This window comes from Acanthochromis polyacanthus, chromosome 4 (assembly GCF_021347895.1).
Source record: "Acanthochromis polyacanthus isolate Apoly-LR-REF ecotype Palm Island chromosome 4, KAUST_Apoly_ChrSc, whole genome shotgun sequence".
NCBI classification, from domain to species: Eukaryota; Metazoa; Chordata; class Actinopteri; family Pomacentridae; genus Acanthochromis; species Acanthochromis polyacanthus.
This window is the reverse complement of record NC_067116.1, coordinates 10,091,367-10,214,891: the sequence shown is the minus strand read 5'-3', so window position 1 is coordinate 10,214,891 and position 123,525 is coordinate 10,091,367. Positions and strand designations below refer to the sequence as shown.

General features: G+C 40.9%; 3 protein-coding genes and 1 long non-coding RNA gene across 5 annotated transcripts; all 4 read left to right on the top strand.

Annotated features, from left to right (window-relative positions):
- The first annotated feature begins 25,539 nt into the window (after nt 1–25,539).
- dsg2.1 (desmoglein 2, tandem duplicate 1) lies at nt 25,540–43,265 on the top strand. 2 transcript variants are annotated; one of them, XM_022220257.2, is made up of 14 exons: nt 25,540–25,681; nt 29,527–29,649; nt 30,178–30,333; nt 30,509–30,650; nt 31,845–32,005; nt 32,401–32,535; nt 34,848–35,033; nt 35,231–35,670; nt 35,777–35,919; nt 38,811–39,032; nt 39,411–39,653; nt 40,252–40,382; nt 40,563–40,883; nt 41,256–43,265. In XM_022220257.2, exons 1-14 carry the CDS (start codon nt 25,637–25,639, stop codon nt 42,348–42,350), a joined length of 3,543 nt encoding a protein of 1,180 aa, XP_022075949.1. In that variant the 5' UTR covers nt 25,540–25,636; the 3' UTR covers nt 42,351–43,265. The 2 variants fall into 2 exon arrangements, with proteins under 2 accessions (XP_022075949.1, XP_051803244.1); XM_051947284.1 differs by lacking the exon at nt 41,256–43,265 and having other exon boundaries at nt 40,563–41,247.
- Nucleotides 43,266–57,739: 14,474 nt separating this feature from the next.
- LOC127533677 (uncharacterized) lies at nt 57,740–68,728 on the top strand. Its single transcript, XR_007941435.1, has 3 exons — nt 57,740–58,633; nt 67,473–67,581; nt 67,743–68,728. It is a non-coding gene; the product is annotated as an uncharacterized LOC127533677 (long non-coding RNA).
- A 4,771-nt stretch (nt 68,729–73,499) lies between these two features.
- LOC110970046 (desmoglein-4-like) lies at nt 73,500–91,095 on the top strand. The gene is made up of 8 exons (XM_051947316.1): nt 73,500–75,499; nt 79,150–79,275; nt 80,283–80,438; nt 84,064–84,202; nt 87,953–88,122; nt 88,682–88,816; nt 88,974–89,159; nt 90,559–91,095. Exons 1-8 carry the CDS (start codon nt 75,443–75,445, stop codon nt 91,093–91,095), a joined length of 1,506 nt encoding a protein of 501 aa, XP_051803276.1. The 5' UTR covers nt 73,500–75,442.
- LOC127533649 (desmoglein-2-like) lies at nt 91,041–103,429 on the top strand. Its single transcript, XM_051947292.1, has 7 exons — nt 91,041–91,252; nt 92,441–92,583; nt 93,178–93,399; nt 94,065–94,304; nt 95,959–96,092; nt 96,325–96,648; nt 96,762–103,429. Exons 1-7 carry the CDS (start codon nt 91,146–91,148, stop codon nt 97,782–97,784), a joined length of 2,193 nt encoding a protein of 730 aa, XP_051803252.1. The 5' UTR covers nt 91,041–91,145; the 3' UTR covers nt 97,785–103,429.
- The last annotated feature ends 20,096 nt before the right edge of the window (nt 103,430–123,525 follow it).

The following is a 123,525-nucleotide window of genomic DNA, read 5'->3' as shown; positions in this document are numbered from 1 at the left end:
AGCCAAAAACACCCAGGAATGGCTGAGAGAAAAGCGTTGGACTATTCTAAAGTGGCCTTCTATGAGCCCAGATCTGAATCCCATTGAACATATGTGGAAGGAGCTGAAACATGCCATTTGGAGAAGACACCCATCAAACCTGAGACAACTGGAGCTGTTTGCTCATGAGGAGTGGGCCAAAATACCTGTTGACAGCTGCAGAACGCTCATTGACAAATACAGAAATCGTTTAATTGCAGTGATTGCCTCAAAAGGTTGTGCAACAAAATATTAAGTTATGGGTACCATCATTTTTGTCCAGCCCTATTTCATTAGTTTGTTTTTTTTTAAATAATTATGTTAATCAACAATTCAAAAGTGATGGCTGATTTTGATTATTTAATTTTCAATAAATTTTTATTTATTGTTACTTTTGTGAGTTTCAAGTGATTTCAGTGAGAATTGTGGGTTTTTCCTTCTTTAACTGAGGGGTACCAACAATTTTGTCCACGTGTGTATTCCTCTGTTTTGTAGTCTACTGCTGTTTAGTTATAGAAGCCATCTCAGTCTTGTTTTCAGTTTGTCGTTGTTTTATTTTAATAAACCTTTTTTCATAAAGTTAGGCCGACTGTCTATTGTGTCTGCATCTGGGTTCATCACACCCCACAGCCCTGACAGTATGAGCCAGCCATAATTGAACCCAGCAGGCACAACTCGTTTTTTTCTGTGTTGTAGTTTAGTGCAAGATGGCGATGTCTGATTATGATAAGTACGCTCCCTTTGTGGGAACCCGTTTGGCCGTCAAGTTGCCACTCAGGGGGCGACGTGGTCCCCGAGGGAGGAATTCTCAGCCCTCATCCACGTTTAGTGACTGTAACAGCTTTTGGATGGACGGAGCTCCAGATCCTGACGAGTTAGACTCTAGCCTGGATTATTTTTCGCCGGAATCTGAACTTTTGTTTTCTGATAAGCCTTCTTTCTCGGGAGATTCTGAACAGAAGCGGGGTTCAGGGAAACCACGGACTCTGCTGCAGTTCCTGAGCGACTCAGTAACGCTGCCCCAGTCGCAGCTCTTGAGTGGGTCGTCACTCCGGCCACAGTCCCCGAGTGGGGTTGATAGTTTCCACCCCAGCCAGGACAATCCTCTGCCGGACTCTGAACTCCAGCTCCCTGATGAGCCCTCTTCCCGAAGGAAATCCAGACGGAAGAGGGGCTCTAAGAGACTCTCCATCTCAGCCGCAGTTCCCGAGCAGGACGCCGCCGCCACCTCAGCCTTCGTTCCAGAGAGGCTCGATGCCGCCACCTCAGCCTTTGTTCCAGAGAGGCTCGACGCCGCCACCTCAGCCTTCGTTCCAGAGAGGCTCGACGCCGCCACCTCAGCCTTCGTTCCAGAACGACGTGACGCCGCCACCTCAGCCCTCGTTCCAGAACGACGCGACGCCGCCACCTCAGCCTTCGTTCCAGAACGACGCGACGCCGCCACCTCAGCGTTCGTTCCAGAACGACGCGACGCCGCCACCTCAGCGTTCGTTCCTGAGCGGGTTGACGTCCCACACCCACCCTCCCATCCCACACTCATCCCCCGCCCCACCCCCCGGGGGGAGGGCAGAAGGCAGGAGAAGGAGGGGGAGGAGGAGACGACAAGAAAGGAGAGGACAGGCAGCAGAGCGGGAGGACGAGGGGGAGGGAGGAGGGAGGGGGCGAGGGAGAGGGGGCAAGGAGGCGGAGGAAGACGGGAGGAGGGAGGCGAGGGGGGAAAGACGGCCAGGAGGAGGGGGGGGAGAAGAGGGTACCACGGGGCACCCAGAGACCCACCAGGCCGGAACCGCAACCGCTAGCCGAAGAGCAACAGGCCATGCCGGAACAGCGCCGTCCCGAGCCCCCGGGGCAACACCCCCACGTAGCACCCGCCGTGGGCACCGGGAGACGGCCAAGACACAGCACGACCCAGCAGAGACCCGGGGGGCAGCGCCCGATCCAGACGGCCGCCAGGCCGCCGCGAGCGCCAGGAACCACGGGAGGCCAACGACACCACACAAAGCGGCCACCCCCATGAAGAAAACACGACAGGCGGCCTAGCCCGACCGGGCGCCAGACCCAGACGACCGCCGGGCCGCCACCCACGATGTTTTTAGTCACAAATGGCGACCCGGCGGACGCCAAAACCAGGCGCCCGACCGAGCCGAACCGCCCACTACGCCCCCCCACAGAAGCAGCCACCCCGCATGATGCCACCAGCCCCCCACGACCCCCGGTGCCCGCGGCGACCCGGCGCCCGCCCAAATGGAGGAGCCCGCCCGCCCGGGGAGCAAGGCCAACCACGTCGAGCCACAGGGGACAGCACCTGGAAGATTAGCCAAGCATTCAGTGACACCAAGCTAGCCATTCATGCATATAGAGAGAGAATCCTGAGGAGTTGATGACTGTAAGTTGTCATCGATACGGCCCGCTCAGTCCTGCTGACAGCGACTGGGTTCCTAACTGAAGACAATCATTAGTTACACAATGCCAACATACATAAGCAGCGACATATATTGGGGTGATGTGGTGGCTCTCGCTAACAGGCAGAGTCAGGTTACCAGGTTTAAGTTAAGGGAGTTAACATACGGTTACCATGTTTGTATAAAATTTAACAACTGATTTTTATTTGAAGCAGAGATTTTCTCCATTGAAATGTGATTTATTAGGAGGTTCAACCAGAGGTTAATGTTCAGAGATTGCTTATTTTTCCAGTTAACAAGGATTGTTTTTTTGGCGATGGCGAGGGCTACAAGTAAGGATTGAGATTGTTTGCGTGGTAGGTCCGTTGTTGTTAAGTCGCCGAGTAGACACAGACTTGGAGATAAAGGAATCCTGCAGTTTAAGATTGTGGAAAGCTTTTCTGAGACGTTGGTCCAGAAATTTTTTACGGGGGTGCACAGCCATAGAGCATGAAAATAAGTATCAGCAGTGTTCTGGGAGCACTGGAGACAGATGTTGGAGTCGGAGAATCCCATTTTGTTCATCATGTATTGAGTAGTATGTGTTCTATGGAGGATTTTGTATTGGATGAGTTGTAAGTTTGTGTGTTTTGTCATTTTAAATGCATTATCGCAAATTTGAGTCCAGAAGTCTGGTTCCGGGGATATAGATAAGTCTAACTCCCATTTAGAGAAGGGTAAATGTATTGTATCGGTGCTTCAGAGTAACTTATATATTTTAGAGAGGGTGGTTGTTGTCGGAGAAAGCTTTATGATTGCTTCAGCTAATGCCGGCGGCTGAAGCGTGCTTTGAAGTGTTGGGATTCTTTTCTTAATAATATTTTTAACTTGTAGATAATGTAAAAAATTCCCATTTTTTATTTTGTATTTTTGAAGCAAGTTTAAAAACTTGCTTCAAAAATGCAAAAAACAAACTTGCTTCAAATATAGGCTTTTGTATAGACCCTTTATTTGTTTACAAACATTGTGACGTTTTTTTGTGGGCGGGGCTTATGCTGGAGGCAAAAGCGGAGCGAGAAGTCAAGCAGGACTGGGAGTATTTAGTTTGCGCTGGGAGTGTGCGCTGCAAATTCGAGCATTTTTAACCCGTTAAACTTAAGTGTACCGCCCGCGGTACACTTACTAATTTGCATAGGAATTTAAAGAATGTCCGAAGGCTGCAAACGCGATTATATAAACACCATACGCCGATGGAAAGCTTAGATTCTCATGAATCCGCCGGTATAAACCACTTTCAGATGTGATTACCACAGCGGGTAATATAAACACATTTGTCCGACAAAAAACGAATATCCATCCATCTGTTCTCCATACACGGCTTCAACGTACACAGCACGACTCACATATCCGGGTTCATTATTACACACAGATGAAAATATTCCACAAAAAACGGCCATAATCTAACCTTGGACATCCAGACGACACAAGCCAGTAAACTATTTTGTCCAAAACATGTCTTGAAGTCGGTATATAATCCACTAATCGGTCGTTTTCAAGGAAATGCACCTGGCGATGCGCGTCCAATATTCCCTGTATTTCTCGTCATATTTAACGGGTTATTGTTTTTGATTGTATTTTTTTCTGTGTTGTTGTGTCCTTGTTCTTATGGTGTGTGTATTTGGACCCAGTGTCTGGAATAAAGCTGAATTGAATTGAATTGAATATTTTTTATTCACAAATAGAATATTAGCGATTTTTTTTGTACTGAAAATGGCTGGAATTGACTGCAGCTGATCGTCACTGTCCAGTCTTTTCGCCTCAGTGCATTTAACCACAACTGTCTTCGTTCCCTCTGAGCACGAGTGTTCGGTGGAATCCTATAAAACTTTAATTTGCGTTCGCCAATGTCATTCCTCCTATTCTGGCATCCAAAAACACAGCAGGACAACATTTTAGAAAAGTTGATAGAGCCTAGTCCCTCAGTCTTTCGCCTTTCGGTCACGGCCGCGGGCTTCCTCTTTTGCCTCCAGCTAAAGCTGTGATGTCATTAGTGATGTGGGTCATTAAAGGGTCTATAGAATATTTTGCAAGTTACTGTTGCTATTACACGTGCACCCAAGGAAATCTAAAACCCAGTGGTGGGCCGTCAGGGCCTGCAAGGCCTTCTCTGCTGGCCTAAAAAATATCTAAATCACAGACTGATGTTTATTATATTTTGTCCATAAATACTTGTTAAATAATTCCAAATAGTCTGTTCGCTTCCCTTCATAGCTTTTCCTCCGGTTGTGCTGCTTCCAAACATGTATTTTCATATAAAAGCATTTAGCCAATCACATTTCATCCATTATTTGTTGCTAGGCAGGGTCAAAGTCAAAGAAATCTGCCTGGAGGCCTTCAGAATCAGTTCTGCGGGCCCTCCAGCAGAAAATAACTGTCGATTAAACTGTTGCTTCAACCAATCAGATTTTGAGTTGGTGACACCAAGGCCCTCTAGCAGGCGTACGGTGACGTCAGCATATTTGCAGCCTTTGATTGGATCGTCAGAGAGTTTACTCTCGACCCTCGACCCCCAGAAGTTTCAGGAATACAGGAAAAATTTCCCACATGCAGCCTTCTCCAGATTAACACAGAGCCACGGAACACCTTTCGATCTGTCTCGGCTAAAGACAGAACTGACTGTAATGTATGCCATGGATGATTTTGCACGAAAATCTCCCACTGATCTCCTTGACTTCCTTCAGAAAAAAAATCTGAGTGAAAGCATGGGGCAGCTCTACGCATTTGTGTGTTTGGCGGTGACCATCCCCGTGTCCACTGCTTCAGTCGAGCGGACATTTTCAGCCCTAAAGCAAATTAAAACTTATGCCAGAAACACAACAGGGCACGCTCGACTTTCAGCTTTAGCTTTGATGGCGATAGAAAAGGACTTCTTGATGGAACTGAAGCGCACGGATAATCTGTACGACAGAGTAGTTGAACTCTTTTTAAGGAAAGAAGGGAGGACGGATTTCGTGTACAAATAATCAGAATTTCTGGTGAGTAAAATGTTGATATTTTCCTAAATAATATTGTGATTTTATGAAGTTATTATTGATGCTTTTTTATGTGTGTGGCAACTGTAGCTGCAGTAAGAGACTTGCGCACCCCGGGTTTGTTTCTTCAGTAAAAGCGTTTATCGTGGCTACATGAGTTATCTGTCTGTGATTCAACGCCTCTTTATACTGCATTTCTGCATAAGAAGAGGTTTTGTGTTATTGTGGGGTGGATTGATTCAGACGGAGCACCACTGAAGGCTTAGGTGTGAAATGCACGGCCCGCCACTGCTAAAACCACAGAACAATGTCTGTCCACATTACAAATCCCTGTTTCATCCCTGATTACATTCATAGGAAATACTTATTCTTACACAATAAATACACCTTTCATATGTTTCTTATTAGCATCTTATTTGATGTGTGCAGGAAAATGTACTTTATTTATCTTTAAATGAGATGAACAAAGGAAGGGACATTTGGAACAAGCATTTATACATTTCACGTGCTTGTTTATTGGTTATATATACTGTATGGACTTGCACTATGCCCTTAAAATGAATTTAATAAGCAGGGTTGACAGTGGCATTGGCACAACAGCCACCACTAGAGGGTAGTGTGAGATATCATACATAAATACTGACATTTTGTAATGAGTAGAACAAAACCTTCCTGACATCTGTATCACCATAGACATACACACGTGGACAAAATTGTTGGTACCCCTCAGTTAAAGAAGGAAAAACCCACAATTCTCACTGAAATCACTTGAAACTCACAAAAGTAACAATAAATAAAAATTTATTGAAAATTAAATAATCAAAATCAGCCATCACTTTTGAATTGTTGATTAACATAATTATTTAAAAAAACAAACTAATGAAATAGGGCTGGACAAAAATGATGGTACCTCTATAAAAGATTGAAAACTATTTGACCAGAGTGACATGATTAACTCAGGTCATACTAGTCTATAGAGACTAGTATGACGACAAAAATATAAAAACATATATTGCTATATTTTGTGTCTCTAAGTCAAAGAAAGCTGTACAGTTTACGCCAAACAGCACCACTTTAATCCTCTGTTAGGCAGAACTGTATAATTATAAATTTAAAAAAATAATTTATTGAGTTTTCTCCAACAGCTGAACAGAATATTTCCAACTGTAGTGGTTAGATGAGTAATGATGTTACGGAATCGAGCCCTAACCTTCTACGCTCCTGTTACAATCCAAGGGCGGACTGGTCACAGATATCAGCCGCCCAGACTAAGAGTTTGGTGGTAGGTTTCTCATTCTATAGGCCGTAACAACTCCCCTCCAAAAGTATTGGAACAGTGAGGCCATTTCCTTTTTTTCTGCTGTAGACTGAAAACATTAGGTTTTGACATCAGCAGATGAATGTGAGACAAGAGCTTTTGTTTCCAAGAATTTACATTTATTAACAAAAGCTTTTAAAACCATGTACATCCTTTCCCACTTTTAATTCACAAGTAATTCCACCAAAGATGACTTAAAAGGTTTTCAATATTTATTTGTTAAGTTTACTTGTATAATAAATGTTTGCTTATTTGTAGCATGAACTGATGCCATGCAGCACAACATTTTCTTTCATCAGAAACTAATTTGCACTGTGCATATATAGTCCAGTGTGGTCTTTGTTTGAGTGCCTGCTATTGTGCCACAGGTTTCTTGTTACTGAAGAGTCATGTTGCCATCAGGTGCTACCCTGAGAGAAGGAGGGAGTGAAGCCAAGCAGAGTGAATGAAGGAAGAGGAATGGCAAGGCAAACTGCCCAGTAAGAGATAAAGGTTGCAAGGACTTGAAAAACCAGACAAAAAACACTCTGAGGTGTGTTACGTCAAACTCTTCATTCTCCATATTTTCCAGTGCACACACCCACACACACCCTATGCACAGTTATTGCAAAACCATTTAGAGAATGACTGAGAGTCTACAGAGACTCACTTACAGTGCCTGACTGAACAAATTTTGAGGAACAGTGCATGCTATTGCAAGAAGAATTAAAATAGATAACTGATTGATGTCTTTATGCAGACATCCACATGATTCATTACTTCACCCATTTTATAGTAAAAAAAAACATACTGTGTACTTGAAAAAGATTTTCATTTGAGGAAAATGTGAGATTCTCTTTTGCTTGTGATTTTTTTTTTTTTTTTGTATACTGTGTAGTTCCTTTTACTTGTACAATCTCAATGCATTTTGTAGCCCTGACTGATCGACAACAATACAGTCCCCGGAGTAGATGGATTATGCTCATTTTGTCATTTCTTACAATAAAATAAGAAACGTTGTGTGTGTTGTCTTTCATGTGTTGCTGTCACTTATAAAGTGATTCTATACCAAATATTATGCAGTCCCTGGGATGCAGTAGATGAGCTCAAACACACACACACACACACACGCACACACACACACACACACACACACACACACACACACACACACACACCAACCTGGTGTAGCATGTATGAATTGTGTACATAAAAATTATGAAAAGATGTAACAAGATTTTGGACTAGCTCAGAAGATTTTGATTCGGCTCTGGGAGGTAGAGGTACAGTAAAGACACTTGAGGCAGAAACTTTGGTTTAAGTGCCTTATTATTATTTTGTTTGTGGGGAAAAACAGAGTGGAAAAATATATTTACAATATTTACAATCTGCAGATAACAATGTTGTTTCAGATAGCAAACACTCTATGAAGAAGTGCACTTCAGCTATTTTTTTGTACTTCACCAATAACACAGTCACACTCCAACAAGTTAACAGCACAGTGTAGAAAATGTCCCAAACACAATCCAAGGTACACAAAGGTTGGTGGTTTTTCCCCCACAATGCGGTGTGGGTTAATTGTCCATAGGTTCAACCAGAGAGTTCATGAGTTATTGATAAATGTCCATGAGCGCGCAAAACCAGAGTTCAAATATGAACCTGAAAAGGTGACAAGAGTTAGGTGGGAGAGGACTGGCTGCTAACAGCCGCCTACCAGACCGCAGGGGGATGTTGTTGAGTGAGGTTCAGGCTCGTGGGCTCTAGCTCGCCTCCTGTGATAGGTGTATGCACCCGACAGGGCACACCTGGCCAATTCCCCTTGATTATCAGTCCCAGCTAAAAACCCTGTTCTCTGAAGCGGCGGTAACCGATCTCGTGTTAGCAGCTATCCTGTGACCCGTCTCCTCACCAGTGTGTGTGTGGAGAGGAGCACAGCTGTATTCATTAGACCCGCAAGTGACCTGATTGATCAAAACGGCTACGCAACCGGAGAGCGTGCGTGAAGATGCATTTACTGATCGTAAATGATGGGAAATATTTTATATTAATTATTTTGTTTGAGGATGCGTGATTTTTATGTGGGTTACACTGGTCTCACAAGGATTCGTGAAACTGTCATCTAAATTAATCCATGTTTTCGTGCGCACCAACACGATTTTCTCATGTTTTTCGTGCTGCATACAACGAAATTCAAACCAATTTATTTCAAGCGGAGGATATTTCGTGCCACTCAGAACGTATTTCAAATGGATGTGCTACAACTGGAAAAACTACTGCAACGACGGGTTTGATTTTATTTTCATATCTGAATCTTAATCACACCCAGTGGTGTAGTCTACGTGATACGCAGGTATACGCCGTATATCCACTATAAATTTTCCAAATTTCCGTATACCCTCTTAAAAATGCGCAAAGATACGTATACCCAGGGGTGTAAACACGCAGGTATATGCCTTATACCCACTAGAAAATGTCCTGAATTTCCATATAACCACTTAAAAATGCGCAAACATATGTATCAGTATGTTTTTTGACATTCACTCTCCCGTTCATAAATTCGTCTTCTCTGTGTTAGGAAGCGGTGAAGCTGGATGGGGCGGGGGAAGGTGTCTGGCTGAGAACAGGACTCACTAAAGGCCGACCGCGGTCCGGATCCGGACCAGACGCCATCTATACGGGTGTAAATTTGACAGGTCCCTTCTATTTTACCGGTGCAGCTTTCCAGTGTTTATCATTGGTTTGTCAGCTCAGAAACGCACAGACCAATTATGTACGAGTTCAGGCTTCCTACGTGACGCTACTCAGTCAATGATGTCGCTGAATGGCATCGCCGCTCTGCCTTCAAAAACCAGTTGAGAGATGAGCGACAAAGAGGACAGTAGTGATGGAAGTTCGGCACTTTTCAGAGAGCTTTTGGCACGGCTTCCAAAGAAAAGCCGGCTCCCAATTTATTATTGTTTGTAGCCTCATATTTCGCCTAACCAGGCAAATATGAATCATTTGTGTTTTGACAAACACTTTTTCATTCAGTGTTTTTATGAGAAGCCTTATAATTGACTCATTTTGTGCATTTGTTTTGTTACAAAAACAGGCATTCTTACTTTTGTTTAATATTTCAATAAAACATTTTCGCACAAAAAGCAAATGAACAAAACTCTGCACATGAACCCACAGAATAAGAACAGAAACCAGACTTGGTAATCAAACAGTATAAATGTCCTCAGTGTAGGTTGACATTCAGAAAAATCAGAAGCCCGAGCTTGGATGGGCTGATACATTTATTCTTTCAGTGAATATCTGCCGTGTTTTTGAGAAGATTCTCTCAGATGGAAGAAGTTGTCTCTCCTCCATCACCTTCACCAGGTGGGGCAGACTGAGGCCTTGTCCTGCCTCCAGCTCAGTGGGTCGTCTGCTGGTTGGATGAGGGGTTCCTCTACATATGATCCTCCATTACCACATCAGCTGTAGGATTTCTCCTTGCAGCATCTTCTGTAGCTCTTCCATCAACGAGCCTCCACACAGCAGAAGTTTGAGGTTCCTCCTCCACTTTGTCCTCTAATGGTGGAGGTGACAGGCTGCTGCTGCTCTTATTCTCTGAAGTGTCTCATCAACAGCTCTGTTGTCACTGAAGGCAAGCTTCTTTAATCTAGGATCCAGTAACAACAGCTCTGTTGTCACTGAAGGCAAGCTTCTTTAATCTAGGATCCAGTAACATGTTTTCTGCGAGGACAGTGTTAAACTCCATACTCCATTAAATACGTTAGGAGCCAGCTCTTCAGATTCACTGCAAAGCATCGACTCTTAGAGTTGTATCTTTTGCACATTATACATCAGTGGAGGACAGACTGTGGTCACATGCTGAACATGTTTGGCTCAACATACAGGGGTCATTCCTACTATTCGGTGCCATTTGAGTCCCCATGACAGAGTATTGCATATTTTTGGTAAAAATGTCCTAATACTAATTTTCAAAAGCCTGGCTTATATGGTTAACAGTTCTCTACCATAATATACAATGATATGTATGCAGGAATATTTCAATTTTAAACAATTACCCTTATTTTTGGATAAGTAGGCCAAATTCCCATGTCCCAAGTCATGTTTGCTCAATTAAAAATACATATAAAAGAAATAGTAATGAAATAAACCCAACACTTTTCACTATTGTTGCACAGCTTCGTTTATAATCTACCTCCCCAAATGTTATTTTTTGTTATTTATACATTTTTACTGCTTAAAATATTCAACATATGTTGTGTCCCTGAGTCAACTGTCCACCCTGTTACTTTGATACAAAGATCTCTGCACACGCCCCCCCAATACATCATCTAGTCACTTGACACAGGAAGTGGCTTACACTTTTGGAGGGAAAATCAAACTAATGGAAGCAAAGTAAGTACCTCTCTTTAAACAGCCTTTTTTAAAAGTATTTTAGAATGCTTGACTGACGTGGTAAAGCATAAGATGTCCACCCTGTTACCCTGTTTTATAGCAGAAAATTATATTTTTTGGTAATTTCAAAAATATGGTTAATAAATATGTTAAAAATCTTCCTTGGTTGTCACTAAGTGCTATCTTGTGTTTCATCACATTAGCAGTAAGGGACAGCTTTAGCATTAAATGTCTCCCTTGTTACTGTCCACCCTGTTACCATTTTGTAGAGTAACAGGGTGGGCATAACAGAGGTGGATAGACATCTTTCTTCAGCATATGTTGTCTTCTATTATTATTTTTGGTTATAAATTGATTATTTTATTTTTATTTTTAGTTATTGAATGAATTTCCTATTTTAAATTATTGAATGAATTTCTAATTGTTAATGAATTATATTGTTCAGTGAATTCGTATGAAAAGCTGATGCCAATGACGTTTTTTATGTTTTTCATGTGACTAGTTAATGATATTTTTATTTACTTGTTGGAAGTATTTTTTTAAATAATTTTAATGTTTATGTAAAGTTTAAATAAATTTACTTTTTAAATAAAATTTTGTTCACAAATATTAGGTCCATTCTGTGACGTCTTGTCCACCCTGTTACTCGTCTGTCCACCCTGTTACCTTATTATTTTTTGATGAGAATTAGATAAAGAGTCTGAAATATTTAGCATGTCTTTGTGTTTACTTGCAGTTTCTAATTAGTATAATGAAATCACAAAAAAATAAAGGCAGATTCCATTGAAATTATCTTAAAATTGAAAAGAAATGTGTTCAAATTGTGTTGTGCCTTACAATAGAGCACATTTTTTGTACATATACTTCTTTGTTAATATTTCTCAAAATAGATATTTCAAGGGTAAATTAAGGGACATTTTAGCTCTTACTAAATGTAATTATTATAGCTAGAGTGGTTTGGAAACATAGTGTAATAGATGTGAGAATGTCCCGTAACAGGGTGGACATTTGCCGTCTGTCACATGCAAAGAATTTGGTAAAAATATTAGATTATTGATATCCTGAGCTGGACCAATATAGTTTTCTTATAGTTTGATAAGTAATTCTTCAGATAAAAGACGAAAAAATTGGAAATTTTAACATTTTTTAAAATAGATTAAACAAGGCCGAAATGGCACCAAATAGTAGGAATGACCCACAGCTGTAAGGCAGCTTTCTCAACTATGAACATAATCAAAACTAAATATTGTTCCAGACTCACCAATGAGCTCCTCTAAATATGTTTGAGAACAGCTCTGACACCATTCAGGCCATGATTCAAAACACTGGCAGGACAAGCAGCAGCTCAGTTCTCCCATTAAGCAGCAGAGATATAAGGGGAGTGATAGAAGACAAGAAAACAATGTGAAAGTGTTCAAATGTTTACATTTATGAGATTTAGGTATTGTTAAAGATGTATATAAGTTGGTTCAGGTTGTTCAGCCACTTTTTAAAAAAAAGTTCTACACTTTATTTTAAGATATACAGTTACATAAAAAGTTATTTATTAATAAATGTCGAAATGTTTTTGAACCTTACTGAATTTATTTGACGGTCAGTTTTTGATTACATGCAGACCCTAATGTAACTACCAGGTTACATCAACATATATCACACTAATTCAAGTTAGACATTATGATGTTCTGGACCTTTGCTTTAATACATTTTCTTTGACAACCCAGTCTCATGGCCAAATGTGAAATACCTACATTTGTCCACAGAACAAAACATAACAGTCTCACAATAAAGGTCTGAAAATTGTAAAATGTTTACGTTTTTTTCTCCCTATTATTTTCTATTTCGTGACTGCTTGCTGCGTGCCTTGCAGTGTGAGAACATCAATCAGAGTGCACCAAAGTGCATAAAGTCATAGAACAGGGTGTGCTGAATACTCTGGGAGCAAGTCTGCAGTGAAAACACCTTTGAAGGGGTCAAGGCTCACTAAATCTGAAGACTTCAAATGAAGGAGACATTTTGTACAACATATCAAGTATCATAAAAATCATTCCCAGTGGAATTCAAGTCTGATATTGTGTGGGACTATTCAGAGCAGTCACATGAAGCACTGTATCTGTTTTCAAGGGTCCATGGGAACCTGCTTTTTTCAGCAGTGAGGCCTACTAGAAGTGACGAAGCCTGAGGCCTTCAAACATGTAAAAAAAAATTCCTGCTCGGTCATTTTTGGGTCTAGTGACACCAAATCGGAGACACTCCTACTAGACCACCCCCTGACCTTGCATTTTTTTTTTTCAGAGAGTTAGCTCAAAAGGGGCCCGAGCACGGCCCTGTTTCTTACTCGACGATTAATCCTTTAATGTCCAAATGCTTCAAAACGGGCTAAAAAGGTCAAAATCTCACACATTCCTTGACCAATTTGGACCAAACTGCACAGGTTCTATATATAGAGGCTAATGTGAACGCTCATGCACGTTTTCAGACCTCCAGGGGCCCTGAAGAAGGAATGAGGGCCAAAAAAACAAAGTGCATTTTTTGAGTTCTCTATACTTCTATCCATGGTTATGCTGTTTTCATAGAGGCACACAACTTTAAAAAAAAAAAAGCCTTATCAAAAGAACAGATATCCCAATGTTAAAACAGAGTTTGTTCACGAAACAAACCAGCGTCTTAAAGTCAACAAGTAAAAACAATGAGCCCAGGGGGAGCAAAAATAAAAGCATTACATTATAAATATGGGATGATGCAAAATATAGCATTGGATTCACAACGCTTTTACATTAAAAATATAATATACCCATTCAAAATGCCCTAACTCGCTTAAATCTGACCGAGGAGAAATATGACACACAAGGAATATTTGATTAATTAAACATTCTATTCAGGTGTGATTAAGATTCAGATATGAAAATAAAATCAAACCCGTCGTTGCAGTAGTTTTTCCGGTTGTAGCACATCCATTTGAAATACGTTCTGAGTGGCACGAAATATCCTCCGCTTGAAATACGTTGGTTTGAATTTCGTTGTGTGCAGCACGAAAAACATGAGAAAATCGTGTTGGTGCGCACGAAACCATAGATTAATTTACATGACAGTTTCACGAATCCTTGTGAGACCGGGTTGCACACACACACACACACACACACACACACACACACACACACACACACACACACACACACACACACACACACACACAGTATTTTGTAAACCTGTTCTTGCCCACCTGACAACTTTACTATAGGTCCCAGTCGCCTATTCCTCACAATGACAATTATGGGACCTCATCATCCTGTGCAACATTTATTCCTCTTCTAAGTCAGTCCTTGTTTCCTGTAACTTTGCCTCTTTATTCACCATTTAATTTCAATGGCATGTCATCAGCTTTTCCCTCACAAAGCACATAAAACACTTGACTTCTGTGTGTTACCACTATATTTGTTCTGTGCAATATCTTTACATTTCTAGGCATGTTTATAGTATCCCATTATATCCTGGGACCTGGTTCAGCTGTAGAAATAGCATCCCTTTACATGTAACCTGGCATTAGGAGCTGGTTCTAACCCCCAGCATTAGAATTAAGTGTGAAAGATCAATATCCATCCATCCATTCTCTTACACCGCTTTATCCTCACTAGGGTCGCAGGGGGTGCTGTAGCCTATCCCAGCTGACTCGGGCGAAGGCAGGGGACACCCTGGACAGGTCACCAGTCTGTCGCAGTGACAGATCAATAGCAACAAGAGCCATCATGAGCCGTAGCTCAGTGTAAGTTGCTATTGTATATACTAATTACCAATCAGTAGAGGAAATTGAACTTGGTTGTGTACAGTCAGTCTGTATAACAAAGATGATGTGATCAAATCTACAAGCTACTGCTAGCTTCAACAGCTGCAAACACACTGCAAGGTTAAGATTAGGAAAATATGACACTTTGACTGACACTTTGACAGAGATAAGTACATGTTAGAAGCTCGCTAAGTTTAGTCACCAAAACTACTTGGATAATTGTGGAAACACAGTTGGGTTGCCATCAATTTTGTCTTTCCATATTGCAGAGGTTTTGACAGGACAATCCAATTGTTCATAATAATGCCTGTTGCAGCATGTCTCCATGCTGCAACAGGCATTATTAGTAACATACTGTAGAACTTCCATTGCAATCTGGCTTGCATGATGTACACAAAATCTAAATCAGCATATTGTAGTAAAATGTACATTTAGTGCTAGGCAATGATTCAAATTTTTTAATGCGATTAATCACATTGTCAAACATAAATTAATTAATGAATTTAAATGTCGTGTATTCTGCATTTTTATTTTAAAAGTACTGCAATATAAAAAAATACAGTAACATTTGATTTGCAAACACTTTAAACAGATAAAGTGCTTTTTGACAGCAGTCTTCCCTTTACATAGTAGCAGTTAAAATATTTCTTGAAAATCAACCTCCTGTGACCCATGGCTTGACTGCATGTGTATTCAGAGCCCATCAGTAATGGACTTTTCCAATAATAACATAAACAAAAAACTGTGTTAACGTGTGATAAAATTATTGTTGGATATTCTCTTTAGTTCAACAACAGGAGAGTCCTGCTTACCTTTTATGCAGTGTTTACTGTAGGGTCAATGTTTAGCAAATGTAAAGCCTCATATGACTAATGCAGCTTTTTTATGAACTAATGGCTATTGTCTTGGGTATTGCATTTTTTTTCTCTGACAGAAAAGGAGAAAGTGTGGAGGAAGAAGTATACACACAAGCTGCCACAGTTCTCACGACTTTGGTGGGGGTGACAGTTTAATGCAAGGAGAGTTCATGTATACTTCAACAATGAACAAAATACAAATTGCAATATAGATTTGCAAAATGATGCTGTCATGTCCTTTCAAAGACTACAAAGTAAATATTTTTGACTTTCCAACAAAACACCTAATTTTTTTAAGTGCCTAAATGATTTCTAACTTAGAAACATTTTTTTCCACCTAGCTCCTCATAATAGGTTCTCAAGAAATCTGAGTCATATGCCTGAATAAAAAAACTGATCTCCAGATAAACCTCTCATGTAGAGGAGCAAGAAGAGGCATGTCTTCCTGCCTAAAATCCAAACTAAAAGCACTCCACTCTGTTCCCAAGAAATGAAACTTACATCACTTTGCCAAATGCACCTATCAGCCACATTATGACCACTGACAGGTAAAGTTAATAACATCCATCGTCTTGTATGCAATGCTCTGCTGGGAAACCTTGAGTCCTGACAGTCACATGGATGTTTGACATGCATCACTCACATTGCAGGTCAAGCAATCCTCCAATCTCCCAACCCCCATGGCAACAGCAGTCCTTGATACCAGTTGCCACCCTCAGCAGGACAATGCACCCTGGCATACCATAAAAACTGTTCAGGAGTCAGCCTGGGAACACGACAGAGCTAAGGTGTTCCCCCGGGTTCCAAATTCCCCAGATCCAAATCTTACTGAGCATCTGTGGAATGTATCAGGATAAGCCTGATCTAGGTAGAATCCACCCTACAACCCACAGGACCCACAGAATTCACTGCCACCATCCCTATGCAACATGACATCCCCAGAGGTCTTGTGTCCATGCGCCACTGTGTCAGAGGAGTTTTAGGAGCATAAAGAGACCAACACATTATTAGGCAGGTGGTCATAATGTTATGCCTGAACAGTATATGTTTTGAGTGAAACAAATGCATAGTGTCACAACATGAAGGAACTGCTGCATTTTTGTAAAACATTCAGTTCACAGGAACTCATATCTTAACCTGGATATGTAGCTACTATTTAGTAAAGAACCAGCATTTACAAACAGTATATCATGATTTATAGCTCTCACTATAAAATGCCTCTAACTGTGTGTGCATAAACAGAAAACCAGTGAAATATCCATCCATCCATCCATTCTTTATACACCGCTTTATCCTCACTAGGGTCGCGGGGGGTGCTGGAGCCTATCCCAGCTGACTCGGGCGAAGGCAGGGGACACCCTGGACAGGTCGCCAGTCTGTCGCAGGGCTACATATACAGAGAGACAATCACACTCACATTCACACCTAGGGGCAATTTAGAGTAACCAATTAACCTCAGCATATTTTTGGACTGTGGGAGGAAGCCGGAGTACCCGGAGAAAACCCACACAAGGAGAACATGCAAACTCCATGCAGAAAGATCCCAGGCACACCCCGGGATTTGAACCGGGGATCTTTTTGCTGCAAAGTGAAAGTGCTAACCACTATTCCACTGTGCAGCCCCCAGTGAACTATGTTATTATTTATTATATTTATTGTTGCACAAATTACATTTTTTAAATCAATCTGTAGCTACTTCTGTTTGCCCTAAACAATAACTGGGGAAAAATGTGCAGTGATTGACGGCATGTGGCTCAAAATAAAAAGTAAGAAAGTGTGAATGCATCCCTTTTAAAATGTATTCATGACTTTTGAACAAATGAATATACTGTTTAAAACTGTGGATTATTTTTGTTCATGTGTTTTAACTATTAATACTTGCATGTGCAATGTGTGAACTGAATCCAGAGTAATTATATAAGTTAGGAAGGCAACCATGTCATGTGAAAACCAGAAGTCACAAAGGGATTTACAGGGTGTGCCAAGCTGCATGAGGACATGTTGAAGCAGCTTACTCTGCCTTTCTCTCTCCCTCTCTCTCTCTCGCTCTCTCTCTCTCTGTGTGTGTGTGTGTGTGTGTGTGTGTGTGTGTGTGTGTGTGTGTGTGTGTGTGTGTGTGTGTTGCAGTGGACAGCTTCCTGTAGAACCGGTTTTCACTCTGAGAATACTGAATAGACAGACTCCTCTCCTGAATATGCAGGGTGGAGAGGCATGTTTTCTGTTCGTTTTATTCACAATACTGCTCATTCATATTTGGTCATATTTTGTATCACATGAAATATGTGTGACACTGTAATAATTTGCAGGCACAAATATCTATCACTTCACTCACTTTAGCCGTGAATGACGACACACATTTTGATCATATTACGCAACATTTACTGCATTGTTGTTTTGTGATTTGGAAAGTCAAATAAGACATAGAGTTTGGCTAGCAAACAGTCTGTGAAGTATTCTTTCATACCTAATTTTTGTAATCTATTTATTGGTTTTAATCATTTTTGGTTTTTAGATAATGCAGATTAAGGCTGGCATCCACAAAAATCAATTTATCTATAAAGTCCGGATTTATAAATATTAACTTGCTATTATTTAATTTGGGGGAAAGGTTTGCATCAAAAATTAATAGACCTAAAAGTGATAGCATAGCATAGTGATAGCAATTTTTTAACATGCTCACCCATCTAACTTTTTGACCACCACTGCCCTTTTGTAACACTATTATATCTTTGTATGTGTAAATTATAAGGCATAAGGTTTACCAATTATAGTTCAGTTAATTTCTCTTCATCAGAAGTGTGATGTTGCTCTGTTGCTTTTAACTGTTATGATTAGTTGATGACAACGGTTCATTCCTTTTTCATCTTTGTTGTTCCTATCTTTGAATCAGCATAACAAATTTTAAAAGAAATGTTTTCATCAGTTTGCTTCTTTTTGATCATCTTGTTTTATAGTTATAGGTTTCTTGCCAGCTTTTCAGAAAGAAATAATTTAAAGATGAAACATTACTTACATTTATATTTTTGCATCTAGCAGGCATCGACCAAATTTTATCTTAGCAAACCTTTTTACACCCTCGAAATTGCCAACGGCACTAACAGTCCTGAGACAGATACTGACTTTGTCCATGACTCACCTAGACACACCTGTTTTCAAATGGAAAAGAACACCACACCCTGCCTGTCTGTTTATGTGAACTACTCAGTGATCTCGTTGTTAAGGTTGTCAGATTAGACGTTATTTATTATAAACTGGCTACCCTCTAGATCCAGGGCATTTTACACTGGTTGCACTGGTGCTCCTAACTTTTTCATGTACACCTTTGGAAATCATTATTTTTGCCTTCTCAAAAAAATATAGAACATCATGAAAAACTTTTTTTCCTTAAATTAATATAATTCAAGAAGGTAAATATTCTGTATTAATTAAGGTAAGTTTTAAGCCTAATCTTAAAAGTAGTGAATTTGTCTGCATCCCAAACCAAACTGGGGGTTGATCCCACAATGGAGGAGCAGATAACTGAAGCCTCTGCCTCCCATTCTGATTCTGAATATTCTGGGAACCACAACTATACCTGCAGTCTGAGGCCCTGTTTACACGAGGACGCTTGCAGGTAAAAATGTCAAAATATTTCAACAAAACACCATATCGTTTATACGAGGTGTTTTGGGGGCTTAAAAATGCAAACATTTGAAACTGGCCTCCAGAGTGGAAAAGTTGAAAACTCTCCGCCGTTACGTTTCCGTCTAAACAGCAAAACGCAAAATTTTGCCAGAAAAAAAAAACTTTGCCAAGATCTGACCACGTCGCGTACGCGATTACGTCACATACGTGCGCCGGTGCTTTGGTTTGCCGGCCGGTTCAAGGAAGTAAACAAAGATGTCCGATTATTTTGTGGCTTTGTAGTCCAAAGTGGTTCGAAGCAGTAGTTTGACCTCTTCGTCTATCCAAATAAAGTTCTTCTTACTAGTCGCCATCTGACATTTACCGCAGCGGAGATCCGAAAAGGTAGATAGTACGCATGCGCGTAGACATGGCGGAGTTTTATCACAGCGCCACCTAGCTGCCTGGCATGCATATCCAATCGAATTCCACACACTATAGAGTCACCGTATATACGCAGATTTCCTTCAAAACCGCTCGTCTAAACGTGAAATAAAAAGTGAAGACAAGACGCCACTTTTGCGTTTTCTGTTAAGATGGTCCTCGTATAAACGTAGCCTGAGAGTAAATGGCTCTGTTTAGGATAATACACTACAATAAGGTATTTAAGATACAATGGAGGTTAGCCATGAAGAGTTTTGTATGTGAGAAGCAGAATTTTAAAGTCTTTAATTTGGGAGAAATATGATCTCTCTTACTTGTTCCTGTTAGAACTCTGGCTGCAACATTTTGTATGAGCTGAATATTTTTAAGAGATTCATTGGGACTTTCCAATACTAAGGAATTACAACAGTCTAGCCTATCTACAGTAACTATCTGGTTAGATAGTGTTTCTGAAGTGTTTAGGGTCAAATACAATAACCTTACTTTTATCTGAAATGAAAGGAAGAAAGTCATAAGTCTTCCAGGCCTTTATGTCCTTTAGATATGCCTAGAGTTTGACTAATTGATTGGTTTCATTAACAAAAATGCTCCTCCTGAATATGAAGTTTGACAATCGGTTGGAGCCTCCCTTCCAACACCCTAGAGTAAACTTTCCTGGGAAGACTGAGAAGTGTGATACCCTGGTAGTTGGCACACACTCTCTGGTCCCTTTCCTTTTTTTTTTTTTAAATGGGGACCACTACCCTAGTCTGTCACTCAACAAGCACTGTACCCAGTGCCCACGTGACATTGTAGAGACGTGTCAGCCAGGACAGTCCAACAATGTCCAGGGCCTTCAGCATCTCAGGGCGGATATCGTCCACACCTTTCGCCTTGCCACTGAAGACCTTCTTAAGTACCTCAGCGACCTCTGGCACGGATATGAATAAAGATCCCCCGAGTCTTCAGGCTCTGCCTCCTCCATAAAGGACCTGTTTACTGGATTCAGGAGTTCCTTGAAATGCTCTTTCCACCACTCTACAATGCCCCCAGTATGGGTCAGCAGTCCCCCCTGTCAACTGTTCACAGCCTGAGCAAAGCCCTGCAAACTGTTTGAAGCGTCAAACAGTTTGCAGGAACTTCATCGAGGCCAACTGAAAGTCCTTCTCCATAGCCTTCCCAAACTCCTTCCACACCTGCTTTTTAGCTTCCACAACTTCCACAGCTGCAGCCCTTTTAGCAATACCCATTAGCTGCTTCAGGAGACCCCCATGCCAACCAGGCCCCAAAGGCCTCCTTTTTCAGCCTGATGGCTTCCCTCACCACTCTTGTCCACCAACGGGTTTTTGGGTTGCCGTCGCAACAGGCATCAGTGACCATCTGGCCAGAACTCCTAATAGCTGCTTCTGCAATGGAGGCTTTGAACATGTCCCCAACCTCCCCCAGAATGCAAGAGAAACTCTTCTGGAGGTGGGAATTGAAAACCCCACAGACAGGGTCCTCTGCCAGATGTTCCCAGTTCACCCTCACTACACATCTGGGTTTACTAGGTCTGTCTGGTAGTGTTAACTGCAACGGGATCCAACTCACCACCAGGTGATGATCAGTTGACAGCTCTGCACCTCTCTTCACCCGAGTGTCCAAAACATACGGCCGTAGGTCTGACGATATGACTATGAAGATCGTCAACCTTTGGCCTAAGGTGCTCTGGCACCAAATATACTTACGAGCAACCTGCTCAAACGTGGTGTTTGTTTTGACCAATATATGACTAGCAGGAAGTCCAATAACAAAACATCTCTCAGGTACAGATCAGGCTGGCCGTTCCTCTCAATCACCCCCCTCAAGATTTCTCCATCATTGCCCACATATGCGTTGAAGTCCCCCAGGAGAACTATGGAGTCTCCAGGCGACACCCGTTCCGGGACACCACCCAGAGACTCCAAGAAGGCCGAATACTTCGAACTGCTGTTCGGTGCATAATTACCGACAGTCAGAATTTTCCCTCTGAAATACAAATTTGCAGAGAGGCGACCCTCATTGGCAACTCTGACAAAGGAGGGAGTCCAACCCCTCCAGGATTTTGGTTCCAGCACCCTTGCTGTGCACGGTGGTGAGCCCAACTATATCTAGCTGGTGAAAGTCACCCACCATAATGATTTCATCTGTACTGAGCACTAGATCAGTCTAGAACTGAGAATTCAGATACTTGGACAGAGTAAGGGGAGGTGGTTGATATACAAAAAATAGAACTGTTTTTTGTGTTTTCCAATTCAAGTGTGTGACTAAGAGTAAGGCTTTCAAATGAATTATAGCAAAGTTTTGGTCTCTGGTTGATTAATAAGATTGCTACCACTACTCCCCCTCCAATAAAGTCAAGTATTTTCGTCCCATGGTTGCCAAGAGCTTGCTCAAAGAGACTCCAAAGGAAACTTTGGATTTGTTAAGTTTCTCTGTATGATTTAATAATTATTAATTAATTTAATAAGTCCTGGCGGGCAGGGCAGCAGACAGGCTCACAGCAGAGACAGGCGCTTGCAGAAGCACAGCGAAGGGGAGCCGAGACAAGGACAGTGGGAGGAAAGCTTCAGGGGGGGAGTCAGGAATTGTGGCAGACCAGAGCGGAGTGGCTGATGGAGAGCCAGCGGGAGCAACTGGAACAATGACCCAGTGGCGAGTGACACGGTGAGCCAGGCTATACACACGTGGACAAAATTGTTGGTACCCCTCAGTTAAAGAAGGAAAAACCCACAATTCTCACTGAAATCACTTGAAACTCACAAAAGTAACAATAAATAAAAATTTATTGAAAATTAAATAATCAAAATCAGCCATCACTTTTGAATTGTTGATTAACATAATTATTTAAAAAAACAAACTAATGAAATAGGGCTGGACAAAAATGATGGTACCCATAACTTAATATTTTGTTGCACAACCTTTTGAGGCAATCACTGCAATTAAACGATTTCTGTATTTGTCAATGAGCGTTCTGCAGCTGTCAACAGGTATTTTGGCCCACTCCTCATGAGCAAACAGCTCCAGTTGTCTCAGGTTTGATGGGTGTCTTCTCCAAATGGCATGTTTCAGCTCCTTCCACATATGTTCAATGGGATTCAGATCTGGGCTCATAGAAGGCCACTTTAGAATAGTCCAACGCTTTTCTCTCAGCCATTCTTGGGTGTTTTTGGCTGTGTGTTTTGGATGGTTGTCCTGTTGGAAGACCCATGACCTGCGACTGAGACCAAGCTTTCTGACACTAGGCAGCACATTTCTCTCCAGAATGCCTTGATAGTCTTCAGATTTCATCGTACCTTGCACACTTTCAAGACACCCTGTGCCAGATGCAGCAAAGCAGCCCCAAAACATTACTGAGCCTCCTCCATGTTTCACCGTAGGGACAGTGTTCTTTTCTTCGTAAGCTTGGTTTTTGAGTCTATGAACATAGAGTTGATGTGCCTTACCAAAAAGCTCCAGTTTGGTCTCATCTGTCCAAAGGACATTCTCCCAGAAGCTTTGTGGCTTGTCAACATGCATTTTTGCAAATTCCAGTCTCGCTTTTTTATGAGTTTTTTTCAGCAGTGGTGTCCTCCTTGGTCGTCTCCCATGAAGTCCACTTTGGCTCAAACAACGACGAATGGTGCGATCTGACACTGGTGTACCTTGGCCTTGGAGTTCACCTTTAATTTCTTTGGAGGTTGCTCTGGGCTCTTTGGATACAATTCCAACGATCCGTCTCTTCAATTTGTCATCAATTTTCCTCTTGCGGCCACGTCCAGGGAGGTTGGCTACTGTCCCGTGGGTCTTGAACTTCTGAATAATATGAGCCACTGTTGTCACAGGAACTTCAAGCTGTTTAGAGATGGTCTTATAGCCTTTACCTTTAAGATGTTTGTCTATAATTTTTTTTCGGATGTCCTGGGACAATTCTCTCCTTCGCTTTCTGTTGTCCATGTTCAGTGTGGTACACAACTTTTCACCAAACAGCAGGGTGACTACTTGTCTCCCTTTAAATAGGCAGACTGACTGATTATGAGTTTGGAAACACCTGTGATGGCAATTAAATGACACACCTGAGTTAATCATGTCACTCTGGTCAAATAGTTTTCAATCTTTTATAGAGGTACCATCATTTTTGTCCAGGCCTGTTTCATTAGTTTGTTTTTTTAAATAATTATGTTAATCAACAATTCAAAAGTAATGGCTGTTTTTGATTATTTAATTTTCAATAAATTTTTATTTATTGTTACTTTTGTGAGTTTCAAGTGATTTCAGTGAGAATTGTGGGTTTTTCCTTCTTTAACTGAGGGGTACCAACAATTTTGTCCACGTGTGTATGTGTCGTTGATTGCTGATGAAGCACGGCTGTGCTCCATGACAGCGCGCCCAATCAGCCACAGAGCTGACAGCTGGCCAGGAGCGCAGCACAGAGAAGGGAGGGATCATGACATCTTCACCTTACCATGTAACTCTGTAGTGTTTTGAGATGACATACACTCACTGGCTACTTTATTAGGTACACCTGTTCAATTGCTTGTTAACACAAATAGCTAATCAGCAATGCATTTAGGCATGTGGCTGTGGTCACGAAAACTTGTTGACGTTCTAACTGAGCATCAGATTGGGGAAGAATGAAGATTAAGTGACTCTGAATGTGGCATGGTTGTTGGTGCCTGACACGCTGGTCTGAGTATTTCAGAAATTGCTGATCTACTGGGATTTTCAGACACAACTATCACTAAGGTTTACAGAAAGCAATCCGAAAAAGTGAAAATATCCAGTGAGTTTCAGTTCTGTGGACAAAAATAACTTGTTGATCTGAGAGGTCAAAGGAGAATGGGAACATTGGTTGGAGATGATAGAAAGGTAACAATAACTCAAATAACCATTCGTTGCAACCAAGGAATGCAGAATATCATCTCTGAATCCACAACACATGCAACCTTGATGGAGGTGGGCTACAGCAACAGAAGACCGCACCAGGTGCCACTCCTGTCAGCTCAGAACAGGAAACTGAGGCCACTATTCACATCGGCTCACCAAAATTGGACCAAAGAAGATTGGAAAAAAATGTTGGCAGTCTGATGAGTCTTGATTTCAGCTGCGACATTCAAATGGTCAGAATTCTCTGACCACTAAGTTACAAAGCTCAAATCATCTCAAATTGGTTTCTTGAACATGACAATAGGTTTACTGTATACTCCAATGGCCTCCACAGTCACCAGATCTCAAATCCAACAGAGCACCTTTGGGATGTGGCGGAACGGGAGATTGACATCATGGACGTACAGCCGACAAATCTTCAGCAACTGTGTGATCCAACTGTGTGATCCTATCATGTCAATATGGACCAAAATCTGGGGAATGTTTCCAACATCTTGTTGAAAGTATAAGAATTAAGACTCTTCTGGTTTCAAAAGGGGGTCTAACTTTTTACTAGCAAAGGGTACTTAATAAAGTGGCCGGTTAGTGTAGGTTGTGAATTGATGCTATGTAAATGAAACTAAACTGAACGGAATTTTCTTTATTACCCCTAATACATTTAGAATTTTTCACCATTGTGTTTTAGTGACACCTTCACTTGAAGCTTTGGCAATATTGGCAACCTGATATTTATAGATAGATAGATAGATAGATAGATAGATAGATAGATAGATAGATAGATAGATAGATAGATACAACACAGCACACCAGACAGCATCATAATCGGCATTTACGCAAATACTCAGGTGGGTGCAGCGCTCCTCCTCTTCAGTCTCCTCCTTGCTCCTGCTCAGTCAGTCAGTCAGTCAGTCAGGAGCTCTCTTCGGCGCTATCGCTATAATTGATCCAGATAAGGACTTTTTTCAGTCATGATTCGGGTTTCTTCGCCCGTGGTCGCATTGCTGCTGTTTGCGGTGAGTCCGGTCAGAGTTTCAGTCTCTTTAAACTGCAGTGTTTTTACGCGGTTACTATTTTGTAAAGCCTCTTGTTTATTTGCTGTTGTCTGAAGTTTCTACGGAGGTCTCAGAGGGACCTGAATTCCCTGTATGTAAATCTATAGTCAACAGAACAGCCTCGTCTCTGATAGTTGATCCTGGTTATGGACACACAGGCTGTAACTTGAGTGAGCGCTGTTGTACCGTTTTGTACGCAGGTTACTGTATGCTTCTCCTTTACTGACAAAAACGTTTCCATAAGGACAGACTTTAACAGACTAACTGTCAGAAACATTGTTCAGTTACAGCATTAAATTTAGATATGTTGACTCCTTCATTCTATAATGAGCCAGTCGAACAAATACCTGAATGCCATGGAAACGGAACTGTCACAGAGATAGTATCGTTTCTCATTTTCTCACCTTCGATCTTGTTTAACTTGTGCTAAGATACTGTAGTGTCATATTTTGCTGCTGCGGTACAAATTCATAGATTATCGTAAAGAGGAAATTGTTCGTGTCTCTATTGTGGATCACAACAGTGAGCAAAGCATTAGGGTAATTTATATTGCTGGCAATGTTAAAAGCCATACACGGTTGATTGCTAATGCATTAGAGACTGGTTAAGATGCATAAATACCTTGGAATAAATAGTCAGTAGAAGCAGTAATAGATTTCTTACATGAAAATGAAGGGTCCAAAAAATTGAGTTGTGTTAAGAGTCAGCATATCACCTCACATCAGCTCTGTTTTTATATTAAAATATGATTCCATTAGGTTCAGCAACAAATTTTGTAGACTGCAGTTACGTTGCAATTACTCAGGAATTCAGTTTGGACCAGAACAAGTTAACAAAACTGCTTCATTTGTATTATGAATCCTGAACTAAACCAGATCTCACTTTTGTCATCCATCACCATCTTGTACTTTATTTTTAACACTGGACTTTTTAGGTGCTGTTTTTATTGACAGTTGATTCTAGGTAAGAATTGAGCTGTCTTTGTCGTCTTTTGTGATGGGTTTTTGGAACAGCCGATCCAGAACAGCATGAAATGAAAAAAAATATTATCTAATTAAGACAAAGGAAAACAATAAACATATTCTGTGTGCTCAGTGTTTCACTCATGTCATGTACCTGGCACGGCTTCCATCTTGCCAGTCAACATTCGCTTAGACATGGGAAAGCCACTCCTTTCTCAGAAAGCATAGTTAAGTCTCCTGGGAGTGGTGGGGTGTGTCAATCTGCCCTCAAGTCTGCTACACAATACAAAGGATGGGTGCTTTAACACACCCACATGGGCCACCTTGTTAGAGATAAGTGTATGCTAAATTTTATCGGTATCAGTATCGGTATCAGTCCTGTGTCCTTTTGCCACAACTGGCAAGACTGACTGAAGTGCTGACAAAATGAAGGCAAAATGGATGCAATGCCACAATCCCAAACAGCTGAAATAAATAAAATTTAGTAGAACTAGAGTCCTACCAATACTTGGTACGACTGACAAGCCCAAACCAGAAATGTTTTTTCCCCTTGCTTTAGCAAAATATCACTGTTAATGTATAACGGTAACAATTTTGTCATGATTCACTACTGCCGAGTCAAGACAACCAAGACAGGCAGCTCTATAAATGTTCAGGGAACCTTTCCACATATCTGGTGGAAAATCAGACTTTGAAATTTTAGCTTTTGTAAATGCAGTGACTGGAATTGTTTGGAAAGTGGATCAAACTGTGAGTCCTGAACTGTTGTCACATGTAATACTGACATTGACTCCTATTACTGTGATAATGCATAGTAAGAATAGGTTTCAAGCTAAAACATGAACTTTCAAAAAACTTACAAGCGGTAAAAGTAGCTTTGTAGTTTGCTAGGTAGCTAATGTAGCAAACCAGCTGGATTAAAGGAGAGTCTCAGTAATTTGAGAAGCAACGCTGGAAAGTAAGTGACAACATCGCATGAAATCAACAGATAATTCTGCACCCCATATTGATAAACTCCTCGCTCAGCAGTGGCAAGTGCAGGTTGGTGGAGCTTGTGGTGCTGTGGCTTGAACACTTTAATGTCTAATCAGAAACCCAAAGCCTTGCCTGAGCCACCACCACCTAAATGGGAGGAGATGCTAACCTTTCAGTCTTTCTTGACTGACAAAGTACAGCTAACATAGCAACAAAGAAAATAGAAGTCAAACTTGAGTGACATGACAGTTACCAGAGTGGGGGTAATGTCAGAGTTACATTGAAAAGGGAAAATGGATTCACAAATATAATTTTGCACAAATGCATTGAAAAATAAATGAATGCAGAAATAATTAGCTGACAATGATTTAAGATATCTAAATTATAGGTTAAGAAAAAAAATGTAAATTCTTTATAAAGAAATAACTCAAAAAATAACGAGCTTCCCAGCTTCCTTGGGTTGGTCCCCAACAATACACCGACCAAATTTGAAATAGAATGGATGAATGTTTGTCGCAAAAGCTGAAGAACTGAAACCCAGACGGACACATATATAAATATTCTTCATTTATTTGCACAACTAGTGTGTTTCCCTGATGTCGCAGGGATGTTAGCATTAGCAAATATAGATGTTAAAGTAAGTTGTAAAATTGTGTCATCTGGGACATACTAGACTTTTTTCTTTTTACATGTTTTAATCAAAGAATTGCCAAACATAATGTTTGCAATAAACAGATTGTGTAGAAAAAAACAAATTAAAAAAATCTGCTTTTTGTCTTAAGCAGCAAAAAGAGTTTGCATTTGTTCAATGTTTATTTTTGAGTTCTCTCTAGTTCTAATCATGGCTGTGTGGTTTACAATCCTCAGTGTTGATCTACATGATGGAGTGACTTTTTTCTGTCGTGAACATCGGTCCAACTACTGGAAACAGCTGGCTTGCTGCAACACGTTCAAAAATACTCTCGCGGCAACTTAGTTCGTCAGGCCATGAAATCAGTCAGTACTTACTGCCACCCTTAAAATGTGTTTATACTCAAGCACAGAATCACAAATATACTTTATTTCAATTTTGTTTGAATGTTGTTAGAAGCGGAGTCCTTCTGCTCCTGAACATTAGCAGCGTGAGCAGCTACAGCTGCTCTGTGCTAACAGACACTCAGCTCCTGGCCTGTGTTAGCATTTGAAAATCCTAGTTTAGTGTTAGCATGACCTTAAGTTAGCTAAACTGGACAGCAGCCAGACATCTTTTGCACAATTTGATGCTACATAAACACCACTACTACAGGTACCAAGTAGACAGCAGAGAAGTGTGATTCTTTTATTATGAACTCTTTTAAGTTTTCAGCAAACACACTTATAACTTCATCTTAATAAAAATGGAATAGGCTCCACCTGGTGGCACAACAAGATACAACCACAATACATCTACAATCATTTTCTGATGGATAATCTTTACTTCCCTTATCTGTTGCTTTATCAGGTAATATATTTTTAATCAGTACTTATACTTTAATCATACTTAATGAAAACTTGGTGAGAAACCACGCTGTTTTGTTCTTGGTATCCTTAGAAGCATTTGTATGTGTGTGTGTGTGTGTGTGTGTGTGTGTGTGCGTGCGTGCGTGCGTGCGTGTGTGTTGTCAGTTTTTGATAGAAATAACTGCAGCTTTTACGTAAGATATTGTTTGTACTTTAAAATTTAGAAACAGCACCTGTCAGTTGCCCAAGAATATGCGAAGCAGAACAATAAATATTTTTTTGAAGTATCTCCCATAGTGCACTCAAGTCAGGATAACTGATATGTCAGCCTTTATGCAGCTGGTAAGGTGCTGGTTTATTGTGGAATAATTTCATGTGTTTTATTGTTAGGTTGTTTTGGTGGTGAATGCAAACTCTGGAGAAAATCTGGTAAGAAAAAGAAGAGAGTGGATTCTTCCTCCAAAGCCGCTAAAAGAAAATGTGGACTACACCAAAATGGATTCTATTGCCAGGGTAAGTCATTAATCTGCAATTTGCTTCAACTCTAAACACTAATTAAGGTGCTGCAGAAAATATGATAAAATACGTAGCTTTTGTGAAGCATCATTTGGGGCCAAACTTTATATTAAATGTATTTACTTTTACTGTTAGAGATAATGAAAACTGTTAGTTAGAGCATAAACACAATAACAACAGCCTAAGTAATAATTACATTTTTTTAAGTGGTTAAAAGGGCAGCTACACTCTGCACTGCACATATGATACATTCCAAGTTCCATGTCTCATATAAGGAAAACTCAAGCTTCAGTTTCACAGAGGTCGAGTGGGTATGTTTGGATGACCAAATCTCCAATTTTGAGATGAATATTATTAACCAGACATGGTTGGGACAGACGAATGAGTTGACTCTCACACCAGAAGTGTGCATAGGCAGGAGGTTCTTGCTTTTATGGTACAAATGTTTTTTTGTTTTTGTTTTGTTTTTTTGTATTTTGTGTTCTGGTGTAGTGAAATTATCAGGTGTTCTGCTTTGCATTTCAGATTCGATCAGACTATCAAACTGGGACAAATGTTGTCTACTCCCTAGAAGGCATTGGTGCAAACCAACAACCCTTCCATGTGTTTGTCGTTGATCCTAATACTGGAAACGTTCGTGTGACCAAAGTGCTTGACAGGGAGAAAATTGATACGTACAATGTGAGTGACTCTGTTCTATTGTACTTTTTTACTTTCATGTTATTTTATTCCCTTAATAAAGTTCTGCTTTCTATATTTAACACTGAGATGTTTGGCAGCATTTGCTACACAGTTTTTATGTTAAGACAAATGACAAGGACAACAGCATTTAAGTTTTTATTTTCTGCTGTTTCAGCTGTCAGGTGTTGCTACGTTTAGTAATGGCACCAAGGCCGAGAAAAAAATTGACCTACGAATCAAGGTTGAAGATGAAAATGACAATGCTCCAGTGTTCAGCGTAATGAAGCCTGGGGAGGTAGATGAGCTCAGCCCTATAGGTCAGTATTAAAGATTCTTATTCTGATCTGCAATGTATTCATTATATACAGCATAAAGCTTTGTGGTTTTGTTTTGGTAGCATCTTTCTGATCGTGTGCAAGTCAGAGAGAACAGAAAGTCAAAAAATCAACAGTGACAAAAGAGGAAGTTTTGGGGATGTGGGGGCTAATAAGTGCTACAACTAAATCAGAGAGTGTGTATTTATGAAGCAAAATATAAAGTCTCTGAACACAAAAACCTACTGGTATTTTGAAAGTGTTTTTTTTTTTAAATTCCAAAATTGCGTTATGCATTAGAGCCAAAAACTATAACAGCAGTGAGAACTGTCAGATTTTCAATTTTCCAACTGTCCAAAAATCACATTTTCAAAATCTCTTTATTCCACATGTCTAATCTAAAAGATCTGCAAACATTAAACCGTTTTCAGAATCAGTTAAAAAAAAAAAAAAAGTCTCTCCTCTTCAGCATTACTGACTTACATCTGGCTAACAGTCAACAAACAAAATTTCATGGACTTTTCAGCTTAACTCTGCTGAACTGCAGGCTGAATGAAAGAATGGAAACAGATTAAAAATGTTAAATAAAATATCACTGGCATGTGGAGACAACATTTTCCAGTATTAGTAGCACCTGTGGGGACCTGATTTTTTTTTAGTATTCTTTATAAAATAAAGAAATGCATCTTTTTTCCTTTTTATATGATTTATGATACTATAATTTTGTTAAACTACACAAAAGGTTTGATTGTTTTGAGTTGATTCTACTTCTAGCTATGGTTGTGCTGGTTCCACAGAGGTGCAGAACTTTGTATTGCACTGAAAAAGAGCCCACAGTGAGTAAAAATGTGTCAGTAGACAAAAAGAAGGCCAGAAACTGCATGGAGTTCAGAGGGTTAATTCCTTCCAGAGGAACTTCCTGTTGAACAATCAAAACAAGCTTAAAGTAGTAATAGCAGCACAAAAATGGTTGTAAACATTTTGTTAATTGCTTAAAAAAACAAACATGTGAAGTGATAGCATAAAGGAACACAGTAGCTTGCACTGCTCCTTTGGAGACGTTTAAATCAATTTTAAAAGCCACATTGATGTCCAATGAGTTTTGTGAGCTTAGGGTTTTTATTTCCTCCTGATCTTGAACATCAACCACTATTCAATTAAGTTTCATGACTGTTTCACCTAATTCTGGTTTGACAGGGACTTCAGTCATGAAAGTCACTGCAACAGATGCCGATGAACCAGGGAATGCCAATTCTATGATCGCGTACAGCATCATAGAGCAGAGGCCACCTCATGACATGTTCTCCATGGACCGTGCTGGGACCATCTTTGTCAACAAGCCTTTTTTGGACAGAGAGGTATAAACTTCACCAAAGTGGTGTCTGTTTTCTGTGTTGCAGATGAGACTGTGTGTGATTTTGTGACTTTACAAATACACTGATTTATATATCAGAAAATCCAGAAATATATCATCTCAGAGTAATTTCTTTCTAAAGCAAGTAAGTGCTTAGCAATGGGGAGAAAAAAATATCTTTCAACAGACAGAAACCCCAAACAAAGCCAGAATTACACCCTCTTGGACACACCCTCTTGTACCTTTGCCCTGATCTGTATCTTGCAGAGGTCTACAGTCAATTTTGTCTACCTAATGGCTTGTTAGATTGTTTTAGGAATGTGACATGGCTCTCTGCTGTGATTAACTTTGGTTTACCCAGACATTGAGGCTGGGAATTATAATATGTTCTAATTGCAGAAAGATGATCAGTACTTTCTGATGGTGAAAGGCCAAGACCTAAATGGCCAACCGGGGGGAAACAGTGGAACTGGTAATGTTACCATTAATGTACGCGATGTGAATGACAATCTTCCCACACTGGAAAAAGAACAGGTAGTTTTTAATTTTTTTTCTTACACACTCCTATATAAACTTGTTACTACAAACTGGTGAAAGTATAAAATGTTTCCAAATGTTTATATTCTTGTGACACAGAGAATATATTAATTTTTTGATATTAAGCTAATATCAAAGAAATGAACAAATGTTTTATCTTAAAATATTTAAAGAATTAGTGTTGAAATATGTATATTTGCATATTTCAACAAACATACATTTGATCTGCTTTAAATTTGGCTGTTATATTGCTGGAGAAGTGATGAAGTGCAGTGTCGAGTGTAAAGCAGATTAGATGAATGATTGCCATTTTGTGGCATTTTAGGGGTCCTTTTGGGATCCTCAGCCTGTGGGCGGACCTTTTGTTTGGCGGTCTGCAATGCACGCCAGGTGATGATGTCACATTTTGATTAAGTGTAGACCCTCACCCCATGGCTTAAAGGAGCATGTGGACCATTTGTGGAGCAGATGCTGTAATACTATGACTGCATTCTAATCAATGAAAGTGGCTGCATCAAGGGTGTGAGTAATGCATAAGTAGTGTATATGCGCAATGGATATTTGCACTGCAGGTGACCCGTCTTCGATCAAACACTATGGAGTCTTGATCACCCTGTTAGCATATCTGCTCCACCAACATACATTACTTAATTTTTTTATTTATTTTTTTTGTCTGCATTTATTCTCATTGTTTAACTCCACAGAAGGGGTGTCAACATTTCATGAGATTAATGCATATTTTAGTCTTGCAGCCAAATATTTTAATGTTTAGTGCGTGTGTGTGACCATCACCGGCCCTCCCTGAGAGCTAAGCTGATATTCTTTATTAGAATTCCCTAATAAAAGCCAGGGAAGGCAGTGCTACAGCTCAATGATGTGAAGGGGAAACAAAGGGTGGACAGGACAAAATAGAACAAACAGGGATAGGAGCTAGCAAGCAGTGCTGTAACAACTGACGGGTGTTAGGTGCTGTGTAATCCCCGACTACTAATGGCCCGTCAATAAAAACAAACAAACAACGAAAACGACAAAAAACAAAGAAAAAATCAAAAAATAAATAAATAAACAAATAGTATTGAACACCATAATTATGGATATCTTGACAGTCAGCCCGGTCTCACGGGGATTCGTGAAACTGTCACGTCAGTTTTTGTTTCGGTTTCGTGCGCACCAACACGATGTCGTCATGTTTTTTGTGCCGCTCACCACGAGCGAAACCCGCTGTGGTAATCACATCTGAAAGTGGTTTATACCGGCGGATTCATGACGATCTAAGCTGTCCATCGGCGTTTGCGGCCGCCGCTGCGGCCGCCACTTCGGCCGCCACTTCGGCCGCCGGACATTCTTTAAATTCCTATGCAAATTCGGCGGATTTATGACGATTTAAGCTGTCCATTGGCGTTTGCGGCCACCGCCGCGGCCGCCATTGCGGCCGCCAGACATCCGGCCACAGTGGCGGCCACAGCGGCGGCCGCGACAGCGGCCGCAAACGCCGATGGACAGCTTAAATCGTCATGAATCCGCCGGTATAAACCACTTTCAGATGTGATCCGGCCGCTGTTTCGCTCGTGGTGAGCGGCACGAAAAACATGACGACATCGTGTTGGTGCGCACGAAACCGAAACAAAAACTGACGTGACAGTTTCACGAATCCCCGTGAGACCGTGTTGTGACAGTATACAATAGAATAGGCCAGAAGAAGATAATACGAGGGAAAGAGAGAATGAGTTTAATGTAGAGACTCTCAAGAGAGTCCCATCATTGCCCAACAATGGGACTCAACAGGAGTAGGTGGGACTTGTCAAACATGCAAGTGTGAAGGACCCCAAACCCAGAACAGCTATCACGGCAATGCAGGGCCAAGCTGACAGTGAGCCCCATCCCCCTGGGCAGCAGGAGTCACAGGGCGGCACCATCAGAGAGCCACCGGGGCCAGCGTGTACCACACAGACCCCGAGAACAAGAGGGAGCAGCTACCGACACCCCCAGCACGCCAAAACCGACCCAGGCAGCCCGAGGCAAGAGGACCCACCCGCCACCCAAGCCCCAACCCCGCCCGCCCCAGCCCCCACCCGAAACCCCCACCCGAAACCCCCACCCCACCACCCCGCTCATTAATATTATTATATCCATTACTTAATCAGTGTAGCTACTCCATAATGTTTGATATGGGTAGTGAGTTAACATCATCATATTTGATGTCGAAGTTCAAAGACAAAATTCTTTGACAAATGTATGTCTGTCCTGCATCTGTGCATTAATATACACTTTAACCATTAACAGCAAGCACTGCACTGTTTTACTTGCAGTATGAGGGAGAGATTGAGGAGAACACACAAGGTGTGGAGGTGATGAGAATCAAAGCAGAGGACCTGGACCTCAAGGACACTGACAACTGGGAAGCTGTGTTTGATATTGTCAAAGGCAATGAGGCTGGGTATTTCAGCATCAAAACAGACCCCGAGACCAATGAGGGCATCCTCATGCTTGACAAGGTAGTGTGGTTTTTATTTCAAATCAAAAAGAGGCTAGGTGCAGACATGACTATGAAACAGAAATAGCTGATCAGCAAGTGTATGCATGTAAATATGTAACCATCTGACTCTGCAAAATTTTGTACAATATAACTGCTTAGAAATTTCTGATCATGTAAAAACTGAAACCAGTGTTCTCTGCATGTGCTATATCACAGGCTGTGGATTACGAGGATGTAAAGAACCTTGAACTAGGGCTTGCTGTAAGGAACAAGGCTCCACCATTTGATGGATTTGGATTAAGTAATGGAGGTAGTGGGGGAGTTGATGGTGCTGGTGGTACTGGTGGTGCCGGTGGTACTGGTGGTGCCGGTGGTACTGGTGGTGCAGGTGGTACTGGTGGAACCATTGGTGGCGGTGGCACAGGCAGCACAGGCAGCACAGGCAGTACCAGCGGTGCTAGCGGTGCAAGCGGTGCAGAATTTAAAACCTATCCTATCAAAATCAATGTGAAGAACCAGCCTGAGGGACCACGTTTTGATCCCAAAATTAAAGCTATTCCATTGTCAGAGGGAGGCCACTCCATCAACATTAACGATGTTATTGCCCGCTACCCTGCAATCGATGGAGACACTGGGAAACCAGCTGACAATGTCAGGTCTGCACATATACAAACACTAAGACATAAAGACTGATAAAGTGTAATATCAGCTTTACTTTCTGTGTACAATAATGGTAATGAACACATCGTATTTCTGTTGCAGGTATGCCAAGGGCTCAGACCCTGACAACTGGCTAACTATCGACCCGAAGACGGCTGAGATCAAATTGAACAAGATTCCTGACAGAGAATCTCCAGCCCTGGTCAATGGGACATATATTGCAAAAGTACTCTGCATTACAGAAGGTACCTACTCCAGTGTCAGATGGTTTACATATCAGAGCTAGTCTTGTTAAAGGCAGCTGTGGGTTGATGGTTTATTTGGGTGCCCTACATCTCTCTGGTGCCCAGCCTTTTGGGCTTTAAAGACATTTAACAATGAAGCATGACAAAATCCCAATGTACAGTTCCACAAGCTCTGAAAACACTATATTTTCACACTGACAGGACTAGTGCAAATAGTAGTGCAATATATATATTTATATATGTGTGTGTGTGTGTGTGTATACATACACACTATATTGCCCCAAATATTTGCTCACCCATCCAAATAATCAGAATCAGGTGTTCCAGTCACTTCCATGGCCACAGGTGTATAAAATCAAGCACCTATGCATGCAGACTGCCTTTACAAACATTTGTAAAAGAATGGGTTGCTCTCAGGAGCTCAGTGAATTCCAACTGTGATAGTATGCCACATGTGCAACAAATCCAGTCTTCAAATTTCCTCACTCCTAAATATTCCACGGTCAACTGTCAGCTGTATTATAAGAAAGTGGAAGTGTGTGGGACGACAGCAACTCAGCCACTAAGTGGTAGGCCACATAAACTGATGGAGCGGGGTCAGCGGATGCTGAGGCGCATTGTGCCAAGAGGTCGCCAACTTTCTGCCAAGTCAATCGCTACAGACCTTCAAACTTCATGTGGCCTTCAGATTTGCTCAAGAACAGTGCGCAGAGAGCTTCATGGAATGGGTTTCCATGGCCAAGCAGCTGCACCCAAGCCATACATCACCAAGTGCAATGCAAAGCGTTGGATGCAGTGGTGTAAAGCACGCCGCCACTGGACTCTAGAGCAGTGGAGATCCGTTCTCTGGAGTGACGAATCGCACTTCTCCATCTGGCAATTTGATGGACCAGTCTGGGTTTGGTGGTTGCCAAATGATACTTGTCGGACTGCATTGTGCCAAGTGTAAAGTTTGGTGGAGGGGGGATTATGGTGTGGGGTTGTTTTTCAAGAGCTGGGCTTAGCCCCTTAGTTCCAGTGAAAGGAACTCTGAATGCTTCAGCATACCAAGACATTTTGGACAATTCCATGCTCCAACTTTATGGGAACAGTTTGGAGCTGGCCCCTTCCTCTTCCAACATGACTGTGCACCACTGCACGAAGCAAGGTCCATAAGACATAGATGACAAAGTCTGGTGTGGATGAACTTGCCTGGGCTGCATAGAGTCCTGACCTCAACCCGATAGAACACCTTTGGGATGAATTAGAGCGGAGACTGAGAGCCAGACCTTCTAGTCCAGCATTAGTGTGTGACCTCACAAATGCGCTTGTGGAAGAATGGTCAAAAATTTCCACAAACACACTCCTAAACCTTGTGGAGAGCTGTCCCAGAAGAGTTGAAGCTGTTATAGCTGCAAAGGGTGGACTGACGTCACATTGAACCCTATGGATTAGGAATGGGATGTCACTTCTGTTCATATATATATATATATATATATATATATATATATATTACACACATATATATATATATATATATATATATACATATCATAGTGTATAGGATTTGCAGGTTAATATTCTACTAATTCAGGTTCTGCAGGCGGACAGCCTGTGTTTGCCTTCAGACAACAGTAACATCGCCATGACGGCAGCCGAGAGTACAATCTGTGGCTGGGATGGGTGGGCTTACTCGCAAGCTTCCTGGCCTTTAACCTGCAGGACACTGCAGGTTGGGGAGGGTGGTTCTGATGGTGCGCTCAGTGGAGTGGACCACCCTCCTCTTAGCCAAGACGTCCTGCTGGGTGCTGCTGCCCATCTAGGTGACACTTTCAACCAGAACAACTCTCAGTGGTGCAAGTGTAACTTTACTGAGCACCTTGAGAGGGAGCTTAAAGTCCCTCAGGTATCTGACTTGGTAGTTTGCTTTTGAGCTTTCTTTACTGCATTGTTAATGTAACAGGACCACGTCAGGTCCTGTGTGATGTCAACACTCAGGTACTTGAACTGTGATGTCACTGAACATCACAGTTTCTGTGACAGCTTAGAAAGTGGGATGGACAGTTCATAACATCGGTCATCTGTTGATGGATGAACATCATGTTTAATCGAGCTCTGTTGTACTAAAACTAAAGAACATGAATGACACCTGAAGAATATTGGGGTCCAGCATAGATGGGGTCCAGCAAGCTTGTTATAGTCAGGACTATCACAGTGAATGCATAGTCCTGATAGTATAGTGTTTAGGTCAGAGTGTAATAATATGGGTCTGCATGAGTGCAAAAGGCGTGGGAGAAATTACGTTCATAGATGCAACATGAATGTCTGTGGACATACCAAATCAATGCCTGACAAGATGACTCCCAGTATGCAGAAGTTTGACAGAAGAGGAATATTTCAGAATGAGAAATACCTAAATTACGAAATCACACAAGAATTTCTACAGAAGAAGAAAGTAAAAACTGTGACCGAGATGATTATGTTGCCTAACTTGAATCCAGCTGACCTTTGGGGTATTTTAAAGAAAAAGGTAAAGCAAACCAAGCCACCTCTGAAATCGTCTCTGATGAATCTCAGAACTTCTCTCCACATGATGCCATATTCTTGGTGAATGGATTACAGAACCACATAATGATGTCACCAGTTCAGTATATTGGAGTGCAAGCACTGACTGTGACATTTACTTTTGCTGATGTTAACATGCCAGTGACAGTATAAAGAATAGAAAATAAGGATCATGAAAAGACAGATTTGTTCCACTGTCAATCTGAACAGAAAATTAGCAGAGCAAACAGTTGTCCACCAACATCAGGATCAAAGTATCTGTCTGTAACACTTGCCTAAATAGAAAGAAAAGATAAGCAAAGGAAAATGCCAAGTGAAATGTTTGTATTTCTGTTTTGTCATCACAGACATGCCAGGTAAAACAGCCACTGGCACGATAGCCATTCAGGTGGAAGATTTTAATGACCACTGCCCCACTCTGACCAGTGACGTGCAGACTATGTGTACCACAATGGATGCTGTAATAGTGAATGCTAATGATGAAGACGCAAGTCCTAATGGACCTCCTTTTGAGTTTGCCATCATCCCAGAGGGCACTGAAGGAAAATGGCAAGTTCAGAAACTAAACGGTAAGAACCTTACTTTTTATATAGTAGTATAGTAGCTAAATATAAAAATAAGCTGTGGTATACAAGAATAGAGAATAAGTTACAAAATATCTCTGTATTGACTACGTTTGCCTGCAGATCTGTTTCTTTTTTAAAAATGGGTTCATATGAGTTGTTTCAAGCTGTACAGTTTACAGATTATGATCTTAAGCTACCCTTAAGTTTGTTTTGATTAAGACACTTTGTGTGAATCTTAGACTCAATTGAATGCCAACGAGTTCAGAACATTTTGTTTCTTAACTAAAACGTGGACTTCAATTCTTTAATCCAGAACACAGTGAATTTCAGAGTAATGCATGTTTTTTTCTTTACTTTTTGTTTTCTTGTCCTTGTTGGCAGACACTGCGGCTATCTTGAGGGCTCAGGAGTCCTTGTGGCCTGGTTTCTACGAGGTGGAATTTGAGGTGAGGGACCAGCAGGGAGAAGCCTGCCCAGAACCACAGAAAGTGAAGGTCAAGGTTTGTACCTGTGAGGATGGAGTGGTGTGTGGACAACGAGGTTCCAATGGCCAGCCCAGCAAGAAAACGGAATTAGGACCTGCAGGCATCGGACTGCTGCTACTGGGCCTATTGCTGCTGCTACGTAAGTAGCAGTGACGTGATGTGATGTTATGCTCATTCTGATGAGGATCAAAAACGTAACATCCCAGGCTTGATGGTTCCAGTGCTGTAGCTCTGTACTTAAAATACAACTTGCCACATTAAGAATGTTGCTGAAGAGGTTATCTTGAACTGATTAAAATACATGTAGCAAGGCTTAGTTTCATTTCTGGTGCATCAAAATGTATACAAGTTGCAGAGAATTTTTAGAACAGTCATTAATTTATCAGCACTGCTGGAGGAGACAGTTCAAGTGGAATCATTGAGTTTCAGGTTAGCACAGCTGCTATGTTTTGTGGTTGTTGAAAACTTGGAGGTGTAAAATAAAAGCTGAAGATGTTTTTTCAGATAGCTTCTCAGCTTTACATTTAAATAAGAACTTTACTGAGCTGTTAAATTCCCTTTTCAACATGACTAATATTGGTCAAGCCAGATGGTGTTGTGCTAATGCTGCACAAATGCTTACTGTAAAAGCAGGCATAATCACACTGTAATCTGTCACTTAATCCTAAACTGCACCTCCCCTCAGTGAACCTTTGGAGTATTTAAGTTGGACTAAAGTTGTTGTTTTTTTTTTACAGTCATCCCTCTGTTGTTACTCTTCTGCCAGTGTGGGGGTGCTGCAGGTTTTCCAGACCTCTTTACTGAGATGCCGTTTGACACCAAGTCACACCTCATTAACTACCACACTGAGCGCCAGGGAGAGAACACGGTGAGGCCAACATATCGAAACACCTTTCCTTTGTGGTTGAGATCAGACGTATTGGCACACATTGTGGTAATGTACTGTTAAGATGATGTCTGCTTGAAAGCATTAAGTGATTTTGACCACATTAGATTTATTTTTTATTTTTTGCTATACTGTAATGTTCTAACGCCTGGGTGATTATAGGAGATGCCACTGCTAAACATGCCAACTCAAATGGATGGAGATATGATCACCATGGGGATGGGCGCGGCCAAGACAGCTTCAGCAATGTCCCCTATGGGAGGTTTGGATTTCCAGCCATCCGTCACTTCCATGAATGGGATGAATGGGGGTGCCATTCAAGAGGGTTTATCAAGTGCAAACAGAGAAGGAATGTGGGGGATGAACCAGGATGAAGGCAGTGGCTTCTACTCTGAGTATGAGGGCATGGACTCACAAGGAGGTGGAGGAATTTACGCTGGCATAGCATTGCCAGATCACTTCCTGGGACAGTACTACAATCAGGTGAGTAGTCAGCTGACCAGAAGAAAAGGCTTAACAGCAGACTAAAACAAAATTTCTGATTGGCGTTAATTCTAAATATCTATTTTAAAGAGCTCTTTAAGTAACTTGCTGTGCATTAATTGACATGCTTTTGGGCACTACCACTTCACAGTGGGATATCAGGCATTATGTACATTTTCTGATGTTTTGCAAACAGATGTCTGTGGTATGTCTACTGCCTAATATCATGTGGAACCCCATGTGGAACCTTTGATATTATATTTTAAACTGTATTAAACTTCTGTTTATTTCAAGATAAAAACACAAATTAAATTCATAAAAGAGACTCAACAAAAAAAAAAATAACCTTGTTGATGAATGCTCTTTCAACAGAAGATAGCAAGGGGAACTGACAATCTTGAAGTAAAAGATGGTCTGTTAGTGTATGACTACGAGGGCCAGGGATCCTCTGCTGGCTCAGTGGGCTGCTGTAGCCTTCTAGAATCTGAAAATGACCTGCAGTTCCTCGATGACCTTGGACCGAAATTCAAGACTCTTGCTGAGGTGTGCGGAGGCAAGAAGATCCCAACTGAGGTCAAACAAGTGTGCCCTCCTCTGCCCAGTTCATCCATAACTACTGCCCAAGCGTCAGTATCCAGTTTGATGATGGCCCAACAACTGCCCCCTTCACCCAAACTGCAACCAACTATCCCCAAGGCAGAGCAGGCTGTGGTCAGGAAGGCAACTGAGAGCTCTCAGTTGGAGATGGAAAGGACAGCCACAGTGAGGGAAGGGATGACCACAGTGAAAACAGGAGTGGCAAATCAAAACCAGATGCTATTACTACAGCAGCAGCCACAGCCTATCTACTACACCACCACCCCTGTATTGCAACCGATGCACTATGTAGTTCAGCCACAAGTTCAGAACTCCATGCTGCTGACTGAAGCACCAGCCACCAACCTTCAAGGTATGGTACTGGTTAACGACACCCAGTCTAGGCCTTCCCAAGGAGTAATCATTCAAGGGCAGACAGTGATGTCCAGTGGGCAAGCCCAGGGTCCCGGCATGGTGTTGGTAGCAAACAGTGAGGTTCATGGGAGCCGTGGAAACCTAATCCATGCTGGAAACTTCTCTGGTTCCCAGCCTGTGATGCTAGTTGAGAGCAAGGTCCCTGCAGCGTCTATGAAAGTGTTGAAGGGAAGCCAGACATGCCTTTTTCAAGGAGGTTCTCTACAGTCGGGAGGGCTTTCAGGATCTCAAACAGTCCTGATGGTCAGAGAACCAACAAGCAGCAGTCAGCTGGTTAAGGAAGCAGGAAATCTGTCCCAGAAAAGTGACGTATCTGGCCTACAAACAGTCCTCGTCGGCAAGGGCAGCCCATCCATTAGCTCTCGGAGCAGCAATTTGGGATCTTCTACTACCACAGTGAGCACAGCTCCCACCTACTCCAAGGTGGTGGTGCACGAAACGAGAGACATTCAGTAAATGAAAAATTGCCTAGACAGCAATAAACCTTTTCCAGATGCCAAACATTCCTCTGCCCTGTTCTCTGGTGATGGGGGCCTTGTGGGACTCAAGTAATGCAAGACAGCTAATGGAGAGAGCACAGATTCTTTATAGTACTTTTAAATTTCATAAAGGGGGCGGGGAGGGATGGGGGAGTGTGGGGCCCCCAAAACACAGGAAACATTACAGTTAAATGGTCACTACTACAACAAGGATAGAAGTAAATAGTTAAAATGTTAACAACAAAAAAGTACCAAATTGGATATTATAAAAAATAATATTAATAAGATGATCCTGGAATTGACTGCACAGTGGTACAGTGGTTAGCACTTTCACCTTGCAGCAAGAAGATCCCTGGTTCGAGTCCTGGCATGAGCCTGGGATCTTTCTGCATGGAGTTTGCATGTTCTCCCTGTGCATGCGTGGGTTTTCTCCGGGCACTCAGGCTTCCTCCCACAGTCCAAAATATGCTGAGGTTAATTGATGACTCTAAATTGTCCGTAGGTGTGAATGTGAGTGTGATTGTTTGACTATATATGTAGCCCTGCGACAAACTGGCGACCTGTCCAGGGTGTCCCCTGCCTTCGCCCGAGTCAGCTGGGATAGGCTCCAGCATCCCCCGTGACCCTAGTGAGGATAAAGCGGTGTATAGAGAATGGATGGATGATCCTGGAATTATTCCACCTGACTTATTAAGCCTTACTTTGCCATCCCTTTTTAATGTACACACTACATCATCTTCAGTCAACTTGTATGGGTAACTTCAACTTTGTCACGTTATGTTTTGGGCTGTCTAGTCTTCTGTTGCCTTGTATTGTCTTCTATATAGTTATATGATTATATGTTATTTTGTACCAATAAAAAGAAAATATTAAATCATCATTTTGGAATCTATTGGATTTGGGTTGATTTTTATCACTGTAATTATGGGTCCAAAAAGTGTTTAGACCTCTTCTTCTTTTGGCTGTTTCATGGTGATAGAACCATTTAAAAAAATATTTGATGCCTTTCATTTGGGTTTTGCTTAAAGGACACTGTAAAAAACCTAACTGATCTGATTTTCTTTTCAAGTGACACAACTTGAAGGCAATATCCTGTGGGGCTACTGTTATTTGTACAGTTGTGAACAAAAGTTTACCTACACTTGTAGAGGCCATGCAGATCATGGCAGTTTTCAGTGTCCAATGACTCCTAGAGCTCTTCATTTTCTATGATGGAAACGTGTCTTTGTCTTAAAAAGCAATCATCCATTTTTGTAACTTCATAAATTTGCAATAGATCTTCTGGTCAAAAATATGCATACAGCAACTTGAATCATCTTTTTTGGTAATGTAGATAGTTGTATTAACTTTTTGTGAGTGGTAATGATTTTCAACAGAGGCTGACTGAGCAAATTTCAAAAAGACCCAATTTAACACACTAAACCACAGAAACTACAGTGAAAAAGCCTGAGAAGCTTAGCACAAATGTGAAAACGTAAATCATTTACTTGAGCAAATCAGCTAAGTCACTTGAAACCATATCAAAGCAGGTACAGATCCCAAAATCAACTCTTTGTAAGCATAAAGTGCATGATCAGGAAGAAAACACAAACTCTCACCTGCTGCTGAGAGATAATTGGTCAGGATAGTCAAGAGTCATCCAGAAACCACCCAAAAGCAGATCTACAATGTATAAGAGCTGCTGGAACACAGCTGTAAGTGTCTACAGTCAAGTATGTTTTACATCAATATGGGTTAAGTGGGGTTGCTGTGCAAGAAAGAAACCTTTGCTCCAAAGGCTCAACTGAAGTTTGCTGCTGATCACATGGACAAAGAAAAGGCTGGAGATCTTTTTTTTCTGGAGAAAAAGTCTGTGGTCAGATAAAACTTTTTTTTTTTTTTTTTTTTTGCTATTTGGCCACAGTGACCAGAAATATGTTTGGGAGAATACAGGTGAGACCTTTTACCTCAAGTACACTATGTTTTTGGGTTGCTTTACCGCCAGTGGAACCTTTGCTTTGAACTAATAGAATGTCAGAAGGTTAGGGTCTTGGATGCAGTCGGGTGTTTCAATAAAAAATGGCCAAAATACATCAAAATGGTAAAGAAACAAATAAATCTGACTAGAATAAATGTTTAACTTGGGAAATAAGAGCTAGAGTCCTGAAATTTTGAAGCGTTATTGATATCTACATATGGTCTTACATACCTACATACATACAACACTGTTTTGATAGAAGAATACAAACCAGATTTACCATGGTATATATTACATTATTCCTCAAGCTATGACTCTTCAAACATTGCTCCACAAACTGGCACAAAGAAAACATGCAACAATCAGCATAACCCCATCTCTCTTTAAAAATTTTAATTAAAGAATTAGTGACCTCAGATTTTACATGTTTTACTTAATAACATACAAATGGACAGACAAAAATCAGACGAGTATGAAATAGGCAAGAACCTTTTTCAATCAATCAATCAGTCTTTATTTGTATAGCACTTTTCATACAATGAAACTGCACCACAAAGTGCTTCACAACATTAAAAACATTGAATTAAAAACATTGAAATAAAAACAAGAAAATCTTTCCCTCCCACCCTGGGTATGTACATATATATACAGATAGATATACAGATAGATAGATATACAGATATACAGATAAACAGATATATAGATATACAGATAGACAGATAGACACTATTAATCTCCAAAGAGAAATCCACAGTTCCAGCAGCATGAAAGGTAAAGAACATGAGAGCATGCAAGTTACATATAAAACTATAATAAGATATAAACATCTGGCAGTTCAACAGTGCAGTAGTGCAGTTGTGCAAAATGAGAGTGTGTTACTGTCTGCAGCAGTCTGTTTTTCACACTTTAGTTCAGCAAGTAGATGTGTGTGTGTGTGTGTGTGTGTGTGTGTGTGTGTGTGTGTGTGTGTGTGTGTGTGTGTGTGTGTGTGTGTGTGTGTGTGTGTGTGTGTGTGTGTGTGTGTGTGTGTGCGCGCTAGGACTACTTTACCACGAACTACTGCATCATTGCGGCATAGAATGGAGGCATGTGACACTGCATATTTGACAGGCACGTGCAGGGGGGCGGAGGGGGCTGAAGCACCTGCCCCTTTTGCCTTGAAGCCCAAAGTGCCCTTTTGTCAAAGTTGCTTTTTAAATATTATTTTATTTTATTTAGTTTTTTTTATCTGTAAGTTTGTGTGTGTAAAAGTATTTGACGCTCAAAATAATAAGATAAGATAATCCTTTATTACTCCCCGTGTCCGGGGAAATTTCTCATGTTACAGCAGCATACATCATACAGTAGAGCAACAATAGCAACAGTAAACAACAATATAATGATAATAATAATCACAATCACAATATGTCCAGGAGTGTAGGAAGGGAAAGGTGGCTTATGGAATGATGTGAAGTACAGAGAAACTATGCAGATTATGTGGTAAGGGATTGTGTGAAGCAGTCCATTTTTGTGTAAACATCAGCCAGTGATGCTGGTGTTATAAAGTCTTATAGCAGGCTGAAAATAAATAAATAAATAAATAAATGAAACAAAAATAAAAATAATAATGATTCAGATCTACCCTCTGGAGGATAAAGCGGTGTATAGAGAATGGATGGATCTACCCTCCACTGGTCACATGACCTATGTAGACGTCCCTCACTGCCCTGACGCGCCCAGAAGTGCCTGTAGCTCAGCGTACCACTGCCAGTCTAGAAACCAGACCTGGGGGAGGACTTCAACAACTGGTGGTCCAGTGAGGAGGTTTTGCAGAGGGATTCCTTTGTGCTCTGTGCATTTTTGCAAGATGACTGAAGTGAAGTGAGCATCCTGTGTGTGTGTGTCTGACTCTACACACACCTCTCATAAGTTATAGCCACTAGTTAACCACACAGAGTGCTGAGAGGATAAAATATGCCAGGCTTCTTTTTGTTTCTGTATGTTTCTTTTGTCATGAGCAAAGTGTATCAGAGAGATGTATTATTTTACTGTCAGTGAGTTGCAGTGCGTTTCCTGTGTTTCGAGAGGCAATGAGGCGTTGGTTATTTATTTCACTAAAACTATGTACATGCATTTTTACATAATTTTGGACTTTGCAGTATAAATACAATAACAATAATAATTAGAAGAATTTGAATTGTGATTTTCTCAACCTCTTATTTAAAGATATCAGTACTTGTTTAGAACATTTGTATATATAGACAAATTAAATATAATATGCATAAATATAAAATATAGAACTTTTATAACTTTGCTGTCTTGCACAAAGTGGATAGTCAAACTGAATAAAAGCATAAATACATTTAACTACATGATTTCTGAATCATTTAGTTTTTACTTTATTATTAGCACTACGAATAATTAAGAGCAGATTATGAATCAGCACCATGGAGCAAATCCGTGCTATACAGTATATGTCTTGAAAAGGTATGAAATTTAAAAGCAAGGACTCGAGGAAAAGTAGCCCCAGTTAAACAGTCCAGTGTCTAATGGTGATCTAAATTAAACTTCAAAATAACAATAATTTATCAGCATTGTTGAAGCACCTGATGCTGGCCACAACAAGGTGTGAACCACTGACCTTCTGAGCAGTAGTCCAGAGACTTAACCATTGCACCACTGCTTCCATATTATAGTCTTCATGAATATGGGTTACTACAATTCAGCAAGTTAAATTGTAAGGTGTGTTTCAAATTTGTGCTCCATGTGCCCCCTTTTAACCTTGAGCACCTGCCCCTCCAAAGGTATCTGCACTGCCCTGATATTTGATAATAAAGCCAACTCTTCCTCCAGAGTCTCGACAACATGCCTTCATTATCAATGTCCATTAAAACAAAGCAAAATTTTGTCAGCCTGAGTTGTAGTGGTCACTGGGAATCACAATATAGGACATTATATATATATATATATATATATATATATATATAGTAGGATTTCTTAATATGTGTTTGTAAAGTTTGAATTGTTTTCTCCACCAAATAATGAAATGTTACGGTAAATGGGATTAAGATTACTTCGTGCAGAATTATGGAGTAGTCTGGTTTTCGGACAGCGAAATATTTGAGTTAGGCTAAATATAATAATGCAGCATCTGAAACATCTCTTGCTGCACACAAGAAAGATTTCATAAAGGGATAAGGGAATTATTTTAGCTCAATAAAGTTCTGAGTAGAATTTCGGTAACTGGAATCAGATACAAGTTAGTAACCAAAATGTGAACAATAACCAATTGAGTTAACTGGACTTAGTTATTAAAACATTTATTTCCTAACAACAGACAAGACAACAACAACTATGATTAATGACATATATCAACTAAGAGCACAACAATACACATACAACACAAAACACTAACACAAAAGAAACAATGAGCGGAATGTGAATGACAGGGAAGGCAAGGAATACAACACAAAATTATGACGCAATGTAGGGAGAATATTACGTTATAATATGGTGCTCCCGGAGGAAGGAATTAGGAGACCACACCTGAAAGCAGCCATAATTTTTGGGAAATGCCAATGTGAAATTTTGCCAAATTAATGGTTTTAGGAAACTTAAGAATTTCGAAGAATGCACCAAGTATTTAGTGACTAGAAGGTACTTGCGTGCCCGTGATGATGATGACGAAGGTGACGATGATGTGTCCGGTCCAGTCGGCCTGTGGAAGCGGGTCGGAACAGCGTTGAACAGAGTGGAGCCTCAAGTCGACTTCAAAAATCAGGAGAACTCAAAATGGTGCTTTCAGGCATGGTCTTTTAAAACGGATTCTTGCATCTCATTAATACATAAATGCATTTGCACATAATTCTCTAGTGTCTATAACTCCCAAAATATTATAATATGGTGAACATGGTTTACCTAATTGCATTGCTGACAGCCAGAGGATCAGAATGATACCAAATATGATTATGTAGATGACAGACATGTTACGAATTATCATACTGACACCAATCAAATCAAAAATACGAAATAATGTAGACTGACCATTAGGTTATTGAAAAGTTCATTTGTTCTTGGAACTGAGTCCAGAATTGTGGGATTATTGTCTTTGTTGGTTCTGATGTGAGTCCAGAGTTCCTTTGTCAGTGGAAGTGGAATGTCTTTGAAGTGGTCCTCCAAGTTTCTTCCCTTCTTCCCTTCTATTGTTCAGGAATCAGTCAGAATATTGATTGCCAGCAATTTGGTCCCTTTGTGGGCTTGGTGATACTTGGGGGTTTTGAGCCAGTCTCTTGCTAAGACAGACCCAAAACACATCTTGGAGGTCTGTATTGGGGGAATCCTTTAAAGTAAGCTTTCGGCCTTGCTTCCTGCTGATTCAATGATTTTGCACCCTCAAACATGTCCCACATCTGGCGTGGTGTCCTGGTGTACCTTTTGCTCAGCTGATCAAAAAGGGAGCCCGTCTCCATCCTGTGACTGCAGAGGTGGTAGAGCTATAAGTGGGGGTAATAAACAAAACCCTTTATTACAATATATGTCATTCATGTGTGTGTGTGTGTACATCTATCTATCTATCTATCTATAATAGATAGATGTCTGAGCTCCTCACCCCATAAATGACTGATTCACATGTTGTAGTACTTATTCTGGCAGTGTCGATTAGAAAAATAACCTCCCAGAATATGTATGTAATTTCCTTAACGTCATGCCATATATGTATATATATATATATATATGTATGTGTGTGTGTGTGTGATTGTTCGTCTGTATATGTAGCCCTGCAACAGACTAGCGACCTGTCCAGGGTGTCCCCTGCCTTCGCCCAAGTCAGCTGAGATAGGCACCCCCCGCGACCCTAGTGTGGATAAAGCGGTGTATAGAGGATGGATGGATGCATGTGCATGATTTGTAAGATATGCTTAGAAGCATCTTTTTATTACAGATTTGCAGTTGTCACACATGGAATGTGGGACTAAGTAAGGGTGGACTATGGAAAAGAGTTTTACCTCAGCATGTCCATCCATCCATTTTCCTCCGCTTATCCGGGGCCGGGTCATGGGGGCAGCAGGCGAAGCATGTCGTTCCAGACGTCCCTCCCCCCAGCAACGCTTTCCAGCTCTTCCTGGGGGATCTTGAGGCGTTCCCAGACCAGACGAGATATATAATCCCTCCAGCGAGTTCTGGGTCTACCCCGGGGTCTCCTCCCAGACGGACATGCTCGGAAAACCTCCAGAGGAAGTCTCCCTGGAGGCATCCGAATCAGATGGCCAAACCACCTCAACTGGCTCTTTTCGATGCGAAGGAGCAGCGGCTCTACTCCGAGCTCCCTCCGGATGTCTGAGCTCCTCACCCTATCTCTAAGGCTGAGTCCAGCCACCCTACGGATGAAGCTCATTTCGGCCGCTTGTATCCGCGATCTTGTTCTTTCGGTCACTACCCAAAGCTCATGACCATAGGTGAGGGTTGGAACGTAGATGGACTGGTAAATCAAGAGCTTCGCTTTACGGCTCAGCTCCCTCTTCACCACGACGGTCCGGTACAACGCCTGCATTACTGCTGACGCCGCCCCAATCCGCCTGTCCATCTCACGCTCCATTTTCCCATCACTTGTGAACAAGATCCCAAGATACTTGAACTCCTTCGCTTGGGGAAGAAACTCCCCGCAACCTAGAGGGAGCAATCCACCGGTTACTGGCAGAGAACCATGGCCTCGGACTTGGAGGTGCTGATCCACATCCCTGAAATCCTGTCCATGAAAACCACAAACAGGACTGGAGACAAGGGGCAGCCCTGGTGAAGTCCAACACCCACCTGAAACGTGTCTGACTTAGTGCCGAGTATGCGGACACAGCTCTCACTTTGGTCGTACAGGGACCGAACGGCTCATAGCAACGAGCCCGGGACCCCATGCTCCCGCAGTGCCCCCCACAAAGTCCCTCGGGGGACACGGTCATAGGCCTTCTCCAGATCCACAAAACACATGTAGACTGGCAGGTCATACTCCCATGACCCCCTCAGTAGTTCCGCAAGGGTAAAGAGCTGGTCCGCTGTTCCACGACCGGGACGGAATCCGCATTGCTCCTCCTGAATCTGAGGTTCGACTATCGGTCGGAGCCTCCCTTCCAGCACCCTAGAGTAAACTTTCCCGGGGAGGCTGAGAAGTGTGATACCGCGGTAGTTGGCACACACTCTCTGGTCCCCCTTTTTGAAAATAGGGACCACCACCCCGGTCTGCCACTCCGCAGGTACTGTACCCGATGCCCACGCGATATTGTATAGACGTGTCAACCAAGACAGTCCAACAATGTCCAGAGCCTTCAGCATCTCAGGGCAAATCTCGTCCACACCTGGCGCCTTGCCACCGAGAAGTTTCTTAACTACCTCGGCAACCTCTGCCATGGATATGGACGAAGATCCCCCCAAGTCTTCAGGCTCTGCCTCCTCCATAGAGGACTTGTTTACCGGGTTCAGGAGTTCCTCGAAGTGCTCTTTCCACCGCTCAACGATATCCCCAGTGCGGTCAACAGTTCTCCACCCCGACTGTACACAGCCTGAGCGAAGCCCTGCCTCCCCTTCCTGAGGCGTCGAACGGTTTGCCAGAACTTCCCCGAGGCTGACCAAAAGTCCTTCTCAATGGCCTCCTTGAACTCCTCCCACACCGGAGTTTTAGCTTCCACAACCGCCGCAGCTGCCGCCCTTTTGGCCAGCTGGTACCTGTCAGCTGCTTCGGGAGACCCCCGAACCAACCAGGCTCGAAAAACCTCCTTTTTCAGCCTGACGGCCTCCCTCACCGCTGGTGTCCACCAGCGGGTCTTTGGATTGCAGCCACGACAGGCACCAGTGACCTTCAGACCACAGATCCTAGCAGCTGCTTCTGCAATGAAGGTTTTGAACATGGACCACTCAGAATCCATGTCCCCAACCTCCCCCGGGATGCAGGAGAAACTCTTCCGGAGGTGGGAGTTGAAAACCCTACGGACAGGGTCCTCCGCCAGATGTTCCCATTACACCCGCACTACACGTTTGGGTTTACCAGGTCTGTCCGGCAGTCTTCCCTGCCATCGGATCCAACTCACCACCAGGTGGTGATCAGTTGACAACTCTGCACCCGAGTGTCCAAAACATACGTCCGCAGGTCTGACGATACGACTATAAAGTCGATCATCGACCTTTGGCCTAAGGTGCTCTGGTACCAAGTACACTTATGAGCAACCTTATGCTCGAACATTGTGTTTGTTATGGACAAACTATGACTAGCACAGAAGTCCAATAACAAAACACCACTCTGGTTCAGATTGGGCAGGCCGTTCCTCCCAATCACCCCCCTCCAGGTTTCTCCATCGTTGCCCACGTGAGCGTTGAAGTCTCCCAGGAGAACTATGGAATCCCCGGGCGGTACCCCTTCCAGGATACCACCCAGAGACTCCAAGAAGGCCGGATACTCTGAACTGCTGTTCGGCGCATAAGCACAGACAACAGTCAGAGTTTTACCCTCTGCAACACGAAGTCGCAGAGAGGCGACCCTCTCGTTCTCCGGGGAGAACTCCAACAAAGCGGCGCTCAGTCGGGGGCTTGTGAGTATCCCCACACCCGCCCGGCGCCTCTCACTTTGGGCAACTCCGGAGTAGGAGAGAGTCCAACCCCTCTCCAGGATTCTGGTTCCAGAACCCTTGCTGTGTGTGGAGGTGAGCTCAACTATATCTAGCCGGTATCGCTCCACCTCCCGCACCAGCCTAGGTTCCTTCCCCGCCAGTGAGGTGACGTTCCACGTCCCCAGAGCTAGTCTACACCACCAGGGGGTGGCACGCCCAGGCGCCCCGCTCTTGCCTACTGCCCGGTGAACATAGCACCCGACCCCAACTTCCTGCCCTGTAGGTGGTAGGCCTACTGGGCGGTGACCCCGTGTTTCATCTTCGGGCTGTGCCTGACCGTGCCATGGGAGACCTTACCGGGGGCTTATGCCCCCAATAACATAGGTCCCAGGATCACCGAGACACTCAAACCCCTCCACCACGATAAGGTGGCGATTCGACGGGGGGACCTCAGCATGTACATGCAGGAAATCCTGTCACGGCATAGACATAATGTCAACAGGCCACCTTGTGTTCACATTACACCGATTTTAAAATCGCTGCATTGGCTCCCCGTGTGCTTCAGGATCGATTTTAAGGTTCTTCTATTAGTTTTTAAATGTCTTAATGGTCTTGGGCCCTCTTATTTATCTGACCTGCTTTTATCATATCAACCCTCGTGGGTCCTGAGGTCCTCCGGCACTGGACTTTTAATTATTCCTCGAGTTAATACAAAAACCCACGGGGAGGCTGCTTTCAGCCATTATGGCCCTCGACTATGGAATAGCCTGCCGGACAGCATCAGGACTGCAGAGACTGTTGATGTTTTTAAAAGGAGGCTCAAGACTCACCTTTTTGGTTTGGCTTTTAACTGATTTCTTTTAAACTTTTAATTCTTCTATTATGTTATTTTTACTTCTTATATTCTTATAGCTCTTCTGCACTTCTGCATTTTATCAGTATTATATCTTAAAACCCTATTATTATTATTATTTATTATTTACTATTTATTTATTATTTATTTATTTGTCTATTTTATCTCTACATTCTTAACTTTCTTAAAGCTTTTAATTTTTATGCATTATACCTGCTTTTTTTTCTTCTTCTCGTTAGTCTTTTAGTTTTTAGCTTCAGTGTTTCCTCATGGGAGGCCTCCACACTGGGATGTATGCCCGGTCTGCCCGCGGGGGGCGTTGCCCTGGAGGCCTCCTGGGCCCGCGGGGCTGGGGCGGCTCTGCATTTAGTGCGGGGTCTGCCCCTGCTCATCGGCGTCTGGGTGGTCTCTGTGGCGGCGCTCTCTGTGGGCTGTGGCGCATCTAGGTGTGGACGGCTCCCATAGGTGTTTCCCCACATGGTTCCTCAGTGCCCTGCCGTGTCTCAGCACCGTGTTGTGTGTATGTGTGTGTGTGTGTGTGTGTGTGTGTTTTGTGAGTGTGTGTGTGTGAGCGCATGTGTATATACATTGTATGTTGTGTATATGTATATATGTGTATATATATATATATATGTGTGTATGTGTATGTATATATATATATATATATATATATATATATATATATATATATATATATATGTGTGTATGTGTGTGTATATATTTGTCTATATATTGTTGGTTACACTATGTTTTTTATTCTCTCTGTTGTTTTATTCTTTTATTTTGTGAAGCACTTTGTGTTGCATTTTAAATCGATGAAAGGTGCTATATAAATAGAGTTTGATTTGATTTGATTTGATTTGTGTTCAGTCTACATGTTCCAGGGTAAGATTCTCTATTAATATTAACCAGGAAACTGGGAGTTTTAAGGGTTTTATTATTATACTCTTACTGTATATGCACAAGTCAGCTGTGTAATCCTTGCACAATTCATTTCACTAGTGATTGATACAGTTCTCAGTAAATCAATTAGCTGTCTTTAAAAAGTACTTCCTGCTACGTACACTTCTGGTTATGTTTCAAATTACCTTTTCTTACCGTGTACCTTTTCAATGTATATTTTTCCCCCCAGAATCTTAGGGTAGAGCGAATATGGCCAGAGGTGAATAATCATATTAATTATCCACTGAAGGCAGCTTTGGTGCACCTGGTGGACAAAGAGACCGTAGACATGCAGGACAACACTGTAAAATTCTGTGTGTCTAACCTGGGTTGGGGGCTGCTCAGTGGCGTAGTGATTAGCACTTTCGCCTTGCAGCAAGAAGATCCCTGGTTCGAATCCCGGTCTGGGCCTGGGATCTTTCTGCATGGAGTTTGCATGTTCTCCCTGAGCATGCGTGGGTTTTCTCCGGGCACTCCGGCTTCCTCCCACAGTCCAAAAACATGCTGAGGTTCATTGAGTACTCTAAATTGTCCGTAGGTGTGAATGCGAGTGTGATTGTTCGTCTGTGTATGTAGCCCTGTGACAGACTGGCGACCTGTCCTGGGTGTCCCCTGCCTTCGCCCGAGTCAGCTGGGATAGGCTCCAGCACCCCCCGCGACCCTAATGAGGATAAAGCGGTGTATAGAGGATGGATGGATGGATAACCTGGGTTGCCTTCTCAGCCAAATCGGATTAAACCATGTTGTCAGTGCATAGAATACCCACAGGATACCAGGTTGGCAAAATAATTACCTAGGAATTTCAATAAATTCTGTAAGAGATAACTAGCTGAATAAAAATACATTTCAATTCATTTACTAGGCCGTGGCATACCCAACTAGAAAAGTACTCAGAGTGCAGACCTCCGCCAAGGATAAAGAGGAAAACAGGAAAACCCATGCAGAAAAGGATCATGAGCTGGAATCAAACCTGCGTGTCTGACACAGTTCTGTTTACAAATCACCTTCTTAACCAGTTTAGCTACCTGGACACCTTGTTCCAATTTGTTGGACGACATACTAACCTATGATGTTTTTGTCATATTTTGGACCACATACTAAAACAGGGGTTCTTAACCTTTTTAACCTCTGGGCCCAATTTTCCCGGAGTAAAGAGGCCCGGGACCCATCCAAATACTAGCACTTTCATTGTAATTCATCTGAGTCTTGGTTCGATTTGTAATCAATAACTAAATCAAGTTGTTTTATAGTTTAACAAGTTAAAACCTTGTGAAATAAATAATCTTATACACTGCAATCATCTCAAAGACGTTTACTTATAGTCAAGTGTATGAACCTGCACATACAACATTGCAATAGTTGCAATTATAACAAATCAAATTGCTAAAACAGCAAATGGCTGCAAGCCAAACTTTTAGATTTCGACTGACTAAAAACTGAAGAGAAATTCTGATAAATAAAATTCTGTTGTACTAAAATAAATAAATTATAAGAAAACTTTCAAATTAAATAAACAAACTGCACATAAAAAATAAAGTGCAAATTAAAATATTGTAACCTGCTGATGAATTTGACAATTTACCAGTCTTCATTTTTGCACAGCAGAACTAGAAGTTGCTCTTCAAATCTGTGACAAATGATCAATAACAACAGTCACAACAGTCCAGTTTAACATGCTACAACTCCCATTTCATCTTCACCTCTCAATGAGAGACTTGGGCCTGCCTCTCAGACATGATCAGATCCAGTCTGGGTGGAATAGGGGAAAGGCTCACTCTCAGGGTAGCCTCCAATGATGTTCTTAGTCTGTTTTGAGCTTTGGTCTTGGTTGTGGCCACAATGGAGAACCCTGATTCACACAGGTATGTAGTTGTGAATGGGAGAAGGAGTTTCAAAGCCCTCAGTGCCAGAATGGGGTACTCCTTTGAAACAACAAGCCAGAAGGAGCCTAGGTCCAGTTTGTCCCACAGCCCCTTCAGAGTGCTATCAGTGGAAACTTCCAGACGCTGTGATTCCAGATGTGAGGGTAAGGCAACATCATTTAAAGTGGGATCCACTGAAAATGGGTCCACAACCCACATGTGTCCCTCTCTGGGATCTTGTGGAAAGTATTAATCAAATTTCTCTGCCAGTTGTGTGAGGTGCTGAAGGATTGACTGACTGATGTTCACCTGAGGAGAGTTTTCCAAAATGTCAGACAAAAGTGGAAACATGCCCATTCTCTCTTCCTGGGTCCATTTAGACCACAAAGCAAGTTTCCTCCTGAAAGCTTGAACTTTGTCTGCAACAAAAAATATGTTGCTATTTCTCCCTTGAAGTGAGATGTTCAGTTGGTTCATGTGTGAAAAAATGTCACAGAGATAGGGAAGTTTAGCTGTGAACTTGGTGTTGGTATAGTAATGTGCAAGGGGAGATTTTTTTTTTCCCAGTGAGGAAAGATAAAACCTCCTTCTTCATCTCAAACAAACGCTTGAGGACGAGTCCTCTTGAGAGCCATCTCACTTCACTGTGATAGAGCAGCTGGACATGATCTGCGTCCAAGCCCTCACAAAGCTTAGCAAAACATCTGGAGTTAACAGCATTATTTTTTATGATGTTGATAGTTTTCACACGTACATCCATCACCTCCTGGAACTCTGGTGACATCCTTTTTGCTGCAAGGCTTTCACGGTGGAGAAAACGGTGGGTCCATTTAGCTTCTGGCGCGCGCTCAAGTATCTGCTTGATGACGCCTCGGCGCCTACCAGTCATTGACACTGCACCGTCACTGCACACCCCAACACAGTTCTGCCAGTCCAGGCCGTTCTCCATGAAGTAGTTAAACTACTGAGTCCAGGGGGGAAATCCAAAAAAGGGGAAAACAGATAGGTCCATAAACTGACGAAGTCCAGAGGGGATTGGGTTTGCTGAAGACGGAGTCGGGGACAGCATGGAAGTCTGTCAAACAAGAAGAGCAGAGCTTAAATAGCAAATGAGGGGAACAGCTGAGTTGTGTTTGGATTGATTGCCTGCAGCTGACACCCAGCAGCAATCAGCCAGCAAAGTGCAGGCAGACAGAGGGCGAGCGACCGGGAGAGAGAAACAGGAGGGGAAGATGGCAGATAGGGGGAGACAGAGGTACAGGAGCTGGACCATAACACTTTAAGAACAAGAGACAAGTGAGAAAAGACGACAGCGCGAGTAAGCCAACTTAAGATTAGCCTAAAGCTAACAGTTGCTAGCAAGAGCCGGAACATGAAGCAGTTTCAAGCCGCCGTCTCCGCTCATACTCCCCCACAATCTGTCCGAGACGTGGCGCAGATGGGAACGAAGATTTCAGCTCTACATGACAGCCACAGGTGTGTCAGAGAAGGAAGAATATGTTAAAATAGCCATCCTTCTCCACACCATCGGCAAGGGGGTGCTAGAGGTGTACAGTACACTCACCATTATCCCAGCCGGAGACGCATTAACAATGGATGAAGTCCTGACACCTTTCAAAGTCTACTGTAGCCCACAGAAGAATGTTGTTTTTGAGCGCCATCAGTTTTGGCCTCATCCAATGTCGCCAGGAATCATGGTTGACAGGTACATCACAGAACTTCGTCAAAAGAGCAAAGACTGTGAGTTTGGTCAAAATGTAGATGATATGATCAGAGATAAACTGGTGTTCAGCATAAATGACACACGTCTGAAAGGGAGACTTCTTTGCAATAAAGAGCTCGCTCTAAACAAGGCTATTGAAACATGTAGGTCTGCAGAGGTGGCTAAGTCGCAAATCCAGGCAATGCAGTCAACTTCTGTCATCCAAGATGCTTCGGTGGATGCATTGAAGAAAGCACCTGGACGCACACAACCAGGACAAATCAAGTACAAATACAAAACTATGAGTAACAAGCAAACGGTTTGTGGGAAATGTGGAAATAACTGGCTGAGGGGGATGTGATGTAGGATGTGGTAAGTGACGCACTTCCTGTGAGACGGATAATTCAAAGTGCGCTCATGCATCTGCTTGCAGATTTACTTCCCCTAATCTTTCAACTTTAAAATAATAATAATAATAATAATTGGTAGAAAGTGGAAGTAAGTGTCTTTCAGATCCACTCTGGAGCACAGCGAGGAAGATTTGGCCAGCCTGATGGAGTTCATAGATCGCTGCTACGACACGCTCGTCATGGGGAAGCCAAACCAAACCTCAACCCCTGCCGGAGCTAAAGCTAAGAGGCTCCGGGATGATAATTCATCTGAAGTTATTTCTCCACCTGGGAACGACTCGACGGATGTTCTCTCTATAGATAAGAAATTGTCCAGTCTCGATGCTCGTCTGAGCCTGCTGGAAGTGCTCCATCAGGAATTCCAGGCTATACGCCAGTCCCTGGAATTCAGCCAGCAGCAGGTGGAGAAGCTGACGGCGGAGAACACGAGCCTCAGAGAGTCGGTAAAATCCCTCACCAAGGGGTTCATCCGACTATCAGAGGAAAATAAAAAAAATTAAAGAAACTGTGATTGATCTCCAGTCCCGGAGCATGAGAGACAACCTGGTGTTCTCTGGAATCCCGGAACAGACCGAGGAAGACCCTGAGTCGACGGTGAAGAATTTCATCCAGACTCACCTGAAGCTCCCAGAGGAGACCGTTAAAAACATCGCTTTCCACTGACTGCATCGTCTCGGAGGGAAACGACCCAGAGAGCACAGGCCGAGACCCATCATAGCGAAGTTTGCTAACTACAAGCAGAAGGAGCAGGTGAAGCGTCAGGGCCGGGAGCTGAAGGGAACCAACTTCGGCGTTAACGATCAGTTCCCTAAAGAGATCCTGGATCGGCGCAGAGCTCTGTTCCCCATCAGGAAGAAAGCTATAGCTGAAGGCTCTCGTGCTGTCATCGCGGTGGACAAACTATTTATCAACGGTCAACTGTACCGTGACTGGAACACCACTCCGTGGCTCTTCTGATGTCAGGTGATGTGCTTGATCTCACTCACAATGTCATTATACATAACACTACCATAAAATAATTAATACTAAATGTAATTCCCGTCTTCACTGCACTGCTCACAGCACCAATGTCCTTTTTAAATCATATTTTATTTTTTCACTGTTACTCGTTTCACTTTTCACTCTTTTTCTTTCTCACCTTTTCACAGTTCACCATTATTTCACCTGTTATAATCACTTAAACCTCACACACAGACATGAGAATAGGAATTTGTTGACACACATCAGCACTATACACAGCTCACATAAACACATTTACTTAAAGCTTGTTGGAACAGCACAACCACGTTTGAAAATATTAAACAGGGTGATTCAGAATGCACACTTAGCTGGCATGTATGTGGCCCCTTTCAGATATAAGCTCCGGTAATATGCATGTAGCACTTACTTTAGTTGTTCAGTCATGAACGCACTAAGGTTTGTCACTTGGAATGTGCGTGGAGCTGGTACAAGGGAAAAGAGACTGAAAATCAATCAGCAACTGCAGAATTTGCAAGCAGACATTGTCTTATTGCAGGAAACTCATTTATCAAATTCATCATTGGATCTTCCATCAGCACAGTTTCCACATGTGCACTCAGCCTGTTATAATTCCAGGCAAAGAGGAGTAGCAGTCCTTATAAATAAAAGACTAACCTTTGGTATTGATAGCACAATTGCAGACCCACAAGGCAGATTTATTATAGTGGTATTATCCATCCAAAATGTTAAATTGTGCATAGTGAATATATATGGACCAAATGTTGATGACCCCTCCTTTTTTCACTCTCTTTTCACTTCACTTGATGGTTACTCAAATAACACACTGATTATAGGAGGGAACTTCAACATGGTGTGTGACCCGGGAATGGACAGGCTCAGTACCACAGGAAACCAGCGAGTGTGGCGATCCTCAGAAACAGTTCAACAATATATGAAGGATTTTGGTCTTTGTGATGCGTGGCGTTCTCATCACCCTACCGTAAGAGAATATACATTCTTCAGCTCGTCGTTCTTACTCTAGACTAGATTATTTTTTAATTAGCGACACGCTGATGAATGACATTTCAGAAATCAAAATCCATCCCATTACCATTAGCGATCATGCACCTGTATTATTCACTCTTAAAAATAGGAATAATAAATCCCCAGCTACAAACTGGAGATTTAACACATCATTACTTAAAGATCCCGACTTTATCAGCTATGTTAAAAGAGAATGGTCGATGTATCTAGAAGATAACGAATTGCCAGAAACATCAGCGTGTGTTCTGTGGGAAGCAGGAAAAGCAGTATTGAGAGGAAAAATAATATCTTTCTCTTCACATAAGAAAAAGAAAGAGGTCTCAAGAATCTCAGAGTTAGAACTTCTAATTCAATCCCTGGAGGAAGCTTATCGTGTTTCTCCAGAGGAGCACACGCTGAAGGATATAAGACAAGCTAAACTTGAACTTAATGAAATTATAGATAAAAAAACTAAATTCATGGTGCAAAGACTTCGCTTAGAGAACTTTGAACATAGCAATAAATCTGGTAAATTTCTGGTCAATCAATTAAAAGTAAACAAAGAGAAAACAACAATCTCTGCTGTCAAAGACCCAGATGGAAACATCAGTCATGACCCAGATAAGATAAATGAAACCTTTAGAGATTTCTATAAAGGATTATACAAATCACATATAAACACAACAGAAGAGGACATTAATCAGTTCTTTAGTTCAATTACTCTACCAAAACTACAACATGAAAATAGATTGGTGTTGGATTCTCCTCTGTCAGTCGAAGAACTTCACAAATCTCTGCAGCATATGCCGAACAATAAAGCACCCGGTCCAGATGGCTATCCAGTTGAATTCTATAAAGAATTTTGGACAACGTTGGCTCCCACCTTTCATAAAATGGTAACAGAAATTAAAAACAAACAAAAAATACCTTCAAATATGAACTTAGCCAGAATTATTTTGTTATTAAAACCAGAAAAAGACCCCACACTTCCATCTAGTTACCGTCCAATTTCATTAATAAATGTAGATCTCAAAATTATCAGCAAAGCTCTCGCCAGTAGAATAGAAAAAGTAAGCCCCCTTATACACACGTGGACAAAATTGTTGGTACCCCTCAGTTAAAGAAGGAAAAACCCACAATTCTCACTGAAATCACTTGAAACTCACAAAAGTAACAATAAATAAAAATTTATTGAAAATTAAATAATCAAAATCAGCCATCACTTTTGAATTGTTGATTAACATAATTATTTTAAAAAACAAACTAATGAAATAGGGCTGGACAAAAATGATGGTACCCATAACTTAATATTTTGTTGCACAACCTTTTGAGGCAATCACTGCAATTAAACGATTTCTGTATTTGTCAATGAGCGTTCTGCAGCTGTCAACAGGTATTTTGGCCCACTCCTCATGAGCAAACAGCTCCAGTTGTCTCAGGTTTGATGGGTGTCTTCTCCAAATGGCATGTTTCAGCTCCTTCCACATATGTTCAATGGGATTCAGATCTGGGCTCATAGAAGGCCACTTTAGAATAGTCCAACGCTTTTCTCTCAGCCATTCTTGGGTGTTTTTGGCTGTGTGTTTTGGATCGTTGTCCTGTTGGAAGACCCATGACCTGCGACTGAGACCAAGCTTTCTGACACTAGGCAGCACATTTCTCTCCAGAATGCCTTGATAGTCTTCAGATTTCATCGTACCTTGCACACTTTCAAGACACCCTGTGCCAGATGCAGCAAAGCAGCCCCAAAACATTACTGAGCCTCCTCCATGTTTCACCGTAGGGACAGTGTTCTTTTCTTCGTATGCTTGGTTTTTGAGTCTATGAACATAGAGTTGATGTGCCTTACCAAAAAGCTCCAGTTTGGTCTCATCTGTCCAAAGGACATTCTCCCAGAAGCTTTGTGGCTTGTCAACATGCATTTTTGCAAATTCCAGTCTGGCTTTTTTATGAGTTTTTTTCAGCAGTGGTGTCCTCCTTGGTCGTCTCCCATGAAGTCCACTTTGGCTCAAACAACGACGAATGGTGCGATCTGACACTGATGTACCTTGGCCTTGGAGTTCACCTTTAATTTCTTTGGAGGTTGCTCTGGGCTCTTTGGATACAATTCCAACGATCCGTCTCTTCAATTTGTCATCAATTTTCCTCTTGCGGCCACGTCCAGGGAGGTTGGCTACTGTCCTGTGGGTCTTGAACTTCTGAATAATATGAGCCACTGTTGTCACAGGAACTTCAAGCTGTTTAGAGATGGTCTTATAGCCTTTACCTTTAAGATGTTTGTCTATAATTTTTTTTCGGATGTCCTGGGACAATTCTCTCCTTCGCTTTCTGTTGTCCATGTTCAGTGTGGTACACACCTTTTCACCAAACAGCAGGGTGACTACTTGTCTCCCTTTAAATAGGCAGACTGACTGATTATGAGTTTGGAAACACCTGTGATGTCAATTAAATGACACACCTGAGTTAATCATGTCACTCTGGTCAAATAGTTTTCAATCTTTTATAGAGGTACCATCATTTTTGTCCAGGCCTGTTTCATTAGTTTGTTTTTTTAAATAATTATGTTAATCAACAATTCAAAAGTAATGGCTGTTTTTGATTATTTAATTTTCAATAAATTTTGATTTATTGTTACTTTTGTGAGTTTCAAGTGATTTCAGTGAGAATTGTGGGTTTTTCCTTCTTTAACTGAGGGGTACCAACAATTTTGTCCACGTGTGTAATACATCCTGATCAAACAGGTTTTATTAAAGGGAGATATTCTTCTACTAATATGCGCAGATTATTTAACATAATAGATTATTCCACAATACATCATTTAGAATCCACAATCATCTCGTTAGACGCAGAAAAAGCTTTTGATCGAGTAAATTGGAAATTTCTGTTTGCATCATTAAACAGATTTGGTTTTGGGCCATCTTTTATAGACTGGATAAAAATATTTTATAATAACCCGGCTGCATGTGTTAAGACCAATGACCAGACTTCTCCAAGTTTCTGTTTGGAGAGAGGCACTAGGCAGGGCTGCCCACTTTCTCCATCGCTTTTCGCCATCTTTATTGAACCTCTTGCAGCTGCCATAAGACAAAATACAGACATCAGAGGAATCCAATCCAACAATATAGAACATAAAATAAGTCTTTATGCAGATGATGTATTACTTTTCCTAAATAACTCCAAATCATCTATCTCCCAGACAATTACGCTTATTAATAAATTTTCATTGATATCTGATTATTCTATCAACTGGTCTAAGACTACAGCCATGCCTATTAATTGTGACATACCAAGAATATCTAATATCATAATACAGTCTGGAAATCTCAGATATTTAGGCATAAATATCTCTCCCAGGATATCAGAACTTACAAAACTAAATTATGTTCAGTTATTGAAAACAATAGAGGATGATCTTATACGGTGGAAGCACTTACACATATCACTCATGGGGAGAGTTGCCACTATTAAAATGATGGTTTTACCTAAAGTTAACTATGTATTCTCAATGATACCATCCAAACCATCCTCCTGTTGGTTTAAATCACTGGACTCACATATATCCAAATTTCTTTGGAAAAATAAACCATCACATATCAGTTTAAAGACTCTACAACAGACTAAAGATAGAGGTGGACTGGACTTACCTAACTTCAGTCACTACTTCCTAGCTAGTAAGTTGCAGTATATTTCCAAATGGCTAAAACCTAGTAATGTAGATGAGTTATGGTTAGATGTAGAGCAAGCAATATGTGAGGACATAGCCATTTCTGACTTGCCATTTATCAGCACAACTATTAAATTTCATCAGTGTTTCAAAAGCATTAATATCAGCTCCTCTTTAATGGCTTGGTGGGAATTTCTAAAATTAAGTAAGTCTTCAGTCATTCCATGTAAACTTACTCCAATCTGGAATAACCCTGACATTCTGCAAAATAAAAAGATGATAAATTTTACTCACTGGAGAAATCAAGGGATAAAACAGTTAGAACATATCATAGAAGATGGTAACTTTCTGTCATTTCACACACTCACTTCACAATATGGAATTAGCGACACAAAATTTTTAGAATACCACCAACTTAAATCGATTATAGGATAAAAATACACCCTCAACCAATTACACTGGCAGCTTCCTCTTAGAGTAGAAGAATTCTTAAATTTTTGTCCCCCAAAGCTATTATCAAAACTATATAGAATATTATCAAAGTCAGAAGATACAATCTTTCTTCCTACAGCAAAATGGGAAGCTGACCTATCCAGTAACCTTAATCAAAATGCATGGCCACAAATATGTTTAAATACCTTTAAAATGACAAAGAACTCAAATATGCAACTTATACAATTTAAAATTCTGCACAGAATTCATTATACAGAACAAAGGATGTTCAGGATGGGTCTGTCCCATTCGGATATTTGCTCACACTGCAGTGATAACATGACTGACAGTTACCTCCATGCCATGTGGTCCTGTGCAAAGGTTCTGGCTTGAGGTATGTGAAGACTTGTCATTATGGTTTAAATGCAACATTGCTGCAAGTCCCACACTGTACCTATTAGGTGACCTAGGTGGGGAGGGGATGGGGGGTTTTGTGCCCTGGATCTCGGGCTGCGGCGGGGGCATCGGCCCATGCTGGCTGGCCGTCTGGGGTGACTGGTTCCCCTGGCGATGTTGACCCTCTGCCTGGGGGGGCGGGGGTTGCCTCTTGGATGCCTGGGGCCCGGGGTCCTGTGCTGGGTCCGCCCTGGGCCTCTGGCCCCTGGCGGGAAAAAAAAGGAAATGTGGAAATAAACACAAGCCTAGGCAATGTCCAGCGTACGGGGCAACGTGTCACAAATGTGGAAAAAATAACCACTTCTCAAAAGTATGCAGAACAAACACTGAGAAAACCAGTGCCTACAAGAAAACAGACTGTGAATAACATTGAGACTGAAATGGACCGTTTGTACATAGGCGTGGTCTGCAGTGACAAAAGTGAGGTGAAATGTTGGAAAGAAACAGCCACAATAAAAGGCGTGCCCATCACTTTTAAGCTTGACACAGGCGCTGATGCAAACGTGCTTCCCATGAACGTGTACCACAAGCTACCGGGTCCCATTCAACTACAGCCCACTAAGACTGTGCTTATAGCTTTCGGTGGTACCCGCATACATGCAGATGGTATTGTGTCTCTTGAATGTAAAACTAGCAGATGCAGTGCTGTGCTTGACTTTCTAGTGTCTAGCCAAGCAGACAAGGCAATCCTGGGTGGACAAGCATGTGAGGAGCTACAACTGGTGAAGAGAGTCGATGTGATCACATCCAAGTCACCAAAGCCAAACAAGCCACCAGCCACCAAACAGGAACTCGTGGAGAGATATGCAGATGTGTTTACAGGTTTGGATGAGTTTCCTGGAGTTCATCACATACACATCGACCCAAACGTCACACCTGTCATTCACGCATGCAGAAATGTGCCTCTCTCTAGAATGGACTCGCTTTAAAAGACTCGAGAAGACTTAGAGGGCAGAGATGTAATAACTCCTGTCAATGAACCTACAGAGTGGGTGAACAGTCTTGTCACTACACAGAAGAAGAATGGTAAACTAAGGGTGTGTTTGGACCCTTGTGACCTAAATTAAGCAGTCAAGCGCCAGCACTACTCCATTCCCACACATGAGGACATCTGCAGCAAACTTGCAGGAAAATCTGTCTCCACCATTTTGGATGAAAAGGATGGATACTGGCAGATCAAACTTGGTGAGTCATCCTCTAAGCTATGCACCTTCAACACACCGTGGGGCCGGTATCGCTTCCTCCGGCTTCCATTTGGGGTTAAATCCGCCGGCTCAGTGTTCCAGCAAAAGAACTGTGAGACTTTTGGTGACATTCCTGGTGTGTTTATCATAGCAGATGACATGATCATTGCTGCAGAACCAGAGCGTGAACATGATGAAATCCTGCAGAAAGTGATGGTGAGAGCAAGAGCAGCGAACGTGAAGTTTAACAAGGACAAGATTCAGTTCGAGGTGGATACTGTGAAATATATGGGACATGTCATAACAGCAGCAAGTCAGAAAGCTGATGACACAAAAGTCAAAGCTATAGTAGACATGCCCACCCCAGAGGACAAACAAATATGCAGTGATTCAAAAGATGAAATCTGTCTTTGCAAGACACAGGATTCCCAGAGAGATGGTGAGCGATCACGTCCCATTCGCCAGCTACGAAATGAAATCCTTTGCAGCTTCATGGGAGAGAACAAAGAAAGTTGAATAAGAACATGCACAATTTGACGGTTTAGGAATGTCTAATATGTTTAAAATATTTACAGTGCTACTGGTTCACATAGGTCAAGAAAATTATAAAGGCGCTTTATTATTCTGGAAAAGAGGGATGTGGTGTATTATATTAAACAGCAATACTTATTGACTGTGACCACTAGGCGGTGCTGCAGGGATGTATGCTGTTGTTGTATAAATGAGCTGTTATTCAGTAAAACAACCACCGGACCCAAGATGCCTCGTCTCAGCCTCTTATTAGCAAAGGACCCACACTTACACAGTGCTTGGTGTAAACCCTAAAGCTACAACAATTCAGACTTTCATTATATATATATTCAGACTTTCATTCCATACATTCAGACTTTCATTCCGTATATTCAGACTTTTTTTCCTACCGAGCCCTGGAAGGGGCATGTCGGTATGGCGAAATGACAATGGACGAAACCCACCTGTACCAGAGTTTTATTGAATTTTATTTTGAAATCGGCCTAAAATACAAAAGACATTAAAGCAGTGCGATGCAGGAGAAGTCTACCATGCAGACCAGCGATCCTGATAAGTTTTATTTCTCCAACGCCCTGCTTTTAGCCTGCTATGAATACGCTAGCTACAATAGTCCCACATTAAGTCCCACATGGGGCGGCACGACTCAGTGGGTAGAGTGGCCGTCTTGCAACCGAAGGGTTGCTGGTTCGATCCTTGCCCCGTCATGCTCAAGGTGTCCCTGAGCAAGACACCTAACCCCGAATTGCTCCTGATGGGGTCGTGGTTAGCGCCTTGCATGGCAGCTTCCGCCATCAGTGTGTGAATGGGTGAATGTGATGTATCATGTAAAGTGCTTTGGGTACCTTGCAGGTATAGTAAAAAGCGCTATATAAATACAGACCATTTACCATAATACTATGAACATTACCCCAGCTAACGTGGTCCGGGCACAGGATCAGTGATCAGAGGTTATTGTTGAACTATTGTTTGCTAGCCAGTTAGCCGCTGTTAAGCGAAGAAACAACTCCTTATAAAACCAGAGAAAAGAAGCAGAAATATTTCATTATAAGACCTTTATGCAAAAGCTCCCACGCTGTTACACAATGGTCCATTTAATCACATTACTGAACTATATGGTAATCAATGAAATTTCCCTTGAAGAACCAGTGAACTCTTTGCCAAGACATTGTAATTTATCTGTTGATTATGTTTTGTATCAGTCATACAAGCCTGAAAAACTGATTCAAATGATCAAACTAACACAATGAAGTAAAGAGTACTGGTAATCTACAGCCATTTTCATAATTTCAAGGTAAAATGCTGATTGTTGTGTGATTTTCCAGCTTTGCAGATGTGGAAATTCAATGCACTGATTTCTTATACACAGATGTTTTTGGTGGGTTTTAGTTGTTAGCAAATAAAACAAGGCATTTAACACTGTTGGAAATTATTACTTGTATTTTTTGTAACACTTTCTAACATTGTATGTACAAAGCAGTAATTAATCAGTTAATGGAGAAAATGGTTTGTATGGCAGATGCCATCAACAGCATGTCTTGTTCATTTCATTTAGTTGTCAGCCTTAGATGATGAGGTCCGGTTACCAGGACCGCTACTCTGCAGCTTGCTGGTCCCATCCTGCAGCTCTTCCACACTATCCTGCTCTCAACAGACCAAATCAAGTAAGATTTGTTTAGGCTATGCAGACATCAACATGATCAGTATGTTGTCTTTTGGCCCATCCTAAAATCACAAAATAGAACATTTACTTTGAGTTAACTGTGTTTATGAAAACAGAAAATAATTACTGACAACTAGTACTTTTTTGGGTGCTTTTGTGCAGGAAAAACTAAGCGGGATGCTACTGTGGATCTGCTGCAGTATCTGGAGAGGTCAGGAACGGTTCTTGGAACAGATCAGAAGATACCAAGACCTGACCATTGCCATGCTCCAGAACATCCAGAGGATGGATGAAAACCTTGGTTAGACTGATGGGACACATGGTTTCTGTGCTGGAGCAATTGTCCCAGAAATAAACTGCATTGTCCACTGCTTTTGCCCTTTTCTAGAAAAAAAATTCTTCTACTTTTTAGTTATTTAACTTCACCTGTTTTGTATTTTTACTCATGCACATCTGCTGCTGGCCCACTGGAGACCGGAGATTTGGCAACAAGAAAACATAACACACATTGGATTACATGAATGCCGGAGTAACATAGATCATGCAAAGTACAAGCCAACATTGACACCGATTCATAAGTTTACGGTTAAGGTACAAGGCTCTGGCATTAAGTATACTACATATATGTCCATCAGATGTCACTGTTCTTCTGCATTTGAAGTATGCAAGAATAACAAGGAAGCTCCGGCTTGTCAGCATATGGATGTGGTACATTAAGAATGTTGGTTTTTTTGTGAGATAAGGTGAAGTTTAACTTAATTACATTGTGTTGTGTGTATTAGTTCACATTAAAGTGAAAAACGAGTCAAAGAAATGGCCATTATAGCTATAAGTATTTTATGAAGACAAAATAAGCTATCATTTAATATCTCTATCAAACCTTTGAACCACTCTTCATCTTTAGGAATCTATACCATCATTGTGGAAATGCTGAACTATGTTTAAATTTTTTTTCTTTGAGACTGTCTTGACACACAAAAAAGATCACAGATACACTTTGAAAGTTGCTGGAGAGTTCTTAATAAAACACTTGCTGACAAATCCCTGAATCTGGTTGTTAGCAGAATCGTTCATGGCCTTTCAATTGCACTGAAGAACACAGAATGTTCTGTTTTTCACGGAATGTGGTTAGAAGAAAATTTCCAACAGGGCAGATTGAATAAAGGTGTTTTCATGAAATATGATTTTAAGCATAGATCTGACTTCTTTTCCTCACAGAATTGCAAGTATTACATTTAACTGATAATACTTGTTAGTTTGTTGCATTTAGAAATTATATAATTTTGCCAGTTTCTTGAACCCTTTGATGTGCAGTGTGGACCAGGAGATACCCATTTTCCAATGGATTGAGTTACTTTTGACCCATGTTCTGCATCAAGGGGTTAGATTAGAGATAACATGCCATTCAAACTCTCTGATGGGTTAATTTGTGAAATGTTAAGTGTGGACCAGGAGATACCCATTTTCCAATGGATTGAGTTACTTTTGACCCATGTTCTGCATCAAGGGGTTAGATTAGAGATAACATGCCATTCAAACTCTCTGATGGGTTAATTTGTGAAATGTTAAGTCACTGGTAAATGGTAAATATTGTTCTGTCAACTTTATTTGTTGAGTATGGTCTCTTACAGCAGCAATTAACAGGGATGTGATTTTTCCGTGAATTCGCGGAATTCCGCTTTTTTTACGTTTAAAAAAAATCCGATTTTTTCACCCCAAAAAATCCGATTTCGTTTCCCCCAAGGTACGACTTTTAGATATTCCGACACCGTATCAGGCATGTTATTTGGTGTATCAATTTTGAGACCCAACGTGAATCGCCCAAATTCGATGAGAAAAAAATATGGGGTGTAAGGGGTATAGGGTTGGATCGCACGTAGTTGTCAACAGTGCGCTGGCAAAAGCACGAGTTGGAAACAACGATTGGAGAGCATTATCGAAAGTTAGATGTAGCTGGGAAAGCGAGGTGCATGGTGTGCGACGATGAGACAAAATATAGCGACAGAGGATGCCAAGCGCTGATAGACCACATGAAAACGAAAAACCATGCCAGGAAATTGTACGAAAAGCGCTCTAACCACCAAATGCCCAGCATTTTTTTCACCCGGGGGAGGGAAGAGACTCGACAACAGGACCAAACATACGGGATCAGTAGTGTGTACTTGCAACCATAGACATAATAAAGAGTAGACGCCGCTCGGGCTGCTGCGCAGCGAGAAATACGGCCGCCCTCTTGGTCCGATCACCCGCTCCACTCAGCGCTGTTTGACAGCGTATTTAATCCATCTTAAACTCTGAATATTAAACTGATTTTCACACGTTTTTATTTTTATTTTTTGCTGCAAATGTCATACATGTAGCTATGATACAGGACAAACGGTTCGGCGCATTTTAATATTCATAGAGGGATTAACAGTAATAGAATATTCTGATATTAAGGTCGACTGTAGACAGGTATTTTGCAAACACTGTAAACACACACACACACTAATATATGTTAGAGAAGCAGATAATGACAGTAAAGTCAATTAGCCTATTTTAATAATTTAAGAGACAATATATGATTACGCTATATATACATATATAAACAAAATACTGACTAATGAACACATATTTCTATATAAAACAATAAATAGAAATTATATATCAGAGAAAATGAATATATAGAAATCATAGATGGAGTATTAATATAATTCATTCATACATATATATTAAAAAGATATATCAGAAAATGATAATATAGATATATATATATTGTTTTATATAGAAATGTGTTCATTAGTCAGTATTTTGTTTATATATGTATATATGGCTAGAGCCAACAATGTACTCAGTAAGTTCTTAAATCTTTTTTTTTTTGAGTCATGATGAATGGTATCTTCTTCGTAGATTTTGAATTTCTGCTCCTTGTTAGTTTATCATATTACATATTGACTTAAATACATGTGTATATGATGAATATAATGACTTGTTTCTTTTATGTTTACTTGCTATTTTAGTCCACTTTTGACACTTAAATAACACTAAAACCCAGGAGCTTCGGGGGGCTTTGCCCCCCTTGTCCCCCCACCGGGTGCTGCCCTGGACCCGCTGACCCCCAGACCCCCGGCTGAATTTTTCAGATAATTTCACTTTCCTCAAATCACATCCTTAAATTAGTTTGCTCGGTTAATTCATTGTTTGTCTGTACATGAAACGTAACCTTTGAAGTTAGGCTACACACGTCAGTCATTTTACATGCTGTATTGAGAGATACGTTGTCATGGTTATAAATTAGAGCTAATAAGTTTGCAATTCATTTGGTGTGATATTGGTTAAAAATAAGCCGCTTTATGGGCAATGCTTTACTAGCAGTTGTTGCCAGCTATTTTAAGCTTTGTCATCTCAGTTTATGTGGAGAAGCTAACTGTCATATTTATCTGTGTATTTTTTACAGTTTCACATCCTTTGTACTCAAAAATGGCAAGCCTCCGCATTAAAGCTCCACTGCAAGAAGGACATGTCTTTGAGTCAAAAGTTTAGCTAGCTGTCTAGTTGAAACACAGACGTCTCAGCGAGGACAGCATAAGTAGCATGGAGGAAGTTGTACTGGATGTAAAATTTTCTAGACTGTGATAGCAGACACACAGGTTTACAACAAATTAAGTAATAACACAATTTGGATAGGGAAAGATGGCGATTTTGTGTTCGTGGAAATGGAAACTGAGTGGAAAGTGATCGTTTATGGGGAGTTTTGCAGGATAATTTTATGCAGATTCTTTCATAAATGACAATACAGATGCGTCTGCACACAGTTTTATAAAATTGATTAGATATTAATGTACGGTTTTTCTCATCTGTGTGCATGTAAACATAATAAATCACAAATGACAAGTATGATGTAGGTGTGAACATTTAATGCACTATAAAAAAAAACAAGCTTAGGCAACATTAATGCATGTGTGTGTGTGTGTATATATAATATATATATATATATATATATATATGGGATGCAGAGCAGCTGCTTGGAAATGGCTCTGTAGTGAGTGCTGTTTTGAGTGTAGTCTAAAGGAGGACTGCATTGAAACTGTAACGTAAATGAAAACAGTTTTATTAGGAGTTCTGTTGCATTGAAGTACAATATATGCGAGCATGTTTAAGACCAGGCATAAAACCTTCCTTTTGACAAATCTTATAGTTAGGGCTGACTCGGATGACCCTGAGGGGGTCAGTTGGAGTCCATATGTACAGAGTACAACTGACTTTGAGGTCCCTTAGTTCTGCCCCTAGTTACGCTGCTATTGGCATAGGCTGCTGAGGGACCTCTCTTGATGCACTGAGTCCTTCTCTAAATACACACGTGGACAAAATTGTTGGTACCCCTCAGTTAAAGAAGGAAAAACCCACAATTCTCAATGAAATCACTTGAAACTCACAAAAGTAACAATAAATAAAAATTTATTGAAAATTAAAAAATCAAAAACAGCCATTACTTTTGAATTGTTGATTAACATAATTATTTAAAAAAAACAAACTAATGAAACAGGCCTGGACAAAAATGATGGTACCTCTATAAAAGATTGAAAACTATTTGACCAGAGTGACATGATTAACTCAGGTGTGTCATTTAATTGACATCACAGGTGTTTCCAAACTCATAATCAGTCAGTCTGCCTATTTAAAGGGAGACAAGTAGTCACCCTGCTGTTTGGTGAAAAGGTGTGTACCACACTGAACATGGACAACAGAAAGCGAAGGAGAGAATTGTCCCAGGACATCCGAAAAAAAATTATAGACAAACATCTTAAAGGTAAAGGCTATAAGACCATCTCTAAACAGCTTGAAGTTCCTGTGACAACAGTGGCTCATATTATTCAGAAGTTCAAGACCCACGGGACAGTAGCCAACCTCCCTGGACGTGGCCGCAAGAGGAAAATTGATGACAAATTGAAGAGAAGGATCGTTCGAATTGTATCCAAAGAGCCCAGAGCAACCTCCAAAGAAATTAAAGGTGAACTCCAAGGCCAAGGTACATCAGTGTCAGATCGCACCATTCGTCGTTGTTTGAGCCAAAGTGGACTTCATGGGAGACGACCAAGGAGGACACCACTGCTGAAAAAAACTCATAAAAAAGCCAGACTGGAATTTGCAAAAATGCATGTTGACAAGCCACAAAGCTTCTGGGAGAATGTCCTTTGGACAGATGAGACCAAACTGGAGCTTTTTGGTAAGGCACATCAACTCTATGTTCATAGACTCAAAAACCAAGCATACGAAGAAAAGAACACTGTCCCTACGGTGAAACATGGAGGAGGCTCAGTAATGTTTTGGGGCTGCTTTGCTGCATCTGACACAGGGTGTCTTGAAAGTGTGCAAGGTACGATGAAATCTGAAGACTATCAAGGCATTCTGGAGAGAAATGTGCTGCCTAGTGTCAGAAAGCTTGGTCTCAGTCGCAGGTCATGGGTCTTCCAACAGGACAACGATCCAAAACACACAGCCAAAAACACCCAAGAATGGCTGAGAGAAAAGCGTTGGACTATTCTAAAGTGGCCTCTATGAGCCCAGATCTGAATCCCATTGAACATATGTGGAAGGAGCTGAAACATGCCATTTGGAGAAGACACCCATCAAACCTGAGACAACTGGAGCTGTTTGCTCATGAGGAGTGGGCCAAAATACCTATTGACAGCTGCAGAACGCTCATTGACAAATACAGAAATCGTTTAATTGCAGTGATTGCCTCAAAAGGATGTGCAACAAAATATTAAGTTATGGGTACCATCATTTTTGTCCAGCCCTATTTCATTAGTTTGTTTTTTTTAATAATTATGTTAATCAACAATTCAAAAGTGATGGCTGATTTTGATTTAATTTTCAATAAATTTTTATTTATTGTTACTTTTGTGAGTTTCAAGTGATTTCAGTGAGAATTGTGGGTTTTTCCTTCTTTAACTGAGGGGTACCAACAATTTTGTCCACGTGTGTACCTGTGCATTTACTATATATACTGTTTTGCAATGCATTCACTGTTTCCTCCTGTGTCTTTTCTCTGAGTGTTCCTAGTCCCAGAGCTTGATGCTTCTGATCTGTGGTTGCTGTCCCACCAACTGGTTTAGTGTCCATCATGACCACTGTGGGATGCTGCTGCTGACCTTCCTTCAGCCCACTGCTTCCAGTTGCTCATTTCCACTGATCTACTCTGCATCGCCCTTACTATACTTGATATGCTCATCTACACACTGTTTGCATCTTACTTACCAGCTATACATATAGCATATTTAATGCCAGAGCCTTACACCAAAACAGTAATCTTATGAATCAGTTTCTAGGTTAGCTTGTACTTTATATGTATCATCTATCTTATCATGCATGTATCCAATTGTGTATTATATGTTCCTCACCCCCTCTTCTCCTGTCCCTCTCCTTCTCGCTCTCCCTCCCCCATCCCCTCTACATCTTCTGCCCTTCTCAACCTGCCAGCCAGTGGCAGATGGGTCCCCATGTACAAAGAGCCCGGTTCTGCTCAAGTTTCTTTCCTTTAAAAGAGTTTTTTTTCTTGCCACTGTCACTTTAGGGCTTGCTCTGGGGGCTCAGGCATATGGAGTCTGTCAAGCATCTTGGGACAATTTGAACCGTAATTGGCACTATATAAATAAAACTGAATTGTCTGTATAATTAGACTGATTGATGAGAATGAGATAAACAAGTTACATTAGCTGGGAGTTGTAACATGCAAGCATTCAACCACCTAAACCAGTTTACAGGGCTTTAAAAAAAAAAAAAAAAAAATTGTGTAGCCCACACTCCCATTTGAACTGTTTGAGATACTATGAACAGTAGGTACAAAGATAACTATGGCTCTTTAAATTCCTCAGTTCAGGAGCCAATATATTCACTCTACAGAGGTAAATATGAGAATGCCTTTCTGCAGGTTTCCTGAGATACGTTACTTCAATCTCTAGATATTCATCATCTAAGGGGAATGTGGCTGTATAAAGGTCAGCATTATAACTTGTGACAGAGATGGTGAAGACCTTCAACTCTGTGCTATCTTCAATTTCCAGACCAACCTCATACCCATCAGTTCAAGTGTTATTGTTGCAAATTTCTGTGGTGTATTGATGAGATGGACACAGGGGTACCGTTTATCCACTTGAACAGGACCTCATTCACAGATATAAGTAAATGCATCCCCCATGCAACAAATACATGATCAAGATACCAGAAAATCTTTGAAGTGAATGCTTTTCCAAATGATTGGGAAGTTTCCCTTTTTCATAAGCATGCTCCTTAATGTAGAAAGCTGCTGTTCTTGATGCACTGATAACAGTGAATATATTTATGTGTGCATGGATCACCACTAAAATCAGTCGTAGTTTGTTCTCCCGCTCCTCTCAAAGAAATTAATACTACTGCTAATGTTTTTGGATATGCTATTGTTTAAATCAGTACGGTTGAAAACCTGGTACCACTTAAAGAAAGAAAATATTTGTCTTTAGAAAAGGTAGCATTTTCTGGGAAAGTTGGATAGTTTTAACAGTCTGCTCTACCTGTCTGTTCTTGTCAAGTGATCCTCCCTGAGGACAAACCTGAACCTTCCAAACTATGTGGCAGTGAGCAGCCACACCTTAAAATATATCAAGCATATGACAGCTTAAGTTATAAAACCATAGATGAAACCAGGGGAGGAGGAGAAGGGGCTGCACATTGAGGACTTGTGTGCAGATGTGAAGGGAGGGGGGATGAAACTGACATAGGTGTGTCTTTGAAAATATTATTTATTGCTCATCTGTTTTTTCTTCTTGGCCACGTAACTCAAAGTCCTCAGCTCATACAAAGAGTAACAACGGGCTGGCATATGCTGTTGATTTCCTGCAGTTATGGCTAGGATTTCCCTCGCAGAAGTGGGTCTGCTGCTCCTGTTATTGGGGGCTTTGGTGAGTATTCACCCTGAAGCTATACTCTTATTCTTCTCCTTCACACACACCGGACATTCTGCAGGGACAATGTTGTTACTGGAGCAGGATTAATTTCAGTGGACTAGGCTTTACTTTATTAAATGTAATTACTGATGATAATTTAAGTAGATATGATGCATGCTTTCTCAACTTTTTTTTTTTTTTTTTTTTTTAAAGTCACAATACATATAAACTGTGACATTCCTAAATAATGCATTGATAAACACAACAATGGCCAATTGGTACAGCTGTCAGAGTTGAAAACAGAAAAAACAAGCCAAATCCAGAATCTAAATAACATTTGAAAATGAGTAGGATGAAGTTTAACTTCTTAGCTCTGACCTGCTTCACATCTTGTCTATACATCTCATATTTTAGTGTCTGCTGTTTGCATCAAACCTTATATTGTTATATGTTGTAGAAACCCCAAGAATGCATTTAGCGTTCACAATATTATATTTTTTCAAGCAGTCTTTTATATTTTCTTAAATTGTTTTATCGTTGGACTCACTTTGAGCTCAGCCTCCAGATCGTTCCATAAGTGTACACAAACCGATAAATCCACTCTTCATGGTGGTACAAGCAAATGGATTTTTAAAGCAGTAAAATGACTTCTAAATTCATGGTTCACAGTGTTCTGAATGCTTCTGAACAGTTGTATGTTATCAGGGAGTAGCTTGTTTGCTTTGGATATTATTTGCACTATATTAAACTGTGTTCATTAGATCTTATATTACGTTCTATCCTAATAGCTTTTTTCCCCTAACATGTTTACTGGATACAATGTAGTATTATCTGTGCTACCCACACTTCTGAACAGTAGATCAAGTACAGTAAAAACAGTGAGCAGTATAATGTGTAGGAGGCTTTTGAATTCAGAATGTGTCTTGTCCTTCATGGTATATTTTATGAGGTTTTCAGCTATGTTTGTGATCCAGTACAGAAGCCAGAAATTCATTTTCATTTACTCTTTCAATATTAGAGTTATCAATTTATCTGAATTACAGTTTATTGTAGGATTTCCAAACAGAATAAATTTTCATTTTTCAGAAAAAAAATTAAAATATTTTTCACTGTTTTACTTTTACCATTTCATTGAATTTTGATTTAGTATCTCCAAGTTGTCACCTGAGCAAAAAAAAAAAAAAAAAACTACCTGCAAAAGCCACAAATTTCATTTCCCTGAGACCTTGCACAAATCATTAATATAGACAGTACACAGTTTTTGTCCAAGCAACATCTAAAAGACTTTACTTCTGTTGTCCAATCAGCACAAGTTGTTGCCTGTCACTAGCATAACTTTTCAGCCAGTTCAACGCTACTCCTGTTATGCTATACCGTTCTGTTTATTAATTTGTATTTTATGATTTAGAGTATCAAATGGTTTTTTTTTTTTTTAAAGTCCTAAAAGATAAATCCTTCCAAAAATTTCATCTTGTTAATATAAGTTATTTCTTCTGTGAAATGGTTTGCCTTAGTGGTATTCAAAATAAACAATGTTTCAGTCTTATAGAAGTAAATATATTTCCATAGCCGATTAACTTTACACATGCTTGCGTTTGAGTTCCTTTGTCCATTGATTCGCTTTACAATTAACGGCAAACCGTCTTCAATAATACAGCATTTGAAAACCATGACCTGTCCGTTTTCCTTTTAAAACTTACTACAAAGCAGTTTTTCCATGTTGTGATAAATTTACTTTGTTTTTTTTTTTATAACTCTAGATCTATTTTTGTTAACCAGTAATAATAATGATTAATGGAAGGCAAGTAGAGGCAGTTTTGTTTAATATAGCCCAAAATTCCTAATTTAAAAAAGGCAATTCCTTTTGACACAATGTACACAGAAATCAAAAACATAAATACTCAAAAAAAATTTATTTTTTTTAAATATTGAATTTACACTTTTTATTTTATTTATTTTTTTAGACAGTCTCAGGACAACAGTGGGCTAAAATATTTTTAATTTTTAGAAGTTACTCTGAAGACTATACTTGCTTTTGTCAGGCTGGATAATCCACACAGTAAAGCCTTACTCACCTTTAGCAAAAACATGAGGGTGGAAACAAACTTTGCACATGTTCTCAACTAGACCAACTGGAATTGCACATTATGGGCTCTGAACCCTGAGGGCCTCCAGCTGTATGGCTTTCTTAAAAACAACATGGGCAGCAGAGAACTGAGAAACTCTTGATGTAGGCACAAGCAGGAAACCTGGGTAACAGTAGCAATCAAAACTAGTAAAATGCAAAATTAGGAATAGTATGAAAGCATAAGATAAAAGGTGAATAAATGTAAACAAGCAAAGTGGAAGTAAAATAAGCTTAAATTAAAAACTTGAATTGCCCTAAGCATAAAACAGAGTCAAGCATTTGATTGTTTTACTTGTTTATTCAGGTTGCTGGTGCACACTGTGTAAGACTGGATTTTTCGTTGTCATTAAAAACAACCAGTAACTGAAACCTAATGTAATTATTTTAGCATCTTTTGTAAAAGTCCACATTATGGGACAATAACTTAGAGTAATGTACAGAACTAAAAAAAAAAAAAAAAAAACAACAACCCAGAAAGGGCCTTGTAAAGAAATTAAACATGAAGTCTATCAAGCCTTACAGAGAAAAGAATCACCTGACCTCACCATTTTTACTGAATAGACTGACTTTCATTAAGAGTCATTAAATACTACTGCAACTGGCTGCAAACTAAAATAGAAGAGGGAAACTTACAAAATAAATGCACTCTCAAGTAGCTAAAAGAAAAAAGAAAAAGAAATTAAAGATCCTTTAGGGTTACCCTTACATAACTAATCCTCTATATCTTAACATATTTCTTCTTCAGCTTTAAGCTTTGAAATAGGACAGTACACCACAAATATTTTCAAAAAAAAAGATACACAATATTCATTGAAGTACATCATTAGGAAAACTAGCTGAACTGTGCCATTATTGTCAGATAGCTCTCAGTAGTCCTAGATGGCTTCTCACTGGTCATGAGGGGGGCAGGGTTAGAGTCAACCGTGGACAACTTTACAAGCTGGCTAGTCACACTTAGCCAACCTGTTCATTCTACAGCACAGTATGGTCTGCAAATTTACCTGCCCAATTTAAATGTTAAGGCTAAGACTCTACATTACTATATTTTGTATACATTAAATTATTCATTCCTTTTACATTTGTCTTTTTACAGTTTAATAGATGGGCAACACTGGTTTATAAGATAACTGTTTATTGCATCATTAATATAACATGATTACAAGGGGATTTTTTTTAATGTATGCCAACATTTTGGTCACACACAGAGCAGTCTTTGTTTTTTAAAGTCAATCAGTAAATATGAATCCATAGATTTATTCATGAAAATCATCATTTAGTGTTTGTTTAGTTCAGTACTTTTGGCTGTTAGGGAACTACAATTTCATTTTTTCCCCTGAGGTCTCTGGTGTATCTACAGAGAACATGCTTTTTTCAGCCATACATTTCATTCATCTGTCTCATCTAGTGCAAGTCCCAGAAGCATATTTTTGCACTTCAAGTCTATTTTCATGCATTTTATGTTGATAAATATGAGCGCCTCCTGTATAGACAGCATAACCAACAACACTGCTTATAATAATCGCCTGTCTGGCTTTAGGTGGTCAACGCTGAGGCAAGTGAAAAGAGTGAGAAGACACTGAGAAGGAAGAAGAGAGAGTGGATCCATCCTCCTTGCAAGCTGAAAGAGAACACCGACTACTCAGATTTACCATTCATTGCAAAGGTCATTTGACTTTTACTCATTAAAAGATCATGTCATGCAATACCATGGCCTCCTGATGTATTTAAAATAATAATAATTATGATTATACTTGAATAGAGTCTGTGTCAGTTATTCTAGTCCTCATCTTTGCTTCTTTAGAGAATTTTGCCCAAAGCTACAGAATGATGGATGCTCCCAAAGATTTGCTTTTTGATGGTGTGAAAAGAGTCAAAACTTCTTTTGGACAGGATACTATTTTGTCTTAGCATAGCAAAAAGCTTGGATTTCTTGCAATCTCTGCCATTACAAATGTGAATTCCAACTAAAGGACATTTTCTTTTGGTAAAGTGTTTTGTTAAAAAGCAAAATGTCTGGGTTCCAAATGCCTGCAATGCTAGTAGCAGGCTAAAGGTGTCACATGGCAGGCAGGCTAGAACCCAGAGTGCAGGCACCACAGGAGGCAGACTGATGTTCAAAACAAGGATTTATGAAACATACAGCTTGACTTACAGGATAACTGTCCAAGCGAGGGGGGCAGCAGACCAGAACCAAGGCAGGGTGGCTGATAGGGAGTCAGCAATAATGAACCAGCAGGGAATGACGGGGCAAGCCAGGCTTTATTTGCAGCTGATGGCCAATTGAATCCAGCTGCGTTCCCCTTCGCAGCTGGAGTCCATGAGCCTGATCGCTGACACACTCAGAGATGCAGCACAGAGGGGGGCAGGACAGAGAAAGAGAGCAGGAGACAGGAGAGAGAGCAAAAGGAAAAGCTGTCAGGAGGGGAGAGAGAAGATAAGGAAGCAAGAAATTAGGAGAAAAGGAGGGAGAGAGAGAGGAAAGAAGAAGGTAGACAGGGGACCATGGCTGAACTGTGATAAAAGGTTTTTAAAATTTCTGCAACATGTGGTTTCATATTTGTAATCACTTTATTTTGTATTTGTCATCAATTTATGGCTTCTTCTTAAAGCAGTACTGAAAAGTTTTTTAAGTGTTTTCTGAAATGTACTCTCCATGTTTAATTTTTTTAGATTCGCTCTGATAAATCAAAACATGCAAAGGTGGAATATTACCTCTCTGGACCAGGAGCTAACAAACCACCCTACAACCTGTTTGAGGTGAATCATGAAACTGGGTTTGTACGCATCAATGGTAAACTGGACCGGGAAAAAATTCCATCCTACAATGTAAGTCTTTCTTTAAAGGGGACATGCTTTTACTGATATTCTCTGTTCATGACAAAAGTTCCCAACCTTGAGGTGAATGTATTTTAAAAATGTGGGCTACGCTTCAGTGCGTCGTAGGTGTACCGCCGGCGGTACACCTACTAATTTGCATAGGAATTTCAAGAATGTCCGACGGCTGCAAACACGATTATACAAACACTATACGCCGATGGAAAGCTTAGATTCTCATGAATCCGCCGGTATAAACCACTTTCAGATGTGATTACCACAGCGGGTGAGAAAAACACATTTGTCCGACAAAAACAAATACTCATCCATCCGTTCTCTATACACGGCTTCAACGCACACAGCGCGACTCACATTTCTGGGTTCATTATTACACACAGAAAAAAATATTCCACAAAAAACGGCCATAATCCAACCTTCTACATCCAGATGACACAAGCCAGTAAACTATTTTGTCCAAAACATGTCCTGAAGTCGGTATAAAATCCACGAATCGGTCGTTTTCAAGGAAATGCACCTCGCGATGTGCGTCCAATATTCCCTGTATTTTTCGTAATTTTTTTAATTTAAAAATAGAATAGTAGCGATTTTTTGTACTGAAAACGGCTGGAATTGACTGAAGCTTAAAGGGTTAAACCACTGTCCAGATTTCTCTTTATTGAGCATAAAATTCCTGTATCTTGCTAGAGCCACTTACTCTAACTATGACTCTAAAAGTTGTTAGTTATGATGAAAGCTAGCCAAACCTTCTGTTGTTGACTGCAGAAATGAAAACATGTACTCCAAGCATCTGATGAAATGAAGACCTAGTGAGTTCCTTTTGTTTTTGATTGTAATGTACCCACAACAGGAAAATTCTTCAGAGCATGTCTTACATTGTCATGCTTAGGGACAATTAGACATTATAAAAATTAGATTTTTAACCAACAGACAATGACTGGATGGGTTAGTGTGGTTTCATGTCACCTTTAGTGCTTCAGCACAACTTATCCTCTGACAACTTATCTGCTATTATCTACTTTTCTTCTGTTTGCTTCACGTCCTCTCTCTCTGCTCACATTCTATATATTTTTCTTCAATGCAGCAGCTACAAAAGACAGTTTTGGCCTCTATAGCTAATATCCCTGTGCACAACAGAAATGATTTTTTTATATAAGTCACTCGTAATTGTTTCAAGGCTTGACATTTCGCGTAGTGAAGGGTGTGGCAACTTTGAGTGCTGGGTGTCATGATAGAATAGTCCATGGCTTAGAGATGTGTGCATGGCCTGCCTCAGCTCCACTTACCCTCCACATCTTTATTTTAGGATTAGTGGTAGTTAGGAAGACTCAGACATTGCCTAGATGATGATGGCCAAAGCCACCACAATGCGCTTTGAAATTGCTTTCCAGAAAACCTATGGTTGATGTCACATGGGTTTCATCCATCTTTTTTTATTTAGTCAATAATCTCAAAAATCTAACTGTAAAGATTTGTGACTCTCCCTTGCACAGTTGGGACAACAAAACAAACAAACAAGTTGCTGTTTGGCCTTGAACACTACTGATTACTCAGTTTTAAGCCTTTGGTGTGTGTGTGTGTGTGTGTGTGTGTCTTGCTATCATTGTGGGGACATACCATTGACTCCCATTCATATCTAACCCCTAACCCTTACCCTAACCCTAACCTTAACCAAACCCTAACCCTAACCAAAACAATGGCTAACCCTAAAAAAACGTTTTTGAACTTTTACTTTTTTCAGTGACAACAACATGGCCAAGAAAACATTGTTCAAACTTGTGGGGACCGAAATGAGGTCCCCACAAGTGACATAGTTTTCGGTTTTCCTACAGTTGTGGGGACATTTGGTCCCCACAATATAGCAAAAACATGGGCACACACACACACACACACACACACACGTGTGTGTGTGTGTGTGTGTGTGTGTGTACGTGTTTATCTATACCGGTGGGGACCCGGTGGGGACTTCAACCTGACTATGTGCTACATAGGTGGGGACTCGTCTCACGGTGGGGACCTAAAATGAGGTCCCCACGGGTGGCAACAGCGTTTTCTTGGCCATGTTGTTGTTACTAAAAAATGTAAAAGTGCAAAAACGTTTCTTTAGAGTTATGCATTGTTTTGGTGAAGGTTAAGGTTAGGGTAGGGTAAGGATTAGGGGTTAGATATGAATGGGAGTCAATGGTATGTCCCCACAGGGATATAAGAACCAGATGTGTGTATGCATGCACGCACAGGTGTGGTGTGTGGGTAAGTCCCACCGGTATAGGTAAACATGTACATACACACACACACACACACAGATTTTTACTTCATCTAATATTTCTGCCAAAATAGAAAAAAATGACTCTTTTCATGGTTATCATTCAAGTATACAAAAACAGGAAAAACTGTCTACTTAAACATATATAATAATGTAAGGAGTCAGCACACCAAATTTGGTGTTGATAGGTATTTTCCTTCTGAAGATATTTGTTCCACAACATTTTTTGAATCTCCCCAAATCTGTTGCTACCATGGAAACTATAAAATGTGGCAGACTTAAGCTAAATGTAAAATGCTTCTACTAAATCTATCTTTCTTTGTGCCAAGTTTTGTGTTGATTGGTTGTATTGTTTAGCCTAGCCGCGCTAGACAACCCACGGCAACGAATTTAATTCTCTGCCAGGGTCGACAACAAAAACGACAACAGTCGTTGAGCTCCATTAGCACCGACTCTGAATAATTTTTCTGTTAACATGTCTGTAATATACTTGAGCTTCACCCATTGACTGTATAAATAAGGCTTCACCGAACTACCGCATCCTCTGATTTCCGGCGCTCTCGGAGCCTATTCGTTGCGCTGATTGGTTGTGTACCTACCCAATTGCTGCAGAGGGATTTGATAGACAACCTTTTAGCCCGCCTCCCTCCCTGTTGAGTGTCCCTAGACCCTTGTGCCTTCAGAACATGGGTCTAGCAGGGCTAGGCTATGTATTGTTTATAAATTATAACAAAATAAGTTGTTTAATAAATTAGGGTAGACTACCACTGGAGCAGCAATCAAGGGACACTAACAGCTTTTCCTGTAGTTGTTTTTTCTGGAATTGGAGTCACTGCTGTGCCTTCTTCAGTTGTATGAGGATGTGAAAAGCAGTGGCAATAGCATCCTCTGTAGACCTGTTGACTCTACAGGCAAACTGGTGTGGGATGAAGGTGAGCGGGAGGCTAGCTTTGATGTGCTGTAGGATCAGCCTCTCAAAGCATTTCATAACAGCCAGTGTGAGGCTACAGACAGTAGTCGTTCAGCCTCTTGATGACAGACTTAATTTAATGTTCAGATCTTTTTCACTACTTTTGCTCTGTTGGCCTGTTTCCATCATCAGATTGTGAACAACGATGATGTATAATTTTGATAATCTCACTGTCTGTCTGAGAATGTAATAGAAAGCCCTCATTGATATAAAAGTCTCATTCTGGGTTAATGAAAAACAAATATACTTATTTTCAGTGATTATACACTCATATGATTAGCAATTATTCCATTTCTGACAATATATCTCCCCAAATTCGACACATTTGATCTTTAAAAGACTAATTAACTTTTGACCTTGTCCTGTTGCTTTCATAATACATGCAGCTAACAGGTGTCGCTAGATTCACTAATGGTACCCCAGCAGAAGATGACATCCCACTGACTGTCACAGTCCTGGACCAGAATGACAACCCTCCTTACTTTGAGCTGCATACAGGGAACATCTCAGAGTCAAGCAAAGAAGGTAACTTGGCACTTTAGACACATATATTTTCCATCAGTTTCTTTCTGTGAGTGATGTGACACAATATCTTCTGCCACCTTGATTTCACATTACAGATTTATGTATTCATGGACTTCATCCTGCTTTTCTCTCTCTGGTTTTAAGTGGCCAGGAATAATATAATATGAATAATATGTCACATTTTGTGAGTTTACCAGCAAACCACAAGCATTTCAACTATTTGTCCAAAGACAAAGATTAATGACCCACACTGAAATATTACAATTGTTAGTGAAGCTGACATTGTCCAGAAGCATGTCCATTGTCAAGGGGAAACTCGTAGACCAGAGATTCCACATCAAGGATACACCCATTCCATTGGTGTCAGAACTGCCAGTGAAGAGCCTAGGGCGAGTTTACAACGCAAGCCTCAAAGACTCAGACCAGAGTGATCAGCTGAAGGAAGAAACCATCAAAGGCCTTATCAGTATAGACAAGACCTGGCTTCCTGGGAAGCTGAAACTGTGGTGCCTGCAGTTCGGATTGCTCCCCCGCTTGATGTGGCCTCTAACAGTGTACGAGATCCCTATGACTAAAGTCGAGAAACTGGAGAGGACAGTCAGTTCATACATAAAGAAGTGGCTTGGGCTCCCGCGTTGCCTCAGTAACATCGGTCTGTATGGACATGGTGCTCTGGAACTCCCCATTTCTAGCCTCACAGAGGAGTTTAAGTGCACCAAGGTGAGGCTGGATATGACCCTGACTGAGTCTCAAGATGATGCAATCCGAGCGGCTGCTCCCAAACTGGCAACTGGGAGAAAATGGATCCCATCTGAGGCCGTGCAGCAAGCAAAATCTGCTCTCAGGTATGGTGACATCGTAGGGCAGGTGGAGTATGGAAGAGGTGGATTCGGACTCGGTACAAGTCGACCCACATGGCATAAGGCAAAATCAACTCAGAGGAGAAAGTTGGTAGTGGCTCAGGTGCGGCAACAAGAGGAGGCAGACAGATGCGCAAGAGCAGTCGCACAGTCCAAACAGGGCCAGTGGACTAACTGGGAAAATCTGGAACATTGTAAGCTCACGTGGAAGGATCTTTGGGAAATGGAAGGAAGCCAGATTAGCTTCATCATCAGAGCCACCTATGATGTTCTTCCCTCACCCAAGAACCTAAGCCAGTGGCTTGGAGAAGATCCCTCCTGTCCACTCTGTCAAATCCCTGCAACTCTGAGGCTTATCCTCACCGGCTGCAACACCAGTTTGTCCCAAGGTCGCTACACCTGGAGACACAACCAGGTCCTTAGACAACTGGCGATCGCCCTGGAAGAAAGAAGAACTTCCAATAATGCCCTCCCTCCCCGATTGCCTGGTTATGCAAATACCACCTCATTCGTAAAAGCAGGACATCTCCCAGCAAAACCATCTGCAAGAGTGATGGCAACCCTTCTGGATTCTGCCAGGGACTGGAGGATGCAGGTCGACCTAGACCAGAAACTTATCTTTCCACCTGAGATTGTTACAACTAGTCTCAGGCCGGACCTGGTCTTGTGGTCATCCTCCCAGAAGTCTGTGTGCATTGTGGAACTGACTGTACCATGGGAGGCGGCAGTTGGGGAAGCATATGAGCGCAAACAGCTGAAGTATGCGGATATAGCAGCCGAGGCAGAGCAGCATGGCTGGCGTGCACAAGTGCTTCCGGTTGAGGTCGGATGTAAAGGTTTTGTTGCTACGTCCACAACCAAGCTTCTGAAGGGAATGGGAATGCGAGGACAGGCCTTCCGACGAGCTGTCAAATCCGTATCAGAGGCTGCAGAACGAAGCAGCAGGTGGATATGGATCAAGAGAAAGGACCCCAATTGGGCTGCGAGGTGACCATCCAGGGGTAACTGCAGAGGGGGGCACACCTGGGACGCTGGGTGTCGCCGTTAAGCCCGTTGGAGGTGTAGTGGGCTTAAATTAACGAAACACCAGTGAAGAGGGATGCCCACCTGAAGACCCCAGTGAAGTGTTTGCCCCTGGATGGTCACTTTTCACCCCCCACCCCCACCCCCTCCTACCAAGTGCCGATTAATCTAAGGGATTGTACCATCTAGTCCTATGAGCTCAATTGAGGAAACAAAAGGAAAAAACTTTTAAAAGAAGTGGCAGAAAAAGCGTGTCTAAATAAATGTTATTGCATTCTTACAGTGCGTCATATTGTTCATATGGTTTTACTTTAGCTCTGAATCAAAAATGATTAAAATCAATGAATAATTACAGAAGGATATTTTAGAATATCCATCTTAAAATGCAGTGGAGTGGAATAGGTAAAGCACAAAAAGAGGCACTAAAGTAGATGTATTCCTGTGTAAAATATAAAACTTTTATGACCCACTGGGGTCATTTATGTAGCCTAGCTTAGCTAGACTGTATTCCCGTTATAAGGGATATACGGGAATACGGTCGAGCCCTCCTCCATTGACACATTTTGACAGACTTTCAAGCTCCGAGCAGATCAGACCGAACCAATCAGAGCACCAGAGGCGGGAGTTAACGATGCGTCATCTTCAGGGCCGAGTTGGCGACCGCAACAGAGGTTTCTCTCGTGCGCTTTCCTCTGTTTTGCACGGGCTGAATTTGTCCTTAAAACCTCAACAAGAAGCAGCTCTTAAAGCTTTTCTTTTTAAAAAGGATGTATTTTTAATTCTGGCAGACTGTACGATAGAATGCGTAATGCTGCCCTCCACTGTTGAAAGGGAGAGCTTAGATTTTCCTCAGGGCCCCTGTACGGCGAAGGAAGCTGTTAAAACTACAAAACATCATGGCGGAAAGGCAATTGTTAGGTCGCTTAGTGATTGTGTCACACATGTGTTACGCTGATTGGCTCTCTCCAATTCAAGCTGTGATCGGTAGTCCCGCCTCTGGGCTAGATTTGGTTCAATGGAGCAGTTCCAGACTGACTTTATGTGTATTTGTAATACACAATATAAAGGCTGTCTGGTCCCCAGGCAATCATTTATGACCCCAGTGGGTCATTTTAGTCTGTAAAATAGCTTGGTTGATTTCGTAGATTTCGTATGGAGTGATGTCAGAGCATCTGTTGGGAGTGTAGGAGCAGGCTGATTGTTTCCATCTTCCCTGAGAAGAATCTCCCTGGTTGTAACTAGAATTGGATGAGGATTGTCTGATGTGGTTGGAGAATGGACAGAGACGTTGTCTCTTTTGGATGGGTGGCAAGGTTAATGGTGTTTCTGGAGCAATGCCGATCCCCTCATCTCTGATGACTCGTTGTGGATTAAGCTGATTGGAGGAGATCCGGACTGTGGTGAACCAGAATTTTCTAAAACTTTCAGACTTGCAGCATGGCTGAGCAATGCTGTGTGTTGTTCTGTGTACAAGAAGTGGGAATGAACAAGTGGGAGGGGCAGAGTGGTATAGACATACAACAGGAAGGTGAGTGATTCAGGTGTGGATCTGCTCCGGAACTTGAACTCAAGATTTTATCTCTTTTAAAATTCAGGCAAAAATTGGTACAGGGGTTATTAAAATTGGAATTGATATGGTTGTATTTTTAATTGATTTATGAACCAAAAACTGATATCAACCTTCAGATCAACTATCAAGATCTAATTCTATTTATTCACAAGATGTTTTCATAACTATAACTATTCTCCATCTTATGAAATTTTAACACAGTCTGCATATATTGTATGTATGTGGGTACTAGGTTTTATATATCTGTTTTATATATTTAATTATTTTGCTGAGATGGTCTGTTGTGATCCACTACAGGAACCTTTATAATGCAGATTGAGGGCATGGATGATGACGAACCTGAATCACTTAATGCAGAGATCGCTTATCGTATCCTTAGCCAGGAGCCAGAGGGCACAGGGAACATGTTCCGTCTAGATGAAAAGACAGGAAAGCTGTACGTCAAAGAGCCCACACTGGACAGAGAGGTAAAGCTGCCACGCACTGCATCCATAATAAGACATGATGCATCCTGTATATGCTTTAGCTTTCTTGTACAAGATCATTTTATTAATAATCTAGGTTTCATGACTGTATACCTGCCTGGCAAGGGGATGTAATGGTAGATCTTATTTTTAATTTACCCAGTCATTGAATTTTACGGGGATTAAACATTATTCACTCTTTGCACTCTTTGCCCATTAGAAACACTCACAGCATCCACCCTGTAAAGAGTGGAAGCATCCCATTCCCTCAATTAATGCTTTCCTCCTTCAGGTTACAACAACATAATTACATTTGTATACAGAAGAACAGAGAACTTAAAGTCTTTATGCTATCCAAAATCTAATAAGTAAGAATTGCCAAAAGTTTTACTGCCATGCTGTTTGCCTGATCTTCTCTCTGACCCTGAAAAGACAAGGGTGTCTTCACTTTTATCTAACCCATTAACTTTTGCCACAGCATGCATGCTATAATATATTCTATCTGCTTACAGTGGAATGAGTGTGTAATTCATGCTTCTGATTTGCTATTTTTCTCTGACAGACTCATGACTTCTACAAACTGGTTGTAGAGGGAACTGATATGGGAGGGGCAGCAGGGGGACTAAAAGGTACAGGAACTGTTGAGATCAAGATTCTGGACATCAATGACAACCTCCCTACTTTGGAAAAAACTGAGGTAAAACATGCCCCATTTGTACAGTGCACAGACACGCATGCACAAGCACGTGCGCGCACACACACACACACACACACACACACACACACTATGAAACAAAACTGACAGTATTACTGCAACTGTATGGTTCATGCTTAAAATCTCGTTCTGTTTGCAGTATGATGGCTCAGTGGATGAAAATGTTGCTGATGTAGTGGTGATGAGAATCAAAGCTCGGGACAAAGACCTTGAACACACAGACAATTGGCTGACAAAATTCACCATCGCCAAAGGAAATGAGGAAAATCTCTTTTCCATCGAGACAGACAATGAAACCAATGAGGGCATCCTGAAGTTGATCAAGGTATTGAGATTTGTGTGATGTGTCTTCAAACATTTTGAAGGTCCCATATTTTGCCCTCTTTTAGCAAAAATATTGACAGTCATACATAGTCCCCAGACTGTGTCTTTCATTTTTTCAGCTCAAAACATTGCAAAGATGGTTCATTTTATCACAACTGTACAAGCCCTGGTCTTAGCCCTGTTGTAGTGTCTGTTTCACTGTCCATAGCTTTAATTACAACTAAGATGCTTTCACTCCTCTCTATAGTTGATAGCACAGAGCAAAGCCCACACTTAAGCAACTCTTCCCTGGGCTGAAACTTCTGGTTTTAAAACTCTCAGCGGCCCGGGTTCGATTCCTGCCCGCGGCCCTTTGCTGCTAACCTTGCCAGCAAGTTGATTTCTCGTGATGTTTGTGAGTTCACAAATCTCTCAAGAAACCATCTTGCACCGCTCCCACATTCACTGTTCGTACAGAGCCAAGTTGGCACGGGCCATCACGCAGCAGTATTCGTGTGTGGGGCGGGATATCTGGGTGTAAAGATGACACCAAGTGCCAGTAGATCAAAACAAACATGGCAACGGAGGACAACGATCATGTAGATGCTGCTATTAAGTCAGTTTTAGCTGCATCTCCTATCGCTTCTTTGAAGGAAGAACAACGAGAGGCACTTTACGCATTTCTGGATGGTAAAGATGTTTGTGCTTTTTTACCTACGGGTTTTGGTAAGAGTTTAATCTACCAATTGGCTCCGCTCGTTGTGAAGATCCCGTGATTGGCTAAAAACAAACCTGTCAGGGGCGGGACATACTGTTGCATTGTCCAATCCGTGCCTCTTTCCTCCAAACGGATTTACATGGAGCGGTCCCAGATTGATATTGTGGAGTACTGTCAAGTACTACACAATTATTAATCTGGCTATTGCCAGGTTACTTTGCTGCACATCTTCCCCCTACTCTTCTCCCCGTTTCCTGTCACTCTTCACTGCTACTATCAAAATAAAAGGCAAAAAGAAAATATTTAAAAGTGAATAAACCTGGTGGACTGCGAGACAGCTTCTGTTTTTGAATGACTCATCTCTGAAGCAGCGGGAATTGAGGAAGCAGGATTATACATAGTTTGAGCTGGACTGCTATTGATAAGTCTTTCTGGCTTGCAAAGCTGGGAGGCTTGAGGGACGCTTTGAGGTGTGGCAGAAGAAAGCATCTTCATATTTTCACAGCTTATATTTTAGACCGCCTAATTTATAAAACATTTAAAAAACAGTAAAATTGGATTTTTACTATATGGAACCGTTAATTTGTTTTTAATTGAAATATCGGAAACAGTATTGGGTTGGTATCTTATGAGCGTTTCCTGTTTCTTATTTCTTGCTGTCTTCTCTCACAATCTCATTCATTTTTTGTCTCGGACCAAACAGGCTGTGGATTTTGAAGAAGTCCAAAATCTTGAGCTTGGCCTGCTCATTGAAAATATAGCTCCTCCTGTGAAGGGTGGTGCTGTGCTGATGGATGTGGATGTCCAGGTTGGAGAGGGTGGTCCTCTGGCTACTGGAGTTGGTACAGGGGCAGGGGCAGACCTGGAAGCAGATATGGACCTGAATGCAGAGTTGGATGCAGATTTGAGTATAGATGCCAATTTAGGTGTAGATGTAGATGTAGATGCAGATGTAGGAGTAGATTTAAATGCAGAAGGGAATATAAAAGCTGACCTGGAAGGAGGGGCAGATGTAGAGTTGGATGCTAAACTTTTAGGACCAAGCCCTGGAGTTGGAATTAAACCTGCTATTAAGCCTGGTGCTGGGCCTGGTGCTGGGCCTGGTGCTGGGCCTGGTGCTGGGCCTGGTGTTGGACCTGGTGTTGGACCTGGAGTCGGGGTTGGATTTAAGCCAGGTATCAAACCAAAACCAAAAAAAAAAAGCCGAAACCAAGAGTACCATCAAAAAGCTATCCCATAAAGATAACAGTGAATAACGTGCCAGAGGGTCCAGCATTTGTACCTGACACAATGGATGTTCCTGTATCTGAGGACCCAAAAGAAGCACCAGAAGATGGAATAATTGCTGTGTTCGCTGCTGTGGATCCAGATACAGGAAAACCGGCTGAAGATGTTGGGTTAGTAAAGTTGCAGTAGTCTACAGCCAAGCCAGCAACTCTGCATGACTTGCACTTGGTACTAATGTTTAACGTGTTTGTACTGTTTATCATAAAAGCATTTTGACTTGGCGTGTTATTATGCTAGCATATATTAACTACCACTGAACAAAAGGTACAATTTAGGATGATGGGAACATCTTTAGTTTTGCAGGTTTTTGATTTTAAACCAAAATGCCACAGAACAGAAATTGTGACCTGGTGCATATAGCTTTAAAGAGATTTCTTTCAAAACTAGAACTATCAACTTTACACTGTAGGAAAATTAATCACCAAAGACACAGAGGCATGGAACTTGAATCAAATTATATTCCAATCCATGCAATAAGTGGAGCAGTCATTAGCATTGTCACCTCACAGCTAGAAGGTCATGGGTTTTGAGAATTGGCCTTTGGTCTTTCTGTTTGAAGTTTACATGTTATCCTTGTGCCTGTATGGATTTTCCTCCCATAATCCAAAAACACGTTGAAGTTAATTGGTGATTCTAAATTGTCCGTAGGTGTGAATGTGAGAGTGCTTGGTTGTTTGTCTCTCTATGAAGCCCAGTGATAGACTGGTGACCGCCACAGCCCTATCGAGAATGAAACAGTGTTTAATGAATGGATGGATTCAATGGATGCTAATTTATTTTACACTGCACTAACCACCTTAATGCAAAGCAGGAGTTTGCACCTAATCTGCAGGGATGGTGCAATCCCTAGTGCTATGTTAATAGCATGGCAAATATGGCAATGATAATGTATTGTTCCTCGTTGTTCGAATAACATAGTGTCATTAAAGAATTTTGGGATATAGATTTAGTTGTGTTCTTGCAAAGACTTAGATAAGAACATGTGTAGGTGAAGCCAGGAGGTTATTAACTAACCATGAAGAGTGGAAGGAGAGGACAGCAGTTACAATCTGTTGCTGATCTAAACAGGCATTTGTTTGTGAATGTTGGACAGTGCTTGCTAATGTCTTACTGAATTTAGATACCCAGAAAAATGAGATAAATGTGCTTGATATCAATCTTGTCACCTCACTGTAAAAGTAATTGTGCATTTTTCCTGAAATGTTGAATTACTAATTTAATTGCTAAAATACTGATCATTTTTCATTTTGTTATTGTTAACTGTAGCTTTTGCTTCATACATATATGTTGTGTTTCAGTTATGCCAAAGCCTATGATCCAGACAACTGGTTTACTATAGATGAAGAAACTGCTGAGATAAAACTGAACAAGGTACCAGACAGAGAGTCACCATTCTTGGTGAATGGCACCTACATTGCCAAGATTCTGGCTATGACCAAAGGTAACACTGTTTTCATCAATAATGCTGACTTTCTGCTTTATTGACAAATTTCTGTTTAAAAAGCATCAGCCTCCCCACTGAATTACTTTACTTCAGCACTTTACTGCTATGCATGTTTTATTTCCTATAGGTTCATAAATGTAGTTGACAGAGGTGATTTATGAAATGAAGGCAAGGATCGTGACAGAACTTGTCAAACTGCTTTGCTACTCAAAGTAGGGCAACCGCAGAATGAATAGAAGCCCTAAAGTGAAATAATTTATTTGCAATGCCAAGTGTACTAGATTTCCATGCAAACTATGAAAAGAAAACACATTGACAGGGTTTCAAAAACAGAAGTTAAAATAAGAAATATTCAGATGTTTTAAATAGCAGTGTTGTCTGAAAACAATAACATTTTGCCTGTCACTGTACTTATATAGACTTACATAGACTAATGTGCAAGACATAGTGTATATTCCATATGTAAGTTCTTTAGCAAGACACAGGCACACCAGAGGTGTTTACCTTTTCAGTCCAGTATATTTTCATCATGCTATATTTGTGTTTACAGTCTGTGTGCTGGTTGACTAACTCAGCTGTTGTCACCATCAGACATGCCATCAAAGACAGCCACAGGAACAATAGCTATTCAGGTCAAAGACTCCAACGACCATTGTCCTACCCTGACAACCACCCACAGTGACCTATGCTCTGATGAAAAAACTGTTATTGTAACTGGCTTTGATGAAGATGGTAGTCCCAACGGTGCTCCATTCACATTCACAATCATACCTGAGGGTACGCGAGGCAGCTGGGTTGTAGAAGTGCTCAATGGTAAGAAAATTAACATCCCTTAAATTTCAGTGATAATTTAAAGATTTAAGACATGTATGTGCAAACTCAAGGAACAAGAGATGAAACTTTGCCAAACACTGATATGTAAGTGCCACCAAATTGTGACTTTGTTTTGAAGAAGATTTTTAAATTGCAATTGGCAAACCTATACCTAAAGTGATTTTAAAACCTGACCTATACTTTCCAAATAAATGCTGTAAAGTCTAATTGTGACCACAAGTGCCTGCAACCTTACAACCTGGTCAGTGTTCATTGTTGTTTTCCGAGTTATCATTATTATCACTGCAACAACCAGTTTAACAGAATCAAAGTACAATCCAATATATATGTGTGTCTTGCCTCACCCCTTCATATTTTTCTCTTTCTGCTCTGCTCTCATTGTAACTGGTAGAGGCAGATGACCACCCACTCTGACTCTGTATCTGTCAGAAGTTTCTTGATGATGTATTGAGATGACATATGTTATAACTATTAAAAGCTGAATTTAAAATCGAAGCGAATCGAATTCATGCTAGTATACTATAGTGAAAGTAGTCGTAGTGTTACTTAAGGCCAAATTAAAACAGCTAAAAATTACAGCTAACATGCCTAGTAACAATAGTGATACAGTGTGTGCTTGACAGTTTGTGTTTTATTGCTTCCAGAAACTAGTGCTGCTCTTCATTCTAGTGAGGCGCTGTGGCCTGGCCTATATGAGCTACAGGTGGAGGTAAAGGACGCTCAAGGTGTCTCCTGCCCAACCAGTGAGATTTTTTCGGTGGATGTTTGCACCTGTGTAGAAAGAGATGACTGCAAATTAAAGGCAGCGAGACAAACGAGCACATCTACTGAGCTTGGTGCACCAGCCATTGGCCTGCTGTCAATGGCAATGTGCTTACTGCTGTGTGAGTGGAGCTTTAATAAATATCCAATACTAATGGGGATAACATACAATCCTTTGTATTGTAATAGTAGTGTTTATATGTAATACTAGTTTATGAGAACAAAAACCATTGTGTATTGCATTGCTGCATTTGGTTACTGGCATCGTAATTGATATTTATGAAGAGCCTGATTAAGATATGTCTATCTTGTTTTTGCTTTTGTGTCTTGCAGCAACACTGTCTCCACAAAATCATGTTCCTACATGACCAAACTGAATTCTCATTTATTTTGTGAAAAAAACCATTAGTTTTATTCTGAAACAAATATATTTTATCTGTGCCATAGCAAGAAAGGATTCCAGTTTGAAAGAGCCACAGATATACAAGTAAGAATGTAAGAGGGCAGGATGAAAGCAAATATGGCAGTGACCTCAGAGTTTCGAAAAATATAATGCTTTGGCTGACATTTCAACAATAATAGCAGTATATTACAAGCTTAATTCAATTTAGGTACTAAAACTACATTGCTTAAGAAAATGTCATGGTTTGGGTTAAAGTACAACCCTTTCACTACGTATCTATGGCTTCACCTCAATTTTCTGGGTTATGGGTGGTGAGTCCTGCCGTATCTAATCTATGACTGATTGGCTTAAAAAGGAATAACTGTGAAACAATAAAATAAATGGCAAAAACATGTCAAAATGTACAAATTAAATGAAATTAAATCTAAAAAAAAAACGTTGTCATCTGGAATCAATTTAAGGCACACAGAGCAGTTTAATCGACAAATGGTTCAGAGGCTAATTTTAATGTGTTATTAAAAATTGTGCCCGGGTATTTGTATTCATCCTCTTTCTCTACCTTCATCCTATGGATTGTCTTCTCCCATCTCTCTCTTCTCCCATCCCTCCCCCTCTATCCCTCTACCTCTACCTCTCTACCTCTTCTGTCCCTCTCACCCTGCCCGGCCAACAGGCAGATGGATCCCCCCCACATAAAGAGCCGGATTCTGCTCAAAGTTTTTTTCCCTGTTAAAGGGTGTTTTTCTTGCTACTGTCGCCTTGGGGCTTGCTCTGGGGGTCAGGCATGGGGGTTCTGCAAAGCGTCTTGAGACAATTTGACTATAATTGGCGCTATATGAATAAAAATGAATTGAAATTAATTGAAAAAAATGTTTTAGCCAGCTCCCTCTGCTTGTTGGAGAAGGTAATCACCATCTCTTTGGTTTTTTCCATGTTTAGCTTCCGGGAAGATTTATCACACCACTCCACAAACTCATGGAGTGCTGAGCTGTAGTGGATGAATTTTGGGAGAGTCTGGGGATAGGAGTTTGAGTTTATTTGCAGTGTAAACAGTGTGTGTACAGTAGGATGAAGATTTGAGGCAGTCCTATATTCATGAATGTAGTTAACGCTGGCTTGCAACCCATCTGTTTTGTTGTGCAAAGAGTACGTGTTGGCCACACTGACCAAAGGGAGCATTCAAATAATAAGCAGCAACCCAGAAGAAAAAACTAAACAGAAAAACCCCTAAACATACACAATATGACTGAGAATGCATTTTAATCATACCGTAAGTAAGAAATGTAGTTGTATAGGAAGGTAATTTTTAGGAGAAGGGGCTGCTTGCAGTTAAAATCTTTATAACCATTTGAATATTTTTCTTCTCTGTGCAGTCATACCCCTTCTCCTGCTATTCTGTCAGTGTGGAGGAGCAGACGCCATATTTCCTGACCAATTTAGTGATCTACCATTTGACACCAAAGAACACCTGATATCCTATCACACTGAAGGCAGAGGCGAGGATAAGGTGAGTTTCCATTTTATGGGAAAAAGACATCTAACCTTTACAAATTTTGTTCAATTTACCAAATGTAATTTTAGTATTATTGAAAGTGAAAGTGTGGAAAAGTGATGTTAAAGAAAGAAGATCCTGACTGAGTGACTTTTAGGCCTTGTGCTAACACTGCTTTTTTGTTACCACATCCATACTTCAAGCCAAAATCATACATAATATTTTTGTTTCTTCTTTTATTTTTTAGGAAGTTCCACTCCAGAGTGTCCCTATTATGCTGGGTACCCAGAAGAAAATAGAAACAGCACCAACACTCAATTTTAACACGATGCCTTCAGCAATCACAGACACTCATCATACAGTAACCTACAATGAAACTGTGCAGAAGTTTCAGGAAACATCCCAAAATTTAATGGAGGTTGATGACGCATACATGTATTCAAGGGAGTCATTCAACTACGGCAACGACAGTGCAACATTCAACAAGCAAACATTTGGTTTCCCACATACAGCACCTCTGTATGAGGATATAGCCCTTTCAGATTCTTTCCTCGATGATTACTACTCACAGGTACTACGCTGGGTTTGCATGCAGTTGTTTTTTGTCACCAGATCTTCTGCTTGCACACCTGTGATGAGATGTTATTCACAACAGTGTTTGTACTGTTTCTTTGGTTCAAACAGAAAGCTATGTTTGCTGTACCAGTGAAGGATGGTCTGCTGGAATATGAATTTGAGGGCCAGGGCTCTCCTGCTGGCTCACTGTCCTGCTGCAGTCTTCTAGACTCTAACAATGACCTGCCGTCCCTCACTGACCTTGGGCCAAAGTTCAAGACTCTGGCTGAGATCTGTTCACCTCCTACACCAACACCCAAACTGACACACACAGCAACAGGTGCTGTCAAAACCACAGTTGACATAGTAGAGCCAGTTTTTAAGTCCAAAGTTGAGCGCATTGTTGACACAGAGCTAACTGACATAAAGACTAAGAAAGTAATGTCATCTGCTAACATCTTAAAATCATCTGTCAATACTGTAAGCACTGGCCCATCACCAATGACAGTTTCTCATTCCAAGGTTACTAGTAGCAGCCATTCCTCAAACATTACTCATTCTGGTAAACTGCCCTATCCACCTCAGACAGTTGTACTACAGCAACAGCCAGTTTACTATACCACCAGCCCTGTACTGCAACCCATGAACTATGTAGTTCAACCACATCTACAGAACACGGTTCTGTTGGCAGATGGGTCCCACGGAGCAAATTTTCCTGGCCTGTATCTAGTCAGTGGTCCCCCAAATCCTTCTGGATTTGTAATAGGTGGACCCCAAGGCTCTCCTTCTGGACTAATCATCCAGCACACCGAGAGCTCCAGAAGCCCTAAAAGTCCCCAAAGCCCTGTTAGCACAACCGGTCCAATCAGTCCTACCCTGTTACTACCTGGTAGTGCAGATGTGTCACAGGGCTCAGTTCCAGCAGAGGGCTGGAAAATAATTGGGCCAAATTCGGATGGCAATTATATGTTAGTCAAAAATAAGAGTAGTCCTGATGAAACAGAGGTGTTGGACCCAGGATCATCTCAGGGCATTTTGCCTGGAGGTGCTATCCTGGTGAAAGAGGCTGCTCCCCCTCAGGGGGTGTTAGGTTTGGCAGCCCAGGGTTGTCTGCCAGGTCATGCTGCTGCTAAAAAGGGGGTAATGTTATGATAAATAGATATTTGGGGGAAACATGGATTGAGCAGCCAGGGCAGATGGGGTTCGGACCAGTCACTGTTTTGAGAGCTGATAAAGGGCACCCAAAAACGGGGATGGGATATGTAGGAGCATTCATTCAAGAAAGACAGACTGGAATTTGTCCAGCTGGCATAAGTACACTTGGAATTGAGCAGATCAGCATTAATCAGTTCCAAGGAAGTCACACATTAGAGCAAACCACTAGCACCACTACTATTCCCAAATTACATAGACAAGATTCCCCAAACAAAGAGGCCATTAAAGGCTCCACTTCAGATGATAAGGATCCTAGTAAAGTAATCAAAATAGCATTTGATGATACTGAGGGTGTACAAGATTATCTAATACAAACGTCAACAAAGTCTTGTATTATAAATCCAACACAAGATATTGTAAAATCATTATCAGTGCCAGAAGTAGTTCAGATATCAGAACAGCCATGTGCCACAGTGGTGGTGAAACCAGAAGATACAAAAGACAAAACTTGGCCCGATCAAGTGAATAAAATCACTGAGATTCAAAAAAACAGATTTAATGATGTGGTAAATTGGACAGCAGGACACATTTATCCAGAAGAGAATCCAGAAGAGGCAAATGCTCCAAAATCAAAAAAAGAGAAAAATCATGTCTCTCCTGAAACTATTTCTGGGGAAGATATGTCTATAGAAGTTTTCCTATCTGTGTCTGATGCCACAGGTTTAGTTAATATGGATAAAGAGAAAGAAGAAAAATCAATATTTCCTCAGGGAGAAAAATCAAATTGGACTGGAGACCGCATTCACAATGTCGATGATCAGACATGTAATGACGTAGCACAAAGTGTGGACAGACAGGAAACAGCTACTTTGAAAGAGGAAGGAAGACTTGCTGAGCTAACCATAGCTGAAGGTCTAGAGGACAGATATTCCAAAATTGGGTCAAAACCTCAGTCAAATAAAGTCACAGACAATGGTGAAAAGGAGCAGGACAAAAATACCCATCCAGAAGAGAAATTTCTTTCAGATTTACAAAAAAAACAGGCTATTGCCACTTCTTATTGTATCCAGGCAGAAGACAATATGGTGGAAATGTCTACCATCACCAGTGAGGTGAGAGAACAAGAGCAACTGTTTGAATCTAAAGAGGACCTCACGACTGTGGCTGATGAAATGTTAGTGACTTCTCCAAATGAAATTTCAACAGACATTGTGAATGAGTCAAAAGAGAGGGACATACCTGACCAGAAAGCAATGACAGAACAGGTAGATCTTGGTGACAAGAGCACTACAATGACTAACCAAGAGAAAAAGCCCAAATTGATATCGGAGTCACCTGGAATTGTCCCTCAAGTGCAAGCAGGGGGCTCTAATGTACAAACCATTTCAACATTAGAGCATCTACATACAGCAATAGACAATAACTCCGGCTACAAAGAAAGTGTTGCTGAAGTACAACATATAAAATCAGCATCAGCAGATCAGAACCCAGCCAATACAGATTTAGGCAGTATCGGTAATAAAAGGGAAGAGGAGAGTATTTTGGAGGAAAGAATGTCACAACAATGGTTTAGTGCCTCCAATCACCAAGATGAAGGCATTGAAAGACCTGATGCATTGGACATAAGTATTCAGATGGCATATTCGTTCATCTCAGGTGATAACATTAATGATGAGGAAATAGATGACAATATTATAGCAGAAATGATGCCAACTGTACATCAAAATATAAGCTCCACAACTGACCAAAAAGAAGATAGTGAAAAACAGGATGCATCAGGAACAAGTTCCTCAATGCAAATGATTGCAAATGTCAATAAATATATTGGAGAGAAATGGGAGCAAACTGGGGGAGAAGCTGCTGTAACCATCCCACATCTTAGCATCTCAAATGATGAAGAAATTGAAAAAGATGCAGAAAGTGTGGTTTCTCACTCTCTGTCAGAAGACAGTGTAGTTGACGAAGTGTCACTTTTACAGCATACAACTAGTATCTCAGATGAACAACATAAAGACTATGAGAAAAAAATGCATTCCACATGTCCTCAAATACCGGATTACGCTATCTCAAATGAAAGTGTAAGTGATAAAGATGAAGAGGTGTCCCTCAAACAGCAAACGTTTTGTGTTGCAAATGACCAAGAAGCAAATGACATGCATCAGGATCACAATATAAGCATCCCAATTGACCAACATGAAGACAGTGCAAAAGAAGACATGTCAAGCATCAACATAGAGGAAATAGACACTGAGTCTAGCCAGTTTATAGAGTTGGACTCAGACTGAATGCTACACCTGAAGAAGATTCTCGTTCGCAAGTCAATGTACAGAAACAAATCAGGTGGTGACAATTCAAAAGTGACTGAAAATTAAGTCACTTCTTGCAAAGTTACTGCACATCAAGTAAAGCAAGGAATGAATTCTTCTCAGATAGAAGACAACTCTGTAGTATATCTGGAAGGACAAGATAATGTTGATCAAGAGTTTAGGATAATGTGATTGCATCTTTAAAGGAACTAAAGGCATCCAGGGTGGTCACATATCAGCTAGATTGAGTCCACCAAACACAAAGTGGCATGATGTCATCTGGAGAAGTACTTGGTTGTTAAATTACTAATTCTGGTAACCTAAACACAGACATAATTTCAGTTAAACTAAATGAGAGTTGAGATCTCACTTTGGTAACAAGCAAGGTTTTGACCAACATGTTAGATGGATTACATGACAGCACAACTAACGTATCTGATTAGACATTAACCCTCTGAACCTCAAAACCATTTTTCACATACACACACATATCCAGAAACTGTAAAAATAGAAAGAATCATCAGATATTCAGCTTTTTGACAGTCCTTGAACAAGTCACCTGTGACAAGCCACTCTTTCGGAAAACCTAGCTTAACCAAATTTCAGCTTAAAGTAGTTGATACTTTACTGTATCAAAATGACTTTGTTTTGAAATCTCCTTTTTTCACAGAAAATAATTGTTTTGTATCAGATCTTGTAAATAACAACAACAAAAAAAACTTCAGCCCCTCAGTGGAACCATTATTAAGGCTTGACGGACTCAACCACAAACAATAATCACGTGACAAAAATTTGGAAAATTTACAGCTGAACAATATGCTGTGTCTGCACACAACAGACAGATGACAAAATATGGAAACAAAAAAACCCCAAAACAAAACAAGTGGTTAGCACTGTTGACTCACAGTTCAAAGGTCCTGAGTTCTATCTGTGTGGAATTTGCATGTTTTCCATGCCTGTGTGGGTTCTCTAAGTCAGCTGGGATAGGCTTCAGTTGTTCTGCAATCCTACAGCGGACGAAACAATGTATAAATAATGGATGGACGGATGGCACGACTTGTGGCCACTTAGAAAAATGCTGCACATACTGATTTTTTAAAAAATAATTAAAAATAAATGATCAAATCAGATCAAAAGTTCTCTCTCCTTCTAGCAATAGTTGTGCCGTTTCCATACAGGTATATGACTTTAGATCGCATTAAAAATAAGCATCAGTGAGAGAACATGTGACAAGAGCAAAGAAAACCACACTGAAACTGTGTGGGGTTAAAATGATTAAAATGTTAAACAATACCAAATATTCAGTGCTGGAAAAAAGATGCAAGAGCATTGTCAAAAGCACTCCATCTGTTATACTCTGAACAATTCCAGAAAGGTTAGATTTCAACAAGTCTTTAACATTCAAAAAATCCATCTGGAAAGTGTAAGCTAAAGTAATGACTTTCAGTATGAAGCTGCATTGACAACTTTAGAGTTTTTGTCACCCCTTAGAGGGTTAAATGTAGAGGTTCTCTGCACAAGCTGAATTTGGTAAATGTTGTACTCTCAATATGTAAGGCTTCTGTTCCGACCTTCATCCAGTTCAGTGATAAAAAACACAAGTCTTTGAAATAAGGCATACTTATATTTGTCAGCTAGTACTGGCAGAGACACAGTACTAACAGCCCAACCGTGGATCCTACACATGGTGTGAGAACAGATATCTTGCAGGTTCACTGTATAACACAGACACATGCATAAAGTAAAGGAAGTCACATGTATGTAAAGGGTAGTGTAGGGTAGAATGGCAGTGTTTAACCCACTAAAAATGTTTGTGCCAGATCTAAGCCAGAATGTCAGTAGCATCTTGATTTTTTTTAATCCTGAGAGCTAACACTGCGTCTGCTGGCAATGACTAGAAATTAATGGTAGGGATGACTTGCCATTTCTGCAAACCAGTTTTCTGCAGGAAACGCTGAATTAAGCATACAGAACAATTAAAAGAGCACAAAGATATTAATTTCTGAGCTCCAGTTCTTGACCACACTCATCACCCTTAAAGGAAACAGCCCTGGCAGGTCTGCTGTTAAGTTATTCCACAGAATACCTAACTGGCAAGAGTGTAAAAAGATCAAACAACAGAAACCAACACAGGATTGCTACTGAGCTGTTACCATTGCTAACACTGGCCACCATAAGCTTCTGAACCAAGTGTCGCTATAACAGGTAGATCCCACACCTTTTCAGTTACACAGTGGTATTGCTAATGAAAAAGGAATAAATGTGATATTTCTGCTTTCAAAATGTACATGATCTTGCTTATATTAGAGTTAGACATTTTTGACCATATAAATTTGAGGTAAATTCTTAGATATAATTAAAGAGTCATAGATGGAAAATTATGTTAATAGTTATGTAACATGTCACAAAAGCAGAAAAGTTTAAAATTCCACTCAAGATACTTGTTGGCACTACTCATTGTAATAAAAGACTTTTATTTAGGATTCTGGTGGTGGGTAAGACCCTTTTTGGTCCTTTTGCACTGACATTTAATATATCCAAATGTATCTTTCATTTTAGAATACAATATTTTAATCCGAGGTATTTCCTTCTTCTTTCTGTTAAATGAAATGTAAATAAGCATATTTTGAATTTTTCTTGTCATTGCTAAACAGAACATGTCCAACTGGTTGAAAGATGAGCCTGGAAAAATATGTTGGAATTTGTGAATATACTTTTCTACAGCTAGGTGTAGTGTGTCAAAGTAAAAGTGTGAGAATTTCATCTCCTGGTCAAAAGGTACAATTTCCATTATTCATAAATGATCACTGCTGTCTGTAAAACATAGTGGAAATGGGAATGTCAAGTTCTGACAATATTTGATTTAAGAAGTCAGTCAGTTTGATGTACAATATACTGTGTTTTGTGTAAAGTAAGTGTACTCTAGGTTTTACATGTCAGGGTAAAGCTGGTATTAGAATGGTGTGGTGACAGTGTGATAAACTCAGTTTTAAGCTTAAGGGTTATCATTTATTCACATACTAATCATCAGTTCATAATAATTTGCTTATATATTCACTCACTCTTTATGTAAAAGGTCAAAGAGGGACTGTACAAGAGCCTCAAAAAAAGTTATTTTTCAATTCAGCTGATGGTCTTTATCTCATATGGAAAGTATGTTTAATATGGTGTTGCATGGTTTTAAGAAAATATAGGGTGAACAACTGAATGATGTTAAACAAACAAGAAGAATTTCTTTGTCTCCCATTTTGCTATAAAAGCTATGTTTGTACTCTGTACTCTGATGTAAATTGAAGAAAATACTTGCTTATTGTACAATATAATTCATCAACAACCTATGAGTGGTTTGTGTGTTTTTGTTGAAGAGTTGGTGTCAAGGTGTCCACAACTGTCACGATGCAAGTTTCTTTAAATTTCAGTCCGTGGTCTTTTCTGCATCTCCAGACACCACCATCCGTGTGTGGTCCGTCACCGCGAGCAACTGTATACAGGTGATGCGTGCCCATGAGGCAGGTGTCACCGGTCTGTCCCTCCATGCTCAGTTTCTTTGAATTCATAGTTGCTGTTGTACAAGACTCATTGTAAAGAAATGACCAGCAAGCAATTGCTGAAAGAGACCCTTGGATTCACTTGGAGACACATATTCAGACGAGGAAACAGTAAAGGATACAATGAATAAAATAATAAATAGTAGTGTTTGTGGAAAACTGGCTGTACAGCTCTACGGATTTAAACTTCAGAACTTTCACCTTTCAGTTTCTTTGTTGACCAATGGACTGATTTTTGTTCGTATTTGACCAGTAAGTCAGTTGGATTTACTTTCAACTTTTCTAAAAAAAAATGTTTTAACTTGCTCATTAAAATTTCAGTTAAAATGCTCAATTCAATTCAATTCAATTTTATTTATATAGCGTCAATTACAGTCAAATTGTCTCAAGACGCTTTGCAGAACCCATATGCCTGACCCCCAGAGCAAGCCCAAAGGTGACAGTGGCAAGGAAAACACCCTTTTAACAGGGAAGAAACCTCGAGCAGAACCCGGCTCTATATAGGGGGGACCCATCTGCCTGCTGGCCGGGCGGGTTGAGAAGGACAGAGGAGGGCAAGGGGGAGGGATGGGAGAAGAGGGAGGGTTGGGAAAGCAAGGAAAACACAACACACATTTGGATACATGCATGACAGGATATGTGACACAAACAAAGTATAAGCTAACATTGAAAACTGACTCATAGTTTACTCTTATGATGTATGGCTCTGACATTAAACATACTCCATATATAGCTAGCAGTAAAATTCAAACAGTATGTAAGTTAGCATAACAAGTATAGTGAGGGCGATGCAGAGTTGACTGGTGGAAAAGGGGAGCTGGAAGCGGAGGGCTGGAGGAAGGTCAGCAGCAGCATCCCACGGTGGACATGGTGGAGACTGGACCAGTTGGTGGAACATCAACCGCAGATCTGAAGCATCCAGCTCTGGGACCAGGGACACTCGGAGAAATAGCACAGGGAGAAACAGAGTGAATGTACTGCAATAACGGTATACATATTAAATGTAAAGGTAGATAGAGAAGGGCTCAGTGCGTCAAGAGAAGTCCCCCAGCAGCCTAGGCCTATAGCAGCATGACTAGGGGCAGAACGAAGGGACGTCCAAGAGGGAGTCAGCTGTGCAAATGAAGACACAAGCCGAACCCCTCTGGGTCACCCAGTCAGCCCTAACTATCAGATTTGTCAAAAAGGAACATTTTAAGCCTGGTCTTAAAAATAGAGAGAGTATCTGCCTCCCGCTCTCAAGGAGCCATTTATTTTGAAAATTACTAAAGAATGATTTGAAGCGGCAGCACTTGAACTATCCTGAGAATGGCTCCTCAAAGAATCAATTTTTGCTTGCAGAAACGTTTCTTTAAAGAACGTGAGTTCTGTGTGCAACTGAAAGAAAAGAAACACTTTTGTTCCAGTTAGCACATTTGCCTTTCTTAGTGTAGATACAAAATGATAACAGTCACTATATGCAGACCTAAAATAGTGCTTCTATTTGACCAAACTAAAAAGGGGACTTCAGGGGCAAAAAAATAGATGAGAGAATGATAGAATAAGTGGTCAGAGCAGCAAACAGAAATGGCCCAAGATCAAACCATTCTTACTTACTTGAAAAGCTGTTAAATTCTGTTCTTTTCCTCCCTCTTTGAACACTTATATGTAAAAGAAAAGATGTACTTTAACATTTTCAGTAATGTTTTTTTTTTTTTTTTGTTGCTAAGAACAATGTTGGTCGCAGCAATCCAGTTAAATGTTTAGTTTGTTTCTTTTTTGTGTAGGACAAAAGTCTTTGTTATATCAAAGCCAGGTGTGCACATGCATCTGTAAAGGTTAGAACAGACGCATTCTTGAATTTGTTGCAGCTATGCATTTATGTATTCAAATTTGTTGGTCAGAATCTTTCATATAATCTAAATGTATAAATATAAAACACTGATCGATTACTGTGTGTACATTTATTTTCGGCATTAAAAGTAACATCAATAAGTACAGTATTTCAAGGCAATTAAGTCATAGACAGAACTTTGTATTTCCAAGTATTAATACCCCTATCCATACAAACTAATAGTACTGCTAATCATAATAATAATAATAATAATAATAATAATAATAATAATACAAATAATAGTTTAAAAAGTAAATATAACATGCAAAAAAATATATTGAAACATACAAACCTTGACAGCAACAGCTGTGTGTCTTCATATCTGTTTTTGTTTGAATTAAAAGATGAGAATGTCTGAGGTGTCTTGTTCTCATGTCACCTAGAATCACATAATGATGAATGTGATCTGTTTTGCCTAAAGGGCAAAACAGATCACATTCATCAAGTAGCGTGACACAAAAGGCTGCATTGTCACGCTAAAAGCTGCATTTGCATTTGTTTAGGTGAATTGAAGCCACAGCCATTGGCATGGATTTCAAAAACATCAGCTCAAAATATTGAAAAAAAATCCCCATCTGTCACCACCAATGGTTGATTTAGTGTTTGATCTATGATGAAGAGGATGACGCCTCTGATAAACCTGTCAAACTACATTACTTGAAATAACAGAAAACAGTAATTAAAACAGACTACTCATGGCTCACTTTGCTTACAGCAAGCCTTGCTTGGACTGAACACACTCCCTCATTCCATGTCTTTCAAATGTGATGATGTAATTAAACCCTGAGAGAAAATACAAAGCAGCATCACTCATACAAATACTAATCACACAATGTATCAAGATGCCAATCATCACAAAATTTAGAAAATTGGGATTGAAAATGGTAGTGGCCATGGAGTTGTTTTGAATTCTGAGTTACAATGTGGCAGATACACTGTTCTCTGTTGCGAGAAAACATAACATGGTGTTATACAGTAAACAGCAGGATGTTCTACGGTGCATACTTGCATACTGTTGTTTTGAAGTCACAGTGCATCATGGGATACACAGAGCCAGAGCAACACAACAAATTGATTCTTCCTTTCTTATATAAATACTCCACCAAGTCAGATTTTGTGTTTGTAGTGTAGAAGTCAGTACATTCCATTCCTGGATCTATGACTCCATCTTATGGTGGGCTGATTACAATACATTTTAATAGAGTCATCATTAATAGGCCAATGATGAGTTAAAGCTCATCCAAACTATCCATCCATCCATTCTCTATACATTCTCTATATCCTCGCTAGGGTCGCGGGGGGGGGGGGGGGGGGGGGGTGACTCAGGTGAAGGTAGGGGACACCCTGGACAGGTCGCCAGTCTGTCGCAGGGCTACATATACAGACAAATAATCACTTACATTCACACCTACGGGCAATTTAGAGTAATCAATTAAACTCAGCATATTTTTGGACTGGAAGGAAGCCAGAGTGCCCGGAGAAAACCCACGCATGCACAGGGAGAACATGCAAACTCCATGCAGAAAGATCCCAGGCCCACCTCGGGATTTGAACCGGGGATCTTCGTGCTGCAAGGCGAAAGTGCTAACCACTATCACACTGTGCAGCCCTCATCCAAACTATGTCTTTTTTTTTTTTTTTTTTTTGCATAAGTTGTGGTAAGTAACTGAGCACATTTTACAAATGCTACAATTTTGAGGGTTTTTTTTTGTTGTTGGAGTACTTCAATTCATTGCATTGATCTTTTTGGAAGATCATATTGCGATCTTTACTGCAGTACATTCACTGACTTTACACATTATGATTTCCATTCATCATCTATACACCACTTAATTCTGTTTAGGGTTGCAAGGGGCTGGAGTCTTGCCAGTCTATCACATGGCTACAAAGAGAGACAAACAAGCAGAGCTCACATTCACACCTACGGACAATTTAGATTCATCAATCAACCCCAGCATGTTTTGGACTGTGGGAGGAAGACAGAATACCCCAAGAAAGTCCACGCATGCACAGGGAGAACATGCAAACTCACATTGAGATTTTATTATTTAGTTTTTATATTAGAAAGGGCAAAACGAAGACATACAATAAGTAAAAATAAACAACAACAAAAAAACAATGCCTTCTTAAAGAGAAAAACAGTAGTTCTGAATGCTTTTGTCACAAGAAAGCTTAACTTAATAGATAATTCCCCTAAATGCAATCACTGCTATAGTTAACTGTTGCAATGATCCAACATTACTTTTTTTTAGAAATACTAATGAAAAGTCAAAACAAATAGAATGGATGAATTTTTACAAATGCTACATCTGTTTATGAGTAAAAGTGAACCTGTAACAATGTAACCATTGAGACAGTATTATTAATCACACCTGTGGGTGCAATGTCAACTGCTGTATGCTACAAACCCTTACTTTCTTTCTACACAATGGACAAGGCTCACTTTCACCACTAGATGACAATGGATGGTTTAACACAGTCGCGAACAAAAGTTTCCACACACTTGTATGTATCCCATGTCAGACTTGAGCTTCCAGTAACTCCAACAACTTTTAATTTTTGTGATGGAATCACTGAAACCCATGTGTTTTGTCACAAAAAAACAAATAACCTTGAAGAAGGAGAAGAAATTCAACCTGGAAGGGTAATGCTAAGGGGAGCTAACAAACTGAAGGCTACTCAAGCAATTACTCGTGGTACTTTGCAGATCAGTAAATCTTCAGTATACATACAGGTAAAAGCCAGAAAATTAGAATATTTTCATAAACTTGATTTATTTCCGTAATTGCGAACAAAAGGTATAACTTTTACATTATATGTAATCATTGCACGCAGACTGATGCACTTCAAATGTTTATTTATTTAATTTTGATGATCATAGGTGGCAACAAATGAAAATCCGACATTCCGTGGGTCAGAAAATTAGAATATTACCTGAGGCCAATACAAAAACAGGATTTGTAGAAATGTTGGCCAACTGAAAAGTATGAACGTGAAAAATATGAGCATGTACAGTACTCAATACTTGGTTGGAGCTCCTTTTGCCTCAATGACTGCATTAATGCGGCGTGGCATGGAGTCGATCAGTTTCTGGCACTGCTCAGGTGTTATGAGAGCCCAGGTTGCTTTGATAGTGGCCTTCAGCTCTTCTGCATTTTTGGGTCTGGCATTCTGCATCTTCCTCTTAACAATACCCCACAGATTTTCGATGGGGCTAAGGTCGGGCGAGTTGGCTGGCCAATTGAGTACAGAAATATCATGGTCCTTAAACCAGGCACTGGTAGATTTGGCACTGTGTGCAGGCGCCAAGTCCTGTTGGAACATAAAATCCCCACCTCCATAAAGCAGGTCAGCAGCAGGAAGCATGAAGTGCTCTAAAACTTGCTGGTAGACGGCTGCGTTGACCTTGGATCTCAGGAAACAGAGTGGACCGACACCAGCAGATGACATGGCACCCCAAACCATCACTGATGGTGGAAACTTCACACTAGACTTCAGGCAACGTGGATCCTGTGCCTCTCCTGTCCTCCTCCAGACTCTGGGACCTCGATTTCCAAAGGCAATGCAAAATTTGCTTTCATCAGAAAACATAACTTTGGACCACTCAGCTGCAGTCCAGCTCTTTTTTTCCTTAGCCCAGGTGAGACGCTTTGCGCGCTGTTTCTTGTTCAAAAGAGGCTTGACACGAGGTATGCGGCAGTTGAAACCCATGTCTTTCATGCGTCTCTTGGTGGTGGATTTTGAAGCACTGACTCCTGCAGCAGTCCAGTCCTTGTGAATCTCCCCCACATTTTTGAATGGGTTTTTTTTCACAATCTTCACCAGGGCGTGGTGATCCCTGTCGCTTGTACACTTTTTCCTACCACAGTTTTTCCTACCCTTTGCCTCTCCATTAATGTGTTTGGACACAGAGCTTTGAGAACAGCCAACCTTTTCAGCAATAACCTTTTGAGTCTTGCCCTCCTTGTGCAATGTGTCAATGGTTGCCTTTTGGACAGCTGTCAAATCTGAAGTCTTCCCCATGTTTGTGTAAGCTTCAGAACTGGACTGAGAGACCATTTAAAGCCCTTTGCAGGTGTTTTGAGTTAATCAGCTGGTTAGTGGGTGGCACCAGGTGTCTTCAAACTTGACCCATTTCACAATATTCTAATTTTCTGACCCACGGAATGTCGGATTTTCATTTGTTGCCACCTATGATCATCAAAATTAAATAAATAAACATTTGAAGTGCATCAGTCTGCGTGCAATGATTACATATAATGTAAAAGTTATACCTTTTGTTCGCAATTACGGAAATAAATCAAGTTTATGAAAATATTCTAATTTTCTGGCTTTTACCTGTATACACTTAGCAAGAGGAGTTACTGACCACAAACAAATAACACAATGCATGGAACAGCAACAATGATCAACAAACAAACTGCATTAGCTGATTGTCGAAAACATATTACACAACATGGTGCAACACTATACCTATACAGACCTTGTATGCACAAGCACAAGCTGAGATAACCAGAACAGAAGGTGCAGCATGGTACCATGTTACACGAGATCATATAGTACAAAGCACAAAACAAATACTCAGGAAATGATCGCAAATAGGGCTAGGCAAGTTTATGCGTTACTACAACATTAATGTAATTAACGTAATTAACTCTCCCTTGCCTCTCCCATTCCTACAGTCACACGGGTCTCCTGGCCTCCTGGCTGATCTCTGTTCTCCCTGAGTATAGCCTGGACTGATTAACTTTTGTATTTCTTTTTATGTGTTGATATGTGTGTTTATATATATTTATATATGGAGATTTCTTCCCTTTCTCTCAACCCAGCAGCTGTTGGGATTTCTGTGCTTGTATTGTCTTCTAGCTTCTAACTAGTTGAAAACTAAAACTACAAATAATATGTATATAGATAGATAGATAGATAGATAGATAGATAGATAGATAGATAGATAGATAGATAGATAGATAGATAGATAGATACAGCCATGGCCATATGTTTGGACACAAGTACCATGACGCTTGTGAATCTTAGAAAATACCACAAAATTGTCACTTACAATATACAGCCATGGCCATAAGTTTGGACACAGCATGACTTATGTCTGTTTTGATGTATATTACAGAACATAATTATATTGTAAGTGACAATTTTGTGGTATTTTCTAAGATTCACAAGCGTCATGGTACTGGTGTCCAAACTTATGGCCATGGCTGTAGATAGATAGACAGATAACTGATGCTTGATGTGCTTCCTGTATGGTCTTGCCTGTTCTATCAAGTCAAGCAGTGTGGGGACAGGGGACATCTTGACCAAGAACAACTAGATATGGCAACGTGGGCACTAAGGCTTTTGACAAGAGATAAGTTTGATGTGATTTATTTGATTTGATTGTTGGAAGTAACCTCAGTTCACAGTTCTCTGGGCACTAAACGAGGCAGAATAGCAGACTGAAAACAACCAGTCCAGAAGGGCCTCCTCACACTGACCATTCACTAATGATGGTGAAGTGAGTGCTTCTTCTTGAACTGGGGCTGGATAATTATATCCAGGAACTGAGCACAAAAGAAAGGACTTACTCTGTCTAGTGGCAGGCCATGAGTATTGGGTGGGACTTATCTCATTACACTAATAGCAACATGTGTCCTGCCTAGAACTAGAAAATAATTTCTCACTGGTGTTTTGTTTACTAGGAAAGAAATATTTGGCCCCAGAATGAGGTCTAACCTGAGATTGATCACCCCTTTCAGAGCCATTAGATTTATTGCATCCAGAGAAGCTGTCCTCTTGACCAAAGGGGGTTCTTTTGGACCCAGTTCTCGCTGACAGGACCACAGAGGCTTGGTACAACACCCACGAACAGGTAAATAAAGGAAAGGTATTGAGTCTGAGCGCAGTTGGTTTGTGTGCTTTTACTTACGTGTGTGATTTTGCTCCTGAAGCTGGTGCCCTTCCCTCTCTTTAGCTTTACAGATGCTAGGAGGACAGGGCGAGCTGTACCACCAAATGAACCGGGATGACACAGGAGTGGGATGTGAGTGACTACCGGGAACAGAACAGAGAATTGAGCAGCAGTACAGCGGAGGAACGGAAGCTGTGGTGAGGAGTATCGTATGGAGGCCCGAAGAGGCGCTGTAGAGGATTAAACATGACTGAAGAATTCCATCCATCCATCCATCCATCCATCCATTTTCCTCCGCTTATCCGGGGCCGGGTCGCGGGGGCAACAGGCGAAGCAGGTCGTTCCAAACGTCCCTCCCCCCAGCGACGCTTTCCAGCTCTTCCTGGGGGATCCCGAGGCGTTCCCAGGCCAGACGAGATATATAATCTCTCCAGCGAGTTCTGGGTCTGCCCTGGGGTCTCCTCCCATACGGACGTGCTCGGAAAACCTCCAGAGGAAGTCTCCCCGGAGGCATCCGAATCAGGTGGCCAAACCACCTCAACTGGCTCCTTTCGATGCGAAGGAGCAGCGGCTCTACTCCGAGCTCCCTCCGGATGTCTGAGCTCCTCACCCTATCTCTAAGGCTGAGCCCAGCCACCCTACGGAGGAAGCTCATTTCGGCCGCTTGTATCCGCGATCTTGTTCTTTCGGTCACTACCCAAAGCTCATGACCATAGGTGAGAGTTGGAACGTAGATGGACTGGTAAATCAAGAGCTTCGCCTTACGGCTCAGCTCCCTCTTCACCACGACGGTTCGGTACAACGCCCGCATTACTGCTGACGCCGCACCAATCCGCCTGTCCATCTCCCGCTCAATTTTCCCATCACTCGTGAACAAGATCCCGAGATACTTAAACTCCTTCGCTTGGGGAAGCAACTCCCCCCCAACCCGGAGGAAGCACTCCATCGGTTTCCGGCAGAGAACCATGGCCTCGGACTTGGAGGTGCTGATCCGCATCCCTGCCGCTTCACACTCGGCTGCAAACCGCTCCAGTGCGTGCCGGAGGTCACGGTCTGAGGATGCCAACAAAACCACATCATCTGCAAAAAGCAGCGAAGCGATCCTGAGGCTCCCAAACCGAAAACCCTCCCCACCACGACTGCGCCTTGAAATCCTGTCCATGAAAACCACAAACAGGATTGGAGACAAGGGGCAGCCCTGGCGGAGTCCAACACCACCGGAAACGAGTCTGACTTAATGCCGAGTATGTGGACACAGCTCTCACTTTGGTTGTACAGGGACCGAACGGCCCGTAACAACGAGCCTCGGACTCCATACTCCCGCAGTGCCCCCTACAAAGCCCCTCGGGGGACACGGTCGTAGGCCTTCTCCAGATCTACAAAGCACATGTAGACTGGCAGGTCATACTCCCATGACCCCTCAGCAGCTCCGCAAGGGTAAAGAGCTGGTCCGCTGTTCCACAACCGGGACGGAATCCGCATTGCTCCTCCTGAATCCGAGATTCGACTATCGGTCAGATCCTCCCTTCCAGCACCCGAGAGTAAACTTTCCCGGGGAGGCTGAGAAGTGTGATACCGCGGTAGTTGGCACACTCTCTGATCCCCCTTTTTAAAAATAGGGACCACCACCCCGGTCTGCCACTCCCCAGGAACTGTACCCGATGCCCACGCGACATTGCATAGATGTGTCAACCAAGACAGTCCAACAATGTCCAGAGCCTTCAGCATCTCAGGGCGAATCTCGTCCACACCTGGCGCCTTGCCACCGAGGAGCTTTTGAACTACCTCGGCAACCTCTGCCACGGATATGGACGCAGATACCCCCGAGTCTTCAGGCTCTGCCTCCTCCATAGAGGACGTGTTTACTGGGTTCAGGAGTTCCTCGAAGTGCTCTTTCCACCGCCCGACGATATCCCCAGTACGGGTCAACAGTTCTCCACCCCGACCATACACAGCCTGAGCGAAGCCCTGCCTCCCCTTCCTGAGGCGTCGAATGGTTTGCCAGAACTTCCCCGAGGTCGACCGAAAGTCCTTCTCCATGGCCTCCCTGAACTCCTCCCACACCCGAGTTTTAGCTTCCACAACTGCCGCAGCTGCCGCCCTTTTGGCCAGCCGGTACCTGTCAGCTGCTTCAGGAGACCCCCAAGCCAACCAGGCTCGAAAAGTCTCCTTTTTCAGCCTGACGGCCTCCCTCACCGCTGGACACCGCTGGTGGACCGCGACAGGCACCAGTGACCTTCAGACCACAGCTCCTAACAGCTGCTTCTGCAATGGAGGCTTTGAACATGGACCACTCAGAATCCATGTCCCCAACCTCCCCCGGGATGCAGGAGAAACTCTTCCGGAGGTGGGAGTTGAAAACCCTACGGACAGGGTCCTCCGCCAGACGTTCCCAGTTCACCCGCACTACACGTTTGGGTTTACCAGGTCTGTCCGGCATTCTTCCCCGGCATTGGATCCAACTCACCACCAGGTGGTGATCAGTTGACAGCTCTGCACCTCTCTTCACCCGAGTGTCCAAGACATACGGCCACAGGTCTGACGATACGAGTATAAAGTCGATCATCGATGTGAAAAAACAAGTGAAGCAAATGAACTCTGAGCTTGCTGTCATTCCGGGAGGCCTGACAAAGGAACTCCAACTGCTGGACATCGGTGTGAAACGGCCGTTCAAAGTAAGGCTGCGAGCGGTGTGGGAGCGATGGATGACCGATGGAGACCACAGTTTCACTTAGAGTGGAAGGCAGCGCCGGGCGAGTTACGCCACAATTTGCCAATGGATTGTAGATGCTTGGGCTAACGTGTCTGCTGGCACTGTTGTTCGAGCTTTCGCAAAAGCCGGCATCATTTCCGAGGCGCCGCACGACACGGAAAGTGACTCTGACAGTGAAGAAAGTGAGCCTGGCATGTTTGATGGAGGTTTAGCGCAGCTGTTCAATTCAGAAACAGAGGATGAGGACTTCCATGGGTTTGATTGATGACGATTACCGGTAAAAAAAAAAGTGAATACCAAACTCCGTTTTGCTCCCGCTCTATTTTTAAATACGCACACTTGTGTGCTTGTTTTATCTGTGTTTTACCATGCCCGCGCCTATTGATGATTAAAAAAATGTTAGTACTTTGTAATCAATACTTAAATAAAGCACAACCAAACTCAGTTTTGCTCCCGCTCTATTTTTAAATACGCACACTTGTCTGCTTGTGTGTGTGTTGTTGTTGTAAGGTCGACGTAGTAGAGGACACCATGAGAACGTTAAAGGGGGAGGTGTGGGCGTGGATTGTATATAAAACCCTTGCCATATAATCAGGTGCGCCTTATGTGTGTGTTAAATACAGTAATGGCACACATAACTGAGACTGCGCCTTTTGGTACAGTGCGCCTTTTGGTCGTGAAAATATGGTACTTGTCAGTCTTTTTACTCTCAGGGTAGTCTAAATAGTTATCTTGAACATATTAATCTCCCTGAAATACACACGTGGACAAAATTGTTGGTACCCCTCAGTTAAAGAAGGAAAAACCCACAATTCTCACTGAAATCACTTGAAACTCACAAAAGTAACAATAAATAAAAATTTATTGAAAATTAAATAATCAAAATCAGCCATCACTTTTGAATTGTTGATTAACATAATTATTTTAAAAAACAAACTAATGAAATAGGGCTGGACAAAAATGATGGTACCCATAACTTAATATTTTGTTGCACAACCTTTTGAGGCAATCACTGCAATTAAACGATTTCTGTATTTGTCAGTGAGCATTCTGCAGCTGTCAACAGGTATTTTGGCCCACTCCTCATGAGCAAACAGCTCCAGTTGTCTCAGGTTTGATGGGTGTCTTCTCCAAATGGCATGTTTCAGCTCCTTCCACATATGTTCAATGGGATTCAGATCTGGGCTCATAGAAGGCCACTTTAGAATAGTCCAACGCTTTTCTCTCAGCCATTCTTGGGTGTTTTTGGCTGTGTGTTTTGGATGGTTGTCCTGTTGGAAGACCCATGACCTGCGACTGAGACCAAGCTTTCTGACACTAGGCAGCACATTTCTCTCCAGAATGCCTTGATAGTCTTCAGATTTCATCGTACCTTGCACACTTTCAAGACACCCTGTGCCAGATGCAGCAAAGCAGCCCCAAAACATTACTGAGCCTCCTCCATGTTTCACCGTAGGGACAGTGTTCTTTTCTTCGTATGCTTGGTTTTTGAGTCTATGAACATAGAGTTGATGTGCCTTACCAAAAAGCTCCAGTTTGGTCTCATCTGTCCAAAGGACATTCTCTCAGAAGCTTTGTGGCTTGTCAACATGCATTTTTGCAAATTCCAGTCTGGCTTTTTTATGAGTTTTTTTCAGCAGTGGTGTCCTCCTTGGTCGTCTCCCATGAAGTCCGCTTTGGTTCAAACAACGACGAATGGTGCGATCTGACACTGATGTACCTTGGCCTTGGAGTTCACCTTTAATTTCTTTGGAGGTTGCTCTGGGCTCTTTGGATACAATTCCAACGATCCGTCTCTTCAATTTGTCATCAATTTTCCTCTTGCGGCCACGTCCAGGGAGGTTGGCTACTGTCCCGTGGGTCTTGAACTTCTGAATAATATGAGCCACTGTTGTCACAGGAACTTCAAGCTGTTTAGAGATGGTCTTATAGCCTTTACCTTTAAGATGTTTGTCTATAATTTTTTTTCGGATGTCCTGGGACAATTCTCTCCTTCGCTTTCTGTTGTCCATGTTCAGTGTGGTACACACCTTTTCACCAAACAGCAGGGTGACTACTTGTCTCCCTTTAAATAGGCAGACTGACTGATTATGAGTTTGGAAACACCTGTGATGTCAATTAAATGACACACCTGAGTTAATCATGTCACTCTGGTCAAATAGTTTTCAATCTTTTATAGAGGTACCATCATTTTTGTCCAGGCCTGTTTCATTAGTTTGTTTTTTTAAATAATTATGTTAATCAACAATTCAAAAGTAATGGCTGTTTTTGATTATTTAATTTTCAATAAATTTTTATTTACTGTTACTTTTGTGAGTTTCAAGTGATTTCAGTGAGAATTGTGGGTTTTTCCTTCTTTAACTGAGGGGCACCAACAATTTTGTCCATGTGTGTATCCAATCAGGATTGTCAACAGTTAAACTCTCAATTTTCAGAAACTGAAATCACTAATACTATTAATTCAATGTCTTCAAAAAAAAGTCCAGGCCCAGATGGTTTCACAATAGAGTTTTATAAAGAGTTCTGGAAGGAAATTAAACCTATTTTTATGGATATGATAAATAACGTTTACCACACAAAAATACTTCTGCAATCAATGAACCAAGCTTACATTAGTCTTATACATAAAAGTGGAAAAGATCCTGCTCAATGTTCTTCGTACAGACCAATCAGTCTTCTAAATCACGACTACAAAATTATTACAAAGTTATTAGCTAGAAGACTTGACTCTGTTTTGCCTAAACTGATCAATCCTGATCAGTCCGGTTTTATTAAAGGGCGCTACGCAGCGGATAATATAAGAAGAGTTTTAGATGTAATAAATTGTATCAACAACTGTCAAGAGCCTTCTCTGCTCCTCTCATTGGATGCAGAGAAGGCTTTTGATAGGGTGGAGTGGAGCTTTTTGTTTTCTATATTGCACAAATTTAACATGGGTAATAACTTCTCTGAATGGGTTAAAATGTTTTAGAAATGTTTTATACTTGCCCAAAAGCAGCTGTCTTAACCAATGGTACTCGCTCTGACTTCCTCCCTCTAACTAGAGGGATGAGGCAGGGATGTCCCTTGTCCCCACTGTTATTTGCCATGGTCATCGAACCGCTCGCGTCTGGTGTCAGGGATAACATAAATATTAACGGTTTAAAAGTGGGTGATAAGGAACACAAAATTTCTTTGTATGCTGATGATATTCTTCTGTATATAACAGATCCAGAAAAATCAATCGTACATTTGCAAAAGACAATTAACAATTTTTCAAATTATTCAGGTTATAAAATTATTTTTTCAAAATCTAATGCTGTCCTCTTTCACCAGATGCCAATGGAAAAATGTTAGCATCTTGTACCTTTAATTGGACAACAGAGGATTTCAAATACCTGGGCATTAACATTACCCCAAATCTAGATGATTTATATAGGGAAAATTATCTGTCTCTCATGGATAATGTCAAATCGGACCTCCTAAATTGGAGTACTCTTCCCCTTTCATTATTGAGGCGGATAAATGTCATTAGAATGAATATTCTCCCACGATTTAATTTTTTATTTATGATGATTCCTTGTTACCTATCCTTACATTTTTTCAAATCATTAAACAGATATCTTACTAAATTTATTTGGAGTGGTAAAAGACCCAGGATTAGTCTTCTGACTTTGATGAAACCACAATCCCTGGGAGGACTGAATCTTCCAAACTTCCAACATTACTTCTGGTCAGCTCAATCATGAAATTTAGTGTCTTGGGTATTGGATAGACAGGAATCCCAGTGGATACAAATAGAAAAACACTCTGTTGAACCATTTCCTTTGAGCTCTCTTATATTTGTAAACAATTTTGAAAAGATAAAAGCTATACAGCTTAGCTTTACTATTAGGAATACTTTGCAAACTTGGAAAGAATGCAGAAAAAACATGGTGCTAGTAAATGCATATCAATGTATTCTCCTATTTACTTAAACCCAGACTTAACAAATCAAACTACATGCATCAACATAAGTGAATGGAGAAACCGAGGTATTAACCAATTTAAAGACTTATTCAAAGATAATATACAAATGAAATCATTCAGTGAATTAAGAGAAGAGTTTAATATTTCTAATAAAGACTTTTTCAAATTTCTACAAATCAGGAGTATTGTCCAGTCACTTATAAAGAAAAATAAACTAAGAACAGAACAATTGAAAATTGAAGATCAGATATTAACGGCCAATACAATTAAGGGAAAAATCAGCAAGTTTTATAACTGTCTCGCAGTGGGAGGACAGTCATCTCTTCAACCATTAAAAAGGATTTGGGAGAAGGATTTAGGATTGACCTTTGAAGAAAGTGCATGGTCTAACATATGCGAATCTGTATTTCCCATTTATTAGTAATAAAATTAAAGAAGCTAATTTTAAATTTATCCACAAGTTGTATCTATCACCCAGAAAGATGAATAAAATATCAAACAGCATTTCTGCAAACTGCCCTCGATGCAAAACGGGAGATGGAACATTTTTGCATATGTTTTGGGAATGTAAATGTTTGACAGTTTTCTGGAGGTCAGTCCATTCCTTTACAAAAAATACATTACAGAAGTCATATGAACTTAAACCTAATTTCTATTTGTTGAATGACATACAAAATTTCCCTTTAGATAGAAAGAAATGTAGATTACTAATTACAATAACATATTTTGCAAAGAAATGTATACTTCTGTGTTGGAAGGATCACTCTCCTTCCATTTTTAAGACATTTCTTGTCCAAATTTCAGACTTCTTACCATTGGAGAGGCTAACTTTTGAAAAATATGGTCAGGGTCAAAGTTTCACAGAACTATGGAATCCATTACTTTCAAGTTTGAATACTTTTGCAAAGAATGACTGAAAATGAGTAGACATTGGTGTTCCTTATAATGTGCAGACTATAAAAGTAGGTAAATAGTGAAAACGATGGTTCCTGCTTCTATTCTCTTTCTCGGTAGGGATGTCGTAGAAGTGACCTATATATATATATATATATATATATATATATATATATATATATATACACATATATGTGAAAGGTCATTTGTTGTGACAAAACATTTTAAAAATTATTACGTCCGGACACTTGAAAATACAAAACAAAAAACAAAACAAAAGTAATTAAAAAATAAATGAAAGAAACGGAAGAGTAAATTAGGTAATTAATAAAATTAATAGTTAAATGAATTCAATATTAAAAAGAAAATGACAAAAAGTATCGGTTAATTTACTCAAATCCTCAAAAATAAGAAAAGAAGGGAGAAAAGGGGAAGAAGGGGGAAAGGAGGAAGAAAAGAAAGGAAGAAAAGGAAGAGAAGGAAAGGGAAAAGAAGGAGAAGGAGAAAAGGGAAGAAGGGGAGAGAAGGAAAAAAGGGGAAAAAGAAAAGGGGGAGAAGGAAAGAAAAGAAAAAGGGGGGGTGAAGAAAGAAAGAGAAGGAAAAATGGAAGAAAAGAAGGAAGGGAAAAAAAAGAAAACAAAGGTAAACATATTAATCAAATTATTTCAAACTAAATCAGGTCCGTATCTGTAGACACTACGATAGATTTATCCAAATTAAAAAAAAAAAAAAAAAAAAAAAATATATATATATATATATATATATATATATATATATATATATATATATACATATATATATATATATATATATATATATAGGATTAAAGGTCTCTTAACGAACATCCCTATTGTGAAAAGTGAAATATTATTTGTTTTTTGTTTTTTTTTGGTTTCGAGTTGTTATTGCATTTATTTTTTTCATTTTTGTTTTTCTTGTTTTATTCAGGCGTAAACTAACCGTGGCGTCGCCCGTTGGTTTCAACGCCGAGAAAATGAAGCCCGGATTTTGCTACTTCCTGGTCGCTGTTTTGGATTTTTTGGAGCCAGTGACGTAAAAAGCGTCATCAAACAGACTGGACCGGAGAACAACTAGGGGCAGGATTGGCTGAGGACTCTCTTATCCCACCCACGTTTTACCGCAGAGGCTTCTGTTGCTGTCCATCAAGTATAGCCACGCCCCCTGGCTCCGCCAACTTTAACGATTTATTTAAAATTCAGTATTGATTTATTTTAAGATCGGCCACCTGATCTCTCATTTTGACCATGAAGACTAACGGGAAAAAAATCCTGAGCTGTAGAAAATCAGTCTATCAAATTTTATTTTTTCCAAAAATGAATTGGGGTCTATGGAGCAAAAGCTTTTTGGAGCCAACCCTAGCGGACGGCGGGATATTGCAAGTTTTTGACACTTCCGGGTTGGCTTCAATTCTGGAGCCAGATGCTACATCCACTTTATATACAGTCTATGGTTTTATTCTCTTGGTAATATTATGTTACGTAATTATAAAGGATGTGTATGTATGTATGTGTAGGTGCGTCTACGTATTTTTGTAGGTATGACTGTAGATGTATTTGTATCTGTATATATATTGTCGGTCAGTATAGCCTTCTTTAACCCTTTCCTCAGGTTAATTCAGGACCAGCTCTCCGTTTAAAGGGTTAGATTCTATCTGCCTATTAGTATTCCACCTAACAGGTTTCAGCAGAATAATTAAGCTGGTGTCGAGGAATACTCGCCAAGGTCCTAACTGTCTTCTTCCAAACGTCTTACCCCTCTTACTTCAATAAATACTCTCTCACTAAGCAGCCCTCCTAAGCAGTAGAATTGATTTATTGATCATGTTTGTTAACGACAGCTTTTCCTCTTAAAACTGTGGCACTTGGTGTTATTCCTAGGTTCGTTTTAGAGGTTTGGAAAACTAACCTCAGGGATAATGTTTAAATAACTAGTCGGATTAAAGTAACCTTTAAGAACCATTAGATTTAATGCACACAATCAACTTAACTTTTTACCACTATGCAGAATAGGTGAATCATAATAATCTCATAAGACTTCTCTTTAAATGCAATATAGCGTTTTATTAAGCAATTATTAGCAGGGGCACAGCATTAATTCATGATTAAACAATTTAATTATTTCTGATTATTTCTAACTAAACTAAACTAAGCTGAGCGTACCTAAGAATCTTCTCTAATTAGTAAATTTAGGAGAGAGAGTGGACAGCGTGGCCATCGCTGTTTCACCCAGTCTTGACCTGCATCTGGGAGAGCCACTCGATCGACCAGTAGACTCGGTACGGAGTCTTCTTTGTGGGCGGAGGGTGTTCTTCCTAGGCAGGGGGAGTGGAGAGGTCCCGAAAGCCAATCGTTGGTCTGGCAGTTATCTTTAGTAGCAGCTGGAACACAAGTGCGGGCGTCTCAGCTGTCTTCTCAGTTGGGTGGTGGTGGTGGAAAGCCCCCGTCACACCAGGCTGTGGTGGGTCACTGGGTCCTCCAGCCCCTGGAGTGGAGCAGCCCTCTGCTGCTGCCTCCTGCGCCTCTCTGGTTGCCGTAGGTGCTTGCCTCTCTTCATCTCTTTGGATAACTGCAGACCTCTCAGGACTCTCCTTTCAGCAGAGTGTGGTCTCCTTCTTTTGAAACAACTTTGCTTCCAACGACGTCCTCAAAGAACTCTGCAGCCTAAGTCCTGCATTGTCTTCACGTCTCTTGGGCGAAAGGTCCGGTGTCGGCTCTTCAGAACTTTGGCAATGCTCTCCGGCAGCTCCGGCGAGCAGCATCTCTTGCAGCTCCGGCGAGCAGCATCTCTTGCAGCTCCGGCGAGCAGCATCTCCCCCCTCCGGGGGAGAACTCCGAATTCAGTGTCTTTGACTCTCTCTTTTACAGTGTCATCCTCTAATACACACATCTCTGGCTAGGTACGCCCCTGACACCGTCTAACTCATGCAATCAACTTGTTATCACATACATCAGTAATACAGAAGTCATGGTTTTACAGCAAATACACAGCATCCGCCTTCCGTTGTTAACACACACACACATTGCTTGAGACATGTTGCCAAGACCATATTTGGCCACAGAACTTCCTCAATGTCCTCCTTTCTGCAGTGTCATGGTGACTTCTGCTTTTTGCCCTGCACACAGCTCAGAACAGCACAGATTACTTCAATTCAAAACTCATTTAGTTACACTGAAACACTTCTTATAATCATACTCCATATTGTTAAACACATAATAATCATTTTAAATCATTCTCTTCTATAGCAATCATCATTTTCAGAATATATATCAGCCTATTAAAATCATTCTTGCATCAAGCATAAGCATAATCATGTGGTTAAGTTATATAGTTTCTCATTTTAGCTTTTCATTGGTTTGCTTAAAGCTTTTATTTAGGTAGTGGTTGCTCCTGGGATCTCAAATAACTAGGCCCCACTTGACAATATGCATATATTATTCATTTCTTTTTTGGGTGGATGGGTTGGGGGTTGGGGTGCGGTGGGGCAAACAAAAGAAAAAAGGAAGGGAAAAAGGGAAAAGGAAGGGGGAGGGAAGAAAAAGGGGAAGGGGAGGGGAAAAAAGTGGGTGTATAGTTTTGTTAATGTCATGTGTATAACTCCAAAATGCAAACTTGTGTCCAAATATTTATGGATATAGATTAGTTACACTTGTTATGACTGCTACCAGAAAACATCCACTGTAACTTCTATTATTGCTGCTGCTGCTTCTATTGATGTTGTAAAGGGGCTAATAAACGTCAATAAAAAGAGAGGAAAAAAAGAAATTAAAGAGTGTGTTGGTTTCTTTTCAGTGTACTATTTAACTGACCTCTGGTATCAGCAGTCCGTTGTTACACTCACATCAGAAAATGGCAGTAGCCATGGATTTCACTTTGAATGCTGAGATTTAATGTGGCAGATACACTGCTATGTGCAGCAAAGGTAGTGTAGTGCTACACGTGTTCTACCTGCTGTGTTTTTGTCACAGCATATTATGACACAGGTAGAGCCAGAACAAACATTTCTGAATAAATGAAAAAGAACTGAATCAACAAATCGATTCTTCCTATCTTACATAAATATTCCACAAGGTCAAACTTCATGGTGATGCAGCAATCAGTGCATTCAGTTTCCACACTTTAGCCTGTGGTAGATGGATAAAGTACAACAACTGTGTCTCAGCTAAATGAAGCTTCACCACACTGAATTTACTTCCACAAAATGTGACAATGAAAACTTATCAACTTCACTTATGTATTGGTTATTTATTATATTTATTTCAGCTGAGGCATTGCATATCAAGTCAGTGGTGACCTCACTGACTACAAAAACTGTCAAACAGAAAAACAAAAAAATGTTAATTTAACTGCTTATTAAACACTAAGCTTTGATTTCAGCTCTCAGTCACAAAATAAGAAACAAAACAAACAAAAAAATTTTTTTATTCATTTGTTTTAACTGCCTCCGTGTTTTTGTACATTCCATCCATCCAGAGTTAGTTTGTAATAGCAGCAGGCTAAGCACATCATTCCAGAGCTTCTTTTTCCCAGTATATT

Excerpts from the sequence above, each read along its gene's own strand:
- dsg2.1 (XM_022220257.2), top strand. The coding sequence starts at position 25,637 with ATGATTCGGGTTTCTTCGCCCGTGGTCGCATTGCTGCTGTTTGCG. Across the intron at positions 25,682-29,526 it reads TCGCATTGCTGCTGTTTGCG|GTTGTTTTGGTGGTGAATGC; the intron begins GTGAGTCCGGTC and ends TTTTATTGTTAG. Across the intron at positions 39,654-40,251 it reads GGGCCTATTGCTGCTGCTAC|TCATCCCTCTGTTGTTACTC; the intron begins GTAAGTAGCAGT and ends TTTTTTTTACAG.
- LOC110970046 (XM_051947316.1), top strand. The coding sequence starts at position 75,443 with ATGGCTAGGATTTCCCTCGCAGAAGTGGGTCTGCTGCTCCTGTTATTG. Across the intron at positions 79,276-80,282 it reads ATTTACCATTCATTGCAAAG|ATTCGCTCTGATAAATCAAA; the intron begins GTCATTTGACTT and ends TAATTTTTTTAG. Across the intron at positions 80,439-84,063 it reads AAAAAATTCCATCCTACAAT|CTAACAGGTGTCGCTAGATT; the intron begins GTAAGTCTTTCT and ends TAATACATGCAG.
- LOC127533649 (XM_051947292.1), top strand. The coding sequence starts at position 91,146 with ATGGATGTTCCTGTATCTGAGGACCCAAAAGAAGCACCAGAAGATGGA. Across the intron at positions 93,400-94,064 it reads GGTTGTAGAAGTGCTCAATG|AAACTAGTGCTGCTCTTCAT; the intron begins GTAAGAAAATTA and ends TATTGCTTCCAG. Across the intron at positions 94,305-95,958 it reads GGCAATGTGCTTACTGCTGT|TCATACCCCTTCTCCTGCTA; the intron begins GTGAGTGGAGCT and ends TTCTCTGTGCAG.